Source organism: Brachyhypopomus gauderio, chromosome 5 (genome assembly GCF_052324685.1).
Source record: "Brachyhypopomus gauderio isolate BG-103 chromosome 5, BGAUD_0.2, whole genome shotgun sequence".
Taxonomy (NCBI): Eukaryota; Metazoa; Chordata; class Actinopteri; order Gymnotiformes; family Hypopomidae; genus Brachyhypopomus; species Brachyhypopomus gauderio.
This window is the reverse complement of record NC_135215.1, coordinates 20,919,882-21,041,777: the sequence shown is the minus strand read 5'-3', so window position 1 is coordinate 21,041,777 and position 121,896 is coordinate 20,919,882. Positions and strand designations below refer to the sequence as shown.

General features: G+C 42.1%; 3 protein-coding genes across 3 annotated transcripts; 2 read left to right on the top strand and 1 right to left on the bottom strand.

The window, feature by feature from the left end:
* Positions 1-298: 298 nt before the first annotated feature.
* syn3 (synapsin III) lies at positions 299-108,554 on the top strand. The gene is made up of 14 exons (XM_077006416.1): positions 299-529; positions 15,981-16,432; positions 22,781-22,838; positions 30,202-30,293; positions 59,507-59,663; positions 60,265-60,354; positions 91,765-91,827; positions 94,632-94,774; positions 96,189-96,263; positions 96,502-96,604; positions 104,705-104,836; positions 104,988-105,030; positions 106,422-106,581; positions 106,882-108,554. Exons 2-14 carry the CDS (start codon positions 16,017-16,019, stop codon positions 107,003-107,005), a joined length of 1,656 nt encoding a protein of 551 aa, XP_076862531.1. The 5' UTR covers positions 299-529; positions 15,981-16,016; the 3' UTR covers positions 107,006-108,554.
* LOC143514793 (uncharacterized) lies at positions 34,624-41,844 on the top strand. The gene is made up of 3 exons (XM_077006415.1): positions 34,624-34,793; positions 35,105-41,411; positions 41,723-41,844. The coding sequence occupies exon 2, from the start codon at positions 35,364-35,366 to the stop codon at positions 41,178-41,180; it is 5,817 nt and encodes a 1,938-aa protein (XP_076862530.1). The 5' UTR covers positions 34,624-34,793; positions 35,105-35,363; the 3' UTR covers positions 41,181-41,411; positions 41,723-41,844.
* On the bottom strand, positions 60,717-74,493 carry LOC143514795 (metalloproteinase inhibitor 3). The gene is made up of 5 exons (XM_077006417.1): positions 74,210-74,493; positions 68,327-68,409; positions 67,404-67,515; positions 65,464-65,585; positions 60,717-63,233 (listed from the first exon to the last, which is right to left on the bottom strand). The coding sequence occupies exons 1-5, from the start codon at positions 74,334-74,336 to the stop codon at positions 63,036-63,038; spliced, it is 642 nt and encodes a 213-aa protein (XP_076862532.1). The 5' UTR covers positions 74,337-74,493; the 3' UTR covers positions 60,717-63,035.
* Positions 108,555-121,896: the final 13,342 nt, after the last annotated feature.

Here is a 121,896-nt window from a genome sequence, read left to right as displayed (position 1 = left end):
TTCACAGTTCATTATCATTATAACCCAAACCAGGCTTCTTTACTAAAGCACCGATCGCGGGCAATTCTTTCCAACACTCTCAATGAAAGTGTTTTCTCTATGATAGATGGTAATTTTTATGAAGTTTAAACAGATGCCATATTAACTAAAAGGCTCTATTTAGATTCAGGTGCTTCTGATAGACAAGGAGACCTTTGATCAGCAGGCTAATAACAATAGACGGCTTACAGCGCTGCGCATCTGCTAGTGTTCACGCTGCTGCTACAGCTACGCTCATAAAATATTAATTTTCAGCGTCACATGGAAATGGTATGAGGCGCTTTTTAAATTTCACTACCGACTCGACCAATAAGGCTCGAGAGTGATAGCAGAATGAATGCAATGAGACGTCCACGTTCCCGGCATGCATTGTGGAACAGGGAGTTATCTTGGCGAAAGCTGTAGCACGAATCGACCAAGTGTTGTGGCACGAGCGCAGGGCATCCCCGCACGAGCACGGAGAAAACGGACCGGATAAACGCTCGCTAAGGTAAATACAAAAAGACGTAGAGATGCTCAATAATGATTTTGTATTTACCACAAAGCCGTTTCCATTGTGTTCATATGAAGAACTGCTCCGCGATGTTTTTCTATATTGTCGTATTTTTTCCTCTAATTAATGGACCATTTAATCGCAGCCATAAAGGATACGGCTGTCATCCCAACCGCTTCCAGTTAAAATAAGTGGCCATTTGCTGAAAGAAATGGCACATTCTTAAGGAATATATATAAGCTACATTAATTTTTTTTCGCTGAGATTATGGTATTATGTTCTTTTTGTGTGCATTGCAAAATCGCTGTTGTGCTGCATCGATTGAGGGTGTCGCTCCTGACTTACAAATAGGACTGAGGAAAGTCGGTGGGGGGAATTCCCTGCCCTCCCTACCGGTTTTCCCGAGGGTGCTGCATCATATACGCGTGCAATAAATGCACCGTCGTAATCTTCATAATATCTAATATCTGTCGGTGGAGCGCGCATAAGCCACTGTTTAATTGTTGATGTCTTTCGGTGCACTTGTTGAAAATTGTAGAGATAATAAGCAGCTTTCATCTTGGTGTGTCATAATACAGCGCCGTATAGAAACCTGTACCTATCGTACACTGTATCGTTTTTTCTCGGATGACACCTCCGCTGCCCTTTTAATAAGATAGAATTAGCTCTGCCTTTTCCCTGTAGGTGCGGAATAGCCAATAAGGGACGCAGCCAATTGAAAAGGCACCAATAGCACTGGGGTCAGGGCTACTGGTTGCTTCTTCCCAGTGCAGACGTCATTCGTCATATAGGTTAAAACATCTTAAAATTAATAATTTTACGTCAAAGGAAGGAGTGCCACAGCATGGACCAGCAAACAGCTTTAATGGGGTATTAAGTCGTTATTATGGAACGATGTATTGACTAAGTTTACTTCTGAAACACTTGTCCTCTTATTAAAACCTTCATATTTAATTTAGGATTCAGTGAAATATGCCTTAGAATAATACCTTTGTTTTAATGCTAAATGCAAAACTGTTCTGGACCGTAGCTCACTTTTCATATCATGTATCACAATACGCTATCGACACCATGATTGTGGGTTTGATCCCAGGGAGCACATGCTGTGTGTTATATTGTCATAAATATACATCTTAATAAGATCATTTGCTGGCTGACCAGGTTGAAATTTGTGTGCTGGGCACTGATGTCTCCAGTTTGAGTATGATCACGGTTCATCACGGTGCATCTCTCTGTCAGTGGTAAATTGCAAAGCCTACAGGAGTCTTCGAGTCATGGCGTTCTGTCTGTCTGTGTCCAGATGGATGACTTCATCCGTCACATTAGACATTTCTTCTCCCACCTCCTCAGTGGGAGTAGAGAGGTGTTGAGAACCTTATCTGAACTCTGATCCCTGAAGCATTTTCATATTTCCAAAGCTTCTCAATTTTAGCTCATGATTTTTTTGATACACTGCAAAGTTTCATGTGTATAATGTAATTCCACTTTTCTATACATATGCAGTGCCTCCTTTTCACATATATATATATTTTTAATTATTTTGTTCAACTTAAGTTACCCGCATTATCCTAAAAGCCTTACACCGCACTACTGCACTGCTGTTTTGCTGGTGCATCATGTCTAATTTATTTGCAGACCTCTAAACATTGTGATGTATGGCACACACCATGATCGCGTCCAGGAGGATGGTGATGTTTTATTCCTGCCATATTGCCCCTGCAGTTAAGATTACTGTGGCCTTCAAGCTCTGAATGTCTGCTAAGTGTCCCAAAAGAAGTTTTTCTAGTGATGGCTGCCGCAAATGCATGGGAAGTTGTCACAGCTTAAAGCTCAGTATGATATATCTAGATATCTCAGTAGGATGGGGGTCAAACCTAATTATTGCCATATAGCCCTTCAAACCCCCCACCCCCCACCCCCAGTGTGTAAAAGTAAAATGTGCATATTTCTTTCTATCTTCATAATGAAATCTACATGGCACTTTGCAGTCAGGATAAAAACTGCCAAATCTGTTGGGAATTGTATGAAACTGTTTACTCCCGAGCTCCCTGCAAGCCTGCCAGTGAACTCTGACCTCAGCACATTAATTCTTGAGGTACATTTTAATTCATTTTGGGCACTGCAAGTTGAATCTGCCTAGTAGCTGAACACACAAGCTAGTTTTTCATCTCTGAGCTTGTGCAATCTGAGTGCAACCTTTTGTGCCAATGGCTATTAGATTATCAAAGTGCATTGTAAAATAAAAAACATCACCTGTATGCATAAACATATCCTGTTAAAAAAGATTGCTAAAAATATTGATAACTGACATGATGACTGGCACAAGTGATCTTCTTTTTTGTTGTATTTGAAGAGAGCACCTTAGGCTGTTGTTAAATAAAACATTTGATGTTTGTGTTGTCCAAGTAATTTGTAGTAGGAATATGAAAGTGCAAATGATTAACCTATAGGTTTTAATCACAACCTGCTTTCTTTGATCTCTTTGAATGTGTGACAGAACACAGCTCCCACTGGATGGCAAAAACATTCATTAATGCATTGCAACCATAATCACAGTCAATGTGATGTTGCAGATATCGGTTGAGAACCTGTGAGTTTACATTTGAGAGCAGCTTTATGTCGATTGCACTGCAGCAGTATTTGTGAGAAATCTCACCAGGTCTGTGTGACTCCTGGGTGTGTGATGATGCCACTTCAGTCTGTGAGGTTCCGGGGTACATGCTGAACCCGAGCTGGAGTGCCATAAAGGAATGAATTGAAAGAAAAAAATGACAAAAGTTTCACTCATGTTAAGCATAGTTCATCAGCCAAGATACAATTCGTTTCTAAAATATTATTGTGCTTCTGAACTCATAAGATTAACACGGCTAACAAGAAAGGAAAGCTGCCCACCAAACAGCACCATGCATCCTGAAGTCATTACATGTTTGCCTGAAAAGTCATCATTTGACTAAGCGATACAGTTTATGCATAAAGTGCTGTGTTGTGAACTAGTGGAGGAACATTAAACCCCAGCAAATGAAGCATGTTAATGAGGAGCTGTGCAGTGCAGACATGGATGTGCATAATCTATGCAGACATCAGCTGCAGGTCTGATGTCAGGTCCCTTGAGCATGCTCACAGCTAGCAGAGGTGGCTGCCTGACATGAACCCAGGCACAGAAATCACGTTGCATTTGCCTGCTGTATATCTCCCACTGAACAGTGCTTCCTTTAAAGTGTTTTGTATTATTCAGTAGGTAGGGTGTGATGTTTTGCCCACAGCTCCATTTAATTAATTTCTATTGAATGAACTTTGATAGATTCACCACCCAGCATTCAGAGCAGTGTGGACTCAGATTGCCTCAGTAGGTAATACACACCCAAATAGTAATTTTTTTGTCAAATCATAGCTAATTTTACAACATGCATGTAAAATATATAATTAAATATTAGGCTATAATATGGAATGTAAGACATTATAGTTTAAGATTTGATAATATTTATGATGTTCATTAATATTATCTTGATTTCATTTCAAATTCATTTGTGGTGAAATTGAGGTAAGTCTAAAATAAATTAGACCGCTGTGCCGCTGCGTGGTCATTAAGATAAGGTAGCTGCTGTTACAGATGCCTCCATGACTTTTCATCCAGTATCAATGTGACCGCGCTGGCCTTCTCATGCTAAATAAAAGCCAGGTGTCATTTTAACACACTGAATCCTCCAAAAAAATTCTGATCTACACTATAATGAGACACATCCAGAATTTACTTCTAATAATGGCCCATTCTTTGGTCCAAATGCATAAACACAGTGTTATATCTGGGTATTTGACCATTGGGGGCCACCTCAAGACCTGTGTCTGAAGGGCTTTTTTTTCTTTTTGTGTGAAAAAGGGAAATTTGATTTTTTTTTTCAGAATTTACATGAAAACATTAAATGAGGCAAATGACATTCATTTCAGACTTTTCAGAGTCACAATGAATTAGTAGCAATCGCACATGTCAGTTTGTGGTATGGATTTGTGAATGTAACTGTCATCCATGAAGGAGAGGGCAGTGTCAGAAATGAGATGGTGCTGTAATGACTTTGGAAGCCTTTATGTGGTCAAAAGAGACCCCCCCTCCCAACCACCCTTGATGTGAGGGGATGATGTGAGGTACAGTGTGGAGTAAGATTAATGAACTCTCAGTCCACCAGGTCCACTACCTTAGCCCCACAAAACTCAGTCACATCATCTGTGCTCTTCCCCTGTTCTGTCTCGTGACACTCTGTCCTCAACACCACTGCTGACTCTGTGGGTGAGCCAGGCCAGAGAGCTGTCTTCACAGCTTAGTGTCTCAAAGCTTTCTCTTTGCTCTCAGTAAAAGAGAGAATGGAAGCTGACGAAACCATATGAATGCCCACCTCCCTTTAGCACAGCCTGAACTAGGGGTGCACGATATGGACTAGAATTGCGATGTGCGATAACATTGTTGGATATCCCGATATCGATGTGAACCACAATAAATTAAGATTAAAATACAGAAATGTAGTGTCTCTCTGAACAGCAGCACGTTAATTTGTTTTGTTTTTTACTGTGTAATGAATCCAGAATAATTCCAAATATTTTGCAGGTTTATTCAACAATAGATTCAATCTAGGTTTATACTTTCACGAGTGAGCGACTCCGCACACCTCGTTAACCTCCGCGAACGGCGGAAGCGTTTAATCTTGCCGTGTCACATTCTTTGCAGTGTTGTCCGAAACGATATGTAGGCCTAGTAGTATAAAAAAACACCCCTCAAATACAGGGGAATGAACTTTTACCTGACCAATTTTAATGTTGCTTTGTGTTTCAGGTTTGAAAAGTGCTGGAATTTAGGCTAAAGTATTTGAAAAGGCTTGAAATTGTAACTACTTCGTTTCACAACAAATATCTGTCTGACTGAACAATTCTCTTGTATTACGTTAACATATACGAGCCTCTTGTAATTCCAGGACGAAACATGAGAGAACGTGAAGACGTTAAGATTGGGCGTTTTGAAAATAAATATCCATTAAATAATGTGATAAAAAAGCGAATTATTTCGAATCATTTAGAGTATATGTATACATATTTAATTCAATAACGTGCTGGGAATTATTGAAATGGACCTTGAAAGTGACGTACAAGTGCTTGAATTCCACCTTGTATAGGTGTATGAACCCTGCAAACATGACTGTTCTCATTGCGCCGAGACGCGGCGCGCGAGAACTTTAAATAAATAATAACATTAAATAATGTGATAAAAAAGCGAATTATTTCGAATCATTTAGAGTATATGTATAAATATTTTATTCAATAACGTGCTGGGAATTATTGAAATGGACCTTGAAAGTGACATACAAGTGCTTGAATTCCAGTAGCGAACCGTGACCTTTAAACCTGGGCCCGCTACCCCCCCCCCCCCTCCCCCCCGAAATTTTTTTTTTTCCTTTCTTAATAAACTAAATAAAGAAAAACTGAGACGACAGTACAGCTTTAAAAACGCAATAAACAATAATATCTGTACTAGATAACATCTTAAGCAAAATAAGTATACAAACAAAATAAGGTTCACAGCTCCGTGGTTCTCGGAAGCGGAATATGTAAACAACGCGCACGAGGACGTCAAAGGGATGAATCGAAACTAGCTAGCGATGGTGCTAACGACAGCTAGCGTCGCCACAGCGGGCGGAAATTATCATACAGTTAAGCCCGCCCACTAAGAGAGAAGATATGATTGGTCAATTTTGCTGTCATTTGAAACTGGTATTGCGCTGAATTATAACTGCCAGGCCCTCTGTAAACGAACAGCGGGCATCACAGTCCTGATAGGGGGAGACACAGGCTCACAGGCTTCCACTCAACCCCTCACCTTCCAACACAGATTGAATAGACACGGGTGAATATTTTATTTGCTTATATTTTTGTAATTGTTTAGATGTCGAATGTCAAACTGTAAGTAGATAAAATAAAATTGGATAATTATATATATAATGCTTTAAGAATATTTTAGGCCCTCTGAGAGGGCGTAGAGGGCCCTGACGGTTCCCCACTGTTGAATTCCACCTTGTATAGGTGTATGAACCCTGCAAACATGACTGTTCTCATTGCGCCGAGACGCGGCGCGCGCGAACTTTAAATAAATAATAACATTAAATAATGTGATAAAAAAGCGAATTATTTCGAATCATTTAGAGTATATGTATAAATATTTAATTCAATAACGTGCTGGGAATGATTGAAATGGACCTTGAAAGTGACGTACAAGTGCTTGAATTCCACCTTGTATAGGTGTATGAACCCTGCAAACATGACTGTTCTCATTGCGCCGAGACGCGGCGCGCGCGAACTTACAAAATTCGAGAGGTGCACGACCTCGTGAATCGACAGCGCGCGAGGCAATTGCACACGGGCGAAGCCACCGCGATTACGTTATTTTCGCCTCCCGGACCCTCGCGCCGCATCAAGTGTAAACCAGGCTTAAACCAAATCGCGTGTCTGATGAGCGCGTTCACCCCACTCCAGGGTTGCCAGGTCCTACAAAAGTTTTCCGCACAAAATCTGCGAGTGTAAGTTGTCGGCGGGGTGGGGGTTGCGAGTGTGAAATGGAGACAAATTAAGTATTATATCGCGATCGATTCTTAGTGTAGACTTGGAACTTCCGCAGTAGCCCAACTCAAAAGTAGCCCAAAAAACCGCACCCTGCGGCCCCAGAATTTTTACCCGCGGCTGGATTTTCAAACAAGCCCAATTTGGCGTGAAAACCGCGAACCTGGCAACTCTGCCTCACTCTGCCTCTTGCCTACTTACGTCACGTGATCATAGTCTGCAGCGCGAATAGCTCCCTCTATTGCTGGACGAGGATAACGCAATTTGAGTTTGCTGTTATTCAAGGAGTTATCGTGGCTCTTTCGATGTGTTTATCGTGAAACTTCACATCGCGATAACGATAAAAATACGATTAATCGTGCAGCCCTAGCCTGAACCCAGGATCCCAGTACAACCTGACGCTTGATTTAATAACCCCTTTCACAAATGGCAGATCCTGCTTCTACTTCCTCCTTCTTAATTGTTGGTAGTGCTCTGGTATCTAATGCTACCACCCCCCAGTTCTGGGTCACGCTGTGTCATGTAAAGCTGAATGTGAGTGGTGCTGGCGAGTCCTGCCAAGCCCCATGAGTCAGCGCGGTCCGACTGGTCCCGTGTTTATGGTGCTGTTTTTCATCTCTGCAGGAGTTCCTTCCCCTGCTCCGTCTTACGCAGCGAATCACCAGCTCTCCACTGGCACTCCACCATCTTCCCCATCCCCATGCTTATGCCACCGTGCCGATTCTCAGATCAGACGACATCTTTCAATTTCATCACCTGACACGCAGGGCGGCACCGTGACAATTAGCTCCTCTTGTAAAATGCCTTTATCTCCCTCGTCCAGCTCCCCAGCCCTCTTTTCCTTCTGCTTCAGTTGCTCCGGGTTTCTCTCTTCCACCCCCCCCCCCCCCCCCCCCTCTTCCATTCTCTCCACCCTCTGTGTGAAGCTTCAGTGGGATGGTGATAGTGTAGTGCTCATGAGCATGGTGTGTCTGCGAGCTGCGGAAGCTCTATCTCTTCCCTGCTGCTCCTTATTCCGAGTTGTGGACAAAAGCTGTAAATCTTACTAGTTATGTAACCACCATTATTGTCTTTCCTTGCACTTTTGCATTTGTTCAGTCTCTCTATCAGTCTTTCTCCACCTTCTAGCCCCTTAAAGTCCAAATGAATCTATTGTAGCTATAATGGTGTTCCATCTCACAGCTGCCCAGGATTCCCTTGATCAATAATCCTCTGTTGTGATACTTAATCCTTCTTTATGCAGTTATAGAAGCAAAGCTCATAATAGCTATATGTTGACATGCTGAATTCTTTCTATATGTATACATGCTTTTATGCAGGTGCACTTGTCATTTTTTAATAGATGATACATATATGACTAAACAAACATAAAATTATACACACCACACACAAACACACACACACACACACACACACACACACACACACACACACACACACACACACACACACACACACACATATATATATAATGCGTGTGTGTGTGTGTGTGTGTGTGTGTGTGTTAATAATTAATATAATAGAACTATAGGAAAAGTCATATCCTTTATTTCATCCTATTATATTTCATCCTTTAGTCACATCAGTTACTACATTCTATGTGTGTGGAAGGCAATGCCATTACCCAAAGTAGTGGCCTATGCAGGGAGTATAATTTGAACATTTATTTTCATTTAATAACAGAACATTAATAATAAGGTTGGCGATGAGCTTTCTTATGATGTCATCATTGTTGATTTTGTCTCAAACTCAGTTCTAAAAAAAAAAGTTTGTCTCAAGCTCAGTTCTACAAGCATTTTCAGATGTTTTAAATACTTCCAATAATAAGAACTATAACAATAGTAATTATAATCATTATCATTAACTAATAGGATTATAATAGGAAATATTAGGAAACAAGTACCCAGTATTGTACCCTGTAGAGTGCATAATGTCTGGGATTTGTAACAATACAAACTTCTTGGAAACTACTTGAAAACATGCATTTGGAGACACAGCTGCTCCGTGTGTGTGTGTGTGTATATATATTAGGGGTGGGCATAGATGAATTTTTTAATCTAGATTAATCTCACTGAAATCTTGAAATTAATCTAGATTAATCTATATTAAAATGGCTCATATGCGTGCTACCCAAGTAATTACTAAAAGTCAGTTTTTGAGATAGGGTTTCTTAATACAGAGGGTGCATTAGACCAGGGGCTCATCTCCTGTTTCCAAAATGCATCAATGACTGCTTGAAGCTGTTCTACTTTGATAATTGAAGAAAAAAAACATGCTCAATAAAATGTAGGCTACTCGTGTTCAACGGTTTATTCAGTTAAACATGAATTTGTAAGCCTACATACTGTACATTAAAAGGGGTTGATAACATGTTTATTCAGCTAAACATGATATTTGAAATGTAAGCCAACATTTAGTACATTTAACCTCACGGACGTCATTTGGGGGGGACTTTTTCAAAAGCCGGTTTTGGTCCTCTGCAGTTTTAACGGTTAAAAAGAAATATTTAAATAGCGACGAATCTAGCGCTAGGACCATGCAGAAAACGACCGCTCCTTTCCATGAAGCAAACCTGGTAACTTCGTAGCTGCATCCATGTAAACACACGTACGATTTGTAATTCACAGGTTTGAAAACTCGTTCTCGCCCCTACTGTGCAATTTGGTTAGGAATACAGCCGAGTTAATCATGTTGAAAGTCATCAAAGTTTGCTTACCCATTTTGACCCAGTTCCCAACCCAACTTTAAGAATAGATTAACGGCGATAATTTTTATATCGCCCGATAAGAGTATCAAATTAACGAATATCAGTAGCGAACCGTGACCATTAAACCTGGGCCCGCTCCCCCCCACCCACCCACCCCGGAAAAAAAATTGTTTCCTTTCCTAATTAACTGCAATAAATAAAAAATTAAAAAGTGAGACGACAGTACAGCTTTAGAAATGCAATAAACAATAATATACGTACTACATAACTTCTTAAGCAAAATAAGGTTCCAACAAATTGAGGTTCACAGCTCCATGTTCCTCGGAAGCGGAATATGTAAACAACGCGCACGAGGGCATCAAAGGAATGAATGGAAACTAGCTAGCGGTGGTACGCTAACGACAGCTAGCGTCGCCACAGCGGGCGGAAATGATCATACAGTTAAGCCCGCATAATAAGAGGGAAGATATGATTGGTCAATTTTGCTGTCATTTGAAACTGGTATTGCAATGAATTATAACTGCCTGGCCCTCTGTAAACAAACAGCGGGCATCACAGTCCTAATAGGGGGAGACACAGGCTCACAGGCGTCCACTTAACCCCTCACCTTCCAACACAGATTGAATAGACAAGGGTGAATAATGTATTTGCTTATATTTCCGTAATTGTTTAGATGCCGATTGTCAAACTGTAAGTAGATAAAAAACATTTTTTATAAATTATATATATTTATATTTTAAGAATATTTTAGGCCCTCTTAGATGGCGTAGAGGGCCCTGACGGTTCCCCACTGAATATATATATAGCAGCTACATAGGCACACAAGATCCAACTGCAATGAAATGGAATGAACAAATTGCATTATCGTTACAACTGTGTTTTATTCGATTCAGCAGTAAAAGTAAAGAAAAATGTCTGACCTCATTTGTTTTTGCCTACTTACTAGAGGTCAGCCATAACTGACACACCCTTCACTCCACAAACCTTCACTCGTACTGATGTGTGTGGGAGTTCAGGGATGGCAGTGGACCAAACCACTGTGACATATATGATTGCAATCTTGCAAATCTCAAAAATGAATGGGTTTGTACGTATAATTTGCTTATCATTAGCATATAATGATAATTTGATGGGGCAACTCTGGAAGGCAGGGCTAGGACCCATCCAGTATTTCCTGTCTGTTTGTTCACTATTGCTACACACCCTTGTACAAACCAGACTATACATCAATTCAGCAGAAGGAACTAATGATGTTCATTAGTCCACGATAGTGTGACGCGGGGACAGAGGCAGCAGGAGGCAGAAGCTGTGAGCAAAAGCCTTTTTATTATCCATAGCTCAAACTGAAATACTCAGGCCACTAGGCAGATCAAACACAACAGAATACTCAAGGTGATGCAGGTAAGCAAAGCAGCCACAGGCGTATGGCAGGTCCGGTGCAGTGAGGCTATCCCACGTAGTGAGGCGAGGGGGTGCAGGCTGAATGCGCAGCACTGGACGGCGCGACCTGTGGGGATTTAAAGTGCCCGAGTCCAATTAGTGCCAGGTGCTAGTACTCTGGTGATTATGAGTGAGGGAGTGTCCGGGAATGAGAGGGTGTGTGCAGAGTCGGAGTGGGCATGTGTGAGAGGGAAGGAGTGTGTGTGCGCGCCATCTCGTGGCGTCTGGGCTGACCAACCGTGACAGATAGTATAAACTTTAAGCTTGCTCTTAAAGTTTAAGCTTGCTCTTAAAGTAAGCTTGCTACTGTTCTCTTAAATAACTCCTTAGACTAACTAGCTAACATTAGCATTTTCATTGTAACTTCAAGGTGTCGTAGTCTCATAACTCTTAGCCTAATATATGCATAGCCTGCCAGAATATGTATATCATATAATTTTGAATAATTATAATAATAAAAAATAATCTTTTGTCAAGACCTGCAAATTGTCATCCTGACAATTCACCACACATCCACCACCAACTGGGAGGAGGCCTTAGATTAGACCCAGCACCTGGTTGGCCTGCGGAGGCCTGGAGTTTCCCCAGGAGGAGCTGGAGGGAAGGACTTATGACAGAGACACCCAGGCTTCTCTGCTCATCCTATTGCCATGCCAACCATGAAATGGACTAAGCATCATAAAAGATGAAGATTAAGTTTTAACTAACTGATCAAAATTGACCCATTTGTCAACCATTTAGGAAATAGCACACATCATTCCTTCCAAATACAGTGCTCTACTTTCATATATACTTGCATATTTAGACAAACGATTATCGTCTCAAGAATTATCCCTATAAAAGATTTTATCGCTTCAAAAATTTATTGATGCAGTACCCCACATGAACATTAGAGGGCCTTTCATGCATCAGTTACATGATTATATTATTTCTGCCTGTGTAAGCCATCTTCTGCATCTCAGTGGAACAGTTAGGAAGAATGATAACAGCAAATCTTAATTCTGGAATAGTTGTGTTCAAGAAGAAGAAATAATATTAGTAACACCTTTTCCTGATACATGTATGTTACTGCCAACTATGAGAAAAGGTACCAACGGTCGATCGGCAGATACCCAGAGCTCGTTCCGTGCACTGTCTTTGCTTCTTAGTTTAATTCGTCACACCCAAATGTAGGTTATGGCTAAAGCAATTTAACCATTGCCATCCAAGTTCGTCTCTCACAGCTGACTTTATATTTGCAGCGTTGTCCGTGGTAATGCAGGTTAAATTTCCCGCATTCAGCTTCCTACAGAGTGAAGACCCTCAGCTATATTGGTTGCAGTGTGGCTGTCCGGAAAGAACAGTTTCCAAACATTTGTATTCAAGCTTCCACTGCGGTGAAATAAAGTGTGCCGTCACTGACATGTACAGAGTCATATTAGTACTTGACCACGTGTCAGTTGTCAATGAATAAAACTCCGCTGTCTTGAGCAAACATTCAACGTCAGCTCGAACATTAATATACATTTCAGGCACTGATGTCTTGCTAAAGTACTTACGGCTTGGTAGCTCGTACTGTGAATTAAAGGTTTTTAACATTTCTTTGAATGTTGACTTTTCGACTGTGTTGAATGGCAGCATACCCTTCACTAAATAACGTGTTACACTTGTGGTGCACTCTCACCACTTAACGCTGTCATGTTTGTATTTTGTACATTTTGCAAAAGTACTTGTGATTGTTGACTGACTCGATTAACTTTGTTCTCCTCTGTGGGTAGAACCCAGTTTAACATGCTGATGTGGATGATGAATCCTAAGATGTGCTTGTAAATTGGTGGTGTTACCACCTTTTGTGGTGATCCTTTTTCTGTATAGACGTATAGACGTATATAGACGTATAGACGTTTTTCTGTATACATTTTATGTGGTGTATATACATAAACACCACCCTTTCTGTTCTATAGAGCTAAAAATTTCTTAAACCATAGATTGTATAAAGTTTGTATAAAGCCAGACGTTAAATAGAGATGCTGCAAAATGCTGGTAAACAACAATGGTACTTAATAAAAACAAATAGAATGATAATTTGCGTAATATCTGCAAAGGTTTAAATTATATATCGCGATATTCGATAATATCGTTTATAGGCCCAAGGCTACTGCACACTGTAGTTTGGAAGTTTGGTTGTCTCCAGTGATTGACTCTGCAGAAAGTGCGACATCTTCATACTATGAGCTTCAGCATCCGCTGACCCCGCTCTGTCAGTTTACGTGGCCTCCCACTTCGTGGCTGAGTTGCTGTCGTTCCCATACACTCTCATTTTCTTGTAATACAGCTGACAGTTGACCATGGAATATTTAGGAGCGAGGAAATTTCATGACTGGATTTGTTGCACAGTTCTACACTGGAATTCACTGAGCTTCTGAGTGCGACCCATTCTCTCACAATTCTTCTTTCAATTCTTTCTGCATGCCTGGGTTCTTAATTTTATACACCTGTGGCCATGGAAGTGATTGTAACACCTGATTTCACTAATTTGGAAGGGTGAGCAAATACTTTTGGCAATATGGTGTATGTGGACATATTAGTGATGAGGACGAGACTTTAGAGCAGTTCCAGCCCTTCTTTGAATAAGCAGTTTCTAAATGCTGAAATGCTGGACATTTATGTACAGGTAGCATGAGATAAAGGCAACCTTTGGCTTTCTCACAAAAAACGTCTTTTACTGTGCTTGAGTTAGTTTATCATTTTTTATAACTAAAATAATAAATATTATTTGGTAGCTACCAAGGAACATCAAATGTTTATTCCTACATGGGTGGTCTTCCAACGGCAGTGGCTTTGCTGTGTAATATTTGCAAGAAAGGAGAAAACTCTGTAGTATGTGCACCAGAGAAATTCCTTTCCGTGTACACTAGCAGGTCATGCATGAAATAGGCTATATATTTTAAGTTATGTGGACAGCTATATCTTTCCAACAGACAGGCAAATGCAAAATATATTGTAAAGAGAGTATGGAGTCCTCAAAAGTTGCTCAAAAGTAAGTTGTTACACTTTTAGTGAGTTGATATCACTCATTATCTCTGCAGAAGCTGAAGTTCACTTCACTTGAAGAATATAACTAGATCTTAAAGATATGACGCTAAACTCTTCAGCTTAAACTAACTGTGCTTGGTGGTGTCTCTCCAGGGGAACATTAGGTTTAAAAAAAGTAAAGTATCACACAGTGATGCTCTTTTGTTAGCATTTTTGAAAGCTATTAAACCCCAGTGCTGTATCCACACTTGAGCAGTTTAGTTAATTAGGACATTATTAATTTGGATGCCCACAGATGTTTACCCCTGTGGCGAGACATTTAGCTCTCACTCTCTACCTGCTTCTCCAGCTATGCAAGTTCTTCGATTACATCAGGTAATGCTTTGGGTAATGGAATTTTTATTGTAAGTAAGTTATCTAAATTTTAAATGTAGTCTGGTGAATGTTCTCTCTGTATTATTTACGCTACAGGGATTTCTGTTAACCACTCCCTTCTCTGTGTATTGGCCTGCTGCCATTAATCTCATCTTCTAGATCTTTCTTTACTTATGTCACGGTGAGGCGGCCCCCTACCGGTCGCCTCCGTCCACAGCGGCTGTGTTGTTGTTGTTTTGTGATGTCGTGTACGCCCCTCAGGTGGGCGGAGCCCGTGATCTGTTCCCACCTGATGGTCGTTTGTCTGTCTATATATGTCTTGTCGTCGTACCAGTTGACCGCTGGTCATTATATCCTTAATTTGGAGATAGTGCACGGGATTTAGGTTTGCACACTTTCTATTAAACCATCATTTTTCCCTGAGACTTGGCGTGATCGCTTCCTTTTCGTTGCTCACCCCCGCCCGTCACAACTTAAGACTATTCAAACTCATTTCATGCTTATGTTCGTTTCCTGTTTGCCCTGAATTAATCTTGATGTGATAAGACCTATTCAGACAATGAATGTTTTGCCTGGTTAAGTAAATGTAAAATAGATTTCAGTGTACTAATTAAAGTTTAAAGTATAAGACCTATTATATATAAAGCTACTTATATTTTATGTTCAATAATGGGAAAAGGGTCATATAAAAATAGCACTATATAACCTTATGGCCACATAATGATTAACATAATTCTGTTTATAAACCTGTTTTATAGATTTGAAGTGAAGGACATACATTTTAGATCAAGCCACACTAATACTGGGTATGTTACCCAACAGAGCAAGACAAAGACAATGTTAGTGAGAGTGAGGATTGTATTTCTCTGGTATTTCCCACACTGTGGTGTGATGAGAAAAGATTTATTATCAGAATATATCAAAGCTAAATTTCCATGGTAGATTATTGCAACTGAAGCCAGAAAACAACACTTTTAAGAGTAAGAGACTTCAAGATGTGAATGCTTTATTTATCATCTTGGATTACTTTCTGCTAAACCTTTGGACCATATATCAGTGTCATTAATTACAGAACATTGAAGAAACAAATAATATGTATAAGAATATATTTGGACACCTCCATCATTCACACTCACTGGGGTTTTCAAGCAATCTTTCAAAAAAAAAAAAAAAAAACAAACTTAGAAATCAAGCACCATTAATATCAGGTATGATACCAAACAGAGCGTGACGATTTCATACTATGTTGTCCACACTTTTAGGGGTGAGACACTTTTCCTCATCTTCTCCTCGTTCTCCCCTCTCCATGTCCAGGCCTCTCCTGCCCATCACCAGCACCACCACACCACCATGAACTACCTACGCAGGCGCCTGTCGGACAGCAGCTTCGTGGCCAATCTGCCCAACGGCTACATGATGGACCTGCAGAGGCCCTCTCCTCCACCCAGCTCCACAAGTTCCCCTGCCTCCCCCGCTACGGAGAGGAGGCAGCGGCCTGCTGGGCCTGCCCAGCCCCAACCCCAGCCCCTGCCCCAGCTCCTGCCCCAACCCCAGCCCCAACCCCAGCCTCAACCCCAGGCCCAAGCTCAGGCTCCGCCCATTGCTTCCGGAAGCTTCCTCAGCTCCTTCTCTAGCGTAGTGAAGACGGCTCAGATAGCCAGCGCTGTTCAGGCTAAAGCAGCAGCACACGGGGATGCCTCTTCGGTCAAGCAGACAGTCCGTAAGCCCAAAGTGCTGCTGGTCATCGATGATGTGCACACAGACTGGTAAGACCTTTTGCTTTAGATGTATATGTATTTGCTCTGAAAAACCCATTAAAAATCCATTATTTTAATGCTTAGGTGTGCAAAATGTTAAGAAGTTAAATATGGATATTAATATATATAATATACAGTATAATATTACAATATATCAGACTCATTACCACCTCAACGCAAAACATGTTGGGGCTAACGCGCAGGTCAGTAATGATAACTTAGCTGCTAAATGTATATAGTACGTGCAGTGTCGCCAGTCAACACTCGACCACATGTCAGACAAATTAGACAAATTGACCAATTCACTGGCGAGATGGATTGCTGTGGACTGTAGACCGCTCTCTGTGGTCGAAGGCTTAAGTAAGACGCAGCAAGCGCGCTACGGTCACTCGTGAAAGTATAATCCAGGCTTTACAAGAAGTGCTGCAAATTGCGTCAGCTGATGCAAGTTACGAACTGCCGTCCAGAAAGACAATGTCGAAGAAACTCCAGCAGCTGTATGATGAGGAAAGGGAAGTAAAACAGGTTATTGTTAAGAGCGCCACAAATGTGGCTCTGACTGGGGATCACTGGACCTCTGTTAGCAACAAGAATTATCTTGGTGTGACAGCTCATATTATAGATGATGAATGGAAGATCCAGTCATTTGCTTTGAGCATACAGAAGACCACTTCTAGGCACTATGGAGATGCCTGTAGCAGAGGCCTGGGAAATTAAAAAAAAAGTCTACCATCTTAAATGGTATTAAAAAACATCTTCTGATTTACTTCAGTTCTTCTTATTCTTCCAATTTTTTAAATTGCGTCCCACCCCATATATATATATATAATTTATCCAATTTTATTTTATCTACTTACAGTTTGACAATCGACATCTAAACAATTACAAAAATATAAGCAAATAAATTATTCAACCGTGTTTATTCAATCTGTGTTTGAAGGTGAAGGGTTAAGTGGAAGCCTGTGAGCCTGTGTCTCCCTCTATTAGGACTGTGATGCCTCCGCAGAATGTTGGTGATTGGTGGGCCCGTTGTTCATTCACAGAGGGCCTGGCAGTTATAATTCAGTGCAATACCAGTTTCAAATGACAGCAAAATTGACCAATCATATCTTCCCTCTTATTATGCGGGCTTAACTCTATGATCATTTCCGCCCGCTGTGGCGACGCTAGCTGTCGTTAGCGTACCACCGCTAGCTAGGTTCGATTCATTCCTTTGATGCCCTTGTGCGCGTTGTTTACATATTCCGCTTCCGAGGAACACGGAGCTGTGAGCCTGATTTGGGCGTCTGCCAAATGCCATAAAATGTAAATGTAAAAATGATGCTATCATAGACCAGACTCACTGAGAAATGTTTCTAGTACCTTGTTGAATCTATACCATAAGGATTAAGGCAGTTCTGAAGGCAAAAGGGAGTCCAACCCGGTACTAGCCAACTGTTTAGTCATATATCTATTAAAATGACTAAAAAAATCAGCTATTCAACATATAGCTATTATGACCTTTGCTTCTATAACTGCATATAGTCTTCAAGGTGTACCTAATAAAGTGGCCAGTGAGTGTGTGTGTGTGTGTGAGTGTGTATAAAGTACAATTAATATATAATTGTTTTAATTGTAATACAAAATTATTATATATAATATATATAATAATTGATTATTATATATACTAAATACAGACACCTTGAAAACAAAAGGCACTGAGTAAATTTTGACTCCATTCACAACTGAATCCTAACACAGACATGTTATATTAGGCTACGAACAGTCCATTAAGGAAAGAGGAAAGATTTACAACCTAGTGATAATGCTCCCACTGTTATTAGCTAGACTGGCTAATGAACCATGATACTTAGATGTTGTAGCACATTGCCAAGATGCTGTTTAAAGCTGGGATTTGTTTAGGAAAAAGTTACTTTAGATTGCCATAAAAGAACAAAAAAAAGTGAATATACTACTGCCACACAAGTCTTACTTAATTTTTCCTACCTTCCTTTCACCTGACCATTGGTGTAATGGTCTGGCACACCTATCTCAACTCAGTATGGTTTAGGAATGGTCCAGGAATGTTCCAGGAATGTTTAGTGAATGGTTCAGGTTGCTCCTCAGTCAGCTTTATTTTGAAACACTCAGATAAACATCTTAACTAAAGATTTATCTTATGGTGCTTGTTAAATAAAGCTGTTTAGAAAGTTTGCTGTTAAGTCTGTACTGCTTCAAGTCCTGCTATGTGAGCAAAGCAGTGCCCTTTGGCTGACTGAAGCCTTAGAAAGCTTCCTGAGAAACACTTCTACAGTGCATGTTGAGGGCCATGTTTGACGCTTGTGGAGGTGCAGTAATTTACTTTAACCACAAGGTGGGGCAATAGACTAACATGACAAATGAAAGACATGTTGCATTAGCCAGCAGCTCTCTGCACTACATGGAGCCAAAATGCACTGCAAACCGAAACTGTCTGCATGTTTTGACTTCAGGTTTCCTGGTGGATACCATTGACTTGTGCTCAGGTGTTTAATGTTGAGTCATTGATGTAAGGATAAAAGATCCAAACCGTAGTACTGCACCCTGATCCCCACCACCAACCTTGCACGCTCTGATATGGAGTTCTTCTTTTCAAAAGAAGGCATAGGAAAAGTATCCTCGTGACTGTCATTTGATTTATTCCTGACCTCCTGACCTATGGAGTAAGACTCCTTACTAATCTTACTAACATTAAATTCACACATTCATACGGTGGCCCTGAAAGCCCATCGCGCTGCACTACAAATACACAAAGCAAATGCATCAAAATGACAATGCGTGTGCTACATTTCAGAAACTCGCTGCAAATTCAGAAACGCTGCAAACAACAGTTGTGGTATACTGTATAACACAACTGAAACTGTATAACACAACTATTGTTTATGGCTAAAAACCTACAATCCCTGCGTAAAGTAATTTGTCCAGAAACACTTCCGTTGTGTTGTGGCTGGATGTGGCTGTAGCGCATGCGTTGTGATTTTGATGAATTTGCTTTGCGTATTAGCAGTGCATTTGTCCTTTGCAGTGCAATGGGTTTTCAGGGCCACCGTACATTCATACTGTTAGTAGATAATGATGTCAATGCATTTCATGTGAATGAGATGAGTTAATCTCTTTCTCTCAGACACGTGGTCATCAACAGACTGTGAGTGTCATTCTGGTTTCATGAGAATTTAATGTGAAACTCAAACTACAATCTTTTAATCTGTTTTGTGTGAAAGACAGGGGTTTATTGATTCCCCCAGGCCAATACATTTGTGCTGTATATTTATTATATATTGTAATTAAATTAAATTAGTTTATATATTGTGTTTCTCTGTTTAGGTGACAAACAGTATTGTTTATAATGATATTGTTTGTCAATTGGTTATCCATCTATCTAAGAATATTTTCTATTTGAAATCTCTTCTCTAGCACTAAATGTCTATGCTAATACTATACTAGCTAAGGATACTTTTCCTGTTAGAAATCTGATAGATTCCATAAATGTAAAGGTGCCCAAAAGTAGCCAAGAACATTTAAAGGAATTTATTTTCTTATACCATTTTGCATTTCTTAATTTTACATTTTGTGCACTATTCATAATCCATAGTGCTTATCTCGAAACATGCAAAGTGTGATGGGCAAGGAGTGCAAAATAAAAAGGAAGCGATCACGCCAGTCTCAGGGAAAAAGGAGGATAAATAATAAGAATAGAATAGATAAAGAATAAATAAAACCCATGTCACCATCCAAATCAAGGATACAGTAACCAGCGGCCCACTGGTACAAAGAGAAGACATATATAGACAGACAAATGACCCTCAGGTGCGGGGGATTATAGTAGGCTCCTCCCACCTGAGGGACGAACACAACGCAACAACAACAGGACAACATGAAATACTCATGTTGTTGATGTAGGCGGCCGCCAGGGGGGCCCCGTATCATGACACAAAGTAACAGTTCAGCAGTTCTGAAGTGAAAAGTTATTTCATGGTCACATTGATCACTTAATATCACATAGTTAATATCAAATAGTTAATATCACATGGTGTGATAATGTGATACCTGGGTGGGATTGAGTCATTCCCTGCTTGTATTCAATTATAATATTAATGGTCTATAATGCAACCCCATCTATGGTGGATGATACGGTTAAAATAAAAGAAACAAAACTCTGGTTGGAACAGTGAATAGCAACTACAGTGGAAATTGCCATTACAATTTAACTTCGTTAACCTCTTTCACCACATTGGATGATAAAGTTCTGTGGGATATAACAGGAGAGTTTCTCGACATGAGTGGATAGAAAATAATGCTTAGAAAATAATAGTTAGGGAACTATTGTCCTCAATGCCTATGGTTGTATGTGTGGATTGTTTGGCAGTCTCTTGAGTTAACAAGAAAAAACAAAATGATGTCACATGATGATTCTTTCATATTTTTTGTGTCCAGCTGGTACAGTGCAGCTTTCTGTGCATGCACACAAAAACTACAAACACCCCTCGAAGATGACCTCAGTGGGACAATAGACTTCTTTACATGTGTGTGTGTGTGTGTGTGTGTGTGTGTGTGTGTGTGTGTGTGTACACACACAGACACAAAGTCAGGCATCAGCGAAACTCTGAGCTCAGCTCTCAGAGATTTAGCCACAGAGACCAATTTGACATTTCAGTAACAATAAGGCTTTATCGACTTCCCTGTTGCACTGTTAGGTCCCAAATACTGAATATAGCTGGCTAGCTCTTCTCAGAATTTCTCAGTTTTTTTTTCTTGTGAACATCAGCAAGGAATGTCTTGCACCAAACCAGATGTTAAAATCGTTTGCAAACTAAAACACCTGTAAGCTGGAGCTAATAGCCTTCAGATGTACATTTACAAAGTGCTCCAGGTAGAGCCAAAATGGCACCTTCACTCCAGACCAGAACCATCATACGATAACAATGATCATTCATTCCCTGGTTGTATTACATGAGGCCCATATTAAGGCCTAGTTTTGTATACTTTGCCTACTGCAGTCATCAAGTCAATAGCGAGCTTTCAATGTCTGTCTGTAGAGTTGAGAGGGGAGGGTAAGGCCTGCCTGAGCCTGTCTCCCTCTCTGTCTCCCTCTCTGTCTTCCTTGTCTGTCTTCCCTCTCTCCCTCTCTGTCTCCCTCTTGCTTCCTCTGTGGGCATTCCAGAACAGAGGCATCGTGTAGCTTGGAGACCCAGTGGCCCCTGACGGACTCGACCCGGTTCTCAGCTCACCCTCTCTTTGTGGGCCTCAGTGATGCCACACACATCAGCTTTCACCAGAGCATCTCCATCTCCCTCTCATTCCTCCCTCAGCCTGTCACTTTCTCTCTTTTTCTTGCAGTCTCAGTACACTCTGGTTTCTCTTGTGCGTTCTCTTTCCCTAGTTTCCTGTCTGTCTCTCGGTCCATGTCTTTCTCTCTGTAGTTCTGTCTCTCTCTCTTTCTCTTTCACTCATTCCTGGTAAATCTCTTATTGAAAATGTCTTTCTCCTGGTAAATGTCTTAATGAGATTCTTGCAAAGGTCATGCTCCATGTTCTGAAGTGTGTAGTGTGTAGTTCTTTAGTGAAACAACACTTGACTAGTAATATATCACTAGCCATGTTTCATGGCCTAGACTAAGAAAGTTTTTGATGACTTTAAGATGACCTGGGATTTTGCATCAGAAAGCCAGATCACTCACTTCTCAATTTTTCCACAACCATAAACTGGATGGTTTGTTTTGGCCAGTGACAAGCCATGATTGTCCATATGTACACACCAGACATTTGGTCCTGCCAAGGTTGACTAGACTGTGTGTTGATCAATACACAGAAGAAGTGTGAGTAAGGGCCAGGCTGACACTCAGGTCCTTTAGAGCTACAGTGTGTGGTATGCTTCTTCACCGACTCAAACATGTCTCTAAATACCAGAGAACGAATTGGTTTATCTGGGGCTGACATGGTTCAGCAGATGGCTGATGTTAAGGTCAAGATGCTGCTTGAGTCGCACTAGAGTGCACAAAAGCGCAAAAGTTGAACTCACGACGAGACAGATATCCTTAAATGGAGCAGATCCTGTGTTTTGAGTAAATTTGGGTAATTCTAAAAAAGAATGTGTGGCATTGTCCAACCTCAGACATTTCACTAGACCAAGTGTATTTTCTGAGAATAATTCTGATAAATGTGCCAAGAACCTCTTGTTTACACAGTGAATAAGCTCACGTTTCGACCTGGTCCACATACACACAAATAAATAAAGTGTTCATATGAAACATTGAATGACTCTTTGTAATAAACAGCTAAAGAAAAAATGAATTTGGTGTGCATTTTTTCCTAAAGATTTATTCCTCTTTTTATTTGCCAGGGCAAAGTATTTTCGAGGGAGGAAGCTGAATGGAGAGTATGAGATCCATGTGGAACAGGTGGGTTCAACATGTTTATCTATAGGGACATTCTACCCATCTGTGATCATATTCAAAAGGCTGATCCAGCATCAGTTCTACTGATCTTAAGCCAATGGAATGTTTTGGATTCAACACTTACTTTTAAGCTGCATGCTGAATACCCTTCTAGATGTGCTGGAAATGGGCTGGTTTACCATTGCCTGAACTGAAATATGCACAAATATGTCTTGTAAACAGCAGGCTTTGTAAACAAAGGGCTTTGTAAACAACAGGACTTATAAACTTCCACAGAGGTGAACTGCTAGACAGATACAGAAACTTCACTAAAAGTTTCATTGTAGCATCATGCCTTTACACATCAGTCTGCTGAGGTATCGGTTGCACGTTTAGGGGGATTGTTATTGGACTTTAAAGTGGAATGGTCAGAGATCATCATGCTAAATGGTATTGCAACTTCACATTCTTGTTAAATTGGCCGTTTCATTTGTTGCAGCAAGTCAAAGTCAACTCCAAGCAGCTTTCCACAGCAACCTGCATGGAACCTCACTGTTACGTTATCACATGTTCAGAACCTTACGACAGCCCTGCCAATGCCCACAGCATGTAGCATTACCCATAGTCTAGACACTCGCTATTTTACCGGACTGATAACATCGCGCTGCATTTGCTGTACATCTGCAAGCCATTGAGCGGACGCGGCTTGTGTTTGAAAGGAGCTGGTGGGAGTTTTATGGGAGACGAAGATCAGAGTGGGTAGCCAGAAGGGAAAGGTTAAAGGCTGTGTGTTTGCTTAGCACACATTGTTGTGGTCTCATCTATCTGCTGGAGGAAAGGTGGTTGGGTGTTGTTTGGTAGAGGGGCAGCAGGGAAGGGGGGTGCGGGGAGGGGGGAGTGAACAAGTGTTTGCAGGCTGCGGCATCCCACTCGGCCACAGTAGTAACATGAGGTTAATTAAAGGCTTTAAATCTACAGTGAAAGACTGTAGTCTGATTTTCACACATACTGTAAGTCTCCATCCAAACACCACACTTTTAATTTGTTCCAATCCCCCATGGCAACATCCAGCCCGACCCAGATGTCTGTTTTTGTTGTCTAGAGATTGCTTCTTTTGTTGCCACAGTTACTGTTTATTTGCATCCTTCCTTTGGTGTGTTCATACCCATTTTGCAAGCTCTCCACCCAAACATGAAGCTAAAGGAAGACTGAGCTCGGTGACAGAGCACCACAGTCTGAGGCAACTTCAATAACATCTCAAGCTTCCTCATTGTCCCCTTACGTCCTTTCTCTCCCACATGTTACTCTGTGCCTGTGTTGGTGCCTTGTGCGTCCTGCTGCCATATAAGGTGGAATCTGACTCCTTGGAGGGCACTGCTAGCTCGAGACCACCCAGTGCACCAGGAGGCCTGTCTGCGGGGCCTGAGGAGATCTTGAGCGAGTGAAAGAGAGCGAGATTCGTTTTACTGTGATGCTTTTTGATTGGACATACAGCTGGTTTTACTCGTATTCTCATTCACTATCACTGACATCAAAGCATCAAAGAAAATTGAGTTTCTTTAGATTCTTTAGAAACCATAAGGTGATTATTAAGTACACTGAGAAGTCAAACACAGTTCATTTACCTTTGGGCAGATGAACATTTTTTCTTGGAGTCTGAGCATTGTTTTTCTAAATTTGGTCCAGGAACACTTGGTTCTGCCAGGTACTCTTTTGTAGAATGTTCTGTATTAAAATTTCCCATAGCTATATGATTTGTATTGTATAAACTTAATCATAATCATTAAAAATAATAGCCACATTAACTGCATCTGGAACATTGGAATACTTTGTCTGCTCTAATCTATGATTAAACTTTCTTTACTTTCATCATGACTCAATGCAGCCTACATAGGAATCGATACATTTATGTGACCCACAGACATTTAAGCTGGGAATCTTTTTTAGGTGTTTGAACAAGTTTCTTCAGAGATAAGAAATTGCTCTGTTTTTTATGCCACTGAGGTGATGACTTCCCCCAAATGCACGAATTGGCTCAGTGGTCAGTGAAACTACGGGAAACGTCATGTTACATAGATGCTGTCAGACCGGGCAACCTTTCCTGCTTGGGGGCCTTTGGGAATTGCTGTGTTGTGGCTTTTTAAAAAAAAAAAAAGGCTGTGTCCTACTTGCCAGTGCCAAAATCCAAGTACAAAGATCAAGTCCAGTCAGGTGTGTAGGTGGCAAAATGCCGCCTACTGATTAGGGTCTGGCTGACCGTATTGCCTGATTATACCAGCACTCTCTATCCTGACTTGACTCATGGCTGTCGTGGTCTCCTCCACTTCACTGGTACTCTGAACTTTTTTATCTGCTGATAAATTGCTGAGATACTGTTCTTTGTCAGAGCTTGTGCATAATCTTTAAGACACTGACAGGCCAGAGCTCTCTGTGCTCTCGCCGACCAGAGACTTGAGTTTAACAACAAATGCTCTTCCATTCCTTGGGTGGTTTTGTGTGGCCCTCTTTGGACTTGTATGGGCTCAACAGTTTTGCCCATTCTGGTGGAGAGTGAAAACCTAGGCAAGTGGGAACCTTAATGATATGTGTAAAAGAGCAACTGAACAGATCATAACAGTTACAGATGAATGAAGGAACATAGTTATTATCCCACTGGAATATTGATGGCAGCAGCCTGGTATAGAGGGGAAGCAAGACGAGTCATAGCAATTAGGAGAATTGAACAAATTGTTCAAATTGCCCATGGATGTTCAGTAGGTTCAACCCACATTCTTGTCCATTGACCGGGCATGTTGTCAGGGAACACATCTGTTAGGCAGGCCTGTGACCTCACTGCAGCCTAGTTCTTCCCTAACCAGGGCAAAATGGAGCTAGCTGAGTTGGGGTTATCTATCCCCTTCAGCCCTGTGCTCATAGTGTCAGCCATCTGGGTCGATACTCTGCATGATTTCAGAGTTTTGGCAAAAGCCGGTGCAGGTAGGGGCCTCACCGTGTCATTTCTAGCGCCTAACTGGACCTCACTCAAAGCCCCATTGCATATAAAACACACTTTGAGTAAATGTGTGAAATGGATTTTCTAAGTCAAATGTAGTGCTTTACCTTGGTGACGGGAATGTGACCCTCTCAATTTAAGAGGCAACAATCCCACGGAAGACTGGTCTTTGTTCAATGATTGAAACATTTCCAACATTTCAATAGTGTTTATTTTATAAGAGCCATATTAGAGCCTCAAGAAAAAGCACATTTGAGAGAGGTTCAAGGTCAGAGTGCTGACTGTGATTTGGTCAGAGTGAAAAACAGCTCACTGGGACTGTGTTTAGCTGAAAGCAATTTGATTAAAGGAACAGCTCTGCATTATGTGGAATTCTGTTTTTGATGATGTAATGTGCCAGCTTTGAGTTATGAGTTCATTTTTTATTTTTTTATTTACCCACAGAACATTAGAGCATAGGAATTTTTACAGTGTTTTTACTGAGATGTAGGGCATAACATATGATGATGTGTGCTGTTAGAGTTTGGCAATAACCGTAGATTAGCCACGTAGAGGTATCAGTGTTGTTTGTCAATCTCTGATCACATGACCGTGAAAGGCACCTTGCCTACTTCAATCTAATGACAGCCATTAACTTCAGTTCCAAAAATACCTTTCAGGATTCCAGATGGGCTTTGTAACCGCAGACTTGGAGGGAAGCAGAGAGAGAGAGAGAGAGAGAGAGAGAGAGAGAGAGAGAGAGAGAGAGAGAGAGAGAGAGAGAGAGAGAGAGAGAGAGAGAGAGAGAGAGAGAGAGAGAGTGTGTGTGTATGCGTGTGTGGTTCTGTATTGGGAGGGGTGGATAACAAATCTGTTGCCATGTATGAGGCACACGAATGGGTTTCAGATGAGAATGACTGACATTTTGTGGTTCTTGCAGAAAATGCACAGACTGGAGTTCAGGCACACCATTACTCTTTTTGTCAGCCTTTCTTTGCCTGAGTGTTTCTTTGTCTTGTCAGTCCTTGCCTGAGACCTGGCCTTGTCTCTCCAAGCTTCCTTACACTCCATGGGACTAAGGATCACAACTGATTTCCTGAAGAAAAATACTAACTCATCCCATCTCAGGTTACAATTGCCATACCTAAGTCCCGCCCACAACTGTCAACAATAAATGTAGATACGAACAAGATTAGATGTCAAATATCCTAAGCCAAACTGTCAGGGTTTCACATAGGACCCAGCCCTCTCATGTAACTCATAATAACCTTCTTCACAGTAGGCACCTCCCTTCATTAGTGATTCACTGAATTAAGCCCAGGATAATTCTAGAATGCTTAACAGTGCTGTCTGGTGCCCCAGATCTAGCCCCCCCCCCTTCCCCCAAGCTCATTTTTAAACCACAGACATATCACTTAACAAACATCTTTAAATGTAAACCCATATGGCTTCCTTGGTAACTTAAGGTCATACCCAGACATACTGACACTATTAATGCATGCACAGTGACACCAGTTCTATATGGACTTTGTGTCCTATACCAGCACATTAATACACACTGAATTAAACTGCCAATACTTACCCACTGTGCTGCCCAAATGCAGCCAATCACTCACAAATCCATAAGATCCAATATGCCCTCTCAATCCACTAAGGCTGTCCCCAGCCTCACTAGCACAGTAAAGGCAGTAAAAGTGCTGCCAATTCCATATGGATTTTGTCCACCAAACACTTCTTAAACACCAGTTTATCCTTTTGCAATCTTTTTGCGAGGATCTGTGTCTGCATATCTGCAAACATATGCAGGCGTCATATGCAGACATTCACATAGGTGTCAGCCAACAAACATTAACATAACATGAACATGTGTACACCATCTGGATCTACCATTCCAGACATGACAAGTGCTCTGCCCAGTCATTTATGTACCTGAGACACCATAAAGATTCAGCCAGTCCAATTTATGCTGCATTTTCCCAAATAGCCTGTGCTGACCTCATCCACAGCCACTAATAAACACTTTCAGCTACTATGGATAATTCCTTCACAGCTACAATGAACTCCATGACAAACCATACAGAGCAATCAAGGATTCTGCAGACTCAGCAGTTTTGGGAGCTTTCTTGTGAATTCTGTGAATTTCATTTCACTTCAGATAGAATTGTATTAATATACAATTCTAAAATGACAGGGATGATTACATTTAAGAGAATGATCATGAGTAAGTGCAGGATCAATGTGCATAAATCTAAATAAATACAGGAGTACACACGTCACCACTTTTCTACAAGCAAAATGTTACATGTTATCTAAAAAGGGCTTTTCTGGCAAAGGCCAAAATTGGAAATAATTGCAGAAATGATGTTAATGCTCTTCAAATATGGTCTCCTTTCTCTTCTTGGCCAGCTTCATATTAGTCCTGCCAGCTCAGAGGTCTACCACTAGATGACATCAATACAGATAGCAGTGCTGGTTAAAGTGGAGGGAAACAGCATTTGTCTCATGGACCCCCTTCCTGTTTTCCTTTCCCAGTGCAGGAACGGGTCCAAAAGCCGCCTGAATGTGTTACCCTGACTGTAACTATGGCAGCCTGAATCTTGCCCCATGCTGATGCACAGCTCATCCCTCGACCAATAGGGTTGACTGATGTGACTTGTTCTGTGCTAGTCAGCCAACGGGGTTGACTGATGGTTCCCTTTCTTAGCACGCCAGCCAATTGCTGCTGGATTTGAGACGCTACAGTTTCTTGCCCAACAAGTGCCCACTCTCTGGTTTTATCTGGTCACAGACAATGTCTGCGTAGGCTCCCACTAAGAGATTGTGCCTGTGCGTTTGGGGTGCTTATGAACTCAGTATGTGTATATGTGTTTATGAGTGGGCTGCGTGCATCTTTAAGATATTCCATTGGCAAAATGAATGAAGAGGAGTGCACAGATGTTGCTTTCAGCGCTTTCTCTACATAGAGGATCTGAAAAGGCACAGGGCCAAATGCAGGTTCCTAATGTTGCTTTCAGTTCTGTCTCAACAGCGAATATACGAAACAACACAGGACCAAATGCAGGTTCTTGAGGCACACCAAGTGATGCTCGCATCCTTAATATATGAGATAAACACAACAAATGCTTGTGAATAAAATATCATAAAAATAGGTAGGCTATATAAAAAACTAAACAAAATATGGTTCATTTGATTTAGATTTACAAGCCAATGTTTCAGATACTGCTTATATTACTTCTGTCTAAAATGCTACAAAGCATGATATATTTAGCATGATGTACCTGTTAATCACTTTTAAAGTGGAGCTTCTGGAATTGTCACTACATGAATGGCATATTTTAGAACAAACCATATGCTGTCAGTTCATCATGACTTCCACTGCAGTGTGTAGTACAGCAGTTGTTAATGACAGGCCTCTGCCAGTCTGTCTGCAATAAAAGCTTAGACACCTCTTGAAGTTACAGTCATAAATAGAATAAAAGGAACTTGAAAGTTCACTATTACTGTTCATCATGTATGCAAAAAATGGTTGTTTTGTTAATTTGATATAAATGTTTATGTATATTACCATAATACTCTCAAATTAATTAATTAACATTCTATTGTCATTTCAAATATTTTAGGACATCTCTTTTGCATATGAGATTAAATGTACTTGTTTAAACACCATGAAGCCCACAACCTACTTGGATACGAAATATACATTATTGCTGTGTGTATTGTACCAAAATATTGTGCTTCAGTGGCCGAGTCTGTAGATTTTTTCTCTTCATTCCTGTGTGGGTAAAAGTGACTGGATTACAGCCCCATTGCACCTAATCAAGTCATTCAGTTCAGTGATCCATTCAAGGAACTAGAAGAGCAGAGCATGTTAGTCTTGTCTGATATAGATTGATGTGATCTCAACTTGTATTCCTCAAGATAAAATAATATAATGTCACTTCTTCCTGCTTGCATTTATAGTCCTATAATTTCCTTTCCTGTCTGTCCATTTCAGCTGTCTTTCCCAGGCAAACAATCTCCTTCCTCCCACTGGGTGTAATTTTCTGAGCTTGATTAAGCCATTAAGGTTGCCTGGTTACAGATCGTCACAAGGCCTTAGCCAGGCAGAAAGAGCTAACTCAGTTTGGCCTTCTCCCTCACATTAAAAGGCTCTGGAATGACTGTCTTGGAAGAGTGATGTTCAGGGGTTTACATACCACTGCATGCTGTCTCATGCATAAGAACATATTTGTGCCCTGTACGTTTAGTTAAAAAAATGGATCTGTCCTACACATTTCAGGGATTGTCATTATTTCAGGTGACCAGTTGTTATTTTCCATAATATGATGACAAAGGAAATCCCTACTCTGTGTTCTTCATGAAATCATATATCAAATCAAATATTGAATACAATTTTCTGCATTTTTTTTTCCACAGGCTGAATTTTCAGAAATCAATCTGGCATCCAGTGTTACCACTGGCTGCATGGTCAATGTGCAGGTCCCACGAGCTGGCACCAAAGTTGTCAGGTAAGAACTTAACATAGTCCTTATGAAGAGATCTCCACGGTAGAGGTCTGCACTCCCGCGGTAATCCCGCGGGACCCGACAGAATATCTTGCGGCGCGGGACAGAATTTAATTGTTATTGGCGGGAGTGGGAGTTTAATTAGTCCAAGCGATGCGGGAGCGGGACCACATATACATGTAGAAAAATTCCGCAAATTAATAGTCTAGAAAATTATAATAATAACAACGCAATGATTTCCATGCATAAGGAACAGGACGAAAACAACTAATCATTCAGTAAGTAAGCAATAAACGAATTCAAAATATTGGCTAAGCAACTGATCACGTGAATATGAAGTGTGCGTCATTTTGTCATTTTGATACCGAAATGGCAGAGACTGTAGATGGTCAACCAGTTTCAGCTGTGGAAAATTCAATTCAAATTCAAAACAGGCGAATACACCACAATTAAGCCAGCTACAGGAAAGTCTGATGTATGGAAGTCATATTCCATTGTAATTAATGGAGATGGAAATCGTCTACCATTTGCTTGTTGTGATAGATGTCAGAAAGTGTTGGTGTACGTCACCTGACGGCATGTGTTTGGACTGTGGTAAGAAATGGGACAGCGCGATCCATCAATATATTGCTGTTTTAATAAATACATAAGAAAATTTCAAGTACTAAATCTACACTGCTAAAAAAATAAAGGGAACACTTAAACAACACAATATAACTTCAAGTCAACCACACTTCTGTGAAACCAACCTGTTCAGTTAGGAAGCAACACGGATTGTGAATCAATTTCACCTGCTGTTGTGCAAATGGAATAGACAACAGGTAGAAATGAGAGGCAATTAGCAAGACCCCCTATAAAGGAGTGGTTCTGCAGGTGGGGACCACAGACCACTTCTCAGTACCTATGCTTTCTGGCTGATGTTTTGGTCACTTTTGAATGTTGGTGGTCCTTTCACACTCGTGGTAGCATGAGACGGACTCTATAACCCACTCAGGTAGTGCAGCTCATCCAGGATGGCACATCAATGTGAGCTGTGGCAAGAAGGTTTGCTGTGTCTGTCAGCGTAGTGTCCAGAGGCTGGAGGCACTACCAGGAGACAGGCCAGTACACCAGGAGATGTGATGAAGGCCGTAGGAGGACAACAACCCAGCAGCAGGACTGCTACCTCCGCCTTTGTGCAAGAAGGAACAGGAGGAGCACTGCCAGAGCCCTGCAAAATGACCTCCAGCAGTCCACAAATGTGCATGTGTCTGCACTAGGGTTGCAACGGTATGAGATTTTCACGGTATGATAACAATCTCAGAAAATACCGCGGTATCACGGTTATCACGGTATCACATATTGTTACATATATTATTAAAAGATACACTGCCCCTTAAAGAAATTACAATTTTGTTCAATAAAGTATTTATTGTAAAAACCTTAACTATTGTATACAAAATGTCTCCTTAAAAAAATAAGCTGTACACCTGTTTATATAAATACTGCAAAATTAGAGAAACCTAGATCATGGATTTCAGTAGGCCTACAATTATTTAAGTTTAAATTATTTAATATCTGATAAACTGAGCCTGGGTCAGTGTCTGATCAACAACTGATCAAAAATGTCCGTTTTACTGCCAAGTTGGAATATAACCAGATACTGCAGAAAGAGAGGATTTATTTCTGACATGATCCTCACAATTTTAAGGCTTTCACACGAGTCTGGTTTTAACATATGAAAAACAGGCACGTCAGAATTAGAAAATGAATGCATGTAAATTAATGGCGTCTTTCACATCCATTGAAAGCAAGGACCTTAAAAAGCTAGGTTTATACTTTCGCGAGTGACCGTAGTGCGCGACTCCGCACACCTCGCACGTTCATACTTGCCGCTACTTTGTTTCACAACAAATATCTGTCTGACTGAACAGTTCTCTTGTATTACGTTAACAAATACGAGCCTCTTGTAATTCCAGGACGAAACATGAGAGAACGTGAAGACGTTGAGATTGGGCGTTTTGAAAATAAACAACCATTAAATAATGTGATAAAAGTCGTTTTGAGTATATGTATAAATATTTAACTTAATTGAGTTTAACGTGCTGGGAAATATTGAAATGGACCTTGAAAGTGATGTACAAGTGCTTAAATTCCACATTATAATATTGTATGAAGCCTGCAAACATGACTTTTTCATTACGTTGAGACGTGGCGCGCGAAGTTACAAAATTTGAGAGGTGCACGACCTATTCTCACTGCTGTGTGCTGAGTAGCTGAACCGGAGCGGAGTTGCGCATGCGCGGGTGAGTTTCTCCGCTGGCTTGCCTTTTACCGGTAATAAGCAAACGCACATGGTATGATAACCGTGCATTTTAATACCGCGTTATACCGTGAAACCGGTTACCGCTGCAACCCTAGTCTGCACAAACAGTTAGAAACTGACTCCATGAGAATGGTATGAGGGCCCGACGTCCACAGATGGGGGTTGTGCTCACAGCCCAACACCGTGCAGGACGCTTGGCATTTGCCAGAGAACAACAGGATTGGCAAATTCGCCACTGGCCCCTTGTGCTCTTCACAGATGAAAGCAGGTTCACACTGAGCACATGTGACAGACGTGACAGTCTGGAGACGCCGTGGAGTGCGATCTGCTGCCTGCAACATCCTTCAGCATGACCGGTTTGTCAGTGGGTCAGTAATGGTGTGGAGTGGCATTTCTTTGGAGGGACGCACAGCCCTCCATGTGCTCACCAGAGGTAGCCTTACTGCCATTAGGTACCGAGATGAGATCCTCAGACCCCTTGTGAGACCATGTGCTGGTGCGGTTGGCCCTGGGTTCCTCCTAATGCAGGACAATGCTAGACCTCATGTGGCTGGAGTGTGTCAGCAGTTCCTGCAAGATGAAGGCATTGAAGCTATGGACTGGCCCGCCCGTTCCCCAGACCTGAATCTGATTGAGCACATCTGGGACACCATGTCTCGCTCCATCCACCAACGTCACGTGGCACCACAGACTGTCCAGGAGTTGGCGGATGCTTTAGTCCAGGTCTGGGAGGAGATCCCTCAGGAGACCATCCGCCACCTCATCAGGAGCATGCCCAGGCGTTGGAGGGAGGTCATGCAGGCACGTGGAGGCCACACACAATACTGAGCCTCATTTAGACTTGTTTTAAGGACATTACATCAAAGTTGGATCAGCCTGTAGTAGGGCTGAACGATTTTGGAAAATAATCTAATTGCAATTTTTTATCTATAAATTGCGATTGCGATTTAAAATCGCGATATTTTCCCACTGTTTTCAGGAAACTCTGTTTCGGCATTTTTTATACAGCTCAGATTCAGGGTTGGCAACTTTTCAAGATCGCTTGGAGTGAGACTTGAACCTGGAGTGGGTGGCGAACGTAATTTGTTATGGGGGGGGGGGGGGGGTAAAATGGACTAAATTTAAGCATTATTATTATAGCGTGATCGATCGCCTGTGGTTGGCGCCAGAGCGAACGAGTAACTTTTTAGTCTAAGACGCTCAATGCGTGAGAGTTGGCAACCCTGCAGGTATAGCAACTTGGCTAAAATATGTGCGTGAGGGCATTTGGTAGCGCATATCCAGTGTGTTTAACAAAGCCATGAAGCCGGGCTTGTTCACTATATTAACGGACATCATGTCTTTCACTATGAACTCCGTTACTGCCCGAGTTATTTCAGCGTGCCGCTTCGAATTATATCCATAAGGAGTTACACTTTCAAACGGTTCGGTCAGTGAACCCTGTCTGCTGGACCGCGGTCAAGCTATCCGCACTTTTGCGATTCATCCATGCTTTAAATCTTATTGCGCCTATATGCGTGTTTACGGTAGTTCGCTGCTCACCGCGTACTAAGGCTGTATAAGCACAGAGAAACACTTTTGCGTATTTGAAGATGCAGCACTGGTTGTTGGCATTTTAGCCTTACAAATATCATACGAGGATTTGTGGTGTTTTTTTAAATGCTGAAGAAGGTTTGTAGTGTTTCCTCGCGTCGTAGCGACAGTAGCAAGGCACGTTTTACACAGTACCTGACGTTGAGCAGCATCTTTTTAAAAGCCAAAGTAATTTCACACAATTGATGTGCTGCCCCTCTTTGGTATTAGACTTTCAGTTGTGTCAGCTTCTGTCGAGCCTGAAGCCATTGTGCAACAAGTTAAAGTGCGCTGTGTTAACTTCACTTCTCCACCTCCCTGCCTCCTGCTCGGGTTTGCTCCATTCGTCCTCGGCTCGGCTCGCTCCAAAGTCACGTGACTAGTTTAAATCGCAGCCTTTGCGATTAGAGAATCGCGTTTTAAAATATCGCGAGATTATCGCTGTGTTGTCGAGTGTTTAGTAAATGTATTTGAATATGGTGACTGTACCTTTAAGAGATACAGCCACACTATGTCATGTGACTAACCAGGAAGCTAGGTGGAGAATGAGGGTTTGAGTGTTATCAATGTGCTCAGTTAATCCAGTCACATCTGCATTCATCTTCGCTCTAAATGTGGCATCGTGGGTATGTTATGTTTAATTTCATTATAGAGTATTATGTTCACAGTATTTCTAGTTTGTTAAGTTGACTTAGATCATTTCTAATGTTCCTATGCAAGATTAAGGTATTAGTTTACCGCTGATTCATAATCAGACCAAGCTACTGTAATAAACTAGTTAAGAGTATGGTTATAAATATACTTTAAATATTACATGTCACTGGGTTGAGTTGAATTGTGTTAAAACTGTAACAGTTGAGTCATGTGCAGTATCATTTAATTTACTTTGATTAATCATCTTACACTGAATAAGTGATATATCTTTTTGTGTGTTTAGTTTTACACTTCCTTGATGTCAATAAACCTGTGGATAAGAAGACAACATTCCTCAGAGTCTTGATATTCAAGAAGAGTTAACTGACTGTCTAGATGCATTGCTGCATGCACCGAGGGCAGTACAGTAAAACCACGGCTTCTCAACGGGCTAGACATCGCAGAATAAGCTGGACGACATAAATACACATCCTTACATCTAGCTCATAAATATTTCAGTATAACATCCATCCCTCTAAGTCATTATAACAAAATTGGCAATAATGACAGAGAAATCAGCAACATGGGAGACACGATCTCAAGTTTCATGCTCCTCTGTGCGATCAAGAGCCTCGAGCACAGGGTCTGCTGCCGCGAAAGCAAGAGCAAAGGCGGAAGCAGCGAAAGCACGCCTCGCCTTCGTCGAACAGGAAGCTGATTTAAAACTTAAAATGGCCAAATTAGAAGTGTCGATTGAAATTCTCAATGTAAAAAAAGAAACCGCTGCAGCTGTTGCTGAAGCTGAAGCATTGGAATCAGCGACTGATTTAATAAACCTACCCAATGACCAGTATAATAGAGAAATAGCTCCCTTAGAAGCCATCAATCGAACAACAGAGTACGTTTTCAACCAAGGACAACAGTTGGATGAAGAACATCAACAAGTCACTCTCCCTTCAAATGCACAGCAAGACACCGACGCTACACCTATGAGCCTCATGCCAGATGCTAAGCCACTAATTCCAAATCAAGATGATCGCGTAGCTCAGCCCCTTCGCCAGAACTCACAGCTGCCTCACGACTGGCAAGAGCATATTCAGAAAAAAAACGCAGTCCGGTTCGAGCATGACCCTCTCGCTCCAACACAACCCGCCATGCCACAAGTGAGCAGAGGTGTTCATCCCCCTCCATCATCATATTCAAGTCCTAAAGTCGACGATGTAAGTGTGAATGACTTCATGAGATATCTGGCTCGACGGGAGCTTGTATCTACAGGCTTACTCAGGTTTAATGACAAACCTCAAAACTATAGAGCTTGGAAACGGTCATTTGAGTCTGCCATACACGGTTTATGTCTGACATCCAGTGAGGAGATGGACCTACTACTTAAGTGGCTAGGCAAAGATTCGGCTGAACATGTGGAACGAATTAGAGCAATCCACATAAACCGCCCAGATGCAGGACTGGCAATGATTTGGAACCGGCTTGACCAAATGTATGGCGCTGCTGAAATTATAGAAGATGCCCTCTTCAAAAGGATAGAGACCTTTCCCAAAATAACACACCAAGACTATTCTAAGTTGATCAAGTTGAGTGATCTACTGAGTGAACTCCTGGCTGCCAAGGATGAAGGAGACTTACCTGGCCTTGCCTTCCTCGACACGGCAAGAGGCATCAATCCGGTCTTGCGGAAACTTCCCTGTAACCTACAGGAAAAATGGGCCTCAGTAGGTTCAGCATACAAACAAAGATATCAGGTTTCATATCCACCATTTGGCTACTTTGTGTATTTCATCAGTCAAGAGGCAAGCATTCGGAACGATCCAAGTTTCAATCTCAGCACTCGAGAGGAGAGTGACCCAAGAGATGAGAGGGCAGCTTGGAAGTCGCACAGACATAAAGAGGTTTCCACACATAAAACCGAGGTTATCTCAAAAATGAGTCCCAAAATGAATGAGCTGTTCTCAAAGCCCGACGACTTCAACAAAATGTGTCTTCTTCACAAAAAGCCACACCCACTGCGCAAATGCCGAGCATTTAGGGAGAAGCCTATCGAAGATCGTAAGAGCTTCTTGAAGGAGAACCATGTTTGCTTTAAATGTTGCGCCTCCACACTGCATGTAGCAAGGAACTGCTCAGCCAAAATTCAGTGCGCTGAATGCAATAGCGAAAGGCATCCTACAGTATTACACCCCGGGCCAGCACCTTGGGCAGCAGAGGTAGATCCTCCATTGGAGCACGGCGGGGAGAGCGAACTCTCCCTTCAGTCACAGGTCAACACTCAGTGTACTCAAGTTTGTGGGGGAGATCTCTCTAACAGATCATGCTCTAAAATAAGCCTCGTAAAGGTTTATCCTTCTGGGTTAAGGAATAAGGCAAAGAGAGTCTATGCCATACTAGACGATCAGAGCAACAGATCTCTAGTCACCTCACATTTCTTTGATGTCTTCAGCGACTCAAGTTTGAGTTCTCCGTATACTTTAAGAACATGCAGTGGAGTGAAGCAAGTATCAGGAAGAAGAGCTACAGGCTATGAAGTGGAATCCCTAGATGGAACTGTTCGTCTCTCATTACCAAGCCTTATAGAATGTAACGACATCCCGAACAATAGGGACGAGATTCCAACTCCCGATGTAGCGCTCCACCATCCTCATTTGAAGTCATTGGCACATCTTATCCCAGAGGTCGATCCAAATGCCCCAATCATGCTTCTCCTAGGCCGCGACATACTTCGTGTTCACAAGGTCCGTAAACAGGTTAATGGCACTCACAATGCGCCTTACGCACAGAAGTTGGACTTGGGGTGGGTGGTAGTGGGCAACGTATGCCTGGGCAATGTACACAAACCACCAGCAGTTTGTACATTCTTCACTGCTACCTCTGAACTTGGACGCCCCTCTCTCTTCCGACGATGTCCAAACGTGTTTCATGTGAAGGAAAATTATGGCGGACTCTCAACCAGCAAACACCTGCCAGCATGCTTAGAGGAGGCATCCATGTGTGAGGCTGACCACCTAGGATGCTCAGTCTTTCAGAGAACCAAAGACGATAACCAAGTAGCACCTTCGATTCAGGACGCATACTTCATGAAGATAATGCAGAAAGAGCTTCGCAAAGACTTAAACAATAGTTGGATAGCGCCATTGCCGTTTAAACATCCGCGTCCACGGCTTCCCAACAATAGGTCTCAAGCATTGAAACGCGTCACATCTCTCAAACGCAACCTTGACAAAAAACCCGAAATGAGAGAGCATTTTCTGAGCTTCATGGGTAGAATGTTAGAGAATAACCATGCAGAGTTAGCTCCTCCACTCAGTGAGGAGGAAGAAAGGTGGTATTTACCCACATTCGGTGTTTACCACCCGAGAAAGCCAAAACAAATTCGGGTCGTTTTCGACTCGAGCGCCCAGTTCAATGGCATATCCCTTAATGACGTGCTGTTAACTGGACCTGATCTAAATAATGCACTTCTCGGAGTCCTGATCCGCTTCAGAGAAGAAGCAGTTGCCTTCACGGCAGACATCGAGCAGATGTTCTACTGTTTTTTAGTCAAAGAGGAGGACAGGAACTTCTTACGCTTCCTTTGGTACGAGGACAATGACCTCTCTAAGAACATTGTAGATTATCGTATGAGAGTTCATGTCTTCGGCAATAGACCATCCCCTGCAGTGGCCATCAACGGTTTGCATCAGTCTGTTCAAGGTGGTGAGTTTCCTGTTGACCATGATGTTCAGCACTTTGTGACGCATGACTTCTATGTTGATGACGGGCTGAAGTCTCTTCCCACAAATGAGGCTGCCATCAGCCTGCTCAAAAGAACACAAGAGGTACTCTTGAAGTCAAATCTGAGACTGCACAAGATTGCAGCAAATAGCAAGGAGGTCATGGAAGCCTTCCCACCATCTGATCGTGCGAGTGACCTAAAAGAGCTAAATCTGGATGTTGATCAGCTTCCTATGCAACGCAGTCTTGGACTCGTTTGGAATCTCCAGACGGACTGTTTCCATTTCAGTGTTTCAGAGGAGGTAAGGCCGTACACCCGACGTGGTGTCTTATCTATGATTAACAGTCTTTATGATCCTCTTGGCTTTGCAGCACCCATCACTATACAGGGCAAGGCAATCTTAAGAGAGCTCACAGTGGGTAGTATAGATTGGGACGCACCCCTACCAAAAGAAAGGGAAGAAGTCTGGTTAGCATGGAGAGCATCTTTGACTGAACTCTCTCATCTTTCAATTCCCAGACTATACACCAAAATGTCACCTTCAGCAGCTGACAGAAAAGAATTGTGCGTTTTCTGTGATGCATCGACAAAGGCTATTGCGGCAGTAGCATACTTGAAAGTTACAGACTCTGAGCGTAACAATCAGGTTGGGTTTGTCATGGGAAAGGCCAAGCTAGCCCCACGTCCAGAGCATACAATCCCCAGGCTGGAGCTCTGTGCAGCTGTGCTTGCCATTGAGCTAGCCGACCTAGTGTCCACAGAACTGAACTTCCAGCTCGATGCTGTATCGTACTATACAGATAGTAAAGTGGTGTTGGGCTACATCCATAATGAAACCAGGCGGTTCTACGTCTACGTCAGTAATCGGGTATTACGGATCAGAAGATCGTCTAATCCGAACCAGTGGTACTTCGTACCAACAGATCAGAATCCAGCAGATCATGCAACTCGTTTTGTTGCTGCTGGGCAACTCATCCACACCAACTGGCTGGTTGGACCTAAGTTTCTGTACTTACCCGAACCAACGGGCTTAGAGAGAAGTTACAACCTGATTGAGCCAGATATAGATTCAGAAGTGCGACCTCTAGTGTCAACCTTGAGCACAACAACACCCCCTGACCATCTGGGTTCCCAAAGATTTGTCAGGTTTTCCTCCTGGAAGTCACTCACCTGTGCGATGGCCCGCCTTGTGCACATAGCACATCTCTTTCACGTCAAGGCTACTGAAAATGACTCATGTAGAGGCTGGCATTACTGTAAGGCGGATGTCAGTGTTGAGGAGAGAAATCAAGCTTCAACCGTAATCATTAAAACGGTACAAGAGGAGACCTATTGCCAGGAGATCAGGTGTATCCAGGAACAGAAAAAAATTCCTTCTAACAGCCCTTTGAAGAACTTGGACCCCTTCGTTGCCATAGACGGCCTGTTAAAGGTCGGGGGTCGTCTTCAACATTCCAACATAAGTCAATGTGAAAAAACTCCAGTGATTATACCAGGAAACCATCATATAGCAACTTTGATCATCCGTCACCACCATGAGCAGGTACATCACCAGGGCCGACTCTTTACTGAAGGTGCCATCCGGTCAGCTGGCTTCTGGATAATTGGTGGGAAGAGGAAAACGAGCAGCGTCATTCATCAGTGTGTGATCTGCAGACGTCTTAGAGCTCCTGTTAGTAGTCAGAAAATGGCTGACCTACCGGCAGCTCGTCTGTCTACAGATCCTCCCTTTACACATGTTGGACTTGATGTCTTTGGTCCTTGGATCATCTGTTCACGACGAACTAGAGGTGGTCTTGCACAGAGCAAACGCTGGGCTGTAATATTCACTTGCATGAGCGTGAGGGCCATACATATCGAAGTTGTTGAATCCCTTGAATCATCCAGCTTTATCAATGCCTTTAGACGATTCCTTTCAGTTCGCGGACCTGTCAAACACATCTACTCAGATCGTGGCACCAACTTCATCGGTGCTTGCAAGGAGATGGGAATACCTTCCAACATTGACAGTACCTCAGTGAAAACTTACCTGTCAAGCAAAGGATGTGTGTGGACTTTCAATCCTCCTCATGCCTCTCATTTCGGTGGAACCTGGGAGAGGATGATTGGTGTTGTAAGAAGGATTCTTGACTCCATGTTCATACAGCTGAAAGATAAACTTACCCATGAAGTGCTAACAACGTTTATGTCAGAGGTGACAGCAATTGTCAACGCCAGACCTCTGGTTCCTGTGACGACTGACCCAGAAGATTCATTCATTCTGACACCTGCTGCTCTGCTCACGCAGAAGGTAAACATTGTACCAGTACCTCCAGGAGAGTTTGGAGTTTCTGATCTCTACAAACATCAGTGGCGCCAGGTTCAGCATTTGTCAAACACCTTCTGGGACCGATGGCGGAAACAGTTTCTTCCAACATTGCAGTCACGTAGGAAGTGGCTGGTAACTCATCCAAACATCCAACCAGGAAGTATTGTACTCCTCAAGGACACTCACATGCCACGGAATGAATGGCCTCTTGGACTTGTGACACAGACTTTTCCGAGCAAAGATGACAAAGTTCGAAAAGTTGAGGTGAGGGTCTGCCGAGCAGGGGGACCTTCAGTCTTCCTTAGACCTGTCACAGAAATAGTACTCCTCCTCTCTCCAAAGAACTAAAGACTGTTGCGAAATAGCGGTGGCATGAGGTCATGCCAGGCGGGGAGTGTGTTGTCGAGTGTTTAGTAAATGTATTTGAATATGGTGACTGTACCTTTAAGAGATACAGCCACACTATGTCATGTGACTAACCAGGAAGCTAGGTGGAGAATGAGGGTTTGAGTGTTATCAATGTGCTCAGTTAATCCAGTCACATCTGCATTCATCTTCGCTCTAAATGTGGCATCGTGGGTATGTTATGTTTAATTTCATTATAGAGTATTATGTTCACAGTATTTCTAGTTTGTTAAGTTGACTTAGATCATTTCTAATGTTCCTATGCAAGATTAAGGTATTAGTTTACCGCTGATTCATAATCAGACCAAGCTACTGTAATAAACTAGTTAAGAGTATGGTTATAAATATACTTTAAATATTACATGTCACTGGGTTGAGTTGAATTGTGTTAAAACTGTAACAGTTGAGTCATGTGCAGTATCATTTAATTTACTTTGATTAATCATCTTACACTGAATAAGTGATATATCTTTTTGTGTGTTTAGTTTTACACTTCCTTGATGTCAATAAACCTGTGGATAAGAAGACAACATTCCTCAGAGTCTTGATATTCAAGAAGAGTTAACTGACTGTCTAGATGCATTGCTGCATGCACCGAGGGCAGTACAATCGCAAATGCAATTAATCGTTCAGCCCTAGCCTGTAATGTGTTTTCCACTTTAATTTTGTGTGTGGCTCCAAATCCAGGCCTCCATTGGTTAATAAATTTGATTTCCATTGATGATTTTTTGTGATTTTGTTGTCAGCACATTCAACTTTGTACAGAACAAAGTATTCAATGAGAATATTTCATTCATTCAGATCTAGGATGTTATTTGTAGTGATGGGATTTTCGGCTCTATTTTGAGATGCGGCTCTAATGGCTCTTCTTACTGTGGAGAGCCGGCTCTTTTCGGCTCCCCATATATATTTTTACATTATTAATTAATAGCTTAAACCTAATTTTATAACATTATTGACATTGTTAAGCACTTGTGATGAGTAAAAATGCTGCATAACAATGCTTTATAAATAAAACTTTTATTATAACCAATTATTAAATTATCACAAAATAGAATGCAATACAGCTTGGCCAATTGCCTGCTGTTTCCACAAAAAAAGTGGACTTTTTTTCTCAGTGTTTTCCCACCACATTATTAATTGAAAGCTGCGTGTGATTGGTCAGATGTGTGCAGCACACGCTTGACATGCGGGCAGTGGAGACATTCTTTGCAGTGTTGTCCGAAATGATATGTGGTAGCAGGGTTGCCAACTCTCACGCATTGAGCGTGAGACACACGCATTTGACCGTTTTCACACGCTCTCACGCCACACTTCCGATATCTCACGCCGAAAAAAAAAATCCAGTTTATTTACCTCTGATCCACATGTATGATTCAATACGTTACCAGTTCGCTAGCTCTGGCGCCATCCACCGGCGATATAGCACTGAATCTGTGTCCATTTTACATTTGTTTCCACAAAAAAAGTGGAGATAACATGTTTTTTCAGTGTTTTCCCACCACGTTATTAACTGAAAGCTGCGTGTGATTGGTCAGATGTGTGGAGCACACGCATGACATGCGGGCAGTGGAGACATTCTTTGCAGTGTTGTCCGAAATGATATGTGGTAGTATAAAGAAACACCCCTCAAAAACAGGGGAAGGAATTTACCTGATGTTGCATTGTGTTCCAGGTTTGAAAAGTGCTAAAGTAGGCACTACAAGTACTTGAAAATGCTTGAAAATGTAACTGTATTTTGTTTCACAACAAATAGCTGTCTGACTGAATCGATGTGATAAAAAAGCGAATAATTTCGAATAATTTTGAGTATATGTATAAATATTTAACTTAAGTTTAAGGTGCTGGGAAATATTGAAAATGGACCTTGAAAGTGACGTACAAGTGCTTGAATTCCACCTTGTAAAGGTGTATGAACCCGGCATACATAACTTTGTTCATTGCGCTGAAGGTGCACGACGTCGCTTCTCACGGGGGTCCTCACGCAGGGGCGGAGCCACCGCGATTGCGTCATTTTCGGCGCCAAGGACTGACTGAGGAAATAAACTCTCCGCTCTCTACCACTGGCAGAAACAGAGCAATACGCGCAAGGAGAGGGAGAGCTAGCGAGGCACCGAAGGACAAATAAAAACGATGTTGGGAAAAAAAACTGTGGCACTTGCAGAGCACAAGCGCAATACTGAAGGAAAAAGCGGCTCCCAAATAGGATCCTAAAACGGCTCCCATTGTGGAGCCGGTTCCAATCGTTCACTACAAAGAGCCGGCTCTTAGAGCCGGATCGTTCGCGAACGACACATCACTAGTTATTTGAGTGTTCCCTTTATTTTTTTGAGCGGGCGGGGGCGACAGAAATGTGTATGTGGCGGGCGGGTGCGGAATTAAAACATGCAGGTGCGGACGGGAGCGGGATTAAAACAAGCAATTTATTGGCGGGAGCGGGTGGGAGCGGGACTAAAACCACCGGGAGCGGGATTAAAAAAGCAGTCCCGCGCAGACCTCTACTCCACAGTTTGTCATTTCAGATGAGTGCAGAATGGTTCCTGCCTTCTGGGTCCATCTTCAGAAGTCATACAAAAAGAAAATACAAAAAAGAAAATTTTTGTATGGAATATCATGATAAAAAAATCGAAATCGTGATTTTATGCAAAAAAATCATGCTAACATTTTTTTCCCATTTCGCCCACCCCTACTTGTAACCAAAGAATTATAACATAACATTTTCTGTGAATTATTTAACCCAGAATCTGGGTAAGCACATTGTCTAATTACAGATCTGATTTTTGAATCAGACTTACATGAATTGTGTGGGCTTCATAAAACACAGTGCTAATGATATAAAATCACACTTGAAAAAGCCATTTTGTTGTTGTTTTATTGCATTTGTAGAACTGAGAGGGGATTGGTTGAGAGACATTGAAGTTCACTAGAAAAATATCAGCTGTTGAGCCTTTTTGACTTGGCTTGTATCCCATTTGAGATTGGTGGAGATGGTGAAGTCTAGGAATTGGAAGAACTCCGCTCTACTGTTTTTTGTGTATTAAGTTATTTTCTACATGTAACTTCTTACATCTTAACTCCTGTAAGTACTTGTCATTTTTGCTGATGAGGTCTACTATGCACAAACAGAAAATGTAATCACCTTGATTGAAGAATTGCTGGAGATGTATTTGTTGGCATCCAAGAGAAGGGATCTTGAAAAGCCCCAGATGCATAGGGGTCCCGACAAGCTACTTCCTATCAGACAGGAAGTTGATAATTCACTGGCAGATGGAGGGATTCACCCTCAGTTCTAGCAGTTTGTCATGGAGCCATTCTGGCTCGACTGCACATTCCACACATATGAATATGCCCTGAATATGGAGATGATAAAAAATATAGTATACATTAAAACTGTGTCATCTGTTGAGAGGATTTATCTATAGGCAAAATATTGTTGAGATACAATACAAACAGCCATTCAAAGCATTTCATGACTAGTAATGGTAAAGCTACTGCAACGTATTGGAGGTCTTGAAGCATATAGCATAGAGCAATGGAGTTGTTTTTAGTATTTTTTTGTTATTTAAAATAAAACAGTGCCTTTTGTCTTTTGTCCTATAAAAATCAATGAGTTGGAACATGTTGCGACTGCAGTTGTTATGACCAGTGATGGTTTTAAGTCAACACCAGACTGCACAGAGGTGTTGTGGTTTTAAAGGTCTTCAGTCTACATGTATACTTTGATGTTGCTGTTCTGATTGGCTTGTTGTCCCCTCCTCTATAAGCCTGCTCGTTGAACCTCTATAAGCCTACTTGTTGAACCTCTATAAGCCTGCGCTTAGATTCTCTATAAACTTGCACTTAGATCCTCTATAAACTTTCTCTTAGAACCTCTATAATACTACTTTTATATCATCTGCCTGCTCTTTGAGCCTTCTTAACTGCCACAACTCCTTTGTGAACAATGGGTTAACGTGAACAGTATTTTACATGGTCAGTCACATTGAGTACATTTCAAATGTATAATCAGTAGGCCTATAGTTTTTTTTTATCAATAACTCTTAATCGCCCTGCCAGTTGCAATGCATAGTTCACCTTTAGCTCACTGGCATTTTAATGTGTAAAAGTTTTTGGTAGCTGAGGTGAAGAAAACTTTTCACAATAAAATCACCAAACTGTTACAGTTAACTGGCTAAGCTATAAAGGCATAGCACCTACTATTGATGTTTTTTTTTATTTTTATTCACAGTATTCAGCTTGTGGCTCAACAAAGCCAAAAGCATGTAAAGCATGTGTTTATTACTGGATACCACACCTATCTTTAAAATGCACTGACTTGAAATACAGTTGTAATGCAAGCCTAAGGGAGCTACTGCAAGCTTCCATTATACGTGTCTTTTGACTCAATGTTTTTTTTATTTTCTAAGCAAATAAAAGGGATATATGTCAAAATGAGGTAACTGGCAATGCCCTACAGACAAAGTACTTATTATAAAGTTTGAAAATTCCTTTACACTTATCCACACATTGGCAATTACACAGCCTTTGCAACCAAAACTGTGAGATGTGAGTTTGCAACAATTATCAAGGTTGGATTTGTCAGTTAACTGTAACGCAGCATGCGCTGCAGAGTGAGGAGGCGGACACAAACGCTGAGGAGAGCGAGATTTATTAATGGGAAATCCGAACTTGGAGTCATACAGGCAGGCTTGGGTCAAACCAGAAAGGCAGTCAGAACAATTAACAAAACCAAGATGAAGCGACATTACCAAAACAGAACACAAAACCAACCATAATGCAGACACACGAAAGACCACGGGGCAAAATGGCAGAACAACAGGAACAAGGCAAGTACATCCAACAAGAACAATGAACCGGGACGCACAGGACCAAACTCTGGGATTAAATAGACATGGGTAAATGAAGAACACATGAAACTCTAACGAGAGGGCAGGGTTACAAAATACAAGGAGGGACTAGGGACACACATGGCTAACAAAACAAAACATGATGGAGGGGCTAATCGTAACATTAACATTTTACTTTTAACATTTAAGTGGATTAGCAAAGGGTTAACACGTTAGCCGTTTTCCAAATCTTCAATGAGTGCAGTTATTTTGTATGTGTGAGTTTCATTGAAAGCTTTAACCCCTTTTCAATAAAAAAAGTCCTTTTTGGTTTTTCTTTTTCTTTGGTACTATATTCAAACATGTTCAAATAGGAATTTTACCACAGGACCTTATTCACATAGGACAAGACGTCTTGGTATAAACTTCCATGATTGGAGTACACAGCACATGTGGTCCGGTTGATGAGCCTCCTGTAAATTGTGCTCTCGACCCAACAGCCACCCAAAAACACAAATGATCTGACCAGGGATATAGCACTTTGCCATCCATCTGTGATACAAGATCTGCTTTGCTGGGGAGGCTCTCAGCTCTCCTGATTAGCAAAGGAAACCGGTACATTAGCAAGGGAAACCTTGGCCTCATGGGTCAGTCTCATAACAACTACATGCTGAAGAAAATGTTTTAAAATTCTTGGCAGCAATACACGTAGTTATGAACCATGAGACTTGGATTATGTCTACATTGCTCAATGACCTCTAATAAAGCTGCTTACAGTAACAATAACTTGGGTGTAATGTTAGCAGCCTACATAAATATACCATAATTGATGCTTCTATGACTGTGACTGTGTGTGTTTTCCGCTCTCCACATGGTGATGTCTGTCATACGGTTGTTTATTTTTTGTTCCGTCCTTTTCATGTGCTTTGTGCTTTTTGTTCCTTTCTACTATGTGTTGCTACAACACCATGCAGGCGACCTTTATTTCTTGGTCGATCATGTTAATGCACTTGTTTCACCTGTGCTTTGTTTCACCCTACTTCCCACTTATTCTACATGTACTACCTGTACTATCTGTTTCTCCCTTCTGGGCTGGATGTTGTTAGTATGTTTTGAGGTTGCTAAGGTTGTTGCCAGTTAAATTCTGTTTTGTCTTTCTAGTTTCACTTTTGTTTAATTTGTAATCAATTACATGCAAGATTATGCTTGCAACATGGTTCTACGTACCTTTATCACTTCACCTTCATCGCTTCACACATCCTGTAGCATGCTGCCATTCACTTGCTTCTGCATGGACAAAACGCAGACACTGTGGTTTTGGTGCAAATTGGGATGGTCCTGGACTCACTGTGATGAACTGGACTCACTGTGATGTGATAAAATCAATGTTGTTCAGTCAGGAACTGTTACCGCCCGGTCTAGGTCAGGCAGATAAAAAGAAAATTAAATTAAAAATGATAGAAAACGACCCTGATGAGCGGATTAATAATGAGAAACCAACAACAATTTCGCAGTTTCAAAATATATACTGCTCAAAAAAATTTTTGACACTAAAATAACACATCCTAGATCTCAATTAATAAAAATCTTTGAAATCAGTTGAAAATCTCTAATTTCTACCTGTTGTCTGTTCCATTTGCACAAGAGCAGTTGAAATTGATTCACAATCAGTGTTGCTTCCTATCTGAACACAAAGTGTGGATGACTTGGAGTAACATTGTGTTGTTTAAGTGTTCCCTTTATTTTTTTGAGCAGTGTATATTTAAATGAATATAATAAATGCAAGATGTTACAAGCATAGCACCGGCTGAACTTCAGGTAGGCCCACGCTGAAAAAGAGAAAAGAAAACCAAAACGACAAAATAATCAGCAGCCTACCCTACCAGGTGCTAACCAACTTAATAAAATTATAACTAACAACAAATCTATGATAATCAAAATACTAAGGAACGAACATACAACCAAACAAAAAGAAACAATCACCACACCCGGGCACAAGGGCAGCTTAACAATGCTTTCTAATGGATTGTTGATACACAACAAAATCTCTCAGAAGGGAGAACAATCGAGGAGAGCCTGCCGCTTTCTCCTGCCATTCACACGTCTAGGGAGCCTTTTGTAGCCGTGAACTTGAGCCCGACACCGCCCAGGAACACGTGACTCCATAATCACACACAGCTGCTCCTGTAAGAGATCACCACAACACTCCACACTATTCACGACTCAACATGCTCCTGTAAGAGAACATTACAACACTGTACACATTTCATTACTTAACACCCCCTTCCATAAAATGTGGCTTCCAAAACAAATAAAGGAACCACAAACCATACAAAAAAACAAACAAAAAAAACTGCAGAAACATCAGCACCGGGACAGAGCATCAGCGACCACATTATCTTTACCTTTCTTGTGCCTAATAACAAGATTAAACCTGTGTACTATTAAAGACCATCTCATCAAGCGATGATTCTTATTCGTCATGGTGTTTAAAAACGTCAGAGGGTTGTGGTCTGTAAAAACAATCACAGGTACGGAACTTCCACCCACATAAACCTCGAAATGTTGCAAAGCGACGAGCAGTGCCAAGGTCTCCTTCTCCACAGTGCTGTAGGCTAGCTGGTGCTTCAAAAACTTCCTGGAGTAATAACAATCGGATGATCCAAGCCCTGATCGTCCTCTAGCATAAGAACAGCACAGGCGCCCGTGTCACTAGCATCCACTTCTAGCTTAAATGGTCGTAAGTGATCTGGAGTTGCAAGAACAGGTGTGCTACATAACAAGGTTTTTATCAGATCGAATGCTCGCTGGCATTCCAGTGACCATGTGACTACAGCTGTTTTCCCAAGCATGTTGGTAAGAGGGACTACGATTGAGGAGAAGTTTCGGCAAAAACAACAATAAAACCCAGCCATACCCAGAAATCGTCATAGCTGTCGTCTATCTTGAGGAACAGGGAAATTAACAATAGCTTGTACCTTGGCATCAAGGGGACGAACTTTGCCATTTCCGACTAGTTTCCCCAGATATATCACCTCAATGTGACTGAACGCAAATTTAAATTCTCCAAATTTAAAACCAAAGATGGGTCTCGTAACTTCTCAAAAACAGTGACTAATGCCTCCAAATGTTCCTCCCATGTTGACGAAAAGACCACCACATCATCAAGATATACCTCATAATTTGGAACCTCACCTAACACCATAAGCCGCTGAAATGTAGCAGGAGCATTTCGTAAACCGAAAGGCATCACTGTGTACTGTAAAAACTGATCCGGAGTAGTGAAAGCAGAAATAATGGATGCTCTTTTCATTAACAGGACCTGCCAATATCCCTTTAACAGGTCTAATCCATCAGGTTTTGGTACAAGAATGCAAGGCGAACACCACGGGCTAACACTGGGAATAGCAAAATGGTTCTCTAACAAATATTTAGTTTCTTTGGCCATCTGTGAACGCTTTTGAGGATGAACTCGGTACGGATGCTGACAAATAGGAAAATGCTCTCCCACATCGATATAGTGTTGTAACACAGTGGTTCGTAGAGGTACATCAACAAATAATGTCGGATAGCTCCGAATTAATTCAACCAGGTCGTTCTGTGCTGTGCTGGGCAACTCTGCCAACTTCTCAAGGAGATGGAGGAGAGCCTCGGAATTCGGAAGCCGAGCACAAGGTAAACTTATTAACGTAAAAAATTACGGCCCAAATGCAAGTGATCCTGTTCTGGTGCATACTCCACAGACATCACAGTGAGAGAAACCGAAGACAGACTAATGTTGGATGAAACGGAGACTGATGGAACTGACTGGTCTGGACGTATTTCATAATATGTCATAATACGCCTTCAACATGTTAACATGACATAACCTAGTTTTCTTACGACGGTCAGGAGTGGCAATCACATAGTTGATAGCTGACAGTTTTGATTGAATAACATATGGACCAGAAAACCACGCTCAAAGAGAAGAACCAACAACAGGTAATAGTGCAAGCACTCGCTCACCGATGTTAAATTCCCGACAATTGACCTTTTTATCAAACCTGCTTTTCATCGCCACCTGTGAATCACACAAGTTGTTCTTTGCCAACTTATGAATGAGACACACAAAGACATTTAACATAGTCACATACAGAAGTGGCCTGAGGTCGAGAAGTATCCGACCACTGCTCATACAATACTAAAAGGGGTCCCCGTACAAAACATCCAAAAAGTAAGGTGTTCGGACTAAATCCAAGAGACTCCTGCACATTTACATTTATATTTTACATTTACGGCATTTAGCAGACGCTCTTATCCAAAACGACTTACAAAGTGCTTTGCTTCTGATCACAGAATTCATCCTAGGTAATAGTACGGATAGGCCAGAATTCAAGACACCATTGAGTCAGACTACTACTAAACTACAGGAGTCAATGTCATTACCTAGTGTTTTGCAAGTTAGACGTTTGCCAAGAAGCACAAATAACCATAGACAGACATACAATTTAAGAACAACGGCAAGTGGTATCAGCTGAGTTAGTGCTCTGGTAAGAACTCAAAAAACAGGTGAGTCTTCAGTCTACGCTTGAAGACAGCAATAGACTCTGCAGTCCTAGCAGCTAAAGGAAGATCGTTCCACCATCTTGGAGCCAGGACGGAGAATAGTCTGGAGCTTTGTCTTCCATGATACTTTAAGCATGGAGTTTCAAGTCAAGCCAAGCTTGAGGTTCTGAATGTTCGCTGTACGGATTGGATTTTTACCATGGACATCATGTAGGGAGGGGCCAGTCCATTTTTGGCTTTGTAAGCAAGCATCAAGGTATTATATCTGATGCGTGCCGATACTGGAAGCCAGTGAAGAAATCGCAGCAGAGGAGTCACATGTGAGAACTTGGGTAGGCTGAAGACCAGACGTGCTGCATCATTCTGAATTAGTTCTAGAGGTCTGATGACCCGTAGAGGAAGAACAGAAAGTAGGGAATTGCAGTAGTCCTGCTTAGAGATTACTAGAGACTGCACAAGCACTTGAGTAGCTTCCAGTGAAAGGAAGGGTCGTATTCTCCGTATGTTGCAGAGGAGAAATCTGCAGGATCTGGTCAGCTTTGAAACGTGTTGAGAAGGACAACTCATTGTCCAATGTTACACCCAGGCTTCGAGCAGTTTCTGATGGTGTTAACAAGGTGTTCTCAAAGGAAACTGTAAAGTCATTGTGTGGGTTTGGGGTTCCTGGAATGTACAGAAGCTCAGTTTTGCTAGGGTTGAGCTTCAAGTGTTGGGCAGTCATCCATGAAGCAATATCTGCTAAGCATGCCGAGATATGCCTAGAAACCTGGGTGTCAGAATGAGGGAAGGAAAGAATTAGCTGGGTGTCATCAGCATAGCAATGATAAGAGAAACCATGAGACAAAATAATGTCACCACGGGAACGAGTATATAAAGAGAAGAGAAGAGGGCCTAGGACTGAGCCTTCGGGGACTCCAGTGGAAAGTTTACATGGATTGGATGTAGATCCTCTCCATGTTACCTGATGGGAACGGTCTTCAAGATATGACTGGAACCATTTCCAAGCAGAGCCAGTCACACCAAGGCTAGAAAGAACAGAGAGGAGGATGTTGTGGTTGACCTTGTCAAAGGCTGCTGAAAGATCTAGAAGAATTAAAACTGATGATAGCTTGTTAGCCTTGGCAGCATGGAGCTTCTCGGTCACTGCTTTGAGGGCAGTTTCTGTTGAGTGTGCCCATTTGAAGCCAGACTGATTAGGATCATGGATTTGGTTCTGGGTGAGGAAGAGAGATAATTGGTCATAGACTGCTCGCTCCAGAGTTTTTGATAGAAAAGAAAGAAGTGATACCGGTCTGTAGTTGTTCATGTCAGAGGTGTCAAGTGTTGCTTTTTTCAAGATTGGTACCACCCTTGCCATCTTGAGCACGGTAGGTACATGACCCGAAACTAAGGAGTTGTTGATTCCCGAGATGAACGGAAGGAGTTCTCTTGACATATTCTAGAAAAGAGTGGAAGGAATTGGGTCCAGTGGGCATGTAGTAGGGTTGCTAGAAGTCAGAAGTTGATGTATCTTGTCTGAGGAGAGAGGGGAGAAAGAAGCCAAGGAGTTGAGTGTTGGGTTAGGGGTACTAGTAGGAAGGTTGGGAGCTGGGGAGAAGGACTGATGGACTGCTGCAATCTTCTCTTCAAAGAAGATGACAAAATCCTCAGGAGTGAGAGAGGATGGAGGAGGGGGAAAGGGAGGGTTAAGGAGAGAAGAAAAAATGCTGAATAGCTTGCGTGGATTGGATGCAGATGATTCAAATTTCTTCCTGTAGTAGGCAGACTTTGCTGATGTGACTTCCAGTGAGAACTTTGAAAGGAGAGATTGATATCAAATCAAATCAAATATATTTGTATAGCGCTTTTCACAACACATGTTGTCACAAAGCACTTTACAGGATTTATAAGGTTAACAATACTATGGGTCCAAATCCCTAATCAGCAAGCCAAAGGCGACAGTGGCAAGGATAAACTTCCTATGATGGTGGGGAATAGGAAGAAACCTATGATATATGATATGATATGAGCGGAGATCTGAATCTAGGAAACTTCTCTTCCACCTCCTGTACCGAGTCTCGAACTGCAAACAAAAGTAAGGGTATGCCTTCGTCCCAATCCTTCTCGGATCCCAAGCAATAGGTCCGTAACATGTTTTTAAAAGTTACGGTTTAAAAGTCGCTCCAATGCACCTTGTGACTTGGGATGGTACGCACTAGAAAACTGGTGATTTACGCCTAATTCCTGGGTTACCTGAGTAAACAGATTAGACGTAAAATTAGTGCCCTGATCAGATTGGATAGATGTCGGTAAACCAAAAGTGAAGAAGAATTTTATCAGAGCTTTCCCTATGGCCTTTGAGCGAAGTGAACAAAGGGGAATGGCTTCAGGATAGCACGTGGCCACCAGAGGTGGGGACTCGAATCACATGACTTGGACTCGAGTCAGACTCGAGTCATTAATATTAAGACTTTTGACTTGACTTGAAAAAATATTCAGAGACTTAGACTTGACTTGGACTTTTACACCAGTAACTTGGGACTTGAATTGGACTTGAACCTGTTTACTTGCAAAGACTTGATTTTTTTTACCCCAAATCATTTTAAAACGCATATTAATATTTATAAAGTGCGCCCCATTAATTTCATTTCCGTCCTTCTGATGCAGACCGGCGTTACACCAGATTCTGTGGCCGTCGAGTTTTGTGACCACAGGGGGCGCTATTTCACAGTTTCTGTTCAGAGGCACAAACGCTTTACGAATGCAACGTAAACTACGCTGATGCACTTTCTTTACTCGTTTTGTTGGTGTCCACGAGCCAAAATATGACAGATGTTTATATTTACATTTATCGTCTCTTAATTACATAAATGTACTTAAACAAGATTTACCATCCCCTCACCATTGCAGCCAACAAAGAAATCATGAATGGGATGTACAGGTGAGCCTTTTTAACTGGGGTCACCAATTCTGACGGCAGCCATCAGAATATGTGACCCCACTGAATCTCCAGGTAACAATAGTAGCCTACACCGTGACCCCACAATAACAGAAAACAATGAAAAAATAACCCTAACCTTTTATTAGTCTATATTTAAACATTTTATCCAAATGTTTAGAATAACCATTCATAATGACAGCATCTTGCTTACGATGAAGCTTGCTATTTTCGTGTAAAATGATGTAACGAAACATTCTTGTTTAAGTACATTTATGTAATTAAGAGAAGATAAAATGTAAATTATCTGTCATCTTTTGGCTGGCGGACACCAACCAAACGAGTAAAGAAACGCATCAGCGTAGCATTCGTAAAGCGTTGGTGCCTGTAAAAAAAAAGACTCGAAAGGACTTGAAATTCCAAGTTTCAGACTTGGGACTTGACTTGACGGTTGCTTGTCTTGACTCGAGACTTGACTTGAGTTGACTGTCTTTGCTTGAGACTTGACTCGGGACTTGAGGATAAAGACTTGGACTTACTTGAGACTTGCAAAACACTGACTTGGTCCCACCTCTGGTGGCCACACATGAATGTAAAAAGAGCGATTCTTCGGTAAATTATTATTCTTCTAGCACGAGTCTTCGTAATAAATGTACATAAATGTTTATATAATGGAGTTATCTGGGGGTCCTCTTCAAGAAAATTATTTAAAGATCAAGTAAAATTTAGTGAATCCTGGTGAATTTTAAAAGGTATGAAGCTCTCTTGTTTTTATCAGATTCACTATCACAAAAACATAAGCAGTAAGATTACCTGCTTTAAGTAGGTATGTTACAAAACATTGAAATGTCCAAAAATGGCAAATTAAATCACACCACTGAATAGAGCTTTTAAATACAAACAGAACAACACCATCCATGTTAAATTGGTTTAGAAATAAAAAAATTGACCTTATAAATGGAAGAAATGCGCCTTTTTACTTTGACTGTATTAAAGCTAAATGAAGAAAAGTCTGTGATCCATAACTTCTATATTTCACTACAAATTCAAATAAAATTTCACTTTAGTCACTTTATAGTATGGACATGACATTATAATATTCAAAATAAATATTTAATAATAATTTTTTTTATTAATTAATAAATAAGTCATGTAAACATTATGTGAAGTGAAAAGCATACAGACATGTGGAGAAGAGATTGTCAAATGAAACACAAAAGAACATTACAAATAAAAGATTTTTCACGAGTCTCAAATCACAGGTCCAAGTCGAGTTGAAAGTATTTTGAATGCAAGTCTAAGTCCAGTCTGAAGTCACTGTATATGCGAGTCCCAAACTTGAGTCCCCATCTCTGGTAGGCATTCTCATTTATGTATATTAGGTTACTTTTCATCAATGCACTTTGTTCTGTTTATTTTATTGTTAATTAATATATTTAAATATTCTGGTTACACTCTTGAAACACACAATTTAACCTGCTAATAATAATAATAAGTTATTATGCATCATACAGTGCTCAAATATCTGAATAATTTAAACCCAGCGTCTTGTTGAAATAACTCTACATTTGGGTTATGACTCCATAACAAGTGTAACAGAGGTTTTTTTTTTTTTGTCAAAGAATAGGTGGCGCCACCACACAGTGTCTTGTAACTGAATCTGTACTGACTGCGACACAACTGCCCTGCCTTGCCTTCTTTTCCTACCAACTGCTAACACATGTGCTCCTCATTCCGCTATTCGCTTTGACACTTGTTGTCAGTGACGCAAGATGGTCTTCATGTTGTGCTGGAACGTATGACACTATAGGCATTCATTCATTCTGCTTCTGCTATTTAGTGTAAATTTACGCTGGCTGATCCTCCAGCAAATTTCTGCATATGTTAGTGATTATGGGGACTGAAGTCTGCTATTAGGCTGCCCCATGCTGTTTCAGGATCGTGATATAACTTTTAACCAGATTTACCCCCAATTTATTAAGGGCTGATATGGAAAAGCAGAATGGTAATTTTGACTTTGTGGGAGAATTATGCTTTAATGGGGTCACGGCACATTAAACCACCATCCCTATGTATTTGCCAGGCTTTCAGCTCTGTTTAGTCCCCACCAGACCACCAGAATAGAGCGTAGATTTCATGATCATGTGCCAGTGCAGGGAATGCCTCATCTAAACCACAGAAGTAACCCCATTTTGATGCCATTTCTATTTCTGTGCCCCCATCACCCCCCCTCCACTCAGCCAACCCCAATCCCAGGGAGCTAGTTAAACCAAATCATAGCCCATGACACTGTTTTTCCCATAAGACCATTGAGGCTAAATCAGCTACAGGGAATGGGAAGTCAGTTGAGTGCAAATACTGTCCAATCACACCTTGTGATTATTTAAAGGCAGTAGATTGTGGTGGTGATCACCTTAACGAGAAAAACAAAGTTTTGCCAGCTATCAGTGAGTTTTCAAGTTATTTATTCAGTCCCACTCTCTGATTACAAAAAGTTTTGACCTATTATGGTGATTGCAGCTATCCGTGTAAGACCACGCATGGACATTATGAGCACAGTTTGATTTGAATTTCTGGGGAGCAGGTGACATGTTTTGAATGACAGCTAGCCTGCGGCATGTGCTGCCAGACCTGTCAGCGTGTGTTGATGTCAATCTCTCCACATGAAGAGGGAGAGTGAGATCAAGAGTCAGGGTCCGTCACACATGGCAGCAGCCCGTCTCCCGCCACATTCCTCCCTCAACCCGCTATAGATGAGGAAAGCAGATTTCACCACCAGACTACCTTATTTTTCCAGGCTCCTGACATCGCTGTTTTGCGAGTTACTCTGCCTCAGCCAGACAGAACTCTTTCCAGAGTCTAAATGAAAAAGGCAACAATTTTGTTTTGGCATTGTCAGCACAGGCACGCTTTTTTTGTGGAACACTCACATGCATCGGCTCATGATTTCTTTGTTGTTCTCTGATGCCTCAAATACCTTCTATAGCTGAACATATCGCTAAGTAACTGACAATGTACTGCTTAGAAACTAGTTTGAGATATTTGAATTGTTGTGTTAAGAAACTTTAAGCTTTCGCCACTAGGTCGAGGTAATGAAAACATTTCTCAAGATAGACGATGCCAGGGGCGGACAGCCATCTGGAGGACTGGGAGAAGTCCTAGTGGGTTGGATGGTTTTTGGGATGGTCACACACACACACACACACACGCACACACACACACACACACACACACACACACACACACACACACACACACACACACACACACACACACACACTTTCTCAGAGCATGAGAAGAGAGACGAGATACAGAAGGACCTGCTTGACTCCTTTAAACCCTGTAGATTTCAACATTTAGTGTTAATGATTTTATGCTCTAATACAGGGTGGTGTCTTCTAAAAATCCAGGAATGGCTTTTCTACATTTGACAAAGTCCGGAAAAGGGATGTTTTGGCAAGCTCCCTCCTGACATTGCTGACACACAGAAGAGACAGCGTGATCTAGACGAAAGGACAATGAATTCATTTTATTTGCAACTATTACACAGTTGTATGTGGTAAATGAAGCATTACAAAATGTTAGCACACCTTAGGGAATCCGCAAGTATATGTAATTAAATTCAAAAAGAGATCATGAGATAATGATGATTATTCCTGTGCAAATCCCACTAAATGTAAACCATTGTATATACAGATGCTTCCTGGTTCCATACACTCTGAGCCTCCCAAAGTCACCCAGTGTGAGAAAATCTTGAATGTTTGTTTGACACATTAAAATTTTCCACTTGTTTATATTTAAAAAAAAACTGTAATTTTTTTTGTTCAGGTCTGCAACTTTTCAGGTTGGAAATTGGCAAATATTACCCAGATAACTATGTTTTCAACTGGACCTTTTCACTACAACAACCAATCCAGTGTTTACAATGTCGTCAAATTAACCTTTATTTTTACTGAAATGTACAGTTTCCCATTTCCGAGAAAGCCACCACCTGGTTTAGAGAGATGCTCATTGTTATTGTTCTTATATGTGTGCTTGAGGATAGAGAGCATGAATGACTGTTGATTGACAGTGGAGCAGTCACTGTGTTCTCCCTCGTGGTTGCTCTGGCACGCTGTGTTCATGTTCGCGTTCATGGCCCTCAGGGATCGCTTGTCAGCATAAAAAAGCTTGAGTAATCTAACTAGTGGCATTTGAATGTATTTTGATTGTTAGGGATATTTATGAAACAAAGCCTTATTGTTGATGAGTGCTCTCTCAGGGACAAGGGAAAGGTTAAAGATGGAGAAAATTGATAAGGCTTATAAGGGAAAAAACAAAGTAGTGTAACTATATCAGTGGCTTATTGTGAGCCACTCGCTCTCTTAGTTGGTATTGTTACAGGCCGATTCCTTTCCCCCTACTTCTTTGTTTACCAACCTGAGGGTAATGAAAGTAGGGGACAAAAATAAATTTGAAAGATTCAAAATGTAAGGAACCATTTTGTAATGCGCAAAAAACACATTTGTCGGTTACTTCAACCTCAGATTTTATTCCTAGTTTAAATAGGTTGAGTATGTTTTCCTTTGAGTAAATAAAAAAGGGAAACCATGTGTATGTTTCTTGTTGAAAAAACTTGACCAACTAAGGTCATGTAATATGTTTTCTATAGAAGAAACTATTGGAAATTCATATTGAGAATGTTTGCTAATTTTATAGCATTGCAGTACTTAAATCACATAAGTGGCCTGGTAAAGTCAAGTAAAAATGTTTCCTGTTAAGTTTAGCTATGCTGACTGAATTACGAATGAGGGGATTTCTCCCTGAGCCACAGGCTGGAACTGTAGCTTTAATGGCTTTGTGCCTAAAACATTCTTGTGTCTGGAGCCACTGAAGCGATCAAGTGGATGCCCTCTTCAGTGTCTGCCATTGCTGTGCCAGATGCTCTGGTCCTCTCCTTTCTTACCCAAATCACCATCTTTGTGTGGAAGTCATGCACCCTTGTCTTCCTTCTCAGTGTGGTGAGGTAGTGTGATCAAGATCAGATCACTTTGTGCGTGTGTGTGTGTGTGTGTGTGTGTGTGTGTGTGTGTGTGTGTGTGTGTGTGTGTGTGTGTGTTTGTGTGTGTGTGTGAAGTGACAAAATTGACGTTCTAATTGATTCGTACTGAAGAAACTTCACAACTAATAAACATCTCAATGACTAAAAAAATCTAATGCAGTCAGCCAAAAATGAGCTCTGCTGTACAGTAAATACAAGAAACAATGACCAATTGTGGTTTGCCCTTCGCAAACTTTCCTGCAGTGTAGGTCTGCTTTTCTAGTGGAGGTTTATCTTAATCAAAACCAGATGTAATACAACACTCCCAAATCCCATTGAGGTTGCCTGGCCCAAATCCCAGAACAGTTTGTAATGAGAAGGATTAGTCTGTGTTAATTAGATAGATTGGGTGGAAAGATTAGCTTTCTGAAATACACGTCGGCCCCTTTGTCCCTCCCACCCTCCTCTTCCTCACCACCACTTGAATAATGGAGTCATTTCATGTAAACAGCCTGACAAAATGGAATGTGTTAGTACCGCAGCAGATACAATCTACAGGGGACGTTTTGAAGCACTGCAGCCGCTCTACTGCACGGATGTCTCTCTGAATATGCCCAAAACGCCTCGTGTCCAAGCTAGGAGGTTGTGTGTAAATGTGTATGGTCTGAGGTGTACAAATCGGACTTTTTAAAATGGGTACTGGGTACTGTAAAAGTTCTGCTGGAGCAGCTCAGTACCTTGTTACATCAAACGTCAGCACTGTTCTATGTTGTAAACATTACTTCTCAGATAATGACAGATGTGGTCCTCCTTCTCATATGTCTATGTCATATAGATGGGGTCCAGTGTAAAAATACACAGACACTTACAGTTTCGCCTGTCAGTCAGTCATTGGTGTCCAGAGGATACTGATAAAACCTAGGCACAAATCCCTTTATTGTACTGTTGTTTTTCTACGCAGGACCTTCAAGCCAGACTTCATTCTGATTCGCCAGCATGCCTATAGCATGACCCCAGGGGAGGACTTCAGAAGCCTTGTGATTGGTCTGCAGTATGGGGGTGTGGCAAGCATCAACTCCCTTCACTCCATCTACAACTTCTGTAGCAAACCCTGGATTGTAAGTGACTCTTTAATACAGTTTCTGCTAGAAAAAATTTTTGCTTGTTAAACTAAGCTAGTAACTTAAGGATGTCTCAGTGCTTCACGTTTATCTATAATAGCTGAGCATGTAGGGAACCATTAGTAACTTAAAGATAGGGTAGGTGAGAGTAGCCAGTCCAATGTAATGTGACTAAGAGAAAAATTACCCTGCCAATAAACATGAGACCAAGAAAAATGTTGTTCTGTGGAACCAAGATGAACAGATGAAAAGATGAATCGGAAGTCTAGTTTAGGAGACAGGGGAACCTGCTCAGGAAAGTGACCTTACGGCAGGCTGCTGATATAGTGGATACAATGCCAGATAGTTCTTTGTTTGGGTGCAGTAAAAACCACAGACAAAACAAACCTCTGACTGAGTCAAAACATGCTAGGCACACTGAGGGAGTGTGGGAGGGGTTAAGGCCGTCTGAGAGTGTAGGAGTCCTCCATTACAAAACCTGTCTTTCCTAAACTCAAAGCCTCTCAGTCAGATCCATCATTGTTTTTATAACATTTCCTTTAATGAAGCAGTGGTTCAGTGTCTGTGTTCACTAACACATGTGATTTTTGGTGTGTAGTTTTCACATATGATCAACCTGTACCATGCCTTGGGTCCAGAGAAATTTCCACTGAACGAGCAGACTTTCTTCCCCAACCACACCCAGATGGTGAGTGCCAGAATCTACCATTTCATTAACCCTGAGTTACAAATAAAATGCTCTATACCACAATGCACTTAAGGTGTATGCAAGACCCTAGACCAATAAGACTGTCACATGAAGCTGTCTATTTAAATATTTAATAATGCACATAGTGTGCTTTCTATGGGAGTTGCTTTGCTCTTAGTGACCATGTGTTGATTACTATAAAAGTAAGAAAATACAAGAACAAACTTGAGTTGTTTATTTAGACTTGGACTCTGATATAATGTATATACAGACACTCTACCCATTTAAGATGTGTAATCAAAATGGATTTTATGTTTAGAGTATTAACATACATTTAGTTAAATATGACATGTTCACAAATGCGATTTTCATTAAATCTTTATTATAAAAATATAAAACACAGAAATTAAAAATCAAAACATTTCTGTAAGCCCCTATGAGAAAAATGTTCACCCCTTAGGAATCGGTGTATACACACACACACACACACACACACACACACACACACACACACACACACACACACACAGAGTACATAAACTCTCATGATCATACTTAGTCTTTCCTTAAACACGTCCATAACAATATTGATTGCAGGGTATGTTAGGCAGACACTAGATGACCCATATAAAATGTTGGAGACCAAAGTGCTTGGGAATTGAGGAACGGCATTGTTACAATATGTAATGTTCAAATTCTTTAATAACAAGTTTTAATAACAAGTTTTTTTTTTGAGCTGAGGTGTCCTACATTTTTTCTAAAGGAAGGCTCAGTCCCCTCCCCCAACCATTACCAGAAACACTTTCAAATTTCATTCATACCAAAAACACATTCAAAATTTGTGCTCTTGAACATTAATCAAAATGCCAATAGCCAGACATTAGACTCAGTTCATGTGCCAGGCCCTCATAATCTCCAAACACCTTAGTCCCACACCGAGGAATGGATTGAAGATACTGTGATTACTCCCCAGATGTAAAAGAAAATAGGTTTAGTGACAATACTCAACATTATTTGCACCTGTTCATTTGAAATCGTTTTAATACTTTTACATTTATAGAAATATTTTCCATATCTAAAACCTCTGTTTATGTGACATTTAACACGTTCATTAGTACCAGCCAGCTAACTTTTAGGGAGCAAAGTACCATCTAATTAATACTCGTTAACATCATCATTGTAAAAGCGTCCTTTAAGTTGAAAAATATCAAGGAACTGCTGGCATTTATCCTTGTTGTTTGGGTCCTTGTGTTTGATACATTTGTACAGGATTTGTTCCCCTTTCTTAAGTACTATGGGGCAGATTATCAGTCCTGAATAAGAAGCAGTCAAAGTAGAGATCTGGTGAATAATTCTATATAGGTAAAGTTAATCTGGAAAACTAAAATATTAACGTTTATAACATACAACAGAGGTTTCAGTCAGATAACTGTTTCTTAGCTTATATCATAAACAGCAAGATAAACAAAATTATAAAAAAAAAAAACTACAAACCGCATTTATTGCCCCCTCAAGAAAATAAACGTTCCCCAAATTTTGTGCTATAAGGTTCATTTTTGCTGTGTTTGTAAAAAATATACATCATATTTCGTATTTCTTTGTTATTTATGACTGTTAAAACGAATATGAATGACTGTGATTATATTGTGACTGAACTCTAGAGCACAAAGCAGGAGGCAAGCAGAGATAATTTATAAATAGATATTTTACAGTATACACTGTGGACTGTATGTATACCTGTGCACATATACAATTACTCATATAGTTCTTAATCATCATAAACAATACGTAGCCATTTCTGTGTGAGGGCCAGAAAATATTGCTTTCATAAATTATTACCTCAACTAGATACTGCCCTCTGACTGACACATAAAGATCATGATAATCACTACCGGTTCTGTTTTAAGTGATGCTGCATTGTTGGCATCAAATCATCATCATCATCATAAAAAAAAACACTTCATGTAATACTTATTGCTTTATATTAAGAGTACTAGGAGCACTCTATATACAAATGCTATGTCAATAAAATATCAGCATTTAAGAAAGCTTGGTTAGTGCATTCCGAATAGACCTAAAGGGATACACAAGAATTGTCCAGGTAAGAATAATGTTCTGGTTGTCTAGTTTAATAGCCTTTCACTTTATCGAAAGTGTCGTGAAATTTGTTCAGTATGTATTTTTCATGTTTGGATAACAATGAAACTCACCTTACAAGAGTATAAGGTGAAACGATCCCCATATAACCCATGTATATGGGTTATATACCTGTATACACCTTTGACAATGTGTAAAAGATTAATTTAATTGAATATTTAGTTTCATCAGTGACTGAAACCCATTATATGATCTGTTTCTTTTGAGAATCTTGTTTCTCCCTTTGATGTGTCTTTCTGAAGGCAGTAACTGCTCACCGTGTGTCTCCATGGACAGCAGTGTGCAGCTAGGCCTCGGTGTATCCGTACACACGTTAACAACACGGGCACTGTTTACATCGACAGCGCTACCACGGGCACTGAAAAAGCTGGCGTAGTTGGCAGGATTTGCGTGACCTGTTTCTCTGTATGGGTAGTCTTGGGAACAAGGCAGGCTAGAGGGCAGTTTTTAAAGAAACAGGCCATTGTGGGGGGAGAGAATCTGGCTTAAACAAAAAAAAAAAAAAACAAAGATGTGGTGACCGTTCAGGGGTCAGTGGTGTTGATGGTGGTTTTGTCGCGAGAGGTCATCCCTCGGTACCAACTACAGTAGCCCTCTTTCTGCTGGATGCAGGCATAGTGCCGGGACTGGTAACCAGGGTAACCAAAGTGCGAAAGCATGTCCGTCCACAGGCACTCGTTCTTTGAGGTCACAAAGCAGGGCAGATAGTGACAAGGCTTAATCTACAGAGAGAGAAGAGCAAAACTAAGGATGCAGGTTACAAGCAGACATTCACACTGTACAGGAGGATACGCACTCTGCCTTCAGGAGAGCTCTTCACAGCATGGTTGGGGGTGCTCATTTATAAAATAATGTGCTGTTAAATATCAGTCTGACTGATCTTTTACAGAAAGAAATTAATTTATTGTGTTCTTATACAGGTAAAACGTGCACATAACATTTTCACTCACAAACTGTAGACGCTAATGAAATTATGTAAGAGAATGTAACACTTTAATAAGAACACAACCATTTAGTGCAACAATATTTCACACAGGAAAAAAAGCTTTAGTGCATAGTCAATACAAATTATGAGGGTTTTTTTTCATGTAAATTTACAATAACTACTATGGCATGTATTCCAGCATCTACAAAAAATGGTTCTATCTATGCCATTATTTTATATACGAGACCCCAGATTACCTAATTGGCATATGCAGCCAAAGCAACCTAAAAGTGTAAATGTGTGTGCTTAAAAATGTGTTTGTGATCGCCGTGTATCCGTTTAATTTTATTAAACAGTAATTACAATGAGACTACACTGTAGGGCATAGAGTAACTCAGATTTAAATTCTTCATAATGATTCAGCCTGAAAATGGATTTACTCAGTGAAATAAAGACATATCATTGTAACAGGGTTATTTGGATATATTTCTGCAAACTATGCTCATTACTTCCTAGAGGGTCTGAAGTAGCTGTTAAGCTCATTTTTGTCATAAACTGAAGTGGAAATACTGTCATTTAATGCTCTTTATAATCAGTCAAAAGAGCTGAATGATTGCTAAATGTCTCTTTCTCTACTTAATTAACCAATGTAAATGCAAGCAATACGAATATTCACATTCCAAGAAAATGGAGAAGAATGAAGATTTTACTTCCCAGGTGGCTAATGAATACTGTACTTAATGCTTGTCAGTGACATAAATGTCGCTCACAAACCCCTTCTTTAGAAACATTTCTATAATGCCTTATAAGGACATGTTTCTTGATGCACACCTGTGCCTCCCTCTTTAAAGGAATTGTCTGTGTTGGAAGGTTCGTGTTAAGACAGGCAGGAGTTTTGTCAGAAGGCTGTTTAAAGATTAAGGTTGTATTTTATGTGCCTTGAAGCTGCAAGGTCAATATGCATGCTTGTTTTGCAGATGTGCGATTTAAGCAATCCGGAGCTCAGTGCACTGAGCTCTCTGCGACACTGACACAAATGCTTTGCACATAAGGGACTGGCATGCACTAGCTCTGAATAATAATCTGCTAAAGAAGCAGTTGGAAAGTGAAAACCAAGTGTAATTAGCTGGTATGTGTACCAGAGAGGTGTGACGCCACAGCAAAGCTGAGAAAAAAGTGCATGTGCCAGTGTGTGAGCCCACTCTCGCCACCTTCTCACACACACACACACACACATCCTCGGAGCTGATCTGCTCAAGGACACTGTAAGGGGTGTACGTGATGTCCAGATTGCTATAGTTCAACACAAAGAAAAGGCTTGGAGGCCTTTTGTTGAGTCTGCCGTTAGAGGGGTCAAAACTAATAAAAAATAAACTCTACGGATGCGTTATATCTTTTGTTCACGTGTTCTACTACACCTACTTGGTTGTTGCCTACATTACACATGCCAGCAGCTCATATATAAAATATATTGTTCACTTATCCTCAGTGTGAACCTACAGGTGAAATAGCTCCCGAGGTTCACCCCTCACCTTAAAAGCTATGGTGCCCCTAAATCTACCGCAGTACGGTCAAATCCAGGCATAAAAATGCAAGAAAGGTAAGAAAGGTCCCAGATATAGTAAAGACCTCCATTCCTGTGAGTTGACCTTCTGCACTGCAGGCTAACGGGTTAACCTACCTCAAGCAACCACCTCCAGACATCAGTATGCATACTGATGGCATGTCTTTGATCAAAAGCTCTTTGCTAATGTTTCAGGGGAACTCAAAATTAAGTTTTACCCCTTATATTAGAAGAGAACATTGTTTGTTTATTTATATATATATATATAAAGGCAAAAATATTTTGTGTGTGCATGCTGGTGACTTCTGGCATGTCAGAGAAGTGTATTGTGTTTGAACCAAGCGTGGTCCCTGCCCCTGGCCCTGAGGCGGCCCCTGGAGCTGGCACTGCGTGGGCGGCCTCTCCCCTGCTCCATGTTCCCCGACCGCTGCAGTTCCCGTGCAGGGCAGCCGATGCCACTCACCCTGCAGTTGCAGCCCAACTGGTAGCGGTGGTTGATCCCTTTCTTCTGAGCCAGGGACAGGCGTTCCCACCTCTCATTGAAGTTGCACAGCCCTGTGTAGACCTTGCCATCGTACACGCGCCCTGCAAAAGAGATGGAGGAATATACCATTGCTGCTGGATGTTTGTATTCTACTGAGACAATCAAGAGATGCAACGTGATGACATGTAAGTTCCAGCACTGTAACAAGGGGCAAACATGTACTGCGCCTTATACTCCATAACACACCTTGCATCCTCCTGTCAAGTAGCCATAGTAAGGCTCACAGAGAGCAGCACGTGGGATATTCTCGTGCATTTTATAATACGCATCTTACATAAATACACCATATTTAGGTCAGAAGTGCCAAAGGCCTTTTAACTACAGTAAACCAATCTTGCCGTTAAGATTAAATGACCTCCCTCCACATCTTGATTCTCTAAAGGTCCTTTATGAGATATATTTAGTCTCTGGCTGTTTGTGGCTTATTGCCTATGACAGGATCCCAACCGCAGCGACAGGTGTAGCGGCCCAGCTCGGCGCTGGCACGGCCGAGGGCTGAGACCGCCGCCCGCGTGCCCTGGCCCTCGTGGTGGCTTGTGCTTACAGCCCAATTATTTTAGTTGCTGGTGAAAGCAGATCTTATCTGGCCCTCTTGGTCGGGGCTCGCACGTCCAAGGGGAGGGCGTCACACGGGGGTTGCCATCACACTGGGAGGTCAGAGGTCGAGAGATCTCGCAAAGAGCGTCGACCCGGCTGAAATGTAGCGATACCCGATTATGGGCTAAAATTCGCGCAAGACAGACTGGACTTGTGTGTGTGTGTGTTGGAGAGAAAACGAGAGGGTAGGGGAGGGGGGTGGGGTGCGACATGGGTGTGTCTCTATCCAACCGGTCTGCAACAATCAAGGCCTTGTGCTCTCTGGCATCCCATTATGTAAGTATTACACAAGGCAAAGTTGAACAGCTTTAATCTTGTGCCTCTTGGCCAAAGATATATATCGGTGTCTAGTTTCCAGAGCTGTCAACCCCTTTACTGTGAATGGCAGAGGAGTCCCTGCAGCAGGTTGGGCAGTCAGCCCATGGAGCACTGCTGCTTGCAAAAGACGTAAATATGCCCCTTCCCTGTGACAGTCCGTGTCTTCAAGCCAAGACACTTCATCTGCCGCCAGCAACCTCACTTTTGTAGTGTGAGGTATGCAGTAGACAGGGGATGCAGTGTGCACCCTCAGCTGGGGGTCACTTTCACTTCCGTCTGGCCTCCACCACCTGTCACTCAAACAGCCCTTATGCACTTAAAAGGCTTCATTTCTATAGGCCTAATATAGGAGGGATTTTTTTTATAATACAACAATTATGTCATATTGAGCAAACCTTTTTATAATGCTGGAGGGTGGAACTATTTTATAAAAACCTTACACAACCACTTGTGTTTTTGCTACTATGGCTGAGATATGAGGCCTCATATGAGATAATATTTGTATTTTTGTCCTAAATGTCCCATACCTTTGTTGTTATGTCTGTTTATGACTATGCCACCTAGGTTTGCCAAAACCTTCACCAAATGTAATCCTAAATTCATCATGTATTTGAATTGTTTGAATTTTTAATTAGTCAATTTGTCAAATGCCTTATATGGATAAATATCTTGCCCGGAAGTGCCATCTCTAAAAATGCCCATTTTCAGATATCAGTAAGCAAAACCTTAGAACTAAAATAACATCAGTAGTGGAACAGCTGTCACATAAGGTCTGTATCATTACAGGCGCTAATAATATACAGTTTTGCACATAGAAACCGAGGAAGTACATGACTGAAATAAGGTCGAGCTGAAGAACACAGATTAGACTACCTGAAGCTAACTGAACTAAAACTAAAACTAAAAACTCATTAGTACATAATAATGGCATAGCTGAAACTTACCTGTGATCAAGTACTGGTATTTGTTAATGTCAAACTTGACTCCACACAAACTCTCTGAGGCATCTGTGTAGATGTGCTGGACATGCTGTATTTTGTTGAATCCTTTGTACATCTGTGGGAATAGAAGCACGCCATAGGCAAAGGTTTTTAGCAGCATGAAAAGCTACTGACCAAAAGCCATAAGAAATAGGACTTTGCTTCAGTGCTATGTGATCAACAGTACATACACTAGTGCAGCTGAGCCACCGGTGTCAGTTTTCAGGATCCAAGTGAAATGTTTTACATACTTTACTTAAAGATAATGCAGGGAAACGAAATGCTTGTTCTGAGAAATGCTGTTTTGAAAGTGCAATTTATTTGCCTAGGAACTAACAGGAAATTCTTAGAAAAATGTGAATATTCTTTGAAGACCAGCCTCAACACTTGAACCGTCCCTCAAGGATTATGGGAAACTCATGAGCTCTGAGTACATATGTTGTGTGCATTTCTAGGGGATAAAATTTTTTTGAGTGATGAGTGATTGACAGCTCTGTAGCTCTGAAACAGATCACAGCAAAATAAAAACCTGAAATTTAGCGTATTAATTTGCACCAGACTTTTTTGTCAAGGTAGCGAGCATTTACAAAGCTGTTGTTGAACTTTTTGGCAGGAGTATATACATGTGTGCCGTGTCATGCCTGCACGCTTGTCCTGCAGTCTGCACCTGTCTTGGTCGAGTGACTTTGTCTACTTAGCGTTAGTCATGCACTTGGAATGCACATTACAAAATCCCGCTCGCATACGACGTCCTTCCAGCCAACGACGGAGTAAGCGTCAGCTCTGGGGCTTTCACCCGCACTATTTTGAGTCTGGGACGTGCCGTTACAACAGTGTGGCTGTGCGAGAGCGGCGCACTACGACGCGAGAGCGGCCGTCTGACTTGCCTTCATCTGCTTGACTGTGTAGCGCATAGTGCCAAAGGGCCCATCCTTCAGGAGCTTCTTCCCCACCACTTTGGCTCTGATCACTGCAAGCAAAACACACGAGCACATCCTGGTTAATTTCACCCAGACAGCTTGAGTCGCATGTGCTGAGAGCAGCACAGAAACCCAAGAGCTTTTAATTAAATGGAACAAAGGTGGATCAGTAGTGGTAAACAAACTCCAGCAGGCATTTCTCTCCACTAGTTGAGATAGGGGGTTGGATGGAATTGTAGTATGGTTGAGTCGAGGATTAGCTTTTGCTTTTCAGAAAATAATGAAAGCTATTATATGGGCATGGGGGGTTCTGGGTCAGCTGTCTGCAATAGTCTTATCAGTTGTCTTCTTTGAGTACTCGGCATAAAGCAAACCTTGTTCAGAAACAGAAAGAGGTCTATAGCTGACCTCACAGGTATCCTATAGCCTTCCTTAGAATTGAAGGCTTGCTAACTTCCATAGAACATTTATAGTGCAAAGGCATGCCAGGTTTGCTTGGGTAGTGTCCACATTTTTTTAATTACATTCATTTGAAGGAGCCTGTGTGTCCTTATTATGGCTCCACGAATATTCCACTTTTTTAATTAACTATACCCAAATGAGAACACCCATGTAGTGTGTAAAAATGAAATCACTGAAGATTGTGCCGTGAGAAGGGGCCTAAATGTACAATCATGTTTTTTTTGTTTTTTTTTTTACAGCAAATTGATTAATAATAACAGGAAATAAATTACAGTTTTGGCATTTAACCTGTGTGTATGAATAGACCTTCTTGCAGCATGCATAAACCACTGGTCTCACAAAGGTAAACAACAATCTGAGGATCCTGACATGGTGTAAAGCCAGACATATTTTTGTGGAAGTCTGCCATGTTGGAGAAATTCTTGCACAGCATAGGAGTAACATGATCAACCAATGGAATCTACAGCACAGGTGACTCGACACTCGTCAAGTGTTATCTACATTTTAAATCATAAAAAAGTAGGACCTGCTCATCTCTCAATCAGTCTTTCTGTCTGTCTTTGGGTGAGAAACTGAACTGTCTCCTTGGAGAGCAAAGAATGAGGACATGTCAGTATTACATCAGCTCACATTTTAATCTTGCCCTGTGCAAGAGAGTTAAACAAACCCATTTGAACCAGAGCAGACGTGTCAGCCAGCCAGAAGACTGCACAGCTATCTGATGCATCGATCGTATCCAACTGGACTCACATAAACAGCAGAAAGATAGGGCCAAATAGTCAAAACGTCTGTGGTTTGGTTTATGTGACATTGCTGGCCAGCTGGAATGACAGGGGCCCATTGTAAAGGAAGCATTGAACCTGTGCAGGTTAATTTGTGATGATGAATAAGGCTTTTCTTGTGACGTCTGAGTATGTCAACCCTGCCCCCAAACACCCCACACACCCTTGAGGAATATCAGGCACGGTGTGAACTTCACCTGCTCTCTTCAATAGAGAGAAAAAAGACAAAGAGAGCAGAGTCAAGAGAAAAGGGAGGAGAGGTGACAGCAGAATCTCACATCGACAGGGATGTTTGTTATCTTTCCCCACAGGAATTTCCTTCCCACATTTCCTTAAGACTCACATTCCTCAGACTGTTCTGAAAAAAAAGAAAAGCAGCTCATTCCTCTGGCCCAGTGGGGACAGAAGGTTCTAGCACCTTCTCCAGCATCATAATCTGCCTCCTTTCTGTCCCTGAGCACACATATATGGGCTGGGGAAGAGCAAGGAAACAAAGGAGCAAAGCTACTCAAAGGCAAATCAGCAGTGTGCTAAGAACAGCCTGATATTAGTTCTAGTTTATGCTGGCTTTCAGTCTCATGCTTATCAGGGTAGTCATTACTAATAAAGTAGAAAGTACTAATTAAGTCTTTTTTTATAACCAAGATTGTTTAAGCACACAAAATTGGTTACTACACTACAGTAACCAATACATAAAACTAATAACTTCAAATTGCAGATTTGGACTAGCTACCAGATACTGAAATGCATGGAGACAACATACCCACTCGCTCAATTAGCTACAGCATTAGCTTCTTTAATACTTAAAAACATGTATTGAAGTTTATTGGGATTTGTATTGGCAGCACCAGAAGTGAAGAACTTTTTTGCCTCCTGTGATATTACCATGCTTAGTTTATAGCCTCTACCTTGAAACAACTCATTAAACACTGTGGGGTCAGTGTTCAAACCACTAAACATGAACCATAAGGCAGACAAGCCTTCAGGTCAGGATTGCTACCTCTAGTGGCTGGTGGCAATACAAGACCTCAGGAGTATGTAAAAAATGGCCAAGCTGTTACTGAAGCTGTTTCAGTGAATGTATTTATCTTACTTTATCTTTAAGTTCTGTTTCAGTGGTTAATGGTAAGATAAAAGTGGAGAAATGTCTGAAGAATTAAGTTCTGGTGTCCCAGTAATTTCTAAAGACATGCTTATTGGTGCAGAAATTACACTACAGGTATCTTTTTGTCTGTGTATTTTAATTTTTGTACACTCATGCAATAGCTTGCATGCATTATTTTGCTCAGCTGAGACTGTTGCCTCAATCACTTTACAGTGATTGCTTTCTTTTATAGAAATTGTAAATTACCAATTTCTTTTGAAGATGAAAATTACAGGCATTTGTACAGGTTTTGACATGGTTGGACTGGAGAGCAGGAAAATGCACACTCTTAATGAGCCATAGAAGACCATTCCTCTCAGTTTTCTTCCAGACTACACTTGAGCCAAACTGGGAGGCTACAGCTCTTCAAAATGGCTAGGAACAAGGAATGCCATTGTGAATGATGTAGTTGAAATAGAAGACAATACAAGAATTCTAATGGGTTGCCTAAAAGTAGACTAGATGTTTATTCTATCCCTCTTATGTCAACTTCTGACTTAGATGTGAACCTGTAGAAATGCCATCACTGGAGATGCTCCAGCATGGTACATTCCAGGCTGGGCCACATCTCCTGGAACACACAGCCCCTGGCCTCTCCACACTAGCTAGGCTGCTTTGGCAGAATCTTAATCTCAGAGGCCAAAGTGTAGGGCAAAACACTAATCTGGTGCATGAAAGCCCTTGACTCCAACCTTCACTGAATAAGTTATTTCGGTCCCCTCCAAAACATAGCCAAGTGGCCCTGTACACAAAATCAGCTCTGTTACCTACACGCATACTGCACAGTCATACAAGCAAGAAATGGGCTGGTGTCAAGAAATGGGGGTTGACTGAAGAAACATACATTAGGTCTTAACCCTGGAATGTTTGGCTGTAGTTTCAAGTGCAGAACCATGGAGTCTACTGAGTGCAGACCTGTTAATGTGAACACCAAGACCCATGCCCAATTCTTCAGCGCTTTAGTTTCATCTACTCAGGCTTTGTGCTCCAGCATTCCTTAATAGGCAGGGAGCGCTGACGCTGACATTTATGATTCATCTTCATGCTGCTGATTACAGGCCACAGGCTGCCTGAATGTGACTGAGTCATCTTCCTCCATGTCGCCTTTGAAGTTAAAAGACAAGCCGTTTTATAAACACCCAGAGGGAAGCAGGCAGCTGTATGCTGCAAATAAGATTGTGTTGTTCTGCAAAGACAAGTCACGTATCAAATCAATTAGGTTTTAACCTTAAATGAAACCACAGATCTTTACAGCTCTTTAGAGCATGAAAAGGTTTACAAAAGTTTTAGTTTATTAATAAAGGACCTTATGTAATATGAACCACAGACATTTTTGTTTACAATGAGCCTCAAGATGACTATTTAAAAGTGATATTCAGTGATTTCTATCAGCAATGGAGACACAAGAAAGACTTCGTTTTCCAAGCAGATGTCTGAGCCAAGGTTTTTGAACAAAGTTTCAGCAATATGTTGGCACACGCAAAAGGAATGCATCAACTGCATATCTGCCAATCTTCTTATTGACTCTTGCCAAAATGTTACAAAAAATGATTTGATGTGATTTGACTAATGATTTAAGTCTAAGTGAACAAATCCACTTAGAGACGCTACTCTTTACCACCTGACTTAATGTCACGCATTTGGATAGAGAACCCAAATATCAAACAGAGGTTTCATGGCAATGAGGATAAACTGACATTATCTTTTTAGTATTACTCATTGGATGCATATTCTTAGACCAGATCAGATTCCAAACCCCATACACCAACACCATAATTTACAGGACATCACTACAGTGTATTTAGAGGTTTTAGCTGTGGTGGTGACTGAATGTGTATCCACTCATCTGTGTACATCAGCAAGACAGCTTCTCATGGAAGTTTAATTTCAAGTCATCCCATGCATGTATGCTGTGCTTCTGGAGGTGGAGTGCAAGGCTGTGTTGGTGCTCGAAAGCCCTTCGTATAGCCAATCAAAATGAGAGAGGGCCTGAAGAAATGAGATGATTTTGTGGGGTTCCCTGGCACCTGCAGGGTCTGAGAGAGCCCCAGTTTCTCAAGGGCTCAGGCACTGGACGCATGCAAGGCAGACTAAAGTACAAGAAAGGCAGCCTCTGATTCGTCGCCCCTAAAAGCGCGGCTGAGGAAATGGAGCCTGTTGGAACTGCGTGCATTTCAGCACTCAGACTGCCAAATATAACTGAGAGAGCCATAGGACTCCCAAGAGTACTGCTTAACAAAGGTGCAGTGCTACGTGGGAGATTAACAGACAAGAGCCGGACGGTACTTTCTTCTTTACATTTTCACACTGCTTGTTGGGCAGAACCTCAGTCTCCATTGTGATGTCCACACCCAGACCAATGGGTTAAATAGGCTTCCCAACTCTTACAACTATAGTGCTACAACTATAGCACTACTTCACAAACGTGACCATCTCAGTCTCTGTCTCTCTTTTAGAGAGTGCTATTTCTGGGTCAGTATTGTGTGTACACCAGCTGGATGGATGAATTCACATGTGGCCGTACCATCAACCAGTGACCTGTTCACAATAGCACCTTTTTAGCCACCCATTCCCTGATGATTTTAAATGTTTGCTCACTTTCTTTCTCTAACTCTGTCATTCCCTCCTGATGAACTCACTTCAGGCACATACTGTCGTTTAACCCTTCTATAAGCAGCACTTAAATTCATTACACCACAAAGCCACCAATTTCACAGCACAGGCAAATTGTGATCTGGGTACCCTGCTAAGACTGTATGGGAAACATTTGTAATGCCTTCTTAGGCATTTAAAGAAAGTGAAAAACACAACAATTTGTTGTTAATGCCGTATTCAATTTTCGGATTTCTGTAACATTGGTCTTCTCGTAGTTTACTTCGCACTTTCTCGTTCGCGTCTAGCTTCTAGTGAATTCTGGTATATTACTCAGCAAGTGGTCATTTGTTCAGGAAGAAAAAAACGTGCCCGCAGGGACTTGTTGCCATGGCTACTGTTAACTCTTCCCTCCCTCCAGCTGCAGTCTGAAACTTTTTTGTCGCACGAGAGCGTGAAGAACGGGCATTCCCGACACACCGAGTGCTCTTCACGTTGAACACTGTTTACTGTGAATGGCGTGATAGTGCTTCATGTGACCTGCGTTACATTTGCCTGTTTTCTGCAGTAACTCACATAATCTGTAATAATCCGTAGCACAACGGATGCGCGTCTCCACCACTCCGCCACATAAACCGACACGTACAGGCAAATATTTAGTTCTGAGCACATACATTCAAAAACCGAATCTGTCAAGTCTGAATGGAGCGCAGGTTCAAAACAAATTGTTAAAATACTTGAATGCAACTAATTAACCACATGATGCGTATACAGGTGACGAAACTAGTAAGCAAAAAGCTATTATCGCCATGTAAAATTATTAACCCGATTACAGCCTAGCTATCTGGCCAAATATAAAACGTTTCTTACCGATATCCGAATTGCAGTATGCGTCCTGCGGGTGAGAAAGTGCGCACGAACAAGCTTCTGTAAGCTTGTCGACGTGCAGGCTGCCAAAAATGAACAGCAGGCTTAGCAACTTGAGGCAAGATTTCATTTTGAAGTTTATTCTGAAAGCGTCAAACTTCCTTCTTGAAGTCTCGTTCTGGTTTATCGAAGTTCTCCGCAGCACCGATGTGTACGTCCACTGAAGGTCCCACTCAGGAGTCGGCTGTCAGTGCGCTCTGCTCTCGTGTCACTTACATATAGTTGGTGAGATGAAAACGCCACCCACAAGCTCTGCAGTTCACGGCCAATCACAATGGCGATGATGCCATTTAAAAATAACAGAGGCATGACATATTGGAATTGACTTCACAATTGCCTTTTTTGTTATTAAAAGGGAGGAGGGTCTTTACTAACCCCCTCTCTTTTGAGGTTTGTAGTTGTCTAGGCAACTAAAGGTTATCATTATGAGCCAACAGAGTGGAAAATGCACACTTCATGGAATAAAACTTGTAATGATGTATGAAGGATTTCCCTTCAAGACTGACACGTGTTCTCTAAGACTGTAACATTCGCACATGTACAAATTTTGTACATATGTTCGCATATGTACCTCAAATTCAATCTGACAATCAAACTAAAAGTAATTTTGAGAATTTTTAAAATATTGATTTATGCACCACTATACTGTACAGTGTTAACATGATTATTCATTGTCATGTAATTAATGTTGCTTTATGTCTTGCTGCTGTAAATACCACCTTTGTGACAGTACCAAAGCAAACGGTCTTAATAATTTTCATAATCAGACACATGACTGTTACATAAACCCAGTTTCTCCTCTCTTGCCATAGCAACTAAACCTCTAAAACACAGAACACAAGAGTAGTGTTTTCAGTAAGATAAACCAGTCAAACAAACCTTCTAATCCATCACAGTGGACCCAAGTTTTTGAATTAGTCAAAATAAGTCTTGATCCTTCACTTCTCCCCTCCTCTAATTGTTTTATTTTTTGTATTTTTGTAAGTGTGTCAAGAGAGTAGAGCAGAGACCTTGTTCAGAAAGCTTGATCTTTTGAGCTTCAAGGAGCTGGATTCAAGGTGTTGGGTTGCAACACCTGCCTTATGTAATACCTACCTTATATAATACCTGCCTTAGCGAGCAAAGGTCCTCACTCTCTAAACTCATATCCGTCACTTGAAATCACTCTGATGTTTAGATGTATGTCGAATCAGACAGTGGACTCCAGTTTCATGGCCTTTGACTTTGGTTCTGTGACATTTAATGAAGTGGACATTGTCATCTGGTCAAATCTGTGATATCGCAGGACTGCATGTGTTTAAGAAGTGCATAGGGACATCAGATCGACTCGTTTCCATGGTTAATGCTAATACTAATGTATGATACTAAGCTAAAATAAAGAAAGCTAACACTGTCGCTCTTGTTTATGCTATTGTGCACTTAAGATTTGCTGTCAAATATGGAGATGATGGGGTTTATTACCTAACCCCATTCTTCAGGCTCTTGCCCTCCAGGACCAATTAGAGGTCTTCAGCTTATTTTTACAGATTTTGTTGGACTCTCAACTAAAAAAGATGTGTGCAAGATACTCATTAAATCTCAGAAATATGCAGCAATTTTGTAAGTGATAAGACATGTAAAATCAGGACTCGTTTCTACAAATGCAACCTTTATTAAATGCCTTTTTAAAAGTTGTTGTGTTCTGCATTTATTTATGTTCTCTCAGGTATAACAAGAATGCCAGGAATCTGCATTAGTTACCATGGTTATTGACATTCAACACAGACCCGACAAGGTCCTGTGCAAATCAACCATTTAAGTCAGATGTTCATTTCCTTTCATTTCCAGTATATTAAGTATCATCTCACATCACGCAACACCAGCAATATAAACAGATCAATAATAATTGAGTCATGAATAAAGAGAACTCCCTATCATTAATAATGAATTAATGTGCTCACAGAACAAATAAGTCAGCTTTCTGTTATTCTGTTACTATGCCAAAACTTTGACTTCTCTGTGTTTGTGGTCAGTGTGTTTCAGTAGGTTCGTCTATGGGAAACTCGGACTTGAATTCAAATCTCTAAAACTGCCCAGTTGCAGCACTGACAGCAACGCTGCTACAGTTTCTAAATAAAAAACATTTCTTCTTTTGTTTGGGTGGTTGACGGAGTTTATAGATATCTTATCAAAGTTTTAGTCTTTTTCAGTGAAATATTAACTAACCACTGATGTGTTTCATTACATTACAATCAGATTATGTAGCACATAAGTTTCAGTTTGACATACAGTATATCTGCATTACACACAAGTATGTCATTGTCTTCAAAGAAAAAAAATGATTGCCTCAAGAACAGTATATCCAGGGTTAGGCAGATAACCACATCAGAGAGAGAATTCGATTGAAAAGAGTGACTGTAGCAGATTATTTACTACCCAAGGCAAAAGAAAAATGAAAGAATGGCAGCTACCAACTGTTTCATTGTTTAGGTGAATACTTGACTTGGAACTCAAATTGGGTCCCTCCCATCTCCACCAGGACACCACTGCTTCCTATTGCTTAGGTCATAGTGCATAACAACTAATGACATAATCGAAAAACAGGAAACCTGTCGTTAGGACTCAAGCGTAACAGAAATGCGCTGCCTTGACAAATGATTCGCCGTCTTAGGGCGGCAGGAAGGTGGTGCCGAAGTCAAACTGATGTAAGAACTTCAGAGGAGAGGGAGGAGAGCAGAATGTTCTGTTCACTCCAGCCACCTAAGTATAGAAAAGAAAACAGCGGTTCCTATCATGTGGCCGCCGAGCTGGCAAGCCCCATAGGGACTGTTACGACCCATTGTGTTGTATTGTTTGTTGGAGGTGTGAGGAGCCTGCATGGCTCTATAATCTATAATGGCAAAAATGGAATAGATGAGTGACTCAGAGGAAATACCTTTCATCCAGTGGCTAAAATAGACTTTGGAAAGAGGTGCAGAGAAATTGTGATTCAAGAATGTACCTACAGTGCGAGTGTGTTGAAAAACGGGTCGTGCCAGTTAATTTGCTGCCTGCCAGGCTAGAACAACATGTATGTGATAAAATAAACAGAATATAAAATCCTTAATGCCCTTAATGTTTGTCAAACTACATTCGCTTCTGTTTACCTCTACCTTTCCACATTCCCGAGCCAGCCTTGTGTCATGGGACTTTCAGGGCTTTAAAAAAATGTTTATTGAATGTAACAGGTAATGTTTAAAGCATTCCTAGACTCATAAATAATTGGGACATTCTTCACATTGACATATTGCCTAATGATATGTTTTGGTATAGCGCAGTAATACTGTGAGAATACCCTTTTCATAGAGGTTTAGATGACTACAAGGTCAGAATAGTTTCAGTCACTGATCTTCTTAGCCTCATGTGCTATATTACAGAGTGTGAAAAATAAGTGGTGGTAACAGATGCTGATTTCATCAGTGGGTCCTGTGAACAGGGGTGGTGTTTTCAGCTGCCTCACCCTCCAGGGTGCATGACCATGACCTCACTGGAGAGCACAAAAATGCAGAAAGGTGTAAACCTGTATACACAAACTGCTCTATCCATGTCGATGGAGATGGGGAAAGTGGGTGATGGTGACTCATTGCTGTGGAAATGGTCCATCTGAGCCCTCCGTCCTGCCCTCCAACGTTCTCTAATTTGGAATTTGGATCAAAGCTTCCCCAGGGCGATTTATCGTCATTATCCACCCACTTCTGCTATCTTCTCCCGACAACATCACCCAAGCTGGATTGGACAGCAGTACTTCGATCAGAAAGGCCACTGCCGTCGTATCAAGTTCAAGTTTATAGCCGTTCCGGGATACTGGGACGTGTTCCTGAAAAGGTTGTTCAGCGGCTTCAGGCTGAAGAGGATGAAGTATAGTAAGAGTCAACAGGGATGTCAGATCATGTGGAGCACTCAGTCCAAAGCCAAGCTGCATGCTCCTGCCTCCCACTTTTCTAGTGTTGAAGTTGTGGTCAGAAAGGCCCCCAGACTGCTGTATAACTTCATGAGGTAAGACACTGCGGAGTCGGGAACGCTGGGGCCATCCTGAGTCATCACAGCGCAAAACTCCATGCAGAAGTTAGATTTTCTTTTCTGAGGTTGAGAGAAATGATGGAACTTTACATGGAGCACTGGGTAATGGGGGGTGCTGCTTCCGAGGGGCCTCATAAAACTGGCACATGCATTACTTGCTTATACGTCATATGTGGACATTTCTGAACACACATGGTTGTGTAGACAACCACAGACAGTGTAGACAACCACAGGCTGTGTTATGCCTGCAGTTGTTGACATAAGCATTCATAAATGTTTATGTAGGATTTATAAGAGAATTATGTATGTGTTAGCAGGGACTTTCAAATGAAGCGCTATCAGTATTTCTCTCTCTGTCCAGTCCAGTCAGACACATCCGGCTGGAGTGACCTTACATTCCTCAGCAGATGTTTCCTCTATGTTCTGCTATCTTTGCTTTTTGTGATGCCTCCTGATCCATTTGCAGTAAGTGTAAATGTTGCCAGGAAAGGACCATGTGTAGGAGTAGAGAAGCCTGGGGGTGGATGAAGTGTACATAAGGGTTAACAGAGGCCCTGAGAAGGAAGAGTGGGCGCTGGTGACTCACTGCGGTGGAGATGGTTCAGGTCAGGGGTTAGTGGGATACGTATATCAGCCTCAAGGGGCCAGTCCGTAAGGGCTGGGCCTGGACGAACCCTACCCTCATCAGAGACCTCATACCGCTTAAATATAGACATATGGCTGGAATCCCCCATTTTCTATTGCTAATTTTAGCTTGTGCAGTGTCATAATGCTGTAATGCAAAATAGACTAAAGGACATTTTCTGATGCTAATACATAAGCATCAGAAACATCATCCTAATTGAAAACATTTCAGTCCAAGTAAGAACAGAAGTAATAATAATATGATAAACGCATTCTTTGTTCTCAGAATCCCACCTGTAGAATTAACACAGTGAGTCACAATAGGGCAGCTTGAAATAGTCTTTAAAATAACATCATAGGCCATAGGAATTCCCTTAACACAACACACCTAGGCCATATGTCAGGGTGCCATTTTTTTCTGTCTTTTCCACAATGTGCTAACATTATGTGGAGCATGAAGTGAGAACTTCTCCTCTCCTTTCTCTATCTGGCTGGCCAGTGGTCAGTCTTCAATCAAAGACCCAAAGAATCACATTTGTTTGAGCTAATCATCCTAACATTCGTCTTTTACGAGCAGCAGTCCTCTCTCAGATGCATTTACTTTATCCTGGGAAAGCCAGGACCTTGTTCCTTCCTTCAGTCTTTGGTCACTAACATTGATGTGGACGTTTTTCACGATTGTTAAGCTGTTCCTTCCCTTGACAGTGTAGCCAATGGCCTGTTAAAGTTTAACTGGATTTTGTTCATCTGTTTATCGAGCCTTTATTGGGAAGTTTTTAAACTGTTATGTCTCATCAAGCTGTAGTTTAAACAGAATCACCCTACCTCTGATGGATTCGGGGTCAATGTAAAGGGTGTGTAGACATAGTTATTATAAAAGCACTGTTAATGGCTCTGTTGTTTATAGTGTGTTGTTTATTATGGGAAGTGGCTTTGGTGGGCCACACTGACACAGATTGTGTTATTTGTAACTATGCCCTCATGCATGTACATAACCTGTTGCGAGTCTCTCTCGGGCTCTGTAGCTGGTAACTGAATGACGTGTTGTTTTCATCGAGTGCCTAAAATGGGTAGGGCATTACACCGCATGAGTCATTTCACTGGAGCTTATGGGTTTTTGGCTTGGCGTACAGATGTGGACCTGGGAGATGAACCACTGCTGTGGTGACCCTGTGCAGGAAAACCAAACTACATGCCACAGGGACACTGATAAAAATGGCAGGTAAACACGGTCATGAGTACAGCAAACGAATGTGTTCCATATAATTCTAAAGCATTTGTTATTGCATCCTGATGCATGTGTTTTTGCATGTGCTTGGCTGAATCACCCCCCGTCCAGTGGCGGTTCTAGACCATTTGAAATGGGGGGCCAGGCAGGGGCCAGTGGCTATTTTAGAGGCTGTTTGCAAGAGCGAGGAAACTCGTTTTAGGAGAGGCCGTGCGAGGGGGGCAAGTATGTAGTCACAGATGCACCCCCCCCCCCTTATATTTAAAACATAAAATGTATGTGTTCAGATTATGAGTTAAGGATGAAGGAGTGATACTTCACCAGTCACCTATCAGAGATCACCACTTTAAAGAATGATGCCCACAAAGGCTCGCATGTACATAATCTTTATCAGACCAAGCATTTTGAGGCCTATAGCAATGCCCCATTCTGGAAAAGTCACTGAGTTCAGTGTACCCAAGGCACAGAGGGCGGCATCAAACACAGAGCCAGCTGTAGCTGAACATTACCATATGCTAACAAAAATAGTGCAATACTCCCAAACTAGTCCTCACTGGTCTTGACCAGGCCCCTAATTGAAAATAACTAACTGGCTTTTGAAGTACATGGTTGTCAGTCCTGGTGTCGATGACCCCATACCCTGCACTTTATGGATTTCCCCTGTTCCAGCATGCCCAGTTGCAACCACCAGGTAATCATGAAGCCCTCCTGAGCTGGGATGTTTGCATTAGGGCAGAAAAAATAGCACACACAAACGAGCAGTGCATGGGGCGTCCCAGGACCAGGTGTGGCCTCACACAGGTTGTCCCCACCCCTGACACCGCATGCGGTTGATCAGCACACTCAGGTGCCCCTCCAGCACCACCCAAGGCCTGGCACGTCACGGCCACACTCTCACACTGCACTGTAGCAGATCAACAGTATGAAAACACATACCAAACATTCAACACAAGGGTACTCTTCCAAGCACGGAATTCGAAACCATAAGGTTTCGCTGGGTTTGAGAAGTTTATTGGGAACACTGGCGTATAGACAGCCAGTGCCTCCGTGTAGTGTACATACCGCTGCGCCGTGTTTCTTTCCTCCAGGAAGACATCACTACAAGCGGGCGCAAGCGCAGGTGAAAGTGTGGCACAAGCAGGGGTGCAGATATGTGACTAAACCTAAACATCACAGAGATAACTAAAACGCATCATCAACAGCAAGGTCCTGGCAATGCTTGCAAATGGCAGAACTGCATCACCAGTGAGCACTGCGCTAGTATAGATACTAACCAGCTAACCATTTTATTAACAGTTCCAAACACATTCGGTTTGTTTTCCCTCATACCATCTACTGTAACGCAGCTCGCGCTGCGGAGCGAGAGGACGGACACAAGTGCTGAGAAGAGCGAGATTTATTAAAGGACATACCATAATCGTCGTCGTAGTAACAGGCAGGGGTCGCAATGGGAGAGCCATCAAGGTTAGACAGGTACAGGGGCATTACGAACAGAGAGTACACGAACCAAGGCAGGGCAACACGGAACAGAGAAACATCCAAAAGTTTAAACAGAGAAAATACCAGACAAAGGACAAGGGAGACTCGGGGGCTTATATACATTGAAACTAAACTAGGGACAGGTGACGGCAATAACACAGGGGCGTGGTAACAAACAGGGAATCACGGAGACAAACGAGCGGGGCGGGATAAACAGGCACGGAACAACAGAACCACGAGGAACAGAGACGTTGGAGTGACAGCGGGGAGAGGGGGCGTAGCCATACGTGACATCTACTTCTTCACTGTAGAACTGTTTGTAATAAAAATGATCTGTAGGTACCAGAAATGTTTTATTACTAAATACTTTTTAAAAATCTATAAAAAATGTATAAAGCAAAGCACATCTCCTGTGGACAAGAGTCTTTGTTTCTGACCACCCGATTCACCTTGTGACTATGTAATATATCAGTGATAAAGCTGGTAGTGTTTCTCCCCCTCCAAGATTATTATAGATTATAACTACTAGATTGGCCAAATATGTGCCACATCTTTGTGTGTTCTTAAATAAACGTCTGTATTCAGAAAGGCATTTTCTCATATTTATTGTCTCAAGCTAACTTTGGATTACATCAAGCCACATTTATGCATTCTGACAAAAAAATTTTGCGAGTACCATTAGCGAAAGGCTACATTTGTCAACCCTATCTACAGAATGTTTTTAGCTTCTGTTTTCCAATAGAAATTCCAGCAGAAATGTCCACAGGACTGCAAATCATATCACAATATATTCTTAGCCCATAATACCTCCCTGTGCTCAGAGAAGCAGAATGGGGCCTGAATATTATCTCATCATAGCTTCAGACAGCTCTTACCTCTTTGCTAAACTTTTTTTCTGCACAATTTTTGAAATTTACTGTAATTGCATTGTGTAATTACTTAAAGAGAGAGACGTAATCAGTTTAACTAGCATTCACTAGACTGTAGACTCCCATCATCCAACTTGTTGATTACAGCAGTGTGATCAATTCAAAAGTTATAGACAGCACATATCATAAATCAAATTTTTCAAGATTGTAGGCCATATCCTACCAATGTTTATTTGGCTTTTTCAAGATTTATAGTGTTCTTGACAGTTACTAACAACCCTGCTCTCATACAACCAATCATGTACGACTGCTTGGGACCTTCACAAGACACAGAGCACACCGTGTGCTAGCAAAAAAGACAGTGGGCTCCCTACCTCTGCACCCGATTAAATGTCTTTCTCCATAGATGAAATTGGAAGAGCCATTGCACCAAAGTCCTGCTATTGCTCAGTATTCATCCAAAATATGAATCTTGTGGATTAACTTACAGGATCTCCAAATATATCCATCAAGACAGCAGAAAAATAACATCATTTTCTGCAAAAATAGATTTGTGCAATAAATGTCTAGGTCATTGGGCTCTTGAGTGGTTAATGGTGGTTGATGGTACATGGATAAAAAAGAGTACATGGATATGTTGGGAGAAGACTGTTTGGCTGGAGCTGTATTGACGGATTGTCTAATAGGTGTGTCCAACTGTGTCACCGGTTTGAGAATGCACATTAAACAGGCTTTAGATTGGCTGTAAACTGCCAATGCAGTGCAGCTGTTAGTTAATGCTGAAGAACCTTAGCACCAAGGAATGGTGTCAGTGGTTAGTGTCAGTGCTGTGAGGGACTTTTGTCCATCTAACTGGAGATGGATGTGTCCACATAGCTTCCACATGCTTTCGATTCAGATGCTTCGTGAGTGCTGCAGGAAACAGCTACAGGTGTGCTAGTAGTGAGCTTCTTCATCCTACACACACAAACACACACACACACACACACACACACACACACACACACACACACACACATACACAAAATCCCACCATTCATCAGCGATATTCCACCTTGTAATTTTCCAATGCCTGAAAATAGAGGTTGTCTCTTCCTGACGCCAGCTTCTTCTATAGATCCTAAAGGAAGTCAGACGAGACTGGAGTCCTGTGGTGCTCGGCTCATATGAAGGCCTGTAAAGGGCTCCAGGTAGCCAGTAGCACTCACTTCCACATAAAAACAAAAGCAGCCCAGTCTGGGAAGAGTGTGTCATGCTGACGTAATTTTATGGAGCCCATTTGTTATTTCCTCCCTTTAATGCATTTGAACGGAATGACTGTAAACCTGCCCACAAGGTGCAGACTACAAAGGCTACACACAGATGCTAATGTTCACCATTTATGGGAAATAAAAGTGAAGGCACCTTTCAGAACAGCGGATATGCACCAGTCGGATACGCAGTTGGTTACTATATGTTTTCTGTAGTTAACACTTGTTCCTACTTACAGTGTAATAATATAGTATATATTGGAATATATAGTTCTTCACCAGCGTGAACTATAAAATCTAATCCAATAATTATTTAAAAAATACTTTCTGAGGGGCACAAGCCCTAGGCACCAATCTGCAAAAGATATTCTTTATTATTAATATTATTCATGTAATATTATTTCTATTAGCATAAGCTTTTATCCTTAGTCCTTTCCTAAAGATTCCTGACTGGGCTATGAGCAGAGCAGGATGCACTGTCATTTCTTACTGAGATTACTGAATGATTTGGGGGTGACGCTGAAATTCAGATTGCTGTAGTTTGTCATCTCCTCCACCTGCAGGTGAAACGTGCCTCAATTAGACTGACTCAGAATCCATAGTACATGTATGAAATTTCAGACGGTTTCATACTGGGCCAAAGGCAGACACACACGTTCGTGTGCCATGCATCCTGAGTGGTTCTGAGGGAACGGCTCCCTTCTGCTCTACGCCTCACGCAGCCCGGTTCCTGTGGACAGCCTGGAGACACCCCTCCCCTAGTGTATCTCCCTCTGTTTGATCCTTCAGGTCTGTTGATGTCGTTGGGCTACTGTGTGTTTGGGGGCGATTCAGAGTGACATTGCTTAAAAATAAAGAGTTCATAACTAGACTCTGCCATCTCATTGTGGAAAAGAAGACTGGCCCTGTTTGTCTGGAGCAGAGTTTGTCTGGTGGATTTGTTGTGCTCTGTGTGGCACCTGTTGGAGCATGCTTGCTGGGTAGGCTTGGGCTGGTCATAAATTGTTCCCGCTGTGCAGCTGTTAGCTAATGCTGAAAGACTATGCTGAAATATGTTAATATAGGCAGAGCTGTCTCATAACATAAACTACCAGCATACTTTCATGAAACTTTGTGTAAAACACTACATTATATGTAAAAAGTATGAACTCAAAAAGTGTTAAAATTAATTTAATTAATCTTATCTAAATGTCGTATCGTTTAGATAGGGCAGTTCAAACTAAGCGAACACATTTCACAAATAAAGCTATCAGAATCTGTCCTTGTCATGTATGTGACACATTCAAGGAATTTATATTGGAAGGTACACATGTAGCATACCACACAGACTACCATACAGACTACCATACAGACTACCATACAGACTACCACACAGACTACCATACAGACTACCATACAGACTCCTCAGAGAAAGTTATGCAATAAATTAGACTGAACTGAATAGAAAAAGTAATTTAAAAAGTAATTTAATCAGAATCAGAAGATTTAATCAGAAGAATAAAAAGTAATTTTGAATACAGACATCTGACCAAGATGTCAACAAACGTGATGCTGTTATGTACAGTGTATGCAGATTATTACAGCATGAAACACATTTGTGAATAGAGATGGTTCTACTTGGGATGTCACAGAATATGTTTCATTTGTGTAAACTATGAACTATGTATGTGACACCGATGGCATCATGGAGCGAATGGGAGCAAACACTGAGAAGAGCAAGATTTATTGAAGAGAAATCCAATCTGAGGCTCACATAGGCAGGCAGAGTCAGATCAGATAAGGAATTAGACATGATACTATAAAGAACAAACCAAACTAACAGTAGCAAACTCACAGACAACAGGGCTGTAGAAAATAACATAGATCAGCCCAGTCTTGACAAAACACAGGGTTTAAATATACAACTAAACAAGGAAACTAGCAGGACACAAATGAAACGGATAACGATGGGGCAGGATTATATGACTGACACTTTAAAGTTTACTAGGTAAACTACAGAGTTTTGCTACAGTGAAGGGGTTTTGCAACAGTTTGTAAATAACTCTTCTGGTGGAATCTTCAAACATCTTCTGATGACTCAGGAGATTTGCGGGTTTAAAACAGACGTTTACTATTGGGAAACCACAACAACCACATTTGTGAGTCATGTGAACTGCACACTATCTCTGTAGGCAACAACTCACAATAGGCGACCATACAAATAACGTCCGAAACATAATGTACTGTTACACTATGTAACGTTAGTTGTGAGTTGTATAATTTACCTTTTAATCTGCAAAATGTGCTTACTGAAAGGCAAGGCAGAGTTTTAAAGTCAACTCAGATGCAAACAAAATGGAGTTTTAACACAATCTCCTGAAGTTAAGCAAAATAAGCTGACTTTCTTCTTTTGGTGATTCAGAGTGTTGGTGCACAGATTTATACCCCATGCATTCTTTATTTTCCAGAGGGTTCCATAACCCCCGACTGCAAAAATGTACCCGTGTGACAAGTTGTGTTCTTCAGCTTCAGGATTGACAGCCCACAGCTGTGGAGCAGCACTACAGTTTATTACAGTATGAAGCATCATGGTGCGGTCTCCAGACGCACCAGCTCTGCTGCTGGGCCAGATGTTCTGTGCAGGCCTTTGGATTCCTTTGGTTTGGCCGTGATGTTCAGCAGGGTCTCTGTGTTTTTTGACACGTTACTGATATTACTATCATTTTTATGCGGTGTAATATTAGCTTTTTTGCATAATGGTCCCAGACCCGTGATTATGAAGTTTCAAATTCATATTCTAAAAAGCACAATGATGAGCTTGGGCCTTATTCTGAGAGGCTGACAATGTAATTTTCCCACAGGTGTAGGCCGTTAGTCTGAAATGGTTATAAAGTTGTTCTCATGGATTTAGAAAGTTTCAGTATGTATATATATAATTACTTGCAAGCTCAAATAAAATACTCCCCAATGTCACAGAATTACTTGCAAACTTAATTGCTTTATTTACCATACCCTGTCTCCCTGTCTGGCATAATTTACTATTATTTTTTTACATTCAGAAGGAAATTCGCAATGCCAAGCATGTTTGCTAATGATGTAATCCCAGGCATAGTACAAGCCCCCGTCCAGATGAGTTTGTGTGTCCGTTTGAACCGTGACTGAACCATACTATGGCTCACATATGTCATGAATCATGTGTCTTATGATTCATGCCATTGGGCACCTCTGTCAGTGCTGCACTTCAAATGGAAAGTTCCAATTATGTGCTCCTAACGGCGTTAACCCTTCACCTCCCTGCCGCGGTCAGTGGAACACTTTACCCAGGAGCTCAGAATGTCACACAGAGGTGTTTCAGGGTAGGGGAAGTGAGTCAGTAGTGCCAGCAACTTAAAGAACCATCTGTCTTCTCCTGTCCACCCCTCCACCGGCGCTGCGCGTGGTTACTAGCAGCAAGTCGATGGACTGTAGAAGGCAGAAGACACCCCTGAAACATACTCATAGGCTGCAGTGTATGCCCAGTTTACTGAAGGATGCTGGAAACAGTGGAAACATTCACTACATGGGATAAGTAGTTAATGGTTTGTTGAATATATTTTCTTGTTTGTTTGTTTTTTTTTGTAATTAAGGGGTTGAATGTTCCAGGGTCTTTTAACTCTATATTGTATTTTTAAAATGAATGTTCTGTTTGGGCCAAACCATTTCATTAGTGTCCACATGGTCCACCAAATTTTAAAAGTGGATAAAACATAAGTTGGTAAATCAGCAAGTACAGTTAGCTTCCCTGTACCTTGATATGTTTGCTGTTATGTTGTAACTTCACCATCTCATTGATCTGCTGCTCTCCATTGGCTTCTGTTTGTGTTTTTATGAATCACGCACAAATGTGTCTGCTACCTCAGACATCATTCTAAGTTTGGTGTGAGACGTTCCAGACTTTTCCATCACACTATTTGTTCCGGACCATTCCACCATAGGAAGGCAGGGATGTGGTGTTCACCCTGCCTCTGTCATCATGGAGACAGGAAAGCGTTGAGGAATGCTGGCGGCTGGAGACCGGAGCAGCAGGCATTATTGCTGAGGGGGCAGTGCGTCACACATCTCGAAGGGGAAATCCCTGTTGTGGACAGACACCTCTCTCTCTTTCTCTCTCTCTCTCTCTCTCTGTCTCACTCTCTCTCTCACACTCTCTCACACTCTCTCCCCTTTTCAACACCACCTTGTCGAACTGTCACTTGAGATAAGCTGGTTCTTGTTACACTGAAGGCTATGTTTGTATATATAGATTTGTTTACTCATGTTTATGGGTGTGGGTGTGTGTGTGTGTGTGTGTGTGTGTGTGTGTGTGTGTGTGTGTGTGTGTGTGTGTGTGTGTGTGTGTGTGTGTTTGAGTGTGTGTCTGTCTGAACATAAAGTCATTTTTTTTTGCATTTTAAGACATGCCAAGTTTCTAGCAGTCCTTTGTTTTCTCACCACTCAATTATTTACCTCTGTCTGTATTCTACTTTTCTCACATCTTTTCACTTTCCTCTCAGATGTATACAGGGTGGACATAGTGAAGCACCTGAATATATATTACCATCATGCACTTAAGGAATAGGACTAATCATTGCAGTAGAAAACCACGTGGCAAAAAGTACTCTTTCTATTATTTTGTTTCCAATTTCTTTAGAGGTGGACTCACTATGAAACTTCCACAAGCATTTAAAGTTAAGTTTATTATAAGACACGGGGGGTGGAAATAACTAGGGAAACTCCTAACAAGACAGTAGCATCAGGTACTTAATTACACACTTTGCCAGAACTGTGTGAACAGGAAGGGCTGTTGGCTTGATCCTGGTGTTCCTGAACCCCCTCCTGACTGTGCTGTGAAGCATGCTCTTCAGCTGCTGAAAGCCAGGACTTTTACGTTTTGAACCTTTTAAGCATTTTGAACCTGACCTTTCACACAGCTAGGTAATTGTTAACACACAGCTAGGTACATTGTCCTGCTGGAATAGCAAACTGTGGGAGGCAGGGATGTGTGTCTGTCCCAGGTTCACCTGCTCGTGCAAAAAGTCCATTTGACGTCAGATTGCTGGTCCCCTTTGCTGGCCGTGCGTTCATCACATGTTGTTGTGACTCGGGAGACCTTGCTAACCCTTGCAGGGTTCGTGTCCTGTGCGTCTTCAGTTCTCGTTAGTGATGTAGCGTCTCACCACAGCACAGCAGCCCCCACACAGAGTATTTGTAGGGTTGAGGTGTGTGTGAGGAGGAGGGAGGTGGTGCAGGGATGGAGGAGGGAGTACAAAGCAGGGTGTGTGTGTGTGTGTGTGTGTGTGTGTGTGTGTGTGTGTGTGTGTGTGTGTGAAGGTCAGAGGGGTGATAAGGAGAGCTGGTTGGGAGCAGTTGGAGTTAGCTAAATGTTATGGGTTATCATTCGTTCTAGAGAGATCTTACAGTCACAAGGAGCAGAGCTGGAGGTCAAGGGAAGAAGAAAGAGTGCTGAATCATCAGAGTAGAGCACATATGTCAAAGTCAAGGCCCGCGGGCCAGATCCGGCCCGCGAATTGATTATCTATGATATCTGATGATATTTAATTACTATTGGAACCGGCCCGCAGGCCACAGCCGCCCGATGGTGTTTTGCACGCACAAACACTACATTCCCCACAATGCAACGGTAGCCCGCGAAGTCACTGCAGCGCACACAAGCGCGAGGGTCTGCATGGCGAAAATGACGCAATCGCAGTGGCTCCGCCCGTGCGCGAGGGCTGTCGATTCGCAAGGTCGTGCACCTCTCGAATTTTGTAACTGCGCGCACCAGTTAAACTTAATTAGGTTAAATATTTATACATATAGTCGAAATTATTCGAAATAATTCGCTTTTTTATTCACATTATTTAATGGTTGTTTATTTTCAAAACGCCCAATCTTAACGTCTTCACGTTCTCTCATATTTCGTCCTGGAATTACAAGAGGCTCGTATTTGTTAACGTAATACAAGAGAACTGTTCAGTCAGATAGCTATTTCTTGTGAAACGAAGTCGTTACAATTTCAAGCATTTTCAAGTACTTTAGCCAAAATTCCAGCACTTTTCAAACCTTTATTACTTTATTCATTTAATGTACAGGACATTGTTTTTATCTGTTTGCTTGTTGAAAAACGTTTTCACTTGAAATTACTGACAGATCCATAAGAAAATATTGCTTTATTCATTTAAGCATTAAATAATATACACTGTGTTAGGTCTTGGTTCAATAGGCTATGTGCAATCATTTCAATATGTTTTAATAAACATTGAACCAGTCCAGCCCTCGGCTTGTAGCAAATTTGGTTTTTTGGCCCTCTGTGTATTTGACTTTAACATCCCTGGAGTAGAGGATAAGATGGACAGTCCAAGGACAGCCATTCTATTCTGAATCCATTCAGAATTCTATTCAGAATGCATAGACTATTCAGAATTCACTGTCTGAATGTCAAAATAGAAGGGTGGAGAGATCGATAGATAGGTAGAGAGAGAGAGAGATGGAGAGAAGAGAAAAAACATGCTAACAACACAGAACACAGAACCAGGTCTCACTGTGATGTGAGACAAACATGCACACTTAAATACATAAACATAAACAAGACAAGTGCAACACAGCTTTAACAAGACAAGCAACAGGTGATACGAATCAGAGACGAACTAACAGAGACGAACACACACGAACGTAAACACACGTAGAAGCAGACGGACGTAAACACACACAGACACGCCCGAGGGAGCTGTATCGTGACACATCACATTTAAGTGTTTATAGTCCTTCTTTTCATATTTAAGTACCGCTAATTACTGCTTAGTAATTATATTTACTTGAAAGCTAAATCTTTTTTCATGTGGTCAGCTGTTTAGTTTGATTTGTAACTGAAACTGTCAGCCAGTAGCCAACATTAATTCATGGAACTGATTTGCCCGTATGCATGTTCAGGCAGATTACAACAATTATTTAAATCCTGATCCAGATGAAAGATATGGCAGATTCAGGAACACAACAAATGCACTGCTGTGCGGCCTGTTCCTTTCGTTGGTTTTTGACAATCTATTATGAAAGCTTCCTGTCACATTCCTCAACCTGACATATCAGCTTCTGGCCTGAGAAAAGTGTGGTTGAAACAGTATTATGTTTCAGAGCCAAGACGTTGCCATCACGCTCCTCATCAGCATGAGCGGCGGGTTCTACTTCTGCCTCTACATGTTTCAGCCGAGCCCTGGCATGATGCCAGCCTGCCAAAGTCTTGACTGTGTCTAAAGATCCTTCCTCAGAACATCAGTTACAGTGCAGCATTTAGAGTGATGCAAGTCAACGTGAAGAGATATCAGACTGAGATATCAGACTGATTTGTGGTTTGATTGTAGGATTAGGACATCAGGGATAGAAATGTATTATTGGACAGTAAATTCGCCTTTTACATACCTATCTGAGAACCAGGGATTGACATATCTTGGTAATAAAGTAATAAATGCCCGAGAGTGGTTGTCTGGGCTGCTTTGGGGCTCATTTGGAGACATGCTCCAGTGGAGCCATCATTTTGTTTTCATTACATTAGATATCTGTGTTCCTGCTCCATCCACCCAAACCCACCCAAAGCTCTGCGGTCCTCCCACCCCTCTTTTTGGAAATGTTCTTTTGTGTCATGCTAAAACCAACATTCTTCCTGGAACACCTCACTGCCTAAATGCCAGCAGTCTTCAAAGAGCCCTCAGTGAGCTCATACATCAGCCGTGTCAGTAGGTTCTCCAAGTTATTCCTGGGGTTCGGCCCGGTATGCAGAGGAGATGTGGCACTATATAATAAAGTCTCCAGATATTGTGGCCGGTTGCTGTTCCGAAGCCCGAGAGTGCATCAGTGCTGTGGGCGTTGCCATGCCTCTCATCTCTATGAGCGCAGAGGATCGTGATGAGCCTCAGCCACAAAGCCAATCCTCTCTACAGCACTCGAGTGGATAAAACCTCAGTCCCTCAATTTCCTAATCGTGGTTTCCACTCCTCTCTGTCTCTTCTCTTTCCTCAGCTGCCCACTCCGACGTTCCCGGTCGTGGTGAAGATGGGTCACGCCCATGCAGGCATGGGAAAGGTGAGGACCATGACGCCTTATAATGATGTCACCACGTCACACTTCACACCAGCGATTCGCACCATTTACGGTTGAAGAGCTCAGCTCAGGGGTTTTTTTTCTTTTGCCTGCAAGGCTTTCGCCAATACATACAGTATGTCATCTCTGGGCTGTGCTAAATTAATGGCCCTCGTGCTACATCTCTGAGTTGTGCTTAATTTCTAAATTAAGGGTTTGATGGAAGCTGTTTTTCATCTCCTAATTACATACTGTTATTACAGTATCTTGATATATTTATGATAGATAATGTTTACAAAAAATCAACAAAGGGTTAAACAGGTTTATTTGTAACATTTAAAATTAAATAAGCCTATAGGTATAAAACCTTTGAGACACTGTATTTGTATGTTTGTATGTTGGGCGTTACGTCACTAGTCATAAGAAACAAATAACCTGCAGAATGAAAGATATGATAGAAATATATTTGTACAGATCAAGTCCCCATATCAGAATATATGTTAGGGTTATGGCTTACACCACCAAGAGCACTGAGATTTAGCTTTAAGTCAAAAACTCAGTGTTTCATACATAGTTGCAGGTTGCTTTGTGTGTCTTTGTGTGTGGATGTGAGCGAGAGTAGCGTCTGCATGTGTGAGTGCATGCATACATGCACGGGTGCCTCTGTACAGCCCTTTGTGTATTTACATGTATTGATATCTGTTTATATATATATGTGTGTGTGTGTGTGTGTGTGTGTGTGTGTGTGTGTGTGTGTGTGTGTGTGTGTGTGTGTTATTAAACAGTGCTAGAGGGTGTGGTGTGCTAGCTTTTATGATCTCAGTTCACATGTCCCTGATGGGAGCCTGAGGGAGTGTTCAGGGGATTTCCACCTCAGAACTCTTTAGTAGAGGCGTCTCACCATATCTAATTCTGATAAGCCGACTGCTGAGTTACTACTGTGGAATATTTGCAAACCCACCCTTACAGCCTTTCTAATTAACCATTTGTTAATTAAAATGAATTATGTACTGTTACTTAATCACTTTTTTCCTGATTGAAGAATTAAAGAAATGATGAGGACAAAGCATAACATAACCAGTGGTCATGGAAGCTCTAGGCTGATATGAGAGGGGAATTTAGAACTTAAGTTTCCCATGGTGGATAAGGAAGTGGTGATCCTCCAGAGGTACACCGCAGTACATGGTGTCCCAGTGAGGGGTGTCCCTGAAGCCGGGTTATTGCTGGCTGAACTTTTATCCCTTTCCATCTCCAAGAGATGTTTGTTTCCTTGGACAAACAGGAATCTCTTGCACTCCACAACGCCTCTGTCGTCTTGACAGATTCCTTCCGTCCCTCGCGCTGCACGTGACTGTGCCTGACCCCCTCGATCTGATTGCATGATAAGACCACAGGGAGAGCTGTTAAGAGTCAGTTAAGTGTGTGTCAGAGAAAGTGTGTGTGTGTGTGTGTGTGTGTGTGTGTGTGTGTGTGTGTGTGTGTGTGTGTGTGTGTGTGTGTGTGTGTGATGTTTGTGCATGTTTGAAGGAGTTTCAGCTCAATCTTTGGCAATCACTTCCCCCCTGTTGGTAGAAGAGAGAAGAGTTCATATGAAGGGTATGTGAGATCATAGTGATGGTGGCTTTGTGGATGCAGTGTGTGGTGTAAATGTCTGTGATGGAGGGCAGTGAGAGACAGATGATCTTCTCAGGGCCTTGTGGTCTGAAACAGCGCAATGACCAAACCAGGAAGGTGATATCGCTGCTCTGGATGCTCACTATAGTCCCTCTGCAGAACATGGTATGGATGTGGAGGGGGTGAGAGTTGATGGTCCAGGTGAGGTTCTGCATTAGGTGCCCACCAAGGAAACTTGTGCCCATGAAGACATCGCACAGATGAGCCATCGATGTTCAGCAGAGACTGACTACCTCATATCTTCCTGAAGTCAACAATCATCTCTTTTTTGGCCACATTCATAGACAGGTTGCTAGCTGCTGCACCTCCTCTCTGTATGCTGATTCATCATCTCTGTTCAGGAGACCCACCATAGTCATCAGCAAATTTTCTGATGTCGTCTAAGATAATGATGTGGTCATGGGTCCAGAGTAAGCAACAGTAGGACCGAGGAGTGAGGTCACAGCTTTTGGAGGCCCCAGTGCTCAGTGTGACAGTGCTAGAGGAGATATTGCTCCTGAAACTGGCTGGGGTGTTCAAGTAATGACATCCAGGATCCGGTTGCAGAGGGAGTGATACTGCAGTAGTAATCAAGTGAGTCTTTTAAAAATAAAAGCCTAGCCAGTTTCAAACAAAAGGTGTCAAAGCATGTCTGGTCTACCTCATTTACAGACACATCTGGTTGTCCATTCTGAGACTTGCTGGTTTCCTTACCTTGAACTCAATATCTCAGTGATGGCTGTGAGACTTCAACGCACATGGACTCCCACAAGACACATATCGGCAGAATGGAGTTTAGCTCCTCTCTCTGTAAATATCTACTGAGAGGATTTTGTTTGGTTTTGTTTTTTGGGGTTTTTTTTACTTCCCACCACAGCAGTTTTCATTCCCTAGTGTTTGTTTAATACCATAAATTTTCATCAAAGCATTGAAGTTTTTCCATTATATACATGCTCTGTTTAGCAGCGACAGTTTGATGTACTTCGTTTTATGGTCATGGCCTTTCATGGCTTCAGCCCACACCATGTGCACCTATTACATTTCCTTCCTTTACTGCCTCGTGCCGCTGGATATGGCCAAGAGTCGCGGTGTGGTGTTCCAGTGCGTGTCCAACATCCTGATGGACATGTGCTTGTATTTCCTCTGCGTGTCAGATTAAGGTGGAGACTCCTAACGACTTCCAGGACATCACCAGTGTGGTGGCGCTGGCTAAAACATATGCAACGGCTGAGCCCTTCGTAGACTCCAAGTACGACATCCGGATCCAGAAAATTGGCAACAACTACAAAGCGTACATGTAAGAATGGATTTACCAGCCCTGTGTGTGTGTGTGTGTGTGTGTGTGTGTGTGTGTGTGTGTGTGTGTGTGTGTGTGTGTGCACTGTTGACGTCCCACTACTCTTGAACACATACATACATCAGTATTCTTTCATTTCACATACTGTGGGATTAAGCTGTTGCTGTTTATTCACAGATCAGGCAACCCAGCCTGTAGATCACATTCACAGTAATCCAGAAGGATCCCTTACATACCAAATACACTTAACCACAATCAACAACTGTGCTTGGCATTGGAAAAAAGCAAAAAAACATCTTAGCCAGTAACTATGGGGAGAAGACCAGAGGTATGAAACCACAGACTTTATCGAGACGGATAGACAAACACACATCCAGCCAGCGAAGTGCTTGCTGCCTGAGAGGGACTATGAGAAACAGCAGGGTACGCCCCACCCCTCCCCAGCCGCTGTGTGACCGCGCCAGCCTCTGTAAAGCCGGGCTCCGTTCCCTCCTCTCCCCAGCCCTGTGCTCTGCTGTGGTCGGATCCAACCCCACCCCCACCACCGCTGTTTGGCTCCACGGGAACGTCCCTCCCCCAGCCATAGCACAACCAGTGTTGACTGGCAGCAGACGAGTGCTTTCTGCCGCGGCTGTGGGAAAACCCTCCGGCAGTGCTCTGTCTCCCGGACTCTGCCCTCCCGCTCCCGAGCAACTGCAGTGCTAACCTGTAACCTGAGCTACAGGTTATGCTAGCAGAGGTTGTTTTCTGGGATAAAGATATGATGCCTGACAACCATTTTTGAGTATTTAGCGTCCAAGACCCTGTCCCTGCTGGGACGCGGTCACCACGGCACCACTGCTGCATGCTCAGCTCAGTCCATGTGCAACAGGTGATTTCTTTTGTTGACCCAGCCGTAGGTTGTAGTTGGCTGCTAGTGCTGCAGAGCGGGAAGAGGAATAGCTGGCCGATGAATCACCCACACTTATCTGTACAAATAAACAGTGTCCAGCCCACACATCGGAGCCATCTGAAAGATACTCGGACTGCCAACGGTGACACCCGCTGCGCTTTAAAGGCTCCAGAACCGAGACGCACAGCAAGCCCGTTGTGGGGCCCAGTGATCACACTCCACTCTTTCACGCCAGTTTCCTTTAGCGCCTGTCATGTTCCGTAAGCACAGTGGCTATCTTCTCCATATGAGTATGACATTACCTGGTTTTGCTGATAGAAGATTCTGGATCTCTGGAGGCTGGAGAAGATCAGATGACTAAGAATTAAACTATTAGCTCAGAATGAAAGTGCATGGTGGTTGATTCACTTCTTCCTGTTATTCTTAATCTTTTGGTCACATGTTTGATTGTCTTTATGTTTCTAATCTCTCTCTCTCTCTCTCTCTATCTCTCTCTCCCTCTCTCTCTCTCTCTCTGTATAGGAGAACCTCTATTTCAGGTAACTGGAAGGCCAACACTGGCTCTGCCATGCTGGAGCAAATCGCCATGACAGATAGGTGGGTCTGAATGTATGAGTGGGTCTCAAGTGGAAAACATAGCTGCAGGACAATAATACACAATTAAATAAAAATAAATAAATAAATCACAATAACTATATTAAGGTAAGTAAATAAATAGATGGATAGTTACACAGAAAGCCTTATCAATGTATTGAATGAGTGGTGAAAGTAGTGTCAATCCATTTAGCTTTTAAGTCACCTGCTTGCAATGTTAGTAAAGATCTCTGTTCCTCAGGTATCGTCTCTGGGTTGACTCATGTGCTGAAATGTTTGGAGGCCTGGATATCTGTGCCGTGAAGGCCGTCCATGGAAAAGATGGCAAGGATTATATTATAGAGGTATGTTCACCATCCATCTGTTATAATAAAAACTCAGATAAAATCATAAATCTGCCAAAACACTGCTAAGGGCTGTTCAAGGTTGCCAGACACCCAGAGGTGTGTTTTGTGGTCAGGTCCAGTGATGTTTCTCTTTAAAGCATTAAAAGTATTTTGTCTTCATGTAAGCACGTTGATATTCACCCCCTCTGTTAAGCCAAAACAAACTGGCAAAGCGACAGTCACGCTGTGAGTTTAAAGTCTGTGTAGGATGACTGTGACTGCAACCAGACTCCCTGGCGTACTATTAGGTGGGTGGATCATGTCCGTCTCAAACACAGAATTAGAGTTCAAAGGGGTTCAGTTAACAAAAGGGATGAAGTGAAACTCCGCTCGCATCTTATGAGGTTCAGAACTGTTCAGACGTCTGAGCATGACCTGGCGTGTTCACAGACAAGCGGGTTGTGATTTCTTTGACATGGTCATGTAACTGTGAGCACTGGGAGACAAATTTGAGAGTATAAGAGGATGATACGGCAGCAGAAAATGCCGGAATTATGGAGTTATGGAGTTATGGAGTTTGCGGGTTTCAGCAAACGGGATGGGATTCTTGCAGTCAGTGATAATCTGCATCTGAACATGTAGATATTTGACAGATTTGGCATGGAGTGGGTGTGGAAGGAGATACATGAACAGATAAATATAAAGAGGCTATTAATTTGGAGAGGTGTACAAAGGAAAGTATATATTATAATATATGGGGGGGGGGGGGGGGTCGGGTGAGGCTTCAAACTCTACAGCAGGGGTCCGCGGGCACCATGTCGCCCGCAAGGACGTCATGAGTCACCCGCGGGACTGTTCTAAAAATAGCTCACTATAGTGCCACGCACCAATGAGCTGCATCGTTTTTTTTTTTTTTTTGCTACTATTAGAGATTGTCCGCAGTTGCTAGCGGTCCTCCCGCTTAGCAATCGACACTTACTTTCATTCTTCGTTCGCCACCCCACCAGATGTATCAATCTGGTGGCCCTCCGCAATAATTGGTATCCAAGAAGTAGCTCCCAGTTTCAAAAAGGTTGGTGACTCCTGCTCTACAGAGTCAAAGTCAAATTTATTTTGGCGACAGTGGCAAGGAAAAACTCCCTAAAATGGCAGGGATTAGGAAGAAACCTTGGGAGGTGTCAGGGCTGGCTTCAGGGTGGTTCCTCCTGCCAGGGAGGAGCTCACGAGCCAGCTTTAGGCGGAGCTCCTGTAATCACCAGTGAAGATCCACAGCTGTCTTCCTCCCTACTTAAGGAAGATAGCTGTGACATCTCACTGCTGAATCGTTTAGCCTCCATGCTGTACATTTGTCAGCCAATTCTCCCTCAGGTCTCAAGTTACGTTGTCTTGGTGTCTTGTCACCACGCCCTCTCTCTCTGAGTCTCTGTTTATTCGAGTGCTTTACTCCTGTACCGCTTCCTGGCCTCTCTCAAGTTTTCTACCGCTGTTACTTCTCTATCTAGTTTTGGGTTGTTTGGGAAGGGTTTTGTGTTTGTTGTGGCGTCTGCCAGCTAGTCTGCTACTTCCCCTGGTGTCTTTCGTTCTTTATTGTTTTTGCATTCTCTTTGTACGCGTTGAGTTTTCCACCTTCTTTGAGTTCACGTTTTGTGCTTTCTCCCGTGTTTTTATGGTCGAGTTTTTGGTTCTCGTATTGACTACTCTGCATTTTTTTCTGTTTGCATTTTTCTCCCCGTTTCTCTTGGTGGTGTACTTTCATTTTAGCTTCTCTGCGATGTTATTTATTTTTGGTGCGAGCTAGCACTTGGGTTCTTCCCCATCTCTACAACCTCACGGTGAATTCCGCTATCGAATCCATCCACGTCACAGGAGGACCAAGACTCAAAAGTGAACCCATCCTCCATTGGGCGGCCCGCTAGCAGAAGTCCATGTAGATTTTCAAAGGGGATGTTAAAATCGCCAAATATAATCCGCTTATCAGCTGATAACACTACATGAGACAAGAAGTCCAAAAACTGCAAAAACTCAGGGGGGGGGGGGGGGGGGGGGGGGGCAGTAAATAGTAGCCTAATTAACACAAACAACTGCGTGGCTTTGTTGGTTGATGATAAATTTGACACAGTGAGAATGAAGTCTGATCTTTGAGAGACACCTATATCGAAGTCAAATAGTATTGCAACACCACCTCCACGACCATTTGGATGGGGGTTATGGACATAGCTGTAGCCAGAGGGAGATGCTTCATTTAGGGTCATATTGTTGTTTGGCCAAGTACAGGTTTCAGTCAAGGAAAGCGTGCTTAGATTATGGTCGGTAATCATTTCATTAACAAATAATGCTTTCGATGACAGGGATCTTGTATTTAGCAATACTGATGCCAGATTTAAATTATTCTCAGCGGCAGCGGTTTTTAATTTAACATTGATTACATTTTGTCTACAAATTTTACGAAACGTTTTTTAAGTTTTTTGATACTAGGTGACGTCTCTCTGCAGTTTGCAGACAGTCAGTTTAGCCTGTGTGTCTGCTGCCTGGCCTCGGCTCTGTTTTGCCAATCCCCATTAACTACTCCTACACTATCACTTAAACCTAAACGTGTCCAGTTGTCTATATAACCCACATTGTTTTCTGTGCATCATTTAGACATAATATTAATGTAGCGCCCATAGCCTGCTGTAGGTTTCTGCACCATGCACAACTGGAATGGGGCCAGAGCATATAGCAGCATCTGACATCGTCCCTGCTAACTCACACACCTCTAACGTTATCTTTAGTAATCTCTGTCTCAACCCCACATCATTGGTGCATACGTGTATGACTATCTTGGAGTATATGTTTAGCCAGCACCTTTAGATTAGCCCTGATGTCAGGTGCTCTAGCCCCTGGGATACATTTGACTATGGCTGCTGGTGTCTCTAGAGGGGTCGCTATATTCACGTGTTGGAGCTGTGAGTCTCCTATAATCAGAGCTCTTTTAACAGGATGTTCAGCCGGTGTATCACTGGATATATTAATACCACAATACTATACTCTACAGGAGATATTAACACCACAATACTAGACTCTACATGAGATATTAATACCACAATACTATAAGCAGTGAGATTCCTGATTGTTTTGTGACTGAGCTAACTCAGTCATGTATACCACGTGTTGTCAAACTATGTAAAAATAGTAGAAAGGCCCAGAGAAAGGCCCAGAGGGGAACATTGGGGACCACTTTGCAGAGCACTCTAGACCGCTCTGGAGAACACTCTGGACTAATCTGGAGAACACTCTGGACCAATCTGGAGAGCATTGTTTTTCTCAGGGCTGATCTGGCAAGTTGCCATTTCAGATAAAGAAAAATGATAGACAAAACAGTCCATTTTAGAAGGGCTGCAATATAAAGAGGATTTTGTTTAAACTATTAAATTCCCAGAACTCACCAGTGAGTCCAGACCTTTATTCCACACGAGAGTAACCGTATGCCTTTCATATTGGTTTCTCTGAAGTTGCTGAATAACTCACAGTAGTTGCTGCATAATGTGCCTTTATCATTAATCATTAAATTACAAGGGTTGTACAGAATAACAATTCTTTGCACTTTTTCATGCAAATATAAATATATTGAAATGTTTTTACAATAGTTTAGCAAAATAATGCGTTTGCTCTTGAACCTTTTTAAAAGCTATGAAATGACATTATTAATGAACAAATCAATGGCAACACAGTTGTGTGAAAAAGACAAGACAGTAGGTATCCCTAACAAACAGCCAACCCAGTGTAAATCTAATCACCAGCTGTTCAGTAATGTTTTTTTTTTTCACAGAGCAGCGTGAAATTGTCATTTGGACAATAGGAGTGAGTCTGTTGAGTTCCATCTAGTGTTCGACACCATTGCTTAGTGCTTTCTGTTACTTAAATGTGCATGGAATCTGTGATGACATGCTGTCGTGAATCATTACTAGAAGAATCTATTGGGTAATTTGATTTGGTCTATTAATAAATGTTTCACACACTTTTTTACATGTGCAAGCAGATTAAAGCCACTGGTCTTCCAGCTACATCCAGCTCAAAAATTCTTCAGATGTTTCATTTGTGAGTGAACATATGAGTTTCTGTCAAACATTGCTCAAAGGGCAGAGATCACCATCTGATGTGTGACCATAACTATTACCTAAGGTTTACACCTTATTACCTAAGGTATTAGCGGTTATTGGTTATTGGCCATGAATTTTCCTGTACAGGAGAATGCAATGTTATGTTGACATTCTTTAAATGTAACTTGCATCAGCACAGACCTTCCACTCCCATCCACACCCCTTCTAACAAGGAAGATGGGAGATACAGCCTGAAACTGACATTACTAAAGTACTGTATATGCTAGTATACCCTCATGATATCCATTACAGTTCCTGTCTTTAAATGTGTGCACCCTGGTGGTAATGCACATGTATGAAAGGATCTCAGTAAATGTGCTGGCCAGCTCTAACAGGAGCCCTGATGCTCACAGGAGCCTTTGAATATCACTCTTGAGTTTTAATCCTTTGCCAAATATTTTGAAATGGCCTGCTGAAAGATGTTTTGAGGTGAGGCGAGACAGCATCACATTAACAACAGCATTTTTTTCTCAACCTTACGGCTAGTGCGTGGATGAGTGCCATGTACAGTATGTGTGGTAAGGTGACACACATCCTCTGCCCACATTCCCTGCTAGATCTCCTTTGGGTCTGTCTCGATCTCTGTCTGGACATTTGTGAAGCAAAACTGCTGTAATTCATTAGTCTTACTTTATGTTGTAAGATGGTGGTTAATGGTGACCATTTATATTAGGGATCACACCTGACGAATGTGTCGTGGTTGAAGGTTCATTCTGAGTCATTTTAAGGTAGGTATTTACCTTAAATGGCTTGGTTATGCATCTGTCAAAATCTTACTTCCAACATGTCTTCACCAGTAGAAAGATATCCCATTCAGTGACAAGGTCTCTGGCAAATAGACATAATATAGCTATAATCTCATGCCAGGCCCACTAATAACCTGAAGAGCAGAGAACCAAACTTGCGCAGGCCTGGAAGAATAACATTCTGCTTATTCTTCTGAGAGTGTGCTATCTCCTACCGACATCCTGAAACCCCTTGTCAAGGTTATTTATAGCTGAAGAGCTAATCATGGTCTCATCGTGGGATACGTCTGTTTAAATGAGGCAATTTTCTGTTGTTGTAGTGATCTCATGAGGACCAGATCAGGGCTAGGAACTCTATTTAATACAAAGACAAACCTAATGTGTGTACATGCGCGCACACACACACACACATGCACGCACGCACGCACGCACGCACGCACGCACGCACACACACACACACACACACACACACACACACACACACACACACACACACACACACACACACACACACACACACACACACACTAAGATTGAGGACAGTCCGGTAGAGATAACAGCCATAGTCTGCCTTCCCTTGTAGATGACGTCATAGCTGCAAACGTGTCAGTGTGGTCAGTTCAGGTTGTCGTTCTTTTTTTCTCTCCGCCTAGTCCTGCTTTCTGCAGACTATTCTGGCTTATCTACTCCCAGGCCTGAACAAATGCTCTCAGTCAGGCTGTGTGAGAAGCTCTGCTGATATATCTGGAGGAACATTCCTCAGGCATTCACCTGCCGGAGAAAGTGTGCAAGCCTGCTGGCCACCATTTCATTCATCAGATTCAGATACTAAGACTCATACTCCGTATGCTTTTGTATTTACATTCAGCACATTTAGACCACATAGTCTCATTCTGGGGAGCACATTTAGACCACATAGTCTCATTCATTATTGCTGTATTTTTTCCCCCTTCAATGAAGTTGAGACCAGCCTGGAAGATTATATTTAGAAAGAGAACTCCTCATTATCTAAAATCAAGTGCATCTGTTGCATTTCACTGTTGTTTTAGTTATTATCACTATTCCCCCATCATTCGGTGTTATAATTATATATAATTGAATACATGTAATGCAGAGTATTAGGGGTGTGTGACAAGGCTTAGCATCCAGTACGCTGTCTGGTGCAGTGTCTCTTCAGGTTCCTGTGCATAGTTTCAATCTGATGAGACCCCTTCCTCAATTATCACATGACTTTAACGTCTCAACATCACAGACAACAATGCCCAGGAATGTTCTGGTTCACACGTCACAGCTCCCAATGCCCGGTAACTCGGAATTCCTCCCCGTTTCCCTGGGAGACGCACTCTCCCTCTGAACCTCGGCTGCGGCAAGAGGCCTCATGGCCCGTGACACAGCACATTCCGTTCCTGATTCTCCGGCAGGATACAATTAGTGAGGGGAGTCCGCCGCGTAGGAATGTACCGCTACGGCGAGAGCGACTCCTCGTTGCGCATGCCCCACATGCACCACACGCTCCACACGCCCCACTCGTGTGTGTGCGCGTGTTTGTGTGAGCAAACGGAGATGCACCGTCACCAGCTGTGGCTCCTGAACAGAGAGCAGTCTGTCGCATATCGCCATTAACGCAAATCTTTTGTTGTATTCTTTCATGTTAAATTTTACGTATATGAAAAGTTGAATATGAAATTCTGACATTTCAGGATTTTTATGATAATTTGATTATCTTTCTGTTATAAAAAGTATATATAATGTGATAATTTGTGAGTATTTGTCTGCCTAATGATGCCTAATCATCTCCTTTTAACTATGATATTAATAAGAAGTCGTTTGCTTGTCTTGTTCTACACTCTGCTGTGTTTTGTTGGTTTTATTATTTCTAACAAAGTCATCAAAACCGTCATCAAAAGACGTCATGCTGACTTAGCCATGTTGTGCCCGTCTCCGTGTAAATACCAACTAGACAACCAAGAGAACATTGCACCCTGTGGCTAGGGAAACATCCCCAACCGCCCCACCTTTTCTATCTGCCATTATGATCTTACCCTCTCATCTGCTGAATCACTCTCAGCCTGGAAATTGCGAGGTGGTGGGCGTGTCACATTAACCACGATGACTGCTGCTTTTAGACCATGCCGCCGAGCGTTAGGGCCGTGGCTGTGGTTTTGAGGAAGAGCCCCTCCCTACCTGATGCCCGACCCCCCCTGGTGCCCAGGCACCTTGCCGCCCCTGCCCCGCCACTCCTGTACAGCCTTGCCTCTACTATACGTTGCCCCTCCCCTCTGTCTCAAGCTCTTGAGCTGTGTTTATGCCCCAGAACTGCACACATGGTAGCAGCTGGCCTGAGAACACAGATCTGCTACCATACATGCATAGCCCTGAGAGCCTCATCTGCTCTCCCCTGTCTCTCTCTCTTTCCCTCTCTCACTCTCTCTCCCTCTTTCTTTCCTTGCCTATTCCTTTCCATTTCTCCCTCTCTTTCCCTTTATTACTCCCCACTTTTTCATTTTCTCTCCCCTCTCTCTGTCCCCATCTCCCTATCCTCTCCCCCTCCTTCCCTCCCATCTCTCTTTCTCTCTCACCCTCTCCCCCCTCTCTCTTTCTCCTTCTCTCTCTCCCTCTCAATCTCTCTCACTCTCACTATCCTTCTCTCTCTCATTCTTTCCACCCTCATCTCTCACCTCGCAGAGCCATTTGTGTTGGTGCTCGTCTTGAGTGGCTCAGCTCTTTCCCAGTTCGGACACGTCCCTGGCGACCAGTCCGACGCCTCCTAGCCCGGGCCAAGACACGTGGATGAGTCAGAGTGTTGTGGCATAAACTTTTCCTCTTGTTGAGGAGCCCAACTGATTTAAGACTTTCCGACCATAACATTTAGCACATAGCGACGTCCTTGTCGCACCCCTCCCTCAAAACAACCAAGCGAGGTCATCTGCCATCCTTTATTTTATATTACGCAGTTAAATTCAGAGGACAGGCTACTGCTACACCTAAAGTTCTAGAAGTCTCCACATGCCCTTACATATTTGTCACCAGGAGTTTTTTATGGCACTGTTGTTACGTTTCATAACCTCTGAGGCGTTGAATAGTCAAGTCTGTACTGACCGGAGTGCAGATGAAACACAGTGATAAGAAGCGATAATGAGTATAACATGCCACCAAGTGGCCACACCAGTATACTGCAGCCTTTGGTCTCTGTGAGGCCAGTGCAGCCTAACCTAGACATGGCTCATGTGCAGGTGATGGACAGCTCCATGCCACTGATCGGTGAACACGTGGAGGAGGACAAGCAGCTGATTGCTGACCTGGTCCTCAGCAGGATGGCCTTCACCCTGCTGGGCATCACCTCACCCCAGCCATCCTCTGCCAAGGTGCCCAAGCAAGCTCCACCTCCAACGCACACCTTTATTTTAGAAAAAAATTAAAGCTTTGCTGTATGTATTGTCCAGGATGCATTTCATCCTGGCGTAGGAAGAACCTATACATATTCAACCTGATGTTTTATGTTTTAATGTGGCTCAGACACAGGCCAGTCCACAAACAACCCAGCCCAGACGAGCCCAAGGTGAGTACACACCTGTCCCGTACTGATGTATGGCTGCCCTCCAGTGTCTTCTGGAAATCATGTAGCATCACCACCTGCTACATCTCTAAGGAATGAAGCGAACAGTTATTTTCTTCTAGCGAATCAAATACACACCTACACAGGCTATAAGTATGCATTTCTCCTGACTGGTCACATGATCAGGCTATAAGTATGCATTTCTCTTGACTGGTCACATGATCAGGCTATAAGTATGCATTTCTCTTGACTGGTCTCATGATCAGGCTATAAGTATGCATTTCTCTTGACTGCTCACATGATCAGGTTATGCGTATGCATTTCTCTTGACTGGTCACATGATCAGATGCAACAACTAGTGATACAGAGTTATACAGTTTTTTGCAGTTGCTAAGACCCAATTTCTGAAACTGTATCTATCTCCTTTTGTCTAAACGTAACACACAGCAGCCAAAGCCACATACAATATGCAAAAGATCTCACACTTTTGAAAAAAGCAAACACTTCATCCAAAACTTGCCATAGTTGTATTTTAGCATTCAAACTCAATGATTCTACAGCATAGCAACACAGTAGTTGTTCATCTTCTTCCTTATGTGACGGGCAGGGAGTGCGAAATAAAATGGAAGTGATCACGCCAAGTCTCAGGGAAAAAGGAGATTTTAATGGAGAAAGTGCGCGAACCAAAAACTCGTGACATGCTCTGAATTAAAGATACAATGACCAGCGATCAACTGGTACAAAGACAAGACATATACTGTATATATATATATATATATATATATATATATATATATATATATATATATATATATATATATATATATATATATATATATATACACAAATCATGTTTTTGCAGACTACCCCCTTGCTAGTGGACAAAGATGGTTATCCACCTCAGAACAGAAAGAGTCCTAAATATGCATAAATAACCTGTATTTAGAGGACCGGGTTTGGAAAGTTGGTATGTGGGCATCGCAGTAGTATGGCAGAGTTTTCCAAAAGAAACACATGGTTTTCAGTTTTGAATGCTGTGTCTAATGTAGGGAACTATTTTTTGCAAATATTTTGCAAATATTTTGCAAAAAGGGTGGTTTAGTGTTTAGTGGCATAGTGTTTAGTGCACTAGGTCAATAGATAGGCTACATGAATTAGTGGTTCCCAAAAATGTGCTATAACGACCAGTTTTGGGTCTTCACGACTGTGAAAGACTGTAACACCAGAGTAACACCTGAAACACCTGAAACATAGTGCAGGTGTTATTGCAGAACTTGTTGACAGTTTGCTAGTAAACAAGTTATACAATGACTAAGCAATATATTTTGATTGTGTGTGTGTGTGTGTGTGTGTGTGTGCACACTCGTGTGTGTATGTGTGCCTGCTACCTTCAGGAGGTCCTCGCTCTGCCGCTGGGTCCCCCTCTCAGTCTGGTCAGGCCTCGCCCCAGCGTACCCGCTCTGCTACCACCTCTCCCAGTCAGGCCTTCCAGCCCGGCCCCATCCCTGCCTCAGGCTCGGGGGGGACCGCTCAGAAACAAGCCCCACTGCTCAAGTGAGTGTTTACACTCCCACACCACACACCCCCACACCATGTTACTTTGACAGCTGACAACTTACAACTATTGGATTGTAAAATTCATTGTTAAAAATATTAATATTTTAATGTTGAATTTATTTATGTTCATTTGGAATGTTTGTAAAAATGTATCTAGAAAGTGATATTTCCAGCCTCCCATCACCCTCAAAGGAATGTTTCATTCTGTTGTCTCTGCCAACACTGACCGGCCATATTCTCTCCTGTGTCACCTACAGTAACCCCTGCTCTGTTTTGCCCTGTTGTTGTGCTGTTTAGCAAATCCCAGTCGCTGACGAACACCTTTACGGAGACGCTGAGGGGTAACCCCACAGATGACGAGGCCAAGGCAGAGACCATCCGCAGCCTGCGCCAGTCCTTTGCCAGCCTCTTCTCTGACTAGAGCGGGACACACGCCGCCGCCAGCCCCTTCGGGATGCGCCGCTGTCCCGAGGGTCAGCAGGCCCTGGGCGAAACTTCCGGAAACAGCCTGAGCGCATGTGCTCAGAGGACGAGGTGCTGTAGGCTAGGGTTAATGTCACTGTTCCAGTTCTGGGTGTGGGTGTTTGTGAAACCTGCCTTTAAAAAAACACTGTTACCCCCTTAGAAGACCAGACCCTCCCTCTCCCCTTCCCCCATAAACCCCGCAAACATTTCATCCAGCGCTTTGAGGGATGAGCAGCTACAGACACTACAAAATGGGGATCTGTCAGTAGATCTGCTCCCTTCCCTTCAGAAAGAGTCTAAGATTTTAACTTCCTGGTTTAACCGCAACATAATTATGGAAAGGATTCACAAGATGAGAGCTTGTGTTTGTTTTCCAGGTCTATTATTTTCCGGAGTTTTCCATTACTATAGTATGCTGAATATTGGTCGTGTACGCAGTATGTTAAATGTAGATTCTTAGTGTATCTAAAGAAGGGTTTGACTCATTTCCAGGGAAATCAGAATGGTCACAGCATTGTTTCTCTCTCCTCTTGTTTTAGTTGTAATGTATATAAATATTATTTATGATACAGTCACTCAGACTCATGCAATTTGGCTGATACAGTATTTATGTCAACTGGCAATATTTCCACAGTGGGAATATAGGTATACTTTTTTATTTGTATGTGAATCATGATGTCTTCCATTACTAACGAATCTTCCCTTTATAAATGAAGATGTTACTTGACAGTGTATGCACTGTAAATATGATTGTCTTCTGGGCATTCTACATGACATATCTCCTCGTTGGGAATCTCTGACAGTGATCATTGAGGAAGAGAACATAAAACGCTACATAAATAGCAATGAAAGAATAATGATGACCTTAGGGGTCACACCTAAAAGCCATCAGTTCATTGACATATTAAACTTTATGTCGCATTTTGTAAGAAGCAAAAAGATATTCTCAATATTCTCTAAATCATATTTGTTCCATTTAGTGTTTGCCTACTACAATATAAGAATGCATTTTTGGTCAAATTGTCATTTTAACTGTGAGGATGAGTAGCTGAGTGTGTTCTATGTTTGACTTGATCAAATGGACCAAATTCTGAGTTTGATGCTATTGAGTTTGGATTTTTTCCCCCTTGTGTATGTGTTTGTGAGGGACAGAATGTATAATCTCATAATCTCATTGAGCTTAGTAAGATTCCTCTTCAATTTACATGCACATAAGTGCGCTTAAGAGCCATAAAGCAGTCATGAGGAATTCTTCTGAGGAGATATGACTTTCTCATCTATCACATCTTTCTCCTCTGTTTTCTCATCTCTTCTGCTTACACGTTTGTAAGTATTAAGCTATTACATACATTGCTAAGTTTCATTTATTAAATATTTGATAGAGTTATGGTATGGTAAGTATGATATAATTAAGTTGAAATATGTACATACTGTGTTTTGACTAGTCCGTGCCAGTCTCCCAGTCAACTGACAAAGTAATAAATAAAATGATTTGTCCCCAACTACTCAAAGATAACTGTGTTTTCAAGAAAATATAAATTTGCTGTGGTATCATGTATTTTTATAATTATTTATATTTCCTACATTTATTTAAGTATTTTTTTGTGTTACCCTGTTTTGATACAAATTATTATTAAGTATGTTTGGATTTTTTTTATTTTCTTCTAATGTTTGATCATTCTGAGCATCATTAGTTGGGGGATTAGCCTTAAACTGAGAGACAGTTGTTGTTTAGCACTTGACGTACAGTCAGAAGTGTACCTCCTGGCTCTAGGAAAATACAGATGGTTTATTTGACACATTATGCAGTAAACAGTAGAGATTTTTTCCTTTGGTCTATTTTTATTTTTACAGAATTTTTTTTTATATCAGCCCTATTTAAGTTGCAACATAATTCTTACTGCATGTCATCTTCCAGATGTTGAGCAAAACCAGCTAGTGCTGATCACAAGTCAGTTTCTCCAACCTTACGCTGAATTAAGAATCATCTTATGCAAGTTTGCCTCAAATGTACATGTGTCTGCAGGAAATAAGACACAGAACTTACCTATAAAACCGCAAATGAAGACATTACAACAATATACAAAAAGGCATAACAAGGATACACATGCATACACATGTTTTGTCAAATTGCAGTGAGCATATGCAGTGTAGTGATTTTATTAAAAGTATCTGTGGCATGGTTAGAACTTCTATCTGTTTCCTCTGTAGTGTAGTTTATTCCTGTAGATCAGTTTCTGTCTGGATGCTTTATGGATTGTGTGTGTCACTACATGTGCTTTAATGTAACATATCATTTACATTACAGTTTTGGTTACCTATTTTGAGTAATGGAAATGCTATTAAAATGGACAGTGTTTAATATACATGGGTCGTTATTTTGCTTTCTTATGAAGTAGGCAGATAGATGGTTCACAAACCATAGGCACACACTAGTAGCATAAAACAGAAAAATCTTCAATCTGTATATAGTGCAATTAATGAAATAGAAAACAAATGTCTAATTGATGATTAACCCAAAATATAGAAATTGTTCTTAAGAAGGAAGTTGTTCAGATTCCTTGCGGAGATGATGTAAAGGTTCTGAACTGCTGGACTTTCTGCCAGTTATACACCACATTTAGTCTACATGGTTTTCCTCCCTTGTCTTTGTGTTCATAACTGCAGTGATGCCATATCAACCATCATACCATATGTTTTGGGCAGAGGTCCAGCTGACCAACCAATGGGTGGTCTCACTCTTCCAGACTTGGATCTCCTACCAGAGACAATTAGTTGTGACAGGAAGGTAAAACTGGGCAAACAATAGCAGACTAGGCACAAGCAATGGAACTAAGGGCAGAGGGTCGGGGGTCTTCAACGTGACCTTATTATAGCCTCTATAATCAATACAGGGACAGAACCCATCACCATTGTCAATGATGAAGCCAACAGCTTTGGGGGATCTGGGCACTCTAACGTAACCTTGGTCTAGGCCCTCGGAGATGTACTATTCTATGGATATTAATGAGGGTAAATAACTGACCATGAAGAATGAGATGGTTTGCTTATGGATGGTGCTACACCAAAGGATGACTGGCTTGGTTCTATGGATGATGCAGCTTGAGGCTAAAGGTCTTCCATCCAGGGACCGGACCTTAAGAACAGGCTGGATGGGTCAACCAGGCCAGCAGTGATGATGTTGGCAGCAGCTCTGGAATCTGTCACAGCTGGAAGAAAAGCAGGATTTGATGCAGAATTCCACTTCAGACACAAAAGGATGTGTAACATGTTGGATAGAGGGGTTATTCACTGCAGTGCTGTGCAAAGGGTCCTCAGCACACTTTTCACTGTTGTAAGCCCATGGGATAAAATGTGTACTTGTTGGGCAAATGAACAGCTTCACTGCAGTAGAGGCAAAGACCATGGTGCAACCTTCATCTTCACACTCCTTTAAAGAGCCATTCACTACCAAGCTGATTCTGATTCAGTCTGATTCAGTCAGACAAGGTGGAAGATCCAGAGAAACATTACAACAGAGATCTGGATTTCTCCCAAAGAAGATTGTCTAGGTGGATGGACAGGTTGATAAACTCCTCTGGAGTCCTGTGGTCATCACTGCATAATAAACCTTGAGCACAGCAGCATCATTCCATCTCCTGCTGGCTGCAAGAGTTTGGAACTCAAGGGTATATTTGGATGTTGAGCATGAACCATGTCTCGAAGACGTAATTTTCATCATTTTCAATAGCAAGTCGCTACTAGCTCAAAAGGTGGTCAAAAGCATACTTAAAATAGGCAGGGAAACACTCAAAGTCTTTACCACCTTGATCCAAGCCTACAACAGTCCCTTCCCATTAAGCAAGAATACCAAGGCCATATGAAAGGTGTCTGAGCAAAGAGGCTGGGGGGCGAATGTAGAGATACCCATAGCAACCAGAGGGACTTCCATCGTATTTATCAGGCAGGGCTGAGCAGATCGAGGGGACTCAACTAACATCTTATTGTCTATATTCTGTATTGAAATTTGACAAATTTTCTGTACGTGTAGTAGTGGCTTGTAAATGTATTCAACCACCTTAAACTGTTAGGGTGGGCCGGATGCGGCTCCTCCAGCCACCACAGGGGGGAGTTCGCGAGCCCGCTCTAGGTGGAGTCATCGCAATCAGCAGTGATCTGTTACACCTGCCCTCTCTCCTACTTAAAGAGGTAAGCTGTGACAGATCACTGCTGAATAATTTTGGTCTCATGCCATTGGGTTCTCAGCCCATCTCTCTATGGTAAATTGTTGTATTGTAAGGTAGTGATGGGCAAATTAAGCCTCGTGAAGCAATGAAGCTTTCCAACCCTTTGCTTTGGTTCATTACTCAAGGCTTCATTCATCACTCACTAGTGACATCTGCTGGTGAAACTGTAACAGCCTTGTCATTCAGTTGGATCATACTTTCAAAAATTTGTAAATGCAATATTGTCACAAAGTTTCCATCAAACTCATGTTTAGTAACAGGAGAATCAATTAAATCATACTTAATTGTCATTATTATTAAAATGATTTGTAGCCAATCTAATCCTTGACCATCAGTGGTTGTGTTGGGTTTTCTTGTATGTCAAGGACTTATTTGACAATGAAGATATGTTGTACTTTACTATATTGGGAATTGAGTGATTGTTGAGGCAGACTGAATATTTTGAGTTAGAAAAACAGAATGTGTTTAAAATAATCGCTTCTTGTGGGTTCTAGATCTGGTTTTTAACATTACAAATAAGGTTTGCCTCTTCCAATGGTTTTTAGTCTGTTTTTGACATGTGAATCTGATGTACATCCTGATCAAACAAAAAGAATTTAGAACGTTCCAGATTTTAAATTTAAATTTAACCACCTACTACAACACACGAAGCAAAAGGGTTCATAGCGCTTTTATTTTGAAAAACGATACGCAAAATGAAGCAATGGCGTGGCCGATGTAATCTGAGGCCTCGTTTGTTGCTGATCACGTGATTTTCCTCAATATGACACAAACTCCGAACTGGGGCTTCATCGGACACGTCCCCTTTTTACTCGGTACACGCCTCGAAGCCTCGTTTCAAATGTCCTATCACTATTGTAAGGTTCCTTGCCACCTCCTTCTCTCACTCTTTCTCTTGTTCCCAGAGTTATAATAATAAGTTTATTTTTATAGCGCCTTTCACAAACCCAAGGTCGCTTTACATAAACATAGTCAAACATAAGAGAGAAGAGTTGGGAGTATCAGCGAGAGTGGAAGTAGTGAGAGAATAGGAAGGTCTTTAGCTGAGCTTTGAAAATAGGAAGAGAGGCAGAGGAGCGAAGAGAGGAAGGTAGAGAGTTCCAGAGAGTGGGGGCAGCAACACTGAAAGATCTGCCACCCATAGTGGAGAGTCTGTGTCTTGGAATGGTTAATAGACCGGAGTTAGAGGACCTGAGCTGACGTGATGGAACGTGAGGGTGCAACAGGTTGGAGAGGTAGACCGGTGTGAGGCCATGGAGGGCTTTAAAAGTCATTAAGAGAATTTTGTAGCGGATGCGTTCTGAAACCGGGAGCCAGTGAAGTTTATGGAGGATTGGAGTGATATGTTCAAATTTTTTAGCTGAGACAAGGACTCTGGCTGCGGAATTTTGGATGTACTGAAGAGGGCGAAGTGTTTTTGCAGGTAGACCATAGAGCAGTGAGTTACAATAATCCAATCTAGTAGTGATGAAAGCATGAACCAAGGTTTCGGCAGCTGTAGGTGAAAGTATGGGCCGAAGCCGAGCTATGTTCCGGAGGTGGAGAAAGGCAGACTTACAGACTGATTTGATGTGAGGTACAAACATGAGGCAGGAGTCAAACAAATCACCTAAATTACGCACAGTAGGCGACTGGCTAACAGAGGTGTCATCAACATTTAGGCTTGTTATTAGGGCAAAGCCATGTTAATCAGCATCCAATCAGAAATGTATGACGTGATGACATCAGCATTAATGTATATGCCCACGCGTATCACGCACTATGTTCGAATAAACGGCTGACTTAAGAGAGTTGAAGTTGTGCCAGAAACAGAGAAGGTTGTCCAGTGTTTTCTCTTAGCTAAGCTAATTGCTTACTGTGTACCCTAAGTAACACGCGAGTGCTGCTGCGCAGGGATGGCGAATATCCCCACAGGTTATGGGCCCAGTCACTTAGGCCACAGGTGGAGCAGACTTTTATTCGACGGCGAAGAGAAAAATTATGAACTTTGGGAAACAAGGTTCCTCGCTCACATGGAACTCCGTAGTCTCAGGGAGACCATTACGGAAAGGCCAGATATCGATGAGGAGAATGAAAGAGCTCTCGCCGAAGATGAGGCAAAGAATGGTGAGGCGTATGCGGAACTTGTACAGGTTTTGGACAACAAAAGTTTATCGTTAGTAATGAGAGAAGCAGAACGAGACGGAAGAAAGGCATTGGCGATTTTGCGAAAGCATTACGTTGGCAAGGACAAGCCACGAGTCGTGAGTCTGTACTGTGAACTGTCCTCACTCTGCAAAGCTAGCGATGAGACAGTTACCGAATATATAATTCGAGCAGAGACTATTTTCACGTCATTAAGGAGAGCAGACGAACAAATTAGTGATGGACTCATGATTGCTATGGTAGTGAAAGGGCTACCCGAGTCCTACAAACCGTTCCTTGTGCACGTTACGCAGACAAATGAAGTCGTGACGTTTGGCGAGTTTAAAAGTAAACTACGCAGCTATGAGAGTACAGAAAAATATGGAAGAGGAGACGTGAACGAAGACAACGTGATGAGAATGAGCGGGGCGACGAAAGCGCGCGGGAGAGGCCGAGGGAAGAAAGTAGACTTGGCTGACATGGAGTGCTACGCGTGTGGGAAAAGAGGACACATGGCCCGGGCATGCCCCAACGACATGCAACAGAGGAAAGATGACCTAGCATGGGACACACCACAGCGAGGGAAATGGCACGGCCGTGGACGCGGCTGAGGTCGTGACAAAATCAAGAAAGCTGATGAGCAGACAGATACACAGTCGTCGTTTTTCTTTAAGATGAGTGACTGTCACGTGCAAGGAGAAAACAAGAAAGGGCTCATGGTTGACTGCGGCGCCACATCACATATGATCAATGATGCCACCAAGTTCAAAACGGTGGACAAGCGCTTCAGACCCGAGGACCACATGATCGAGCTGGCCGACGGAACCAAGGTGAGCGGAATGGTGAAGATGAGGGGAGACGCCGAGGTCTATTTGCAGGATAGCGAAGGACGAAGAGTCAGAACGAGACTCAAGCAGGCGCTCTACATCCCATCGTTCCCACAGAACATCTTTTCTGTCAAGGCAGCAACAGGCAACGGTGCAGAGGTCCGTTTCAAAGATGGTGATGACTGGCTAGTCAACAGAGACGGTACAAAATTTAAAATGAGTGTGTGTGGTAGGTTGTATTACCTTAGCACAGTTGAGAGTGAAAAGATTGATGAAGTGTATAGTTGTCATGATATGAAAACGTGGCACAGAATATTAGGTCATTGTAATTTTGATGACATTGCAAAGCTGGAGAATGTTGTTGAAGGGATGTCTATTAAGGGCAAAAATGAGAAGTCAAATCAAAACTGTGAAATATGCACTCAGGGCAAATTCACACAAAGCAGAAACAGACAGGCAGATGCAAAAGCTACATCCATACTTGAGCTAGTCCACACAGACTTATGTGGCCCCATAGAACCAGCAGATAAAGATGGATATAAGTATGCAATTGCATTTACTGATGATTACAGCGGGATGATTTTTCCATACTTTCTGAAGGCAAAAAGCTATGCAGCACAAGCTACAGAAAAATTCATAGCAGATGTAGCTCCCTATGGTAAAATTAAGTGTATAAGGTCTGATAACGGTACAGAATTTACCGGACAGGAGTTCCAGTCCTTACTCAGGATTAATGGGATAAGGCACGAGACAAGTGCACCTTACTCACCTCATCAGAACGGAACTGCCGAAAGGGGATGGAGAACATTATTTGAGATGGCCTGATGCATGCTGTTGGAGAGTAACCTCCCAAAGCAGTTGGGGACATATGCAGTGCAAACAGCAGCTCAGATTCGCAACAGGTGTTATAGTAAGCGTCTAGAGCAGACACCTTACTGTGTTTTTACAAGGAAAACTCCCAACCTGTCTAACATGAAAGTATTTGGATCTGAATGTTATGTATATAAGCAGGATAAAAAGAAGCTGGATGCTAGGTGTGACAAAGGGATCTTTGTCGGCTATGATAAGTATAGCCCAGCTTACAACATCTACTATCCAGAGACAGGAAAAGTCCTAAAACATAGGCTTGTGAAAACAATCACTAACAGCAACACAGATAGCCAGACGCAGACCAATTGTGACATGGAGGATGACGCAGAGAGTTATGGAGATGCAACACCAAAGGTAGTGAGCCAGGGTCAAGAACAGTCTGAAGAGACTAGAGAGCCTAGTGTGGAGATAACTGAGGCAGGTCCAACCCAGGTAGATGGTACCGAGAAAGTGCAGGTAGAACAGAGATATCCTGTGAGGGAGAGAAAGGCCCCAGAATACCTGAAAGAGTACCAATGCAAAGCAGACTGTGATGAGCAAATAGAAAATGTGGATTATTTCTATAGAGTGACCTATGGTGTACCTAAAACTTTTAATGAGGCAATGAATTCAGAGAAATCCAAATTATGGGGCGAGGCAATGAAAGAGGAGATGCAATCCTTAACTGAGAATGAAACTTTCACTCTGACACCACTGCCACGGGGCAAACAAGCAGTGGGAGGCCGCTGGGTGTATGCAGTGAAAGAAAGCATAGATGGATCTGAGACTTGTAAAGCCAGATATGTAGCAAAGGGGTTCAGTCAGGTGGAAGGGACTGACTATAAAGAGACTTTTTCACCCACCGCCAACATGACGTCTGTCCGAGCATTGATGCAGGTAGCTGTGCAGGAGGATCTTATCCTTCACCAAATGGACGTAAAGACTGCTTACTTGCACATGGACTGTGAGGTATATATGGAGCAACTGGAAGGTTTTGAGGTTCAGTCAGAAACAGGTGAACATCTTGTGTGTAAACTCAACAAGTCATTGTATGGGTTAAAACAGTCCGGTCGCAACTGGAATATGTTACTGCATGATCACCTTACAGGGAATGGTTTTGTGCAAAATGATGCTGACCATTGTGTCTACACCAGGGGATCTGGGAGTGAGAAAGTCACACTGTTAGTGTGGGTTGATGATTTAATCATAGCAGCTAGTGACAACACCATACTAAGAGATGTGAAAGAAATGCTGAAGAGAAGGTTTAAGATGAAGGATATGGGTCCACTTAAACACTTCCTAGGTATTGATTTTAACTGCAGTGATTGAGAAATCAAAATGACACAAATGAGACACATTAAGAAAATGTTGGCAAGATTTAGAATGTCTGAATGTAAACCGAGATCCACCCCATCTGAACAGAAACTACATTTTGACAGTGGTGGTGATGTAATTGATCCGACAGGTTACAGAGAGATAGTGGGTGGCCTGATATACATCATGTACCAGACCCGACTTGAGTTGGGTAGTTAGTAAGATATCACAACATTTGGCAGAACCAAAGCAACAGCATTAGAAGGCTGCAAAACATTTATTGAGGTACTTAAAAGGTACTATGGATCAGGAATTAAACTACCGGAAATGTGAGAAAAGATTACAGCTTGAGGGGTATAGTGATGCTGATTGGGCAGCTGACACAAATGACAGGAGAAGCACCACTGGATATTGTTTCAGTATTGGTGCCATTTTATATTTAATAATTTATGCTCATATTTAGGTATTCCTGGGATGTATATAGTATTTGTATAGTTTAGAATATTTATGATTGCAGTATAATTATATTAGTGTTTATCATTTATATTTAGTTCAATCTGCATTCATGTGTAGAATTTTCTAGAATGGATAGGAACTGATGCTGAGCAATGACGTTTCTGGAGCTCGCGCATCTATCAAATGTAAAACGGTTGTTTTGTTCTTGTTATGTTTTAATCTTCAATAAAGACGGGGCGAGCTCACTGTTTTCTACCGTCGTTCAAACTTTAACACGCGTAGACTCGTTCATTCCGTCTGACTGAGTGGTTATTTGTAGGAATAATAAGAAAGAAATTGACAACAATTTAAGAACAAACATTTAGCCACTACATTAAGTAGAAAACAGTTGCCGAGTGCGAGAGAAGATTCGCGGAAAACTGACGGCTAAGGAGGACTGAACGCGGTGTACACCATCGGATCTCCAGATGACTTCAGTGATGCTGGATGAGTACAAACACGTTACGATTGAATGAACAATTAAGCTGTCATACATGACGGTGGAGAAACGTGCTATTGTTATCAAGTCATATCAGCGTAGAAGAAGCTCACTGCTTCTGGAAATAAAGCCTTAAATCTTATTTTGGAAAACTACGTGTTTTTAAGATTAAAGGAAAGCTTATTTTGGTTTTCAGAGGTTCATAAGAGTTTGCTGAGACTTATCTAACATAAATAGCTATCCAAATGTCTGAAGAGGGAAATAAGACGGAGGGCAATGTCGAGCTAGACACTAAAAGGAGGATCAAGATAACTCCAAAGGCACTACAAGAGAAACTTGATAAGCAAATTACTTTAAGAAAACGTTGTTTAGCACGCCTTGTCTCCAAAGCAGAGGAAATTGAAAATTTAATGACAAATCATTCCAATGCTCATGTAGTAGAGAAGGATCATCTGCGAGAATATTCAAAATTACTTAATGATTTTATTGAAGTGAATAATACAGTAAGTGAACTGTTGTCAGAAGAAGAAAGAAAAGCTGACCAGCTGTATTGGAGTGAGCCTAATCTCACCAAGTATGAGAACTTCTTGACCACATTGGAGCAGTGGATAATAGAAGTAAGACAGCAAGCACAGGACGCAGTGTCACAGCGTGCTGTTGAAGAGCCTGCTGATGAAGAAGTGCATCCGGAAGACAGTGCGTCCATGGTGCAACAGAAGCATGCTTCAGTCTCAGCACAAAGTGTAAGCAGTAGACACTCAAAGGGATCCAATGTGTCATCTCACGCCTCATCTATGCGTAGGAAAGAGGAAGCTCATCGAGCAGCTTTACTGGTGCATGCAGCCGCAATTGATAAAAGGAAGCACTGCAGTTGCAAGAGGCTCAAATGGAAGCACAGCTAGCTGCACAGCTGAAGTTTCAGAAAATTCAGATTAAAACTCAAATGGAGAAGCTAGATTTCGAGACTGCTCTTGCAGAGTCCACAGCAAAGCTACAGGTGCTGGAAGAGCATGAGAACATGGAAGATGGGACACATTCATACCTGAACAAGAACATGCATGCAGCAACAGCCATCCCACGTCATGGTCCAGACGCTAGACCAAAACCAACTAGCTATCCTCGAGTGATCCCAGATAACAGTGCGTTTTATGTTCCAGCTAGGCATGTGTCTCATGTGCACATCAAGACAGAAAACGAAGATGTTGCAGGTACATGTCCTGGTGCAAGGCAAGTTGAACTCGGTGAAGTGGTATTGAAACAGAAGGATATCACTGAAATGTTAGTCACACAACAAAGACTAGCCAACTTACCTCAGCGAAAAGTTCCTGAATTCAGTGGCGATCCTCTTGAGTTCCTGCCGTTCCTGAGGGCATTCGAGCACATCATTCACAATCGGACAGATAATGATGCAGATCGTTTGTATTACTTAGAACAATTCACCACAGGTGAGCCAAGAGAACTGGTGAGAAGTTGCCAACACATGAGTGCACAACAGGGTTACGGGGAGGCAAGAAAGCTTTTGGCTTATCACTATGGCAACGAACAGAGAATAGCTGCGGCCTACGTCGACAAGGTTGTCAAATGGCCTCAAATCAAAGCAGAAGATGCTAAGTCACTTCACAGCTTCTCTATCTTTCTCACTGGATGCAACAACATGATAAACAACTTGGAGTACCTAGAGGAAATGAACAGCCCGAGCAACCTTCGAATCATTGTACACAAGTTGCCCTTCAGGCTTCGCGAAAGATGGAGAGTCGTAGCTTTTGACGTCCAAGAGAAAGAAAGAAGAAGAGCAAACTTTGCAGATCTGGTGAGGTACATTAACAGACAAGCTAAGATAGCTTCAGATCCAGTGTTTGGTGATGTCAAAGACCCATCTGATGCAAAGGAAAAGTCTAAGCCCAGCATTAAACCTGCAACAGGTTTGCTGAAAAGAACCACTGGCCTAGCAACAAGCGTAATGCCAGTAGATGATTCATCTGAATCAAGAAAGACCAAGCAGACTAGCAATGCATTTAAAGAGCCATGTCTGTACTGCAACAAGAAACATGCTCTGAGTGCATGCAACGAAATTAGAAGTATGCAGAATAAAGAAAGAATCGAGTTCCTTAAAGGAAAAGGCCTTTGCTTCGGGTGTCTGACTCAAGGGCACATGGGAAAAGATTGCAAAAGGAAGGCAACGTGTGACATTTGCAGTAAGAAACACCCTACTCTGCTCCACATGAAAAGAGAGGAAGAGGCCAACCAAGCAATTGCCAAGCCTAAGAAATCAAGTGAAGGCTTTGCCAGTGAACACTCAACTCCACAAGAGCAAGTGTTATCCAAGAGTGAACTCTCAGCAGTCACCGGGGCCGGAGGCAGTGACTGTATCCTTTCCATTGTGCCAGTGCGCATCAAATCTAAGAAGAGCAACAACACTGTAGAAGTGTATGCGTTCATGGACTCAGGAAGTTCAGCAACGTTTTGCTCCGAAAGATTGATGAGGCGACTTGGTGTCAATGGTAAGAGGACTCAAGTGCTACTCCGTACCATGGGCCAGGAGAAGCCTCTGTCCTGCTTCGTCCTTTCTGATCTAGAGGTGTGCGGTTTGACAGAGAGCAAGTACATCAGCCTGCCAGATGTGTACACCCACACGGACATACCTGTAACAAAGGAGAATGTTCCAGTAGAAAAGGACTTAGAAAGATGGCCGTATTTGCATAAAGAAGTGCAGCTACCACAGATTGACGCAGATGTGGAGATGCTCATCGGAATGAATGCTCACTCTGCAATGGAGCCGTGGAAAATAATCCACAGTCAAAATGATGGGCCTTATGCCATAAAGACAACCCTTGGCTGGGTAGTAAATGGCCCTCTGAAGAAAGTCAATGAGCACAAGTCAAACCACTTCAGCCATGGTGCTTTGGTCAACAGAGTGTCAGTCAGCAGTGTGGACAGCATGCTGTTGTGGCAGTACAATCACGACTTTCCAGAGCAAGCCTGCGAAGAGAAGTCAGAAATGTCGCGAGAAGACATCCAATTCATGCAGCGTGTGACTGAGACGACCAAGAAAATCGATGGACACTACTGCATTGGTATGCCTCTAAAAAACAAAGACGTGGTGTTGCCGAACAACAAGTGTGTTGCTGAGCAACGAGCATCGAACCTGAAAAGAAAACTCAGTAAGAACTCCAGCTTTCATGATGACTACACAGCCTTCGTGTCAGACCTGCTGAGCAAAGGGTATGCTGTGGAAGTCCCTGCCAACGAGCGCAACCGCAACGATGGCCGAGTATGGTATATTCCCCATCATGGCGTGATCCATCCGCAGAAAGGGAAGTTGCGGGTTGTTTTTGATTGCGCCTCTTCTTTCCAAGGGAAGTCGCTGAACGAGGAGCTGTTACAGGGGCCGGACCTCACAAACAGTCTGGTTGGAGTTCTGACAAGATTTCGCCATGATCGCGTCGCACTCATCTCCGACATTGAAGCGATGTACCACCAGGTGAGAGTCCCTGATGAAGATTCCGATCTTCTGCGATTCCTCTGGTGGCCAGAGGGAGATCTGAACCAGTCTCTGCGTGAGTACAAGATGGTTGTTCACTTGTTCGGAGCCAAGTCAAGCCCGAGCTGTGCCAACTACGCTTTGAGGCGGACAGCAGAGGACGGGAAACATGTGTCATCGCTTGAGGCAATAACTGCAGTTTATGAGCATTTCTATGTCGACGACTGTCTTGTCTCAGTGTCTGATGAGAAGGAGGCTATTTCCTTGACTAAAGATCTCATTGCACTCTGTGTGAGTGGAGGATTCCATTTGGCTAAATGGTCTAGCAACAGCCGTGAAGTATTGGCATCACTTCCAGAACATGAGCGTGCAAAGGAGATCAAGAATTTAGATCTGGACAAGGATGAGCTACCCATGGAGAGGGCACTTGGAGTGGACTGGTGCATAGAATCAGATTCCTTCAAGTTCCGCATCCTCGTGAAGAACATGCCTGTCACCAGAAGGGGTATCCTATCAGTCGTAAGCTCGATTTATGACCCCCTTGGCTTCCTGTCGCCGTTCATTCTTCTCGCTAAGACCATCGTGCAGGATCTGTGTCGAATGAAACTTACCTGGGATGATGAGATTCCTGAAGATATAGCAAACAGATGGTTTGCCTGGCTGTCCGACTTGAGCCAGTTCGCCAGCTTCTCTGTGAAGAGGTGCATCAAACCTGAGGGATTTGGTCCAGTAGCATCAGCACAGCTGCACCATTTCTCTGACGCTAGTGAGAAGGGCTACGGAGTTGTCAGCTACTTTCGCATCGAGAACAGCCACAGTCAAGTCTATTGCTCGTTTCTTATTGGAAAATTCAGAGTGACACCGCTTAAGCCAGTCACTGTGCCACGTCTAGAGCTGACAGCTGCTACCATCGCGGTGAAAATGGACAAGCTCATGAAGCGAGAACTTCGGATGGACCTCAAAGAGTCTGTGCTATGGACAGATAGCACCACTGTCCTCCGATACATACACAATGACGGCGCTCGCTTTAAAACCTTTGTGGCGAATAGAGTGTCAATAATCAGAGAGAACACAAGGCCAGCACAGTGGAGA

What these genes read in the sequence shown, in the direction of transcription:
- LOC143514793 (XM_077006415.1), top strand. Translation starts at nt 35,364, where the DNA reads ATGACAGAGAAATCAGCAACATGGGAGACACGATCTCAAGTTTCATGC.
- LOC143514795 (XM_077006417.1), bottom strand. Translation starts at nt 74,336, where the DNA reads ATGAAATCTTGCCTCAAGTTGCTAAGCCTGCTGTTCATTTTTGGCAGC. An exon ending in ACACAGTCAAGCAGATGAAG is followed by an intron (nt 67,516 to 68,326) that starts GCAAGTCAGACG and finishes CTATTCCCACAG; the next exon opens with ATGTACAAAGGATTCAACAA. An exon ending in AGTTGGGCTGCAACTGCAGG is followed by an intron (nt 63,234 to 65,463) that starts GTGAGTGGCATC and finishes CTCTCTCTGTAG; the next exon opens with ATTAAGCCTTGTCACTATCT.
- syn3 (XM_077006416.1), top strand. Translation starts at nt 16,017, where the DNA reads ATGAACTACCTACGCAGGCGCCTGTCGGACAGCAGCTTCGTGGCCAAT. An exon ending in CCAGCCCAGACGAGCCCAAG is followed by an intron (nt 105,031 to 106,421) that starts GTGAGTACACAC and finishes TGCTACCTTCAG; the next exon opens with GAGGTCCTCGCTCTGCCGCT. An exon ending in AAACAAGCCCCACTGCTCAA is followed by an intron (nt 106,582 to 106,881) that starts GTGAGTGTTTAC and finishes TGTGCTGTTTAG; the next exon opens with CAAATCCCAGTCGCTGACGA.